At 43.1% G+C, this 118,124-nt stretch overlaps 4 protein-coding genes across 15 annotated transcripts; 2 read left to right on the top strand and 2 right to left on the bottom strand.

Annotated features, from left to right (window-relative positions):
* Nucleotides 1–2,393: 2,393 nt before the first annotated feature.
* Nucleotides 2,394–19,558, top strand: LOC121545575 (cyclin-dependent kinase 11B). 11 transcript variants are annotated; one of them, XM_041856220.1, is made up of 21 exons: nucleotides 2,394–2,470; nucleotides 3,121–3,168; nucleotides 3,558–3,691; nucleotides 4,148–4,287; nucleotides 4,491–4,618; nucleotides 4,739–4,880; nucleotides 5,357–5,496; nucleotides 7,197–7,331; nucleotides 7,483–7,581; nucleotides 7,792–7,899; nucleotides 8,030–8,104; nucleotides 8,308–8,537; nucleotides 8,756–8,846; nucleotides 10,480–10,601; nucleotides 10,837–10,942; nucleotides 11,240–11,361; nucleotides 11,586–11,693; nucleotides 12,554–12,670; nucleotides 13,122–13,270; nucleotides 18,515–18,704; nucleotides 18,928–19,558. In XM_041856220.1, the coding sequence occupies exons 3-21, from the start codon at nucleotides 3,581–3,583 to the stop codon at nucleotides 19,018–19,020; spliced, it is 2,406 nt and encodes an 801-aa protein (XP_041712154.1). In that variant the 5' UTR covers nucleotides 2,394–2,470; nucleotides 3,121–3,168; nucleotides 3,558–3,580; the 3' UTR covers nucleotides 19,021–19,558. The 11 variants fall into 11 exon arrangements, with proteins under 11 accessions (XP_041712154.1, XP_045065470.1, XP_041712144.1 ...); XM_045209535.1 differs by having other exon boundaries at nucleotides 2,395–2,470; nucleotides 4,440–4,618; nucleotides 5,318–5,496; XM_041856210.1 differs by having other exon boundaries at nucleotides 2,395–2,470; nucleotides 4,440–4,618; nucleotides 4,736–4,880.
* A 1,877-nt stretch (nucleotides 19,559–21,435) lies between these two features.
* Nucleotides 21,436–31,558, bottom strand: LOC121545574 (matrix metalloproteinase-23-like). Its single transcript, XM_041856209.2, has 9 exons — nucleotides 31,529–31,558; nucleotides 31,177–31,335; nucleotides 25,232–25,371; nucleotides 24,874–25,013; nucleotides 24,270–24,437; nucleotides 23,647–23,811; nucleotides 23,191–23,301; nucleotides 22,053–22,179; nucleotides 21,436–21,955 (listed from the first exon to the last, which is right to left on the bottom strand). Exons 2-9 carry the CDS (start codon nucleotides 31,303–31,305, stop codon nucleotides 21,781–21,783), a joined length of 1,155 nt encoding a protein of 384 aa, XP_041712143.2. The 5' UTR covers nucleotides 31,306–31,335; nucleotides 31,529–31,558; the 3' UTR covers nucleotides 21,436–21,780.
* An 864-nt stretch (nucleotides 31,559–32,422) lies between these two features.
* LOC121545573 (ubiA prenyltransferase domain-containing protein 1-like) lies at nucleotides 32,423–35,811 on the top strand. Its single transcript, XM_041856208.1, has 3 exons — nucleotides 32,423–32,628; nucleotides 33,108–33,708; nucleotides 33,817–35,811. Exons 2-3 carry the CDS (start codon nucleotides 33,150–33,152, stop codon nucleotides 34,302–34,304), a joined length of 1,047 nt encoding a protein of 348 aa, XP_041712142.1. The 5' UTR covers nucleotides 32,423–32,628; nucleotides 33,108–33,149; the 3' UTR covers nucleotides 34,305–35,811.
* Nucleotides 35,812–38,546: 2,735 nt separating this feature from the next.
* LOC121545572 (E3 ubiquitin-protein ligase MIB2) lies at nucleotides 38,547–111,053 on the bottom strand. 2 transcript variants are annotated; one of them, XM_041856206.2, is made up of 19 exons: nucleotides 110,938–111,053; nucleotides 88,836–89,225; nucleotides 82,341–82,512; nucleotides 69,254–69,360; nucleotides 66,929–67,123; nucleotides 66,613–66,755; nucleotides 65,898–66,005; nucleotides 63,508–63,612; nucleotides 61,931–62,093; nucleotides 60,941–61,074; nucleotides 60,303–60,451; nucleotides 59,506–59,662; nucleotides 52,741–52,895; nucleotides 46,378–46,504; nucleotides 44,822–45,097; nucleotides 43,443–43,621; nucleotides 43,035–43,228; nucleotides 41,639–41,704; nucleotides 38,547–41,444 (listed from the first exon to the last, which is right to left on the bottom strand). In XM_041856206.2, exons 1-19 carry the CDS (start codon nucleotides 110,966–110,968, stop codon nucleotides 41,203–41,205), a joined length of 3,093 nt encoding a protein of 1,030 aa, XP_041712140.1. In that variant the 5' UTR covers nucleotides 110,969–111,053; the 3' UTR covers nucleotides 38,547–41,202. The 2 variants fall into 2 exon arrangements, with proteins under 2 accessions (XP_041712140.1, XP_041712141.1); XM_041856207.2 differs by lacking the exon at nucleotides 65,898–66,005.
* Between the last annotated feature and the right edge of the window lie 7,071 nt (nucleotides 111,054–118,124).

The raw sequence follows: 118,124 nt of genomic DNA, 5'->3' as shown, positions 1-118,124 counted from the left end.
TTAGTCATTCGGGTTGTGAAACGCCCAAGGTCTCAACCATTTTAACAATTTCCTCTGTCATTTCTGTATATTACCATTTGGGTGATGTAATTTAATATTTGCATTAAACAAGCTAAATTATATCAATTCTGTTGAGGAATCTCCAAAGACTGGTTTACTCAACGCTGCCTGCCAGTAGAGAGGGAGAATAAGTGAGCAGACAGTGGGTGTACATCTCTAGGCCTGCATTCTATCCTGGTTTTCGTCCTTGCCTTGTAACTTGGGACTAAATAATACCAGCATAGCCAGGTGGGTGACTTCCCTGACTATTTGAGCAAATAAGCACCAGGGAGAAACAAAAACCAGCAGCACATTGGCCCCCAAGGACAGGGGTATATTCATTACAGAAACTGTTTAAGAACCAATCGGAAGCAAAAAGAGCAAAACGAGTTTCTATTGGACAAATTCAGGTAGGTCCCTCCCCGTTTCGTTCCATTTGCTTCCGTTTAAGAAACGTTTTGCAACAAACTCGGCATAATGAATATGCCCCTGGAATTGTGCACCCCTGACACAGACCACGGCAAGAATTCAATCGTTGCAGTTTTGTTTTGTTTGATTTACACCACAGTTTATCCTGGATAGAGGGAGTTGCCAACTTCATTCAATATTTGGCAGTCCTGTGGGTTGAAAGAGCTAGGTGCAATGATTGAATTCCAACCTAATCTGGTTCAACATCTCTATTGAGCTTAGGTTTAGTAAAACTGGTTCTCATCTTTGTCCTTTGTCTATGGTGAAAGTGTCGTCAGTTGGATAGGATGAAGTGAAACTACAGAACTGACTACATTTTGTAAGGGGAAGCTGACTTAAACAGGAAATGTGTCTGTTTGCTTGAGTGAATGGCACTGGCATTTCCTTGGTTTTGTTATGATATGGTGCTTTTCTCAGACTAACAACAAGTTCAACAAAGGAATGTTTGAATTTGTCAAGACTGGCACTGTTGGCTCTTCCCAATATGCGGATGTCTCAAATTTGGACAGATTATTTATGTGAATTGGACTAGAATGTCATCTTGTGTTCCCTGACTATTGTAATTAATAAATGTTTTATAGATACAAGTTACAAGTTCTTTCTGACTCCTGTTGACTGATTTTGTTAAATCTTTGAATTATTTTACTAGTGCCACTTTACTTGCACATGAATTGTGCCTCTAGGGCTGTTTCTCTGTATTCATGTTCTTGCCAAAATGTGATTTTCGCTGATGGTCCAGTGTTGATAAGACTGCTGTGATTAAGATATTTACTGTAGACTTCAAAATGTTTAACCGATGGGGTATATCAAAGGTTACATAATTTCGACTGCTAAGTGAAATTCTCACCAGGTGACCTTTTCGTCTCATTCTCTGAGAATTTGCTCAGAACCTCGTTTTTTGGTTGTATTTTGTAAGTACTGTATCACTCATAAAAGAGAGGCCTCTGTCTTTTTTAAAGAAACCTGTGGACTGAGATTTCATGTTGATGCATTCCCCAAAAGAATTGTGTTGTTGGTTGTCATATGAACCGGACATAGTAGTTTTACACTGATTTATAGCCACTTTTCTCATTTAATTAATGCCTCTAGCAATATGTCACAATATTATACCTCAAAATCTGTGAGTCACAAGGATGAAAGAGAGAAGTATTGTGTAGGAGTAAGCAGGGATTGACATTCAAGTCTGAAAGGCCATCGTGCAAGTCAAGAGTATGTTTTGTTTGCCCGAAGATTATGATCACTTGCCGAAAATGTAAATGAGTTATTTACTTACAGAAATGTCATATATTGCCTGCCTTTCACCTAAACAGGGTAGAAATAAAAAAGATCAATACTGGAATTCAGAGCAGGCTCAACTTGCCTGACTCCCATAAATACCATCAATTGTCTGTCTTTCACTTAGACAATTGGGAGGCTACTGAAATTCTTTGCAGTTTGGTTATTTTCACATAAAAAAAAAAAGAAGATATTCTGACCTCAGGGCAGGCTTACACGGCTACTCAATTAACTTGCCCCAGGCAATAGGGCAACCCTTAATGTCAATCCCTGGTAAGGGATGAAAATATATAAAAATAGACCTACTGCTAATACAACAAAAAAAGGGGAAATGTTCATTAAAATTGTCAATGAGGGTCCTAATTGTATATTTTGGGGAGCTGTTAATGTGAATTTTATGAGGTGTAATGATGTTTAATAATCGATAATGTACAGCATACACATGATTAATAAAATAGATTTTTATACTGCATTAGGTCTGGAAATTGTTTTTTTGTTTGCTTGTATCCGTCGTTTTGCACCTAGAAACAGTTGCAACTCCTGTCCAGGTGATGGCATTAAGGTGTCCACTTAGCTTAAAAAAACCAGCGAAGAAATATTAACTGGAAGTAATTGAATGACCTCGGAAAAAGAAGAAGGAAGCGTTTGAGTCTTCCGGTGGTCCAAGATTGCGCGGAGCATATTTCAGGTTTGTTGAATCACTTGTAATGCGAAGGATTCGAAAGCGTTCAGTTAACCCACTTCAGATTTATTGAGAGGAGACGAATTTCAATCATAATTTGCTCCTGAAAAAACCTAAAACGTAATGTAACCAGCGCTTTCATTTCTCGCCAATGCTAATGTTAGCTTATTAGCATACGTTAGAACCTGACCAGAGCCATATATATATATATGGCTCTGTACCTGACTAGCTAACTAGTTACAAGACGCATGCACAGATAGTTAACATCTGAAAGTGTACCTAGCTAGCTAACGACCACCACTTATTAGTATATTACAGTAGCTATTAGTAATTGAGAATTTTGCTAACGCTACCGTTAGCTGTAAGCTAAATGGCATTACGTAACGTTTAGAATTGGTTTATTTATGTCAACGGGCCTAGCTAGCTAACTAGCGAATTAAAGCTACTTAGCTAGTTAGGCAGTATCCCGATAATGTAACGTAATACAGACTGTTAAGGAGTGTAGGCGAGTAATATTTATAGATTCAGTGAGATTTCACGCAACGTGTGTGTAGATCTCTATTTGACTTGGACGTATGACTTCTCTCCCCCTTTCTATCACCCCGACGTTTTCCTTCCATCATTTTTGGATTGGTTTTTTGTTTATTTTTTACCAGTGAAAGTGTGACGTTACTGCTATGGATAAGATACGAGGCGCTACTCAGGTAACAACAGAAATTATAGGCTACAAACTTGAGCCTCCTCTCCCCTACAACCCTATACGATGGAGAAAAAATATATATATATCCTGGGCAAGACCATCTATTATTACCCATCAAATTCTTATTCGTACAACCCTCTTGTCCCGAGGTGCGAAATAGTGTGTGTGTGTGTAGCTATGTACACCTTTGCTCAAATGATGAAACGCATGCATTGAACTGTATAATGTACTGTCCAAAGGCTACATGCAGGCCTACATCACATATCTAATGAACATAAATTAAATATTTGAACATGAATACCACAGTTGCCACTAATATGACACATCTCAGTGCACACTGCTCTTCCATTGTCCTCAGTGTTAGTCTGAAGCAGGGGGTCTCTGTCTCTGTAGCAGGCGGTGGCGAGCGGGTGCTGATGGGGGACGAAAAGGACACCTGGAAAGTGAAAACACTCGACGAAATTCTCCAAGAGAAGAAACGCAGAAGGGAGCTGGAGGAGAGTACGGAGCCCAAACGTCTGAAAAATGTAAACGGAAGAGAAATGCTGTGGTGCCCCAAACTGACCACTATACCCTAGTACCCCCTATACACTTGAGGAGATCTGAAAAGAGATTGGGATAAGGAATGTGGAAATGGCTCCACCTTGCCCCCTGATAAACTAGGTGAAATGTTTGCCATTTTGCTTACACATATCCGATAGCTCAGATCTCCACCTGACAATGGGCTAGGGGTTGATTTGGGGCACATTGTTTCTCTTCCCCCATCAGAGGATGCTGGTTCCCATTTTGACTTAATCGTGTATCGTGTTTATCTAAATGTATCACACAGACTAGAGCTGTACTTGTACTAGTGCCTCAAACTTATTATAATCTTACCTTATGTGCAATCAATCATTGTTATGGTTACCATACAGTGTTTTTTTAGAACATGTTTTTTGGGGGGGTGGGTCTAAAATGTCCCCTCTTTCTCATGTCTTGTCCAGTGCGTTCCGTGCCCTGTTCCACAGACGGATGATCGGGAAGCCAAACGGGACACTCCGGAAGAAGGAGAACTACGGGATAAAAACATGGAAATAACAATACGGAATTCCCCGTACATACGGGAAGATTCCACAGAGGACAGGTAAAGGGGATGCGAAAAAAGAGCCGTGGGAATTGGGGTCACGTTCAGGCGGGCCCGATAATGGAGAAAAAATGTTTCAAAACTGAACTTATTCCTTTGAATACATTTTCTCCCATTTTTGTCCCAACTGAACGCCACCCTGCTATGCACAGGGGCAGCCTGTTTGTTGAGTCGTTGGCACTAGACAGTCTTCCCAATTCCAGGGGAGAAGAGGATGAATCGCTGGCAATAAAGCCTCCCCAGCAAATTACCAGAAAAGACAAATCTCACCACAGAAAGGAGGAGAAGAGAAAGGACAAGAGACGCCGCCGCAGTCACTCTGCTGAAGGAGGTACGTTGCCATCCTGGGACGTGTATCGCTGTAGAATGCTGCATAGTGTGGTGTTAAACTGTATTTATGCATATGTAGCACCTATTAGCACGCTGTCACATTTTGTATTTATCACAGCAGCAGGGAAACGCGTGCGGCCCAAAGACAAGGACAGGGAGAGTGAGCGAAGAAAGCGGCAGTGGGAGGAGCAAGACAAGGCCCGGCGAGACTGGGAGAGGCAGAAACGCAGGGAACAGGCCAGAGCCCAATCCCGCAGAGAGAGGTGACCACTGACTACTGTGACCACACACAAATATACACACACACACACACACACACACACACACGTGTGTATTAGCGTGGCTTGTATTAGCAAATATGTACTACAGAACAAATAAATTACTTGTGTTCAAACGTATGAAGTTGTCAACATGTCTGTTTATCAGTGGCCTCTCATACTGTACACCTCAATCAGAATATGACCCCCAAGAGTGGGGCAAGTTTGAACAAAACAGTTTCAAGAGCGTAGACCACCAAAAAAAAACATCAGATGTCATATTGCTTAGTCTACCTTTTAAACGTGCAGATCCTCAAACAGTCACACTGTGGTCAGCCATCATGTTTACTGTGCAGTTACCTGTCACACTGTATGCTGTACTCTTCCCCTTCCCTGAAGCAGACATTAACGGTGTGGGGTGGGTGGCTTTTGGGTTTCTGGAGAGCTCCTGACAGGATTCCCCCGTCTTCCCCGGACTACAGGGACAGGTTGGAGCAGGTGGAGCGCCAGCGCGAGAGGGACCGCAAGCTCCGCGAGCAGCAGCAGAAGGAGCAGCGTGAGCAGAAGGAGAGGGAGAGAAGGGCAGAGGAGCGCCGGAAAGAGCGCGAGGTGCGCCGAGAAGGTCAGGCTTTACACATGCACATTCGCACACACACACACACACGTAAGGTTCAAGTTTATAGCTTTATAGTGTGCGTGAATGTACACTACCAGTCAAAAGTTTGGACACACCTACTCATTCAAGGGGTTTTTCTTTTTTTATTTTTTTACTATTTCTTACGTTGTAGAATAATAGTGAAGACATCAAAACGATGAAATAACACATATGGAATCATGTAGTAACCAAAAAAGTGTTAAAAACAAATCAAAATATATTTTATATTTGAGATTCTATTCTTTGCCTTGATGACAGCTTTGCACACTCTTGGCATTCTCTCAACCATCTTCATGAGGTAGTCACCTGGAATGCATTTCAATTAACAGGTGTGCCTACTTAAAAGTTAATTTGTGGAATTTCTTTCCTTAATGTTTTTGAGCCAATCAGTTGTGTTGTGACAAGGTAGGGGGGATATACAGAAGATAGCCCTATTTGGTGAAAGACCAAGTCCATATTATGGCAAGAACAGCTCAAATAACAAAAGAGATTACTTTAAGACATGGTCAGTCAATACGGAACTTTTCAAGCACTTGGAAAGTTTCTTCAAGTGCAGTCGCAAAAACCATCAAGCGCTATGATGAAACTGCCTCTCATAAGGACCACCACAGTAATGGAAGACCCAGAGTTACCTCTGCTGCAGAGGATAAGTTCATTAGTTACCAGCCTCAGAAATTGCAGCCCAAATAAATGCTTCATAGAGTTCAAGTCACAGACACATCTCAACATATACTGTTCAAAGGGGACTGTGTGTGAATCAGGCCTTCATGGTCGAATTGCTTCAAAGAAACCACTACTAAAGGACACCAATAAGAAGAAGAGACCTGCTTGGGCCAAGAAACACGAGCAATGGACTTTAGACCGTTGGAAATTTGTCCTTTGGTTTGGAGTCCAAATTTGAGATTTTTGGTTCCAACCGCTGTGTCTTTGTGAGACGCGGTGTGTGTGAACGGATGATTTCCGCATGTGTATTTCCCACCGTAAAGCATGGAGGAGGAGGTGTTATGGTGTGGGGGTGCTTTGCTGGTGACACTGTGATTTATTTAGAATTCAAGGCACACTTAACCAGCATGGCTACCACAGCATTCTGCAGCGATACACCATCCATCTGGTTTGGGTTTAGTGGGACTATAATATGTTTATCAACAGGACAATGACCCAACACACCTCCAGGCTGTGTAAGGACTATTTGACCAAGAAGGAGAGTGATGGAGTGCTGCATCAGATGACCTGGCCTCCATAATACCCCGACCTCAACCCAATTTGAGATGGTTTGGGATGAGTCGGACGGCAGAGTGAAGGAAAAGCAGCCAACAAGTGCTCAGCATATGTGGGAACTCCTTCAAGACTGTTGGAAAAGCATTCCAGGTGAAGCTTGTTGAGAGAATGCCAAGAGTGTGCAACGCTGTCAAGGCAAAGGGTGGCTATTTGAAGAATCTCAAATATATTTTGTTATACACTTTTTTGGTTACTACATGATTCCATATGTGTTATTTCATAGTTTTGATGTCATCACTATTCTACAATGTAGAAAATAGTAAAAAATAAAGGAAAACCCTTGAATGAGTAGGTGTGTCCAAACCTTTGACTGGTACTGTACGTCTTTTGATGTATGTAAGGACACATTATTGGTGAAGGAAGCTAAATGTGTTGTCCCCCTCTGATAGTTCCGTCCCACCACCGTGCGCTGCCCGATGAGTACGGTGAGAAGCCCAAACAGAGCCACCGCAGCCGCAGCCCCATCCCCAACCAGGCTCCCCGGGATAGACCGGAGCACAATAGCGAGCCACGCAGAACTGCTGGTGAGACTAACCAATCAAGATGGTTTTAGATAATATTGCTTTGATGGTAGTTAATTTCAAAACTTAGTTAAGAGTAAAATAAATTAAATCCATGACTTGTAATTGTTCTGTGTGAATAGGGTGCTCATGTTGTGTTGTGTTTGTGGTCCAGCGGCAAAGGATGAGAAGCCTGAGGACAAGGACCTTCTCTCTGACCTCCAGGACATCAGTGACAGCGAGAGGAAGACAAGTACAGGAGAGTCCTCCTTAGGTAGACACTCATTTACAGTTGCAACATACCCCACTGTCACTTTACACAAGATTGGCATCACAAAAAAGGAATGAAAACAAAGCACACTCCTACTGATGTTAAATCAGTAACAGAGTTCTGTTATAGATATTCAGTCAAGACACATCTCCTTGTGTTATATGTCAATGTGGGTAGTTTGGCGGTGACATGGAGTGGATTTCTCTTCCCTAGGCTCAGGGTCGGGCTCTGACGATGAGGAGAATGATGAAGATGGATCTAGCAGTGAGGGAGAGGAAGAGGAATCGGGTTCAGGCTCAGGAGAATCTGACCAGACTGCAGGTCTGCTGAATTTGTGTGTGTCTGTGTTATCGTGATTGTGTGCGTGATCGTGCGCATGTCTTATCCCTTACTACCATTACGGTGTTGTCACAGTGATATGGTTCTGACCCACCCATTGTCTGTGTTTCAGGTGACGTGAGTGAAGACGAGCGGTCTGAGGAAGAGTTTGAGGAAGAGAGAGAGAACAGCAACCATATTCCCCCAGGTAGGCATTTCACACCCCATTTGTCTGGTGGCAGTCATTTGAACAGGTATTATTATTATGTCATGTCTGAGAGTAAAGTTTGTTTTGACTGGTCTTGAAGCTTGTTTATCTAAAAAGGTTAGGAGTTCTTACTCAACCAGCTGCTAGATGCTATTTTGTCCTGTTTCAATAAGTTATAACTGCCCCCTCATTAACCATCACAGTGCCTGAGTCCCGGTTTGACCACGACACTGAAGAAAGTGGAGAGGAGGAGGAGGAGGAAGAGGAGGAGGAGGAGGAGGCGGAGGCAGGGGAGGGAGACGTCACCCCCCAGTCGGTGTCTCACTCCCACTCAGCCACCCCTGAGCCTGAGGAGAACTACATCCCCGACTCTCCCCCCATCTCCCCGGTGGAGCTAAAGAAGGAGCTGCCCAAGTACCTGCCAGCTTTACAGGTCTGTGTTTGGAAGCACACCACACCTGGGTCAAATACCTGTTTGTTTTATTTCAAATACCTGAGGTGCGCTTGACCTAGCTTGCCCGGTACAATGGGGCCCAATAGAATATTCCAAGAAATGCTCAAGTATTTGACAAAGCTAATACATATTTGACCCAGACCTGTACACACACCAAATCGACGTGTTGATTGACATTGGTTTCATGTCTTTTCCAGGGGTGTCGCAGTGTCGAGGAGTTCCAGTGTCTTAATCGTATCGAGGAAGGGACCTACGGCGTGGTGTACAGGGCCAAGGACAAAAAAACAGGTACAGTGCCTTCAGAAAGTATTCAGACCCCATCACTTTTTCCACATTTTGTTACGTTACAGCCTTATTCTAAAATGGATTAAATTAATTGTTTTCCTCATCATTCTACACACAATACCCCATAATGACTAAGCGAAAACAGGTTTTTAGAAATGTATTAAGAATGAAGAACAGAAATACCTTATTTACATAAGTATTCAGACTCTTTGCTATGAGACTCGAAATTGAGCTCCGGTACATCCTGTTTCCATTGATCATCTTTGAGAGGTTTCTACAACTTCATTGGAGTCCACCTGTGGTAAATTCAATTGATTGGATATGATTTGGAAAGGCACACACACCTGTCTATATAAGATCCCACAGCTGACAGTGCATGTCAGAGCAAAAACCAGCCATGCATGAGGTTGAAGGAATTGTCCGTAGAGTTCCGAGAAATAATTGTGTCGAGGCATAGATCTGGGGAAGGGTACCAAAAAATTTCTGCAGCATTGAAGGTCCCCAAGAACACAGTGGCCTCCGTCATTCTTAAATGGAAGAAGTTTGGAACCACCAAGACTCTTCCTAGAGCTGGCCGCCCGGCCAAACTGAGCAATCAGGGGAGAAGGGCCTTGGTCAGGGAGGTGACCAAGAACCGATGGTCACTCTGACAGAGCTCCGGAGGTCCTCTGTGGAGATCAGAGAAACTTCCAGAAGGACAACCATCTCTGCAGCATTCCACCAATCAGGTCTTTATGCTAGTGGCCAGGCGGAAGCCACTCCTCAGTAAAAGGCACATGACAGCCCACTTGGAGTTTGCCAAAAGGCACCTAAAGGACTCTCAGACCAGGAGAAAAGAGATTATCTTTGGCCTGAATGCCAAGCATCACGTCTGGAGGAAACCTGGCACCATCCCTATGGTGATGGCAGCATCATGCTGTGGGGATGTTTTTCAGCAGGAGGGACTGGGAGACTAGTCAGGATCGAGGGAAAGATGAACGGAGCAAAGTACAGAGAGATCCTTGATGATATCCTGCTCCAGAGTGCTCAGGACCTCAGACTTGGGGCTAAGGTTCACCTTCCAACAGGACAATGACCCTAAGCACACAGCCAAGACAACGCAGGAGTGGCTTCGGGACAAGTCTCTGAATGTCCTTGAGTGGCCCAGCCAGAGCCCGGACTTGAACCCGATCGAACAGCTCTGGAGAGACTTGAAAATAGCTATGCTGCGACGCTCCCCATCCAACCTGACAGAGCTTGAGAGGATCTGCAGAGAAGAATGGGAGAAATTCCCCAAATACAGGTGTGCCAAGCTTTTGTAGCATCATACCCAAGAAGACCTGAGGCTGTAATCGCTGCCAAAGGTGCTTCAACAAAGTACTGAGTGAATGGTCTGAATACTTATGTAAATGTCATTTTTCTGTTTTAATAAATTTGCACACATTTCTGAAAACCTGTTTTTGCTTTGTCATTATGGGGTATTGTGTGTAGAAAACAATTTAATCAATTTTAGAATAAGGCTGTAACGTAACAAAATGTGGAAAAAGTCAAGGGGTCTGAATGCTTTCCGAATGCACTGTATGTGGGCTACCTTGCAATCGATTTCCAATCCATCCCTGGACTCCGACACACACTAAAACATGCCTTTCCCTTTCAGATGAGATTGTGGCCTTGAAGCGTTTGAAGATGGAGAAGGAGAAAGAAGGTTTCCCCATCACGTCTCTGAGAGAGATCAATACCATTCTGAAGGCCCAGCACCCCAACATCGTCACTGTCAGGGTGAGGAGCATAGAAATACATCTCATATTGGTATTCTATTTCTATGGTGAGCAGCACACACCTGATTCAGAGGAAGCCCCCTCAATATTATTTAGAAATTAGTTTTGTTTAGCTCCTTTCATCCGAAAGTGTATCACAAATTCAAGTTATAAAATGGTGGTAAAAAAAGGATAAAATAGCAAGGTATACTAGTGCTAGCTGAACTTGTACTTAATCCTGTTTTCTCCCATGTTAGGAAATCGTTGTTGGAAGCAACATGGACAAGATCTACATTGTTATGAACTACGTGGAGCACGACCTGAAGAGCTTGATGGAGACCATGAAACAGCCTTTCCTGCCAGGTAACTTTGTGGGATACAGTTTGAGTTGGACTAAATACAGTACGCTTATGTCCGCCAGCCATTTTCCCATGTCATGTGGCTAGGTAAGTGGTGCTCTGTTTCGAATTAAAATGAAATGTGTGCTCTGGTGGGTTCTCTTTGTTTACCTAGCAAATGTAGTCATACTTCTGTGGTGACCATGCTACCACAAGGGTTAGTACTTCTTCCCAGGCAATGTGGTCTGGGGTTTAAATGATTGTTTTAATGTAAGCTTATGAGCTCCTGTCTCTCTCGTTTCCTCTTTTTCGTCGGCCTCAGGCGAAGTGAAGACCCTGATGATCCAGCTGCTGCGAGGCGTCCGCCATCTCCACGACAACTGGATCCTCCACCGCGACCTGAAGACCTCCAACCTGCTGCTCAGTCACAAGGGGATCCTTAAGGTGCCCTAGATGTCTTCTTGTATTATATTATTCTATGTCCCATTATATTAATATTAAAACCACTGTGGGTTGGGAACTTCAGATGAGGATTAGATCATCCATGGCTCGGATGAAGAAATACTAGGCTCTAGGCTTGTTGATGACAAAGAATAATGACTTTAATGTGTGTGAGAGTGTGTGCTTGCCTCATAGGCATCTTTGTAATGTTTGTTGCGCTGTTCTAGGTGGGGGACTTTGGTCTGGCCCGTGAGTATGGTTCTCCCCTGAAGCCCTACACGCCTGTTGTGGTGACCCTGTGGTACCGTTCTCCAGAGCTGCTGCTGGGAGCCAAGGTGAGTCGAAACTTAAGCACAGATCTAGAATCAGTTTACCCTCCCCAAATCCTAATTACCATTTGTGGGATGACATGCAAAACCGACCTTTGATCAGTGTCTCAGGGGCAACATAGCCACACAGTAACTAACCTCGTTCCCAGGCTATTGAGCGCAGCGCATATCAACGATTCAAAGTTGGCCTTGGTGGGAGTGACCATAGAATTCTATGGGAGTGACATTACTGAGTAAAGTATTTGTCCTAATAAAGAAATTTGCGAATCACATGACTGCAAAGCGTAGCTCTGTGCTTGTGGTGTACTAGTTTAGGTGGAAGGTGTTATGGGAGATGATTGGTTGGTAGATTAAGCTAATGCCTATGCACCAGGAGTTTCTGATGGTCTTTCTGTATTGGCTAACGAAGGCCAAGTTTGGCGTGTTGGTCCACCAGACTCTTCGCATTTGGGCGGAAGTGTCTGGGAACGAGATTACACACCTGCATTCGGAGACACAACAATACTATGTCAAAATACCTCTGGTCTACACAGACTCAAAAAAACTACTTCTGAGTCAAAACGTCTCAAGAAACATAAAAGTAATCAAAGACCCTCTACAGTCAAAATGGTGCCATTCTAAACCCTAAATAAGTCCCTACCTGACTGTGAACCTTAACACACCCAGACAACACAACACATACTTTGTACACCTTCAAGTAGTGTAGAAGTATGCGGTTCTGAACATAGCCCAAGACTACATACACACAGCACCAAGTCAAAGGTTGTCCACGCCCAGACTATACACTCCAACCCAGACTTGTGTAGTGCTATCTGTTCCTTGGAATACTGTGGTTTTAGCGAGTGTGTGTGTTTTTCTCTCCACAGGAGTACTCCACAGCTGTGGACATGTGGTCTGTGGGCTGCATATTTGGAGAGCTCCTTACCCAGAAACCTCTCTTCCCTGGAAAATCTGAAATCGACCAAATTAACAAGATATTTAAGGTTAGCTCATTTTGATCAAGAAGTCCATTTACTTCATACTGTCTGGAACGTAATAGCACTTTACCCCCACGCCTACATCTGAATACATTCTTGATAGCCACCACATGTGTTTTTGTGAGTTTTGCAGTTTTATGATCTCTCCACAGGGTGGCAGAGTTATGAATAGAATATAGTCGGATTAAATGGATTTCATGTGACGACACAATCTATTTTTCAGAAAGCGACAATGACCCAGTCTCTTTTAGATACAGTGTGATGTAACAGTCTTGTCTGACTGGGTAAACTGTAAAACTCTGATTAAAAGCTGTGCTCTTGACTGTGCTCCAGTACTCCTCACTTAGCAGTTCCTAACATACCAGACAAAGTGGGGACCCCCCCCCCCCACACACACACACACACACACACACACACATTAACTCTGTGTCTGTGTGTTGATGCGTGTTCTCGCCAGGACTTGGGGTCGCCCAGCGAGAAGATTTGGCCGGGCTACAACGAGCTCCCTGCCGTGAAGAAGATGACTTTCACAGAGTACCCCTACAACAACATGCGTAAGCGCTTCGGAGCCCTGCTTTCAGACCAGGGCTTCGACCTCATGAACAAGTACGTCTACTCAACTTCAGCCTTGCACTTACCTCTAACCATCTCAACCACATGGTTAATTACAACACTATTCATTACTAACCTATTTACACCAAACCTCAGACTTACTCTAAATTCAACCTCAATTGAACGGTATATCTAAAGTTAGTGAATGCATTATTTTGACCTAATTCTTAATTATCCATCAACCTGAAAGACTATTGTGTATGCATCAATGTGCACGTGTGTGTGTGTGTGTGTGTGTCTGCGGCAGTGTGCTCTTTACTCTTTCAGCAGGGGGTTTAACATCAGCATTGCTATGCCTTGATGTAATGTGCGTCTGCCGTCAGGTCTGCCCTGTGATATGCTCGCCATGTCTTCTGCTTCAGTCACTGCACTCTTGGCAAGCTGACTATAAACAGGACAGAGAAGAAGCCTCTTGGCGTTGCATCAAAGTACCTCAGCCCTCCTCCATACCTGTGTTGCATTTCACAGACAGACCAGCTTTGGTTTTTATTTATTGGGTTGCATGTGTCTCACAACTTCAGTAAAGCAGGGCCTATCATAAATGAGTAGGCTAGGATATTTTACACGCAACAGACCGAAGACTGAACACACTAGCATCATTAGCGAAGAGAAGGAGCAGGCGAGCCAGCAAGATGGTGAGAGGATGAGGCAGGCAGAATGAACCATGCGCATATGTCTTGGTAATCTGTATCTCGCATATTTACCAAAGTAGCCTTAAGTTCACCTTTTCCACCCTGGTTTTATTTAAATTACATAACTTTCCCCAGGCCTTTATAGCAGATCATCTAGTTAGGCTATAACACGGCAAATAATATGTTTTGTGATAACTACACAGTGATTTACATTTTGTGAGAAAAAACAAACATGGTTTTTCAGTTAGGGATTTTTTCTAAACGCTGACGATATCAATTTAGTTTAAACATTCACACCCCTATTATTTACATCACACACCTGTAATGGGTGGCCATGTACGGCCAAGGGAGGGGCTGGGGTCAGCTTTTGGGTGAAGTTTGACACCAGTCCAACTGAGTGGAATGCAGCAACAGTCACATGACCCAGGAAGTGCAATGACCCCTGGCCAGTGGCTGCTAGCCGTCTCATTAGACCTTGACCGCCTGTGGTCCGGACTGCCTTCAGCCGCAGGACTGGACTGGAGTAACAGTCTATCCATGGAGTGTGTAGGCTTTCCAGATGGACATGGCAGTCCTGTTTCAGTTTGGAACATCACACTCCTCCATGGCACCAGGCTGTAGGGGGAGAGTTTAGGGCTGTGGCGAAGTGTGCATCTCACATACCAGGACGTGTACTCCGAGCATGTGCTGACCAGCTGGCAAGTGTCTTCACAGACATTTTCAACATGTCCCTGACTGAGTCTGTAATACCAACATGTTTCAAGCAGACCACCATAGTCCCTGTGCCCAAGGACACTAAGATAACCTGCCTAAATGACTACCGACCCGTAGCACTCACGTCTGTAGCCATGAAGTGCTTTGAAAGGCTGGTCATGGCTCACATCAACAGCATTATCCCAGAAACCCTAGACCCACTCCAATTTGCATACCGCCCCAACAGATCCACAGATGATGCAATCTCTATTGCACTCCACACTGCCCTTTCCCACCTGGACAAGAGGAACACCTACAGCTCAGCGTTCAACACCATAGTGCCCGCAAAGCTCATCACTAAGCTAAGAATCCTGGGACTAAACACTTCCCTCTGCAACTGGATCCTGGACTTCCTGACGGGCCGCCCCCAGGTGGTAAGGGTAGGTAACAACACATCTGCCACGCTGATCCTCAACACGGGGCCCCCCAGGGGTGCGTGCTCAGTCCCCTCCTGTACTCCATGTTCACCCATGACTGCATGGCCAGGCACGATCATTAAGTTTGCTGACGACACAACAGTGGTAGGCCTGATCTCCGACAACGATGAGACAGCCTATAGGGAGGAGGTCTGAGACCTGGCCGTGTGGTGCCAGGATAACAACCTCTCCCTCAACGTGATCAAGACAAAGGAGATGATTGTGGACTACAGGAAGAAAGAAAAAGAGGACTGCGCACGCCCCCATTCTCATCGACGGGGCTGTAGTGGAACAGGTTGAGAGCTTCAAGTTCCTTGGTGTCCACATCACCAACGAACTATCATGGTCCAAACACTCCAAGACAGTCGTGAAGAGGGCACGACAAAGCCTATTCCCCCTCAGGAGACTGAAAAGATTTGGCATGGGTCCTCAGATCCTCAAAAAGTTATACAGCTGCACCATCGAGAGCATCCTGACTGGTTTCATCACCGCCTGTTATGGCAACTGCTCGGCCTCCGATCGCAAGGCACTACAGAGGGTAGTGCGTACGGCCCAGTACAACACTGGGCCAAGCTTCCTGCCATCCAGGACCTCTATACCAGGCGGTGTCAGAGGAAGGCCCTCAAAATTGTCAAAGACTCCAGCCACCCTAGTCATAGACTGTTTTGAATTAGGGCTGGCCCCCACAAAAATAAAATATTGGTTTGTTCTAATCAAATCTTGGTTTGTTCTAATTGATTGGTCTACATTTTAACACGTGTATTTTTTCCATATATTGACACATCCTATGTGTTTTAATCAAATCAACTATATTTACTGAGCTTGTCTGGTTAAATAATTAAGACACACAAATGACTAGAGGGAGTCCGACCAGCAATTGATTTGATTGTGCCGGGCTAGGCTCAGACTTGCTGTGCTGTGTTTAAAAATATATATATTTAAAAAATGAAGACAGTGAGTGACTGGTGTGACTAGCACCCGTTGTCTCTTTCTCCTCCCTGCTGCAGCGACCACCACAGAACATCAAAGTGTTTATCGCGCTGTCCGTGTTGCTGAAGCTGCAACATAATTACAGCCATTTCTAACGGGAAAGTTCTGTTACCGAAATCCCTCATTCGTTTAGGAAAAATATTCCCTATTCCCTCAACCCTTGCTCTCTCTTTACGTGACACGTATGCATCTTGTGCACGTGACCAAAGACCTATTGTACGGCGCTAGTATTACTAGAGAACGTTGGTTATGTAATTACTACTACAGAATATCCATTATTCTAGAGGACAATTCGGACGGGATTAGTTTTATTCCAAATTGCCCCCTGTAATTCGTTTTCTTAAATTTATTTATTATTTATAAATTGACAGTTATGACGGAAGCCTGGAGGTTTTTATTCTAGGCGTGAATATACAGTATTTCAACATGTCCAGGTGATCGGGCTACACTGATAACTCTAGCTTGGTTCCCAAGTTTCTAAACCATACCAAACCATCATTCATATAGTGTCGACATAATATTTGAATTGAGGAAGTGTGACCATAATCATTAGGATATTTTAGCGATCCGCAGTACGTCCTAAATGCCCCCCAGCCTTCAGATGTGAGCGAAACAGTGCAATTGCGCTTGAGATGCGTTTTAAGGCTATGGATGAGAAAGTTAACTTATCATTTCCAAACGTTTAAGTCAGTTGTATGCTGCTTTGCTATCTATTAACAGCAAGGGTTGCATTAAATAGGCTCTATTTTTTTACTGATGCATTTGGCAATATTCAATTAATAGGCATATATAGCTTATGCGCAGCACTTAGTTCAATTTATGGAATCAGTTATTGTTTTCATGTGCAAACCGCGAGCAACACCTGTCAAACTCAGACATTTCTCTCAAAACACAGGGATGTCGATTAGCACAGGACTAGTATTATCAGAGAACCTTGAAGTTTGCCAAAAAACAGTAGGCTATTCAGTCTGGAATTGTTACTCTCCTGCCATGTAAAAATTACTGCCATGGCGGGTACAGACCAGACTAAAATTACAGATGTGGTGTTTTGTGCTCGTGCACATAATTACATTACCCGACCTCCCCCAGTAAAACTAATCCCGTCTGAATTGGGTACAATGGGGCCTGACCTATAGCATATCTTAAAGCCTACTAATGTTAATGACACTACTTATGATCATAACATCATGTCCCCTGTAGCTCAGTTGGTAGAGCATGGTGCTTGCAACGCCAGGGTTGTGGGTTCGTTTCCCACTGGGGGCCAGTATGAAAATGTATGCACTCACTAACTGTAAGTCACTCTGGATAAGAGCCTCTACTAAATGACTAAAATGTAAATAACAATAAGAAGGAGATCAAGAAAAAGGAGTGATGTTATTATAAATATTATTTTTCTGACAATTTGGAACAGTCTGAACACTAAATCAATTATAAATAATACCAGAGGCTGTTCTAATGGGGAAAAAGGTGTAAATCCTTTATTACAGCAAAGATTGAATTTGTGAAATAGTTTACTTGACATGTTGTTGAGTGAGGCTTGGTGCTCACGGAATCAGTAGGCTATTAAACAAACACTCAAACAGGCAACAGAAGCAGGACCTGTCTTATTTCTGTAGATTTATTGATGTATAAAGCCAGGCACATTTAACAGTTAGGCTACTGATTATAGACCTAATTAAGTTAGGGTTTCCTCGCTCCTCACTTTTCTTAGACAATAAGGCAAGGGCTGTTTTCTCATCTCATTCTGCTGCTGCCTCCGCCACATTGTTCTCAACACCAATATGCTGGTTAACTTTGCTATTATGCACATAGCAACATGGTCTAGGAAAAGGCACCAATTCAACAGCGGGAGAAAGCGCATTTTGTTATAAAATAATATTATTTTTATTAGTGTTTCTCCATTTTTCTTATGTAATATAACTATATACAGTTTCAGTAGCACATGTCGTAGACTGATGGACTGTGCCATCCCCACTGCCTCCACAATGGATAAGTCCACTCACAGGCGTGAATCAGACAGGTGTCTTGTACACCATGATATTTTATTTTTTGCTACTGCTCGGCTAAAGAAATCTCAGTCGACCAAACAATCGACCAGTCGACTAAATAGGGTAAGCCCTAATCTCAATAGTTTAAAGGGGACTTCTTCTCATCGGCATCTCTCCAACTTCTCTGATGTGAAATAACTGGACAGGCGAAAGACAACTCTTGGAAGGCGTTCAATTCAAAACAATGTTATTAATCCCGGAAGGTCAAGATTGCATTGTGTCAGCCTTGTTGCTTTCACTTACCTTGTGTGTTCAGATGAGATGAGGGAAAGGACGCCGCTTTAGACTATGGAGAGGGACCCCATGTGCTCTGTGGAAGCTCTAAAACAGATTACAGAAGTGCTGCCATTTTGAGTGACCTCTGCCGCCCCTGGCCTTGACCTTTTCCCTTTCCCCAAGGTTCCTCACCTACTGCCCCAGCAAGAGGATCCTGTCGGACGAGGCACTGAAGCACGAGTATTTCCGGGAGACGCCACAGCCCATCGACCCGTCCATGTTCCCCACCTGGCCTGCCAAGAGCGAGCAACAGAGGGTGAAGAGGGGCACCAGCCCGCGCCCCCCCGAGGGAGGCCTGGGCTACAGTCAGCTGGTGAGGCTGAGTTTAACTCTACATCCCTATGTCGACCTAGGGTTTGACATCTGAGCTCAGTTTCTGTCATACACAGATTGTTGACCTACAGCACTTTACTATGTGTTGTCGAGACATTCTCCCACTGCTTACTACTTATGTTTCTAGAATACATTATTTCTGTTTATTATTATAACAGCAATTTACCTCATCAGCTAAAGTGTGTGGCTTGTCCTCTCTCCAGGGTGACGATGACCTGAAAGACACAGGCTTCCATCTGACCACCAGCAACCAAGGGGCTTCTGCTGTGGGCCCAGGGTTCAGCCTCAAGTTCTGAGCTACACATGGAGGACAGGACACCCTGTGTATGGGAAGAGACAGACTAGCCTGGTCACCTGACCAGACAATTAATCATGGGACATGTCGTTTTTAATGTGGCTGGGCTTATTGTGGGAATGGCCTCCGGTGTCAGGGGTCATCTTACTGCCCTCATTGTGACCCTGTGAGGGTACAGACTGGTCGTCACATGACATGAACCATGGACAAACCCGCTTAATGTCTCTTTCCGTATGGATGAATCCCAACAGTTAAACCGTCAATTATTTTAACATTCTCGACTCTGACAAGTGCATCGAAACAAAACTACAATTTGTCAGTAGCTTAGCTCATGTTGGCTTTCTGTTTTCCATCTTTTTTTACACTGCGGAAGAGGACCAGATTTTAAGTGGTTGGTATTTCCTGAGTACTGGAGCTACTGTATAATAATGAAGCAGCGTTAGATCCATATCAATCCATCATATTGTAAGGACTTAACCGTATGACTGACGGCTAACATACCAGGACATGTTTTTGCTAGAAATAAAATGTTAAACCTTTTTGCTGGTATTTATAAATGCTGTCTAAGCTAAGCAAACAGCACCACACACTGCCTGCCAAAGAAAAAAAGAAGGGACGTTGAGTCCCAAAACAATTCCAGCCTTGAACCCAGCTCAATAGTAACCGTCCAAGAGTGATGTAATTCTTTGCTCTGCACACTTTGTCTCAGGACTTAGTTCTTTCAGGGGAAAGAGCCCCAGACTTCTGTCTTTGTTGTTAAAGTGGCTTGTGATTTTTAGGACTAAACCAATAAATTCTTTGATTTCTAGCTGGAGGAAAATAAACAGTACAGTCTCATTCCTGGGAGACGGCTGGCTGCTCGGACTGGAACAGTTGCAAAACGTTCCCTCGTCTGGGTACTCCTTAGAACCAGCAGAAATTGACATATACATTAATCAGTTTTATCTGCAAGTCCCCTCTAAGCCCTTCTGTGGAGTATTACACCTGATGTGTCAAATGAGTAGGAAAAGCATTGGCTCCACCTAAACATAGCAAAACTAGCTGGATGTCTTAGGTTTTCCATATCTGAATAAAGGTCCAAACAGTTCATGTGACTGCAAACAATGTTTTTGGTTTACGCAACTTCGATCCAGAGCATCCCAAACATGGTGAGTATGCAGGCCATGGAAGAACTGGGACATTTTCAGCTTCCAGGAAGCTGTGGACAGATCCGTGCGACATGGGGCCGTGCATTATCATGCTGAAACATGAGGTGATGGCGGCGGATGAATGGCACGACAATGGGCCTCAGGATCTCGTCACGGTATCTCTGTGCATTCAAATTGCCATAGATAAAATGAAATTGTGTTAATTGTCCTTAGCTTATGCCTGTCCATACCATAACCCCACCGCCACCATGGGGTACTCTGTTCACAACGTTGACATCAGCAAACCGCTCGCCCACACGACGCCATCTGCCCGGTACAGTTGCAACCGGGATTCATCCGTGAAGAGCACACATCTCCAGCATGCCAGTGGCCATCGAAGGTGAGCATTTGCCCACTGAAGTTGGTTACAAAGCCGAACTGCAGTCAGCTTAAGACCCTGGTGAGGACGACGAGCACGCAGATGAGCTTCCCTGAGACGGTTTCTGACAGTTTGTGCAGAAATTCTTCGGTTGTGCAAACCCACAGTTTCATAAGCTGTCCGGGTGGCTGGTCTCAGACGATCCCGCAGGTAAAGAAGCCGAATGTGTAGGTCCTGGGCTGGTGTGGTTATAAGTGGTCTGCGGTTGTGAGGCCGGTTAAACGTACTGCCAAATTTCTCTAAAACGACATTGGAGGCGGCTTATGGTAGAGAAATGAACAACAGCTCTGGTGGACATTCCTGCAGTCACCATGCCAATTGCATGCTCCCTCAAAACTTGAGGTCTCATCTGTGGCATTGTGTGCGTGACGAATCTGCACACGTTAGTGGCCTTTTATTGTCCCCCAGCACAAGGTGCACCTGTTTAATGATCATGCTGTTTAATCAGCTTCTTGATATTCTACACCTGTCAAGTGGATGTTTTATCTAGGCAAAGGAGAAATGCTCACTATCAGGGATGTAAATGCATTTGTGCACAAGATTTTAGAGAAATTAGCTTTTTGTGCATATGGAACATTTCTGGGTTCTTTTATTTCAGCTTATGAAACATGGGACCAACACTTTACATGTTGCGTTTATATTTTTGTGTAGATGGCATGCATTGATGCAGTAGCTTTTAGAATGCATTACCCATGGCATAAAGTAGCTAGGCTAGTTACATTTATTCGAAATTCCAGGCTACTAGCTACCCTGTGTTAGTGAACTCTAACTTCAATGAACAGTCTGTTCACATAATACATAACAGAAACAATGCCAGCAGTGTATCTAATACTCGCTCGGACACAAAATGTAGTTTTACATCAATAAAAGTGTTTATTGTGCACATATGAAAATGCATTACAAAACAAACAAAAAAACTGACCTAAAACATGATTGTTTTGAGGGTATTGTTTAGACAGAACATTAAAATATGTGCCCAAGTGAGTGAGGTCCCCGTTTGAACAAGCAATGTGTGAGTGAAGGTGTGCTTTGAAATATAATTCCTAGAACGGACATCCCATTCAAGTCAATGGGTGAAAATGCAGTGGTCTAAGGGCTTTTCCTCTTCTAGTAATTATATTTCTATGGTCGTGTCTGTCTGTGTGGTCTCTGTGCTAATTCCCAGTGCTTCTGTGTGCGGAGGGTGGCATCACCCTCAGAAGCGCACGCGTACCCTCCAGGAGTAGTTGGTGAGGACCTTGTTCTTTTTCCTCACGATGCAGGTATATGTGCCTTCGTTGATGGCGTTGGCCACGATACTGATGTGGTCATCTTTTAGGGAGATGTAGCCAGGGTGGGAGTACTCCAGAAGCTCTCCGTCCTTGTACCAGCTACAGAAACAGTAAAAATCCATTTAAATTCAGTCTATTGTTGGTATGATATCGTGATTTATTAGAAGTGATACTGGGCTAAATAAGACATACTCACTATACTTTGCCTGCCTTCGCGGCAATTTTCTTCCCACATCGGAAGGTGAGATTCTTCCCTTCAGCCACCAGCTTGTGTTTGGTCCGTTGGGGGGTGGGGGTGGGGGCCATGGTGGGGAAGGGGAATTCTGAGGAAAGTTAGGGAACATAAGGTTAAAGGCTGGGGAATCCACTTCTGTATAGTCTTAACCAGACATGACTCGGTGTGGTATGGCTTTCATTTCACAAGAGGATGTTAATGTCTTTTCATGAAATGTTTACTCCAAAAAGTAAACGAAGCTCCCAGAAAATGTCTTCTTACTAATTGTTTAATTTGATCTGAGTAGGAATTTAACTTAAAATTATCCCCCAAGACATACACACTCAAACTAAGCATAAAAGCTCCTATCTGCCTACATGTTGTGCATCAAAAAACTCCATAGCACCTGCCAAGAAACCCATTGTAGATGTTTAAGGACATTCTCTACCTAGTTAATTTACCCAAGTGCTACAGCCATTCGATGAGTGTAAACACAATGTTGTGCCTCATGATCAGCTGGAAGTCTGTTTAAAAGACAGCCACTAGTTTAGGCTGCAAAAATCCCAAATTGACCTTCCGCGTCTCTAACCCTCAAGCCACAGTCTGAAATTCCAGTGGTTTGGAGTCACTCTGGAATTTTCCACAGCCGTACAACGTCTCCCAATCAACAATGAAGAACAGATTAGGAGCCAGGAATGGTATCCTCTCTCCTCTCCACATTCTCCCTTGTTACACATATAAATTGGACAAACCCACAACAATCTATGGCTGCCGTGGCGAGGAGGAGTCATATCCTGTTGTGCAACTGGAGGCTTGGTCCTGGTGAGACTGGCTGCGGAGGTTATGGGAATTTAAGCTGTCGAGGTGCCTCACTAAAATGCTCTGCTTGCTTACTATAAAGCAGACCAAAATTCATTGAGGTAATTCTTTCTCAATGAGTCTCATCCAGTGGCAAGTATCCAATCTGACTTTAAATCAGGATGGCTGCAAACCCTCATCATGGTTCTGCATGGCTGGACTTCGTTGGCTGCGTTTCGATGTATTGGAAAACGGTACAGATGCGATTCCTTGCACCAGCAGATTGGGAGTCATCTTTTTTCCTCTGCAGTGCTGCTCTTACCGTAACAGAAATCACAGCTGGAGGGGCAGTGCTTCTGCATGAGCTTGCGCTTGCTTTCGCAATAGCCTTTCCGCGCCCAGGCTGGACAGATAAATAATCTATCCAAACATCCTACAGGAGAGGGGGAGGGAAGAGAGGGATGAGAGCGCAAATTTCAGTCTGCAGCAAAGGAATTTGGGATGACAATCTGCCTTCACATTTACAATGACTCACTGTAAAGGTTCAACAATACGCATTAACGCCACGTTTACTTGCAGCAGGTAGTAAATCAATTATTTGTGAAGCATCTATGTAGTGCTTAGGAAGACTTCATGAATACTCTATAAAGCCTATATAGATTGGTTGTTTAAAGTGGGACCATTATTTTAAATGAGGATTTATTTCATTTGAAAGATATGCTACAAAACAATACGACACTGTTGATTCTCAGTCTGTTTTACAGGGCTCTTGGCTTACCATAGAGTCGGTGCAGCCCCCACACCTCGTCCTGTGTGATGAGCTTGCGCCCCGTTAGAGTTGCGTTCAGGTGCATGATAGCCTTGGGGTTCAGGGAGTGCATGAGGCCTAGGACGTGGCCAATCTCGTGAGCCGCTACATGGACCAAGTCTGTCAGCCATACCCCTGCACAAACAACAACACAACACTGTTAATTCTGTCTCAGTAATTGGGGTGCATTTCAATAGTCTAAAGTGGCTCAAGTCCTTTCCCTCATCCACTGAAATATCTAACGGAACTATACACATGAAAGTTAGTTCCGAGTGGCTTAACAACATATGACTTTCAGCTATACCTGTCTTTTCAGATCAGTGTCGATGAAGGAGCCTAATCTAACAACAACGGCAAAATCAAGCTACGCTTCTAAGTTCACAGTATCTTCCAACCATTACACATTTAGGCACAGTATTACACTGTGGACTATTCCAGCTTCAAGACATAATTACCAACTACAGTGTCCACAATTTTCACTTTTCAACCCAGTGCATCTGACTAATTGAGCTGGACATCCAGCAAGTAGCTTTGGTGCTGAGTGCACAACAGCAGCTTACAAAAACAGGAAAGAGATCACCCGAAGTGCCTGCCTTTTTTCCAGCTGAAGCGCATGTTTCCCAGAATCCAATACTCATGGTCGTCAAAGTGGATCTCGCCCGTCGAAGGGAAGAAGGCGTGGGCCAGTTCGCCGGTGATGCCGTCGAAACAGTGGTGCAAGTAGGACTGCAGACAGTCTGTGTGGTTGATGGGGTAGAAGCCTGCCAAAAAGAGAGAGAGAGCTATGCCTCAGACAGCACAACCAAGAGGGGAAACTCTCCAGCCTCTATCTCATTCTACATACAGTCGAGTCTAGAAGATGATGGATTCCAAACTTCTCAACCCCCCTGAGGATGACTGCCATTTTTCACACGGTCAAGACTCCCAGACCGTGGTGCGTGCTCCCACTCGGATGGCTTCGGCATGATTTATATCACTTTAAAATGATTACACATGCTTGGAAGGTGTACAGGACTCTTTCTCATACAAATAGAGCCATGAATCATGCTGAACATTAGATAACTCTACAGTAGAGGGAGATTTGTTCATTTCAAATGCTGAGGGCATTTCAGACACGTCACTGTATAGGCCTTCTACTAGATTATATGCCAGTAATCATGCCTGATATGCTTTAGGTATAAGTTGTTGTGCCCCCACCTATCTTGATGTCTGCCTCCTGGTCAGCAGGCACCTCTCTAAAGCTGAAGGGCGAGACGTCACTCCACATAGTGAAGGCTTTGGCGATGCCTCTGCGCGTGTCACTGGCATTCATCAGGTTCCTTGGGAAAGAGAGCAGCCTGCACAGACACAATGACATTATCTGGGGAAACCACTTGGCATATTACAACAGCAGAAATCAGTAAAAGCAATTGGCTCTATCAGAAAGTCTGAATAAATCTCTAAGACAACTGTCCCTCGTAAATATGTCTGAAGTCAAATCAAACAGCATTTCCTTTTGTTTTTAGGCAGTAAATGTTTGGTAAGAAAGGAGGGTGAAATAAAATAATCGCCATACTTGTATGTGAGCTTGAACTTGTCCCATTTGAGTTTCTCAGGGGTGAGGGTGTAGCGCTTGTTCCTGGAGAGGTGTAGAACCTGTGTGCGGGCATCTTTGCGAATCCCAATCAGTAACACACCAGAGGTGTGAACTTCTTCCTTGGACAAAATAATCGTAGATTAACCACCTGAGATTTGGCTCGACCAGTTAAGAGCAGGGGGAGGAGTTACAACCTACTAGACACATGTCACCTCAACATCCAGATGTAATTTATATTTATGATCGGGATCTGGATTCCCAGCAAACAAATGTTGGTTTCCAGAACTTTGTGGGAAAGTTATTTGACAAAGGATAATCTTTAGGGAACGTTACAGATAAGTTCTGTGTTCGCTGGGTTGGCCTTAAGTGAGACTTATTTTTACACTGAACAAAAATATAAACGCAACATGTAAATTATTAGTCCCATGTTTCATGAGCTGAAATAAAAGATCCCAGAAATGTTCCATATGCACAAAAAGCTTATTTCTCTAAAATGTTGTGCACAAATGTGTTACATCCCTGTTAGTGAGCATTTCTTCTTTGCCAAGATCTTGTTTCTGTTTCTGTTTCGGCTTGTTGCTGTTAGCCTTTAGAACTTCACGTTCAGTTGCTTTTGTTATTTTGTCAAGTGTTTATTTAATAAATTAAACATGTACGCATACCATGCTGCACCTTGGTCCGACCATTTACTCAACGAACGTGACAGAAGATCCCACCACCAACGGACCAAGCAGCGTGAACAGGAGGAGCAGACATCATGGACATGGGAGGAGATATTAGACGTAAAAGGATCATGGACGTGGGAGGAGATCCAGGCAGGTATGGATCGCCTTCCTTGGGAGCAGACGGAGACAGCGAGGGAGAAAAAACGGCGACTCAAAAGGTCCTGATCACTAAGGAAGCCCGAGAGGCAGCCCCAATACATTTTTTGGTGGGGGCACATGGGGTGGTGGGCGAAGCAGCAGGAGGCCCTGAAAGACCTGCAGCTCAGCACTCTGAGAGAGGAGACCACCACCTTACGGGGGCTGATAGATAAGAGGGAGCAGGTGCTCTCCCTTCAGAAGGAGGCGCTGCAGGAGGCCCTCAGGGAGAAGGAGTCAGTGGATGCACGGAGAGAGGAGCTGGCCAGGCAACAGGAGGAGCTGAGAAAGGAGTTAACCCTCCAGCAGCAGAGAGCTCAGTCCTTAGAGCAGAGGCTGGTGGAGCCAGGTTTCAGAAGCGAGCCAACTCCCCGCACTCGCTTTGAGGAGCGTGTGACTGTGCAGGCACCAGGCTATGCGCCGGCGCATCCCGTGCCTGCTCCTCGCACCAAACCAGTGGTGCGTGTCTCCAGTCCTGTACGGCCTGTGCCTGCTCCTCACACCAGACAAATGGTGCGTGTCCCCAGCCCGGTGCGCCCCGGGCTGGCGACATGCACCACTGGTTTGGTGCGTGGAGCAGGTCCGGCCCGTACAGGACTGGAGACACGCACCACTGGTTTGGTGCGAGGAGCAGGCACGGGGCGTACCGGGCTGGCGACACGCACCACTGGTACACCCCGTACCTGCTTCTCACATCAAACCAGTGGTGCATGTCTCCAGTCCTGTACGGCCCGTACCTGCTCCTCGCACCAAACCAGTGGTGCATGTCGCCAGCCCGGTACACCCCGTACCTGCTTCTCGCACCAAACCAGTGGTGCGTGTCTACAGTCCTGTACGGCCCGTACCTGCTCCTCGCACCAAACCAGTGGTGCGTGTCCCCAGCCCGGTAAGGCCCGTTCCAGTGCCAGAGCAGTCCGCTCCACCGGTGCCCAATCCAGCTCCGGTCAGCGGCTCCAGTCCAGTGCCAGAGTAGTCCGCTCCACTGGTGCCCAGTACGGGTCCGGTCGCCTACTCTTCCTCCATGCCGGAGCCATCTGCTCCACCGGGGTCCGAGCCGGAACCAGACGTCAACCCCTCTCCAGGATCGGGGCCTCCCACACCAGGGTCCAGACAGGACTTGGTGCATCGTGGGAGGACTGAGAGGGGAAGCATCGCACCGGGATCCAGACCGGACCAGGTGTGCTACGGGGAGGCAGGAAAGGAGAGGAGTTTACAGCGTCTGAAGCCGGAGCCACCACCGAGGCTAGATGCCCACCCGGACCCTCCCCTAATAAGTTAGGTTTTTGTGGCCGGAGTCCGCACCTTTGGGGGGTACTGTCACGCCCTGACCTTGAGAACCCTGTTATTCTCTAGTTAGTTTGGTCAGGGTGTGAATGTTGACATATCTATGTTATATATTTCTATGTTGGCCGGGTGTGGTTCCCAATCAGAGGCAGCTGTCGATCGTTGTCTCTGATTGAGGATCATACTTAGGCAGCCATTTTGCCTACCTTTAGTTGTGGGATCTTGTTTCTGTTTAGGCTTGTTGCTGTTAGCCTTTAGAACTTCACGTTCAGTTGCTTTTGTTATTTTGTCAAGTATTTATTTAATAAATTAAACATGTACGCATACCACGCTGCACCTTGGTCCGACCATTTACTCAACGAACGTGACAATGATAATGCATGGCCCCATGTCGCAAGGATCTGTACACAATTCCCGGAAGCTGAAAATGTCCCAGTTCTTCCATGGCCTGCATACTCACCAGACGTCACCCATTGAGCATGTTTGGGATGCTCTGGATCGACGTGTACAACAGCGTTTTACAGATCAACTTGTATGACAGTGTTTTCCAGTTCCCGCCAATATCCAGAAACGTCCCTACTTTTTTTTTTTAAGGTATCTGTGACCAACAGATGCATATCTGTATTCCCAGTCATGTGAACTCCATAGATTAGGGCCTAATGAATTTATTTCAATTGACTGATTTCCTTATATGAACTGTAACTCAGTAAAATCTTTGAAATTGTTGCATGTTGCGTTTATATTTTTGTTCAGTAGATAATTAACCTAGTGTTTGTCTTTGTGTTTATGAACTATACATAGCTAGTGCTTAGTATTTTATCACTGTTAGTGTTCCTGTCTTTGTGGCTGACTGACAGATTATTGTGATGTGAATGACTTGATCCAGTGTCTGAACCTGACCAAATAACCAAGGACCAGGAGAATATTGGTAACAACATGAGATGGAAGAACAGAAGTATGAGAAACTGGACCAAAACAGAATGCGGTGGAGATCCTCAAGGAGTAAAAAGTAAAAGTAAGCGGTAACACTTTACTTGAAGGGGGTATACATAAAGCATGCATAACACCTTTATGATACCAGTCATAGCACCTTTATGATACCAGTCATAACATCTTTATGATACCAGTCATTACACCTTTATGAGACCAGTCATTACACCTTTATGATACCAGTCATAACATCTTTATGATACCAGTCATTACACCTTTATGAGACCAGTCATTACACCTTTATGATACCAGTCATTACACCTTTATGAGACCAGTCATTACACCTTTATGATACCAGTCATTACACCTTTATGAGACCAGTCATTACACCTTTATGATACCAGTCATTACACCTTTATGAGACCAGTCATTACACCTTTATGATACCAGTCATTACACCTTTATGATACCAGTCATTATACCTTTATTCATGTTGCTGCAGTATCATTCATAAAAAAATGTATAACACATTTATTCAACATCATTCATGAGAAGTAAAAAAAAAAAACGAAAGTCTCTTGAAACAGATCTTTATTTAACCATGGTACAGTAAACATTTGTATTTTTACTGCCACAGTACCCAACCTTCTGACACACTTCAAGTAACAGGCTGGGAGCAGCACAGAGTTAACGTTGTACTGTAGTCTACTTACACTGTTAGTTGAACTGACAGTTGTGATTCATGGTGTTAATTTATACAGTATTTATAGTTATAATGTACAAAATCTAAACAATCAACAGTTCCATGCTGCAAGGGTTCTGGTTTGACTTGACCAGCTGAGGATACTCAACTCTATTGTAATTCTGCAGTTTCTACAGGCTATTATTCCAATGCCTTGCATGTGAATGTTACATTTTCATGCAAGGGCATTCCATTTCGTAGAAAAAGGAAGTGGTCAGCAGTAAAACTGCTTTCCTAACATTAAGTATGATACATTTTGCAGATACAATATGTCTGATGTCCCTTTGGGGAGGGGCAAATAAGACTTTCCAAATAATAACACCTGGATCAGCTATAGGTGCTTACTGTTTAAGAGTATTTAGAACTATGTTGTGACTTTGTTATTACATAATAATAATAGAATGTAAAATATACAGTTAGAGTATACACTGACTGATTATCCAAATAACTTTAGGGGACTTTGTGACCGGGGACTTTTATGACAAGTGAATAAGCTAATTTAGCCTATCCACGGCTCTACTCCACAGTCCTTACCATCAACGATAAGGGATTGGACCAACACGTCCTGACCAAGTTCCAAACTTACATACAAATACAGTGGGAATACAACCCAAAGAAATGGCTATTTATGAAAATCTGAATTTATACTATTAAAATATCTGTATGTAAAGGAAATATTTATTCTCAGAGAAATGATGTAGACACTATATGTAAGGGACGTCACGCTGCTTGCTTAGCGAGTACCACTTCCCCCCGATTCGGCCCATACCTGGCGCTAACTCGGGACCTCTGCCATGCTAGCAAACGTGACCGCCCTCCTGAAGCGGCTTACCAGTCTGCGCCACGCAAAAAGCTAGCTATTCGCTGGCATAAGTGGGGACACTTCAGGCTGAGGAGTAAGTTTCACACATCATATGCATTCCTTTTTCAATGTTCCAGGAAAACAAGGGCTTTGCCAAGAGCTGAGGCCTAGACTCCCAGACTAACACCAGAGGAGCCCTGCAGAAGACTGAAGACTTCCTGCCACACTGATAACAGAGTCAAGGAAACATACACTACAAGAGAAGAGGACATAGCCTAGAAGTTGGAGCAGGCATTCCACTTAAGTTGGAGCAATGTGAGAACAGTCCATGTAGCCTGGCCCTAAATCATGATTTCTTGAAGCTACATGTTGTTCTAAGCTGTACCATTTGCAAACTGCTACTCCATTCCTTCCTATGGAAAACAACTGAACATGTTCCAAAACAAGCCACTGGAGTTAACCTTCAGAACCTGATCATTCAGTGCTCAACCAACATGCTAAGCTCCTCTTACTGTCCTCTCCTTTGAAGATTCCCAAACTATTTGCCCCTGGTTTACTAATCAAGGATTCTGAGAAGTCTGCATTTGACATAGTGTGAATTAATGAACAATAGAAGACACTTTTTTTAGAATAGCTAAGTTGGTATAAGTGAGGGAAAATACTTCATCCAGCCAGATCAAAACATGTTTATTGTGGCTACAATGCAATAAAAATAGTTGTAGACCTATGTTTTCCTGAACTGGGAAAGAAATCAGGGCAAAACCAACCAAATTCTTCATTATTCTACAGAGATTGCATATCATACAAGCGAGTCTGTCTCTTGTGATGTTATGTCTATTTCAAAGAAAATGTTGTCTCTTATTCTATACTAACTGTAGGCTATCCAGTTGATAGGTAGCCATTGTAAATGCCTACAATTATATTCATTGAATGCACCATCAAAACTACAGAATTCCTCCAATTATATAATATGAATAGGCTACATTATATCATGTATAATTACTGATTATATGAAGGAATTTCTGTCTGATGAAGTCAGTTGGTATAGTCTACCCTTTAACCAAAAATATGATTAATATTACAATTACATTTTATTTATTTATTATTTGCTCATTTGTCACCAAGCAGATGTCTTGGTAGACACTGAAAAAAAAGTTCAAATGAAAAGAAAATATTGTTGCCCTAAATGGGTTTAATCATCCAAAAATCTTGATCATAACTTATTCCAGCATAGAAACTGAATGAAGTATTCACCAGTGCAATTAAAGGAGGTATCCAGTTAAAAAGTGGAATTGTCACACCATACCTCTATTCTCCAGGTGGGAAATGCTGTGGTTTCTTGCATCCCTGCGAACAGAACCCCAAGCACCGCCACAGCCAGCAGAAGAGCACTGAAGTCGCCTCTTTGTAAACTTCTGAACGTCTGCCACACCATCGTTGCGATATCGCCTTCCAGAAAAAATCCCTAAACAAATATAGACTAGTCAATTTCACCACCATCTATCCCCATGGATATCAATGGCCATCCAATGCATCCTTTTATTTGACAAAATTATTTCAAATTGAGGATACAGCGGATAACGGTGTTAAGGCTGGAATCCTTGGTCACCCGCCGCCTGCCCCAGGCTGCATCAAACTCTGCAGCTTTCTATACAAACCTCCGCCGCAGCGCTATTCCGCCAAATGGTTTCACATTACTTTAAATGGAGGTCAGAGCTTGACAAGTTTAAATGGAAAGGAAACCAGCTGCTCGTAGTCGACAATCATAAAACTATTTTGACTAAACTATTATTTTTGCCTGCTTATTAATCTAGAAGTTCATAACAGAGATTTGATCATGGATTGAAAAAATGTAGGCCTGCTCAAATACCTATGTGCAGGTCTCTCATTTTAGCTGAGGAATACGCATAGGGCAATAGGTTCACTTTGATTTATATTGAACATCATTTAAATATTTTCTGACTCTTAATTAAAATGCAATCTTTTTTTTCTTATTGCATAGGAAAATAGTATATCTGGTGACAGGCTATTGCCTGATGCAAGCAACAAATATTTCTCAAATTGTAGTTTAATTGGAGTAAATTATCTGCATCAAATTCATTGTGAAAATGTATGTCAGTAGGCCTATGCTGATAGGCATACATTCTGCAGATCTGTGTACAACTCGTGCATATGTGAAGGGCCGAAACACGCAATTTAAGTCTGGGCTGCAACGTTCGAAAAGAATTTAAACAAAAATTGCCGCCAAGTGTTTTTGGAGACGTGTAGTTTTAGAGAGTATGGTATTTGCAATTAGATGATGGTCTGAATTCAGTTTAACGTTTTCCCCGTTTACGAATCAGGGTGGGATAGGGAGAGATCGCACTGACCCACCACCAGATAACCAACAACTAACTTCCTGGCCTGCCTTAGTATTTCTAAAATATCCGTTGGTGCGAGTGTACAAAATAAGCAATATTTTAAATGTTCTTATTGAGGAAAGGGTTCTTCTTGGACATGTCATCTACAACACCCGGAACTCAGATCACATTGAAGCGAGTTTTCATCGGCGCCTATTTACGTCCGCACTCACTCAAGAGGGTTGGACGAAATGTCGTCTGTCAGGGTTAACTGTGATCAGCCAGTGAAATATCCTCGAAATTGACACGTAGCTGGCTTACCGAGGGAGTAGGGTCAGCCCTGTGGTTAGCTAGCGGTCACATAAAGATGTTGTTACATGGCGTGAAATAATTTATCAGATAACGGATACATAAAACAGGTAAAGTCCGGTTTCGGACATTTCATTTGTGTCTGGCTTTTGGCTTGCTAGTTAGCGTTAATCCTTTAATCTCTGTAGTTGACTATCCAGCAGTGCAATGCTCTAAATGCCAATTTTACGAGGTTGTAGGGAGAAAGTAATGTGGCCATTCAACAGGTGTTTTGTACAATTCACAACATGGTGCATTGAAATACAGGTGGTCCAACTAGCATATTTCTAGCTACTCAGGAAGTACTGGAAATTAAACAGACTCGTTTGCTAGCTACGGCCTAGCATGTAGTAGTACGCTTTAATCCTGCTCAACAACAACAAATTCTGGTCGCACGCTCTTGCAACCCTTCAATAATGAAGGACAATACAATAACTACTCCATACTGGTTTTCAATAACTTACAGAGCCTGGATTCTAATGCTCTTGTTCATTAAATGAGATGTTCATTTAATTACATTCTATGTGTGACCTCTGTGATTCTGTTACAGGTTTACCATCCGTTTCTTTGTTTTGCGGACCCTGGCAGAGGTATGGCTGTGGGGCAGAAACCAAGCAGCGCAGAGACATTTGTTTTGGCTGGATCGAATGGACATAATGAGACGAGGCACTCCGGTTTGAATGACACTGTGCAGAATCACACCGCCGCCCACCGAAGCTCAGGGAGGGCCAGAGTCGCGTCCGACATGAGGTACAAGTGTGCTGCTTATGTGCTGGCCCTGCGGCCGTGGAGTTTCAGCGCCTCCCTCACACCGGTGGTGCTGGGCAGTGCCCTGGCCTACAAGCTGGAGGGCTCTGTGGACTTGGTCATCCTCATGGTGTGTGCTGTGGCAGTGCTGGTGGTGCATGGGGCAGGAAACCTGGTTAACACTTACTATGACTTCTCCAAAGGGATCGACCACAAGAAGAGCGATGATAGGACTCTGGTGGATGAGATCCTGGCGCCGCAGGACGTGGTCATGTTCGGAGCGCTGCTCTACTCTCTGGGCTGCTTGTGTGCCACCCTACTCTACTTTATCTCCACTTTGAGGATGGAGCATCTGGCCCTTATTTATTTTGGAGGGCTCTCCAGCTCTTTTCTGTACACAGGAGGTGAGCTAGGCATTAAATGTACTGACATTATTTCCCTCACTTTATTTACTAGTACACACACACACTAATATCCAGATACTTATGATACCTTCCCTGTCCTGTTTCCAGGCATTGGTCTTAAGTACGTGGCCCTGGGGGACGTGGTGATCCTGATCACGTTTGGCCCCCTGGCGGTAATGTTTGCCCACGCTGTGCAGGTGGGCTACCTGTCTGTCCTGCCTCTGGTCTACGCCGTTCCCCTGGCCCTCAACACAGAGGCCATCCTTCACAGCAACAACACCAGAGACATGGACTCTGACAAACAGGCGGGCATCGTCACTCTGGCCATTCTCATTGGGCCCACACTGTCCTACATCCTCTTCAACCTCCTGCTGTTTGTCCCCTACGTGCTCTTCTGCATCCTGGCCACCCACTACACCATCAGCATGGCCCTGCCCCTGCTCACGTTACCCATGGCCTTCCCCCTGGAGAGGCAGTTCCGCAGCCAGTGCTATTCCAAGATCCCCCAAAAGACGGCCAAGCTCAACCTCCTGATGGGACTTTTCTATGTCTTTGGGATCATTCTGGCACCTCAAGGCAGCTTACCGCTACTGTGATCGAATTGTAGCTTCTTTGTATAGCTATTATTATTATTTTTTATACAGACTAGTTTATGTACATCTTTGTATTTGTAATAATTTACTTGAGTTCAAAGGCTTTAATTTATTGTCTAATTTATACATCCAGAGAAACTGACAGTTGAGTTACTCTTCTGTAATACTGACAGATATAACCAGATGTGTAACTGGTCCAGTATTTTGCAGAGTTCTGTGTATCGATTGAAGTCTGAGATGTGTTCAGACTCATTTGGTATAAGACCACAGTACAGAGGACATTTCATGTCCTGATGCCTCAAAATGAGGACAGACATTGAAAAAACTGTTGCCATGCGTTGCGTCGGGCCCTTAGACTTGCTACCAGTGATGCAATTCTTCAAAATGTCAATAAACCAAATCTAAACCTTTTAATCTCTTAAATTGAAATGTCTGTTTTTTTGCTAATGTTAAGACAATAGCCTGATTTATTCATCAGGGTTTGAGGTTAAAATTATGAATTGCAATAATGTTGTTGTTTTTTGGTATGAGATGGTAGCCTTGTTATTATCAGGTTTTGGAGTCAAGGATTGGTAATTTCCATTTCTGTTTTAGTTTTAGACAGAGGAGTGCAACGATTCATTGATCCAGTCCATAAACAAATATAAATTAATGTGATGCATTGTGAGTACATGGAAATGCCCCCAAATGGTCCAGATCTCAGCCTAATTTGCATTGGACCAGTTAGTGACCTTTTAGGATTTTACTGTTAGGCTGTATGTTTTGGGAAGTTATGGATTCATTAAGAAATGACATCTATTGTCTTTGTTTTTCTTGTTCCTCGCATAATGCAGAAATTGTCATTTTTATTTATTTACTTCAGGTTCTTCTATCAGAATTTGATATTGAAATAATTTTGACTATTTCAGAGAAGACTATAGCCTTACATTTTTGTAAGGTTTTGAAATATGCAATGTAAATGGGGCCACTGCACTGTGTGCCCATACTCTGCCACACAGCTTTCTGTTGAGCTTCAAACTTCAGGTTTGAATAAGACATCAATTCCCCAATTGGAGCCCAATGCTTATCATTAGAAATGCAAGCCCACAGTATTAATCATCTGGAAGCCAGTAGACTTGTATTCATTTGTAAATAACTTGTGTTTTCTATGGAACAGGCCTGGGACATTACCATTGGACTTCTTGTCAGCCAAAGTACTCAGTCTGATGGTAAAAATTTGCATCATGTTAATTTACTTAATGTAGACACAAAATACCTTTATAGAGGGTATTGTATACCTTAAAATAGCAATCTGCAGTTGCTACATACATTTTTTAAAAACGTATACATTAATAATGTACCCATTGATTTTTGAAGAATATAACTTAGAAATGCCTCATGAGCTTAGTTCAATTGTTGTACCCCATCAGAATCGAACATAAATCAATGTTTGTAAACAGACAATGTAAACCAACACTGTACAAAACATTATGAACACCAGCTCTTTCCATGACAGACTGATGAGGTGAAAGCTATGATCCCTTATTGATGTCACTTGTTAAATACATTTAATCAGTGTAGATGAAGGGGAGGGGACAGGTTAAATAAATATTTTTGAGACAATTGAGACATTGATTGTGTGTGTACAATTCATAGGGTGAATGGGAAATATAAAATATTTAAGTGCCTTTGAACGGGGTATGGTAGTAGGTGCCAGGCGCACCAGTTTGTGTCAAGAACTGCAACGCTGCTGGGTTTTTCGCGCTCAACTGTTTCCCGTGCAACTCGATATTAGGAAGGTGTTCTTAATGTTTTGTACACTGTGTATAACCTCACTACATGGATAAAACTATACTTTTGATATCATGGATGGTCAGCCCTTGCATCCATAGCTCTGTCTATTTATTTGAGAGTGGTTACATTTCTCCAGCCCCATCCCTCAGCTTTTTACCAAAACGGGCGGGGATGAGCGTTGTTATTGTTTCAACTGCAGATTGCCTCTTTAAAAGGCTATTTATCGCCCCACCCTACCATTTAGTATAGAACTTGTCAGTCTCGACGGTCCGTGTGTCCATTTTTCCTACTGTATCCCCCCTTCATCTTTCGCCCCCTCTACTTATTGCCTGTCTGAATAAAAGGTACAAAGGGAAAAAAAGTGATTTGGTCAACCAAGCCACAGACAACCTTTTGCAGTTCTGACACTTCAGCCTCACCCCACCAGGTGCATAACAGCCATCCACCATTTCAATACTTTACAACTAAAGTTGTATTTAATAATAACTTTACAAATACATAAATATGCCACTCAGCAGATGCTTGTATCCAAAGCAAAGTATAATGAGTGCATACCAGTATGTGATCCCTGCAGGAATTGAACCCTCCACCTTGTCATTGCTAGCGCCACACTCTTATAAACAGCCACACTGGACCAAATGCTCTTTTGTCCATCTTTCCTTCCTTCCTTGAGGCAATTATTGATATGGTTAGGTTACGCTGGGGCCTGTTCAGGAATATCTATTCCATCGCAATAAAATAATTATACTCTCCTTTAAAGAAATTAAGTGCCTCACACAGATATTGTTCTCTAAAATCCATAAGAGAATCATCATGTCTGCTCTGTTTATCTGCACCGCTCAGAACGCTTCCACCACCTGAGTTAAGCCCCTGCTCTCATGTGGTTCTGTCATCATCCATTCATGAGCAGTTTGTCATATGCAAGTCAATTTGTGTGTTTGCACCATATGTGTTCCTGATGAAGAGGGCATGAGGTTGTTATTTTATGTTAGGCTAAGGACAGAGATGGTTTATGATACAGGCCTTGCTAAGAACAGGCTGGCTAGCATCATCAGTGTGCTCTGCAGCATAGCGAGATAATTGACCCATTAAAAGCACAGACACTGAGATGGGAATAGTGAGGCGCTCGCACAATGTTTTGTCTGGATTTCTATCATTGCTTATTAAACCATTATCCAACTCTACTGCCCTTGTTTATTTTGATATTTTTTCTACTTACTGATGAATGAGGAACAAGCCATACACAAGTCCTGTAATTTCATTATACCTTTCCTCTGAAATCATTAATAGGCAGAGATGTAAAGAAACAAATTACAACTAATAATAATAATAATAATATGCCATTTAGCAGACGCTTTTATCCAAAGCGACTTACAGTCATGCGTGCATACATTTATTTATTTTTTTGTGTATGGGTGGTCCCGGGGATCGAACCCACTACCTTGGCGTTATAAGCGCCGTGCTCTACCAGCTGAGCTACAGAGGACCACTACTCTCGTTACTGTTATTGAGTAGCTTTTCTGAGTACTTGTATTTTTTTCTGAGTCTCATTTTATTTCTTGAGGAAAGTTTAATTTAAGTAACAGTAATTCTACTTGAGTAGGATATTTCAGTACTATTTCCACCCCTGTTGACAGGTGACACCATTGACTCAAGACATCAATATTTGACTTAACATTAAAACAAATATATATTTTTGAAACACTCAAATAATTTGCATACATACAGGTAGGGACCAGGAAATCTTGGCCCAATGTGGACACATTACCATGTGTAGACATGGAAAAGCTTGAACAGATAGGCTGCGTTTACACTAACGTGGTCTCAGGGCAATTCGTATTATTCTGTACGTAAATCTGTGACACAATTTAGTATGATATATTATGTTAGGTTACATTATGAATGGAATAGCGGTCGTACAATATCATACGAATTATAGGATGTATAGTATCATACAACTTACCTGGACGTGCAATAGCATACGAATTGGATGAGGTATTTTACCATATGTCTTGGAGGACGAGACCAGGTTGCTTGTTGTGCTGTAACAAAGGAGAATTATGGGGAGAATTTACATTGGTGGTTAGGGGAACTAACAACAAAGGTTAGGATTATTTGAAAAGGTTAGAACTAAAACGACAAAGGTTAGGTGTATTTACGTAGCCGGTTAGGTGAATTGGGTTAAGCTTAGAATAAGGGCAAGGGTTAGCTAAAATGCTAATGTTTTCCCCAACGCGACTCGAACATGCAACCTTTGGATTGCTAGACGATCGCAGATTAATACCTTTACCCAACTCAAATTACCCCAAATTACACTTATTGTGAGTAAACTAAATTTATAAATTTGAGTTAGAAAACATTAATATACTGATTGATTCATTTGAGTTGGATAAACATATTTTAAGTTAGACGGGTGACATGTCAATTACATGTTGGGAGGAGACAGTGACTGATTAAGCACAGAACACCAAATCCTTATAAAACAGTTCCATATTTATTGCAAAATATTTTTGTACAGAATACAACTGAAAAAAACATGAACATAAGAGGAATGGGCAGTAAGGCCAACATCAGAACTCCAAGTGCTGTACTGTACACACCCCAACAGTAACATTTGTTGCTTAAATGTTATGTACTTCTCATAGCAAACCTCTAGTGGTATATTTCCAAACCTCCTGGCTCTTCTAAACTATTATTGCCTTTACCTGTGCACAGACTACTCACATGACCCCAGACGACAATCTTTGATGATCTAATTGATTCAATCAGAAATGCTCTATATTCATTATGCCTCAAATTATAAAAGAAAAATGCTTTTTGGCTCCAATTTTTTGTTTTATTGATTATACTTTGGAACAGAATTCTTTAATATCAGTTGTTAATCAGAAGCTGGAAAGAGGGACTGGGCACCGTCTCAAATTACACCCTATTCCCTATGTAGTGCACATCCTATTGAAGATTTGGCACTGGTGTAACGTTAGTAGTACTTTTGAGTAAACCTTACTTTCCCTCTCTTCCACGCATCTGTACAACCTTCCCCCAAAAAGGCAAAGTAAGACAGGTTATATTTTTCTGACATTCAAATGTAAATCTTAATTGGCTCTCCCAAAGTTGGGATCTAACGTTACAAAACCCCTGTCACTGGAAGTTTACAATAGAAAAATGAAATAGAAGATTAAAATAGATCAATTTTTTAAAAATGCATAAGCCCTTCGGAAAACAAACCAAACATTACAAAGGATGATTATCAATAAAGTACAATCCAAAATGCCTTGCCAAACCGACTGGGGAGGGTTTCTTCTAGGTAGGCTGACTGATGTGAGACAAGTGCACTACAGATGCACACTTAACAATAATTTTTGCCCTTTCTAAATCAATGTTTACAATACATCTGTTTGAGAAAAAAAAGATACATGACAAGAAAACAGAGTCCAAAGGCTGCCAAAATTCCACATTGTGACAAAATAAGAAAGAAAAAGCAAATACATGCTCATTATTTTTCAGGCTCAGCTTTGGTGGAAGTTCACACACCTCGCTTGATCATTAATCCTTCCTGTTCTGTATTGGAGGATTGATTCATCATAGTGTACAGTATCAGTGGTCTTCCTCTAACTAGAGGACACCAAGGCCTCCAGAAGTCAAAAGTAATTCTGTCTGCAAGAGTCCAAAGTTGACCTAAACTCAATGACAAACCTATCTGCACCACCCAATGGGCTGAGCCCTGTCTGAGGCTGTGTGATGATGCTTGCAAGCGGGTCTGCGTGCGGCTAACGTTATCGCTGTGTAGTACAACCCTACACACAGAGGAGTAGGACAGACGCTCAGGTTCCGATGAACAACAGACACAGGCTTCGATCATGATTTTGATACATATCTAAAAAGAACAAAGCCGATGGGTATCTGGGTGATGGTATAAGGAAAATGACTTGCACTGCGTCGTCTGACAAAGTCTTTCCTTTCTTTAAAGCGGCACACAAACCACTCTCTACAATGGTGTAATTTAAACATTCATTTCATACCTAAAGCAGGAAAGGTATGTTGGGCCGAAGTGAACTTATCCACAGGTCTATTCTGCTATAAAAGTCCTAGCTGTTGTGTTACCAGACATCAACTACAAGTCCCTTAATGAACACACACCAAATTGTCAGATGGCTCCAATGTAAAAAGGGTTGACAAAAAAAAACATTCTGTGACCTTTTTGATGCTAGAAGTGTTTCAATGAATCAGGACCCTGAGTAGAGAAGGACATAGGCTTGGGTGCAATTTCAGCAGAAATATTTTTTTTACTGAGCAAACACCAAAAATAATATGACTTTAGCTAAATAGAAACACCTTTAGACATAACTCAGTACTAATTACTGGTACTCTTAAAACCACACATCTAACCAAACCCACAACACAGTCTTCAGCTTTGAATATGCATATACTCATGCATATATAAAGTGTGTATTTTCCCCTTGCGTACGTATGGCAAGAAGGAGGGGCTATACAGAGGAGCCTTTAGTTATACCATCACCCTCTGGAGACTAACACTGATTACAAAGAGCTTCATACGAAGGAGAGCAAACATAATACACTGGATTCAAGACAGGGAGACATCGGCCAGTTCTCTGCAGCCTTGTAAACAGGGGAGGCAAGACAGGCAAACGGGGGAACAGGGTGGGATGCAATCTAACGGGGAGTAACAGACATCCTCTTAGAGCAGCACAGGTGAGGTCCTATTCAGAGGGACTTCCTCCCTGGTTCGTAGGGATGTCCTCCTTGTGGACCAATGAGAATGGATCTTGTGGCGCTACTGCCTCCTCCTGATGCAACCCGCTGCGGCTGCTGCACACTGGGGGCCACGGACAAAGCCGTGAAGAAACAGGCAACAACAAAACAAAAAATCAAGTTAGTACGACCATATCCAGCTCGTTGACACTGCTGGGAACCCTGGCGCAACGTCATGCAACGGAACACAACAAAGCGCAGCAGCTGAGCCAGGATGGACGATCGAGTGGCTAATCCTGAACGACTGAGGAGCAGACTGACTGACTAACGAACACCAGCAGAAGGCGGGCAATGAGCTGACCACCCCTGGGCCACTCCTCGGGGGGGAGGGGAAGAGAGGAAGAAAGGAGGGCCTGGGTCAGACGAAGAGCTGGATGCGCTCGCGGATGGTCTGCCTGCAGATGGGGCAGGTCTTGAGGGCGGCGCTGCAGTCGATGCAGGAGGCGTGGCCGCACTGGAAGACCAGCTTGATGTGGTTGTCGATGCAAATGGGGCAGGTGATGCGCTCCTCCATCTGGCGGTAGCGTGACTGCAGCTGCTCCAGCAGGTTGTGCTGCTCCGAGTTCTCCGAGCCCGGGCTGCAGTCCACCTCTGTCTGGTCTGGAGGAAGAGGAGGGGGATGCACATCATTCACTTCAACATCACACTCCATTGAAAGGTATTGTGATCTGTACTAGTATTAGTATGATCCGGACATCTTCTATTTATCAATTACTACCAATGCCCCTCACCGACACACATCAATAAAAATCAGAAAACAAGACAGGCCTTCTACTTATCTGTGGTACCATTACCTTGTCTTATTTTCTTGGTGATCGTAACCTGGCATTTGATGCATTTCTTCATTCGATGAGCACACTCTGTGGAGAGATTAGGGAGAGGCACAAGGAGTTACTTCAGATCCCAAAGACCTCAAACCTAAAATAAGGTACCCGAGTACCATTGTGGAAACACCAAAGGCCAGTTTCCCCGGACAAAGACTAAACCTAGTCCTAGACTAAAAGCCAAATATTTTCAAATAGCCTATTCCACTCTGGTAGAGCTGTGGCACGAAAGAGATGTGTTGTAAATCATCATGGGCTGCAGAGCAACTCTGCTGTCCTTGGAACTGGATAATTACAAAGGTTTTTTTTTTCTTCTCCCTCCTCTCTTATTGGCCTAGGCTACTATATGTGTTGTAGGTAGGTTGCACATTGCTAGAATAATATGGAAATAGGCCAACCATGCATTTCTTTTGACTCCTCATTAGATTTTTCCATCTTGGTATTGTTTGCTCAATTTCACTTCTTGTGGCTTAAAATATTTGAATGAAGAATAGCATAGCATGACTTTCATAATTATTCCCATTTAAAAGCTGCACATTAAACACTTTATTAGAATAGTTTGGAAAATATTATTCATAACTTTAATTTGTCTTAATGCTTTTATGATATTTCAGTTAGTAGGATTAGGCTTTTGGTCGTTTGGTTCACAATTGCAAGGAATTATTTTTTCTAGCCTTGCATGCATGCATCATTTCTGTTTTATAATGCTTTGCTCAACTGTTTGTTAAAATTTCAAATTTGATCTTTATATCTTGCTATTGTTTCTTCTATCTCTCTCATTATTACCTTAGGCCTGAGTTATTCAAAAACAACATAAAACTTGCTGAGATAGCCTAGAACTCATTTAGATTCATTCATTCTTTGATCATGAAATGGCACGGCAGGAGAAATCTAACATGCATTAAACTGAAAGAGTGGCTTAATAGGCCAAGTCATATTCATATCAAATGGAGAGAAAATATAGAATTTGGGCTTCTACAACAATAAGACAGCGGAGTGTCCGCTATAAAAATTGACTTTGGATATTGGCCCAGATCATCCAACATTTGAGAGAAAAAAATAACATTTTCTGACCGCATATTTTGCACTGCTTTGGTGAGACTCTTAGCTCAGTCTACATTGTTCTCTTGCTTTGTGTAAGTATAACATATTTATTGAAATAGGCTATAGCAAATGGGAATATAGACAATTTACTCAGAATGTCAACCATGTACGTACGCCCTGCTGTGCACTGCAGCATCGCCACTGCCTTATCCAATTCTGATCGGACTAATTATTTGATATTGTGTTTTTTTACTGAAATCTCTATATTATTTTATTGCCGCGGACAAGGCTTAATGTCGAGCCCTGCACGCTATCCATCTACCTTCGCAGGCAACGCTGTGCTGGCAGGGGCAGAAGAGGACGAGCAGGGCCAGCTCGGAGCAGATGAGGCACTCGCTGGGCCCTGGCAGGGCGGGCATGGCCAGGTTGGTCATGGTGTTGGGTGTTGTGTGGACCCGCCGCAGGCTGGTGCTGCTCAGTGACGTGCCGCACGTGATGGCCTGCAGCCGCTGCAACCTGAAAGGAACAGATGGATGCAAGACTGATTTGGTACACATACTGTATGATATCTATCTTCTTTGTTTTGGTCTTTTCTTTTTCACTTATTTTAAAGCCCATTTATGTCTGATTGGGGCATTAATCTCCAGGCTGAGCCCTCAGAGCTAGGAGTGTGTGAGGTGTTGTTATAATAGTAGGACTATGTCAGTCAGTCAGTGGTTGTTGTATGTACCGGTACTTCTCGGAGAAGCTCTTGATGAGCTGCAGCACGGCTGTATCAGCCACCAGGTCCAGCGGGCTCTTGCCCTTGTGGTTGGCGTAGTTGATGTCGGCGCCCTCCTGTGCCAGGAAACAGGCGATGGCCGCACCCAAGCTCAGCTCCGTGTTACCCATCAGCCCCGAGCTGCTCAGCTACACAGGAGACAGGAAGAGGGAGGGAAAAGGAAGAGAGAGAATTGAGTTCTGATGAGCCTTTAATCTTGTAAATTAAAGGAATCACATAAGAGAGCTTGAAAGCTGCACACATAAGATATAGCAGAGAGAGAAAGACAGACAGACAGTACAGTGCACAACAACCACAACAAGATTACTGGGGACATAAGATTACACTAAAACTAGTAATTGATCATTAGTATCAATTAATCAATAATCTTCTAGTAATTATAGTAATCAGTGGCACGTCAGATGCAAGCTGCCCACCTGTTTACTAAATGCAAAGGGCATGTCTGGTCCTCATACACAGACTAGAGTACAGCAAGGGTGTGATGTCACTAAACCCAATGCACCCCAGCTGGACAAATCCAGAACCCCTCCCCCCTCTCCTTTGCTGAATACAGAGTACTAAGACTGACCACCTTGAAATGGCCAGTGTATGTGTGTGTTTGTTTACCCCATCCATCCACCAAGTCCCAAAAAGGCTTGGCGGGTGGCCAGTATTGTTTGAGCACTGCAGTGTTTGGGGTCGTGCCGATACGAGAGGATGCCCTTCGGCGGTGCCAGTGGCAGCTAGAACACAACGCTGATGATTTGCATTTACATAAAGCTCTTCTAAAAATGAAAGCGCTTTATATTGTAATTGTGCAGTTATTGGGGGGTAACTCATTCCTTCCACCACCAATCTGTTGCACCCACCTGGGTCATGTAAAGTAGTCATACAAGGCTCTGTCGATACCTTGTCCATATTGTATAAGATAATGATTTCCCAATAACCTACCTAGCTAATAGAAGGAACAATAAAAAAATGGAGGTGAGGAGTGATTGTGCCTAAATGAAGCTGGGGTAGATGATTTCTCTCACACCACCCTTCTCCTGGCCTGGTCCCCATCTTGATGTGCTTTAGCCAACTCCATTGGCTACCATTGTGAACAATAGTCAGAGGAGTTTGGCTAAAGCACATCTGGGACCAGGCTACCTGGTTAAGGATGTGATTAGGACAACATAGAAAAACTAGCCTGTGGAACCAGTCTGATCGCTGTGTTCACCATTCTAGGAAAAGCAGGATTTTGGCTAGGGGATAGGTCAGTTTCAAATGTATATGAATGGAGGACAATGCTAGAAAAGCAGGAATTTCTGATTAATCAAGAAGGATCACACCCCTCCTCACAGTCCTACCCGGCAGTAGAGCGAGGACGATGATGAGCCTGGGCCTCCCTCTCCTCTTTCCTGCGTGGTGGTCGTGGTGCTGGAGGTGGCGGGGGTGAGCGTAGCGTTGGCCAGCTGCGGGCGGCTGAGGGCCACGTGCATGGCCGTGTCCCCGTCCTCGTCCTCCATGTTGACGTCGGCACCCTCTGCCACTAGCAGCTGCACCAGGTCCCCATGGCCCTGCGTCACCGCCAACTGCAACGGCGTCTGGTTGCGGTTGTTGCGGATGTTAATGTCGCAGCGGCCCTGAGAGAGGGTGGGTGAGGGGTGTTGATGTCATGAATTTTTTGGGGGAAGGCTCTGAAGGTACCAATGTTAGATTCTATGCGTTTGCTTTTTATGTCGCTGTCCTGTGACTGCCTGGTATCTGTAAGTATTTTACAGTGCTGTTCCTATTATGCAGTACTGTACGGGGGTCAATAGGCTGGAAGAATGCAATGTAAAGGACAAATGGTTCGCTACTCTGGGGAAGAAAAAGGTCAATATACTGGTGTTTCTTGTCAGAAACTTTACGTAGACCTAAGACATGGTAAAGAAACAACTAGACCTAATGGTTCCTCATTGCACTTTATTTAATTTTAAATGTAGCCTATATTGAAATCCAGATGCATCTTAGCCGAAAGACATAGCCTATAGGATAGGCTAAAATGTATTATTTTGTTTAGGCTACTTTATTTATTTTGTTACTTGTAGGCAAAAGGCATATCCTAATAGGCCTATTCGTTTTTAGCATAAGCCAATGTTCATTCGTTTTTAAGTGTTATAAAGAAAGTTATAAATAATAATTTTGTTTTATCTGATTGTATATCTAGGATTTTTACAGTTCGATAGGCAAAAGGCATAGCCTAAGGATAATGGGCCTATTTGTTTTCAGCCCAATGTTCATTTAAGTGTTATAAAGAATGTTATAAGCTAAATAATAATTTGTTTTATCTGATTGTTGTTGACTTTCATATAAATGCAACATTTTTAAGACTCATCATTCATTCAAACACTGACTCATCATTCATTAATTTTTTGTTCCTGATTATTGAAAGTGCTGCTGCGGGAGCTTATGTCCGATTGCCTGTTGAGCAATTCAAGGATATTAATAAACACTTTGACAATATTATACATATTAGTTTAAGTTTAACTTGTCGAAGTAACGTTTACTGCAACTTTAATTGACAGTAGGCCTAGCCTATGTGTAGGCCTATATTATTGGCTGTTTGGTTTGCAAGACAGCACAATTGTTCTAGTACCTGTAATGTTTAGTGTGGCATTTCTGTCCCAGTTTCAAAGGATGCTGTCATGGCAGCATGAAGGAAAGTTTATTGGAAAGTTCATTTTAAGCCAAAAAGCCCTTGAAAGTGTTGCATGGAAACAACAACCCTTCTAGCTGCTCCACAACCAAACATGTCATATATGTTAACAGCCACCAGGGGGAGGTCTCCTTCATAACTCTAGGGAGCAGAGCGAGAAGGAGAGATAGAAAGATACAGAGATATACAGGCTGGGGGAAACCCCTTTTCAGCCCCGTTCCTTACCTCTTTCACAAGGATCTCGGCCACGTCTCGGTGGTTGTTGAGGGCGGCCAGGTGCAGAGCTGAGAAGCCGTCCTCCTTCTTGACGTCCACCAGCTGACGCGCCCGAGCCAAGATCTTCTCCGTGGCCCTGTAGAAACAAATGGCCTCGGGTTCAGATGGAGTATATAGTGCACTATTCATATAATGTACATGTTTCGTGCCTTGGGGACAGAAGAGTGCTTTATGGATTATAATCACACACACACACGGAAACCCTGGAATCAGAGAGATGTGTGTTGTGACGTAGGTCAATGTGTCACATCGGTAGCTTAAGGTCGCCATAAGAAGGAAAGGAAACGCCACACAGCCAAGCGAGCCCCAACATGGGTCAGGGATTTCCATTAGGCAGTGCTAAGCGTTTTACTGAGGAGCAGCGGCTCTAAACACCATTGACCTCCAGCCCTCGGCTGAACTTGCATTAAAGGATTACCGTTGCTCATTCCTAACACCCTCCTCCTCCTCTGCCATACAGCATCTCACTCTACCATCAGTCACTTCCTCCACCATTCCCACACTCAAATAAAGCTTCCTCAAGCACTCAACATAATTCACTCTAATCCACGCCACATATTCGCCCACAAAATATATTCTATAACTACTTCCACAGACTTTCGCCAATCTCCATAGCGCAAAATGAGAGGTGGTGGTGGTGGAGAGACTGAGCTGGGGCTTTGAGGACGAATAGGACGGGCGTATTGAGTAATCCTGCTTTGTTATTCAAGCACTGGGTTTTGATATTGCAGTCTGTCGAGAAGCTGGCTGGCTGTAAAGCAGGGCTGTCTGTGTCCATCCTCTGCGCCGGCTGCTTTATAGCATGTGAAATTGAACTCAACAGACCTTAGTCAGTCAGTGCCCCAGTCCCCTAGCCCTGGCCTGTACAGTATTATACACTTCTCGGGCCACTGCAGACAGGCAGGCATGCCCTTTCCCATTAGTCAGAGTTGTTTTCCCCTTGCATCTCATTTTTAATAATCTAATGTCAACTAGAAGTAGGTTCTCTTATTTGCAATCTCCAAGTTACTGTTAAATAATTTGAAAGCTCATGAGGCATCTATAAATTATATTCTTCAAGAATAAATGGCTATCTTTAATTGAAATGACCACTACTGAACAGCAGATTAAACATTTGAGTGTCGACTCTTGACTGGGTAGCTGTTTAGTACAAGTAGTTACAGTAGTGTACAGTAAAAGCACGGTCAAGTCAAATTATTTCTGCTGCGGAGTAAAATAAGGGGATTTAATGCAGCATTATTTATGATAAAAAAAGTAATAAAAAGTGTGCAGCCCTCATTAACACCTTGCTCACCTGTTTCAGACGCATTACTGTACACGACCAGCAGTGCTGCCAGGGAGGAAACAAAAGGGCTGGGAATTGCCTGGGACATCATGAAAATATATTATCATGATGCTTAGGTGCCGATACGATATGTATTGCGATTCTCAAGATACTTAGGTGCCGATACGATATGTATTGCAATTCTCATGGTTCTATATGTATTGCGATTCGATACTGAGATTTTATTGCGATTTGATGTTCCAAACATATTGCTCATTATGTCTGCTGCAGAGAGACAAGAGAGCATGAGAAAAGTTTGATCAGTCATGAAAATAAAAGCGCTGAAAACATGATGGCTCACTATTTAAAAAGAAGATAGAGAACAAGTTATACGATGAAAAATACCGGAGTTTTGGTGCAGGTACAGACATATATATATATATTTTTTTACAAATCGATACTTGGAGTATCTATATAATATTGTCCAAAATAATGTTGCGATATGAAACTGTAGATTTTTTCACCCATCACTAGGACACAACCAGCAGATGGGCATGGTCAGCCAGCCTCGCTAGAAGCAGCTCACCACATACTGTACTACTGGTGGGGGGGACATCCAGGTCATTTGTACCTGCAGTGCGGATCACTTAGGGAGGAGGGGGAGGCAGGATGGAGGGTGGATAGGGAGGTTGTCACGGCTGCCTCCATCGCTCCTCCATCAAAACCGCATCTCTCAGATCCCCCCTACCCCTCCCCACTTCACAAGCTCATAGTCCCGCCCCTCCCCCTGCAGCCCTTGGAAAGTGTTTCTGAATGGATTTTAGCCCAGTCAATCCGTCGCCTCTTACCTCGCCTCCCCTCGGTTTAGATCTCTGCATCATTTCCATACTAACCCCTGCACATTCATGAATATTCCCATATCCCCTGATCTACGAGGCATTACTGTCTTAACATGAGCTCATACAGCATGACTTGAGGGCATTCCAACGCTATGGTAATGCTTTCGCTAGAGAGCAAATGTATTTTGGGGTTCTCATCGTTTGGTCTTAATCGTGGACTCACTGGGGAAAATAACCATAGCTTATAAGTGACATCGATTTGAGGAGGTGGAAAGAAAGGAATTTTTAAGTGTGTTTATTTGCTGAGTAGTTATGTGAAGTAGTTAGAGGGAGTCGTCTCAGACGTTTAATGTTGCTGTGGTTGGACTGTGTGTGAGGGTTAAGGCCTAGCTGGGGTGCGTACGGACAGACGGACTGGCCTTTGGCTGGGGATTCGGGAAGGAGCACTGAGAGCCCAGGTCACCAGATAGAGAGATGAAGAGAGAGATTGAGGAAGATTGGCGAGAGGGAGGGAGGGTGAGAGGAGACAGGAGCGAGCGAGAGATGGGGAAAGAGAGAGAAAGGGCCTCCATGAGGCTCTCTGTCTCATTGTCTGCCTGTGTCTGGGGAGCTCCAGTACTGCTCTGGCTGCCTGCCTTCCCAGGATCCTTTTAGAACTAGGCTCTTTTTCCATTTCCTCAGATAAACTAAATAAATACCTTCACTCAAATAAACAAACACACATTTCTATTGGCAAAAACACCGGAGAGGAGCGAGAGAAGAATTGGAGAATTCCGACTGAACTCAAAACCGCTTTAGGGATGCTACTTTGGGGAAAAATAAACCCAAACAACTCAGTGATTCTGCCGGAATCACTGAATCACTGGACCTTAACACTGGATCATCGCAACTAGCTAGCTGCAACCGAATGGATGTTGTTGGCTAATCACCAGTTAGCCTTGAGCTAGCCTCGAGCCAGGCCCATCTCCCGGCTATCTACCTCTCTGTCAACTGGACGGGACCTCCTAGTGTCGACGACATAATCGTCTGATGTGGTTTCAACAGGCTTCCCGTTGCGACGACCACAAAGATCCATCTGCTAACTTTTAGCAATAAATACACTTTAAAAATGTAATTCCGTTATTCTCCAAGTGTTGCTAAATCTCCTCTATACCTTAGCATGCATGCATACATACATACAGTACCTTAGACCACCCTGTAATACAGTGGTATTCAAAGTCGGAGTGACGGGGTAACTTTTTTTGGGAACAAAACATTTAAAAGAGCACAGAATTATTATTATAGAGAATTAGAAAAATACAAATTTCTTGAGTAAATGTATTTATGTATTTTCGATAAGAGATTAAAATGTAATGAATTTAAGGTTATTTGTTGATGTAAAAATGAAAATTGACCAATTTTAAGGTTGTGTCATCAGATTTGGGCTGGGGTCTTGAGGAATTGTTGCGAGAAAAAAAAATGGGGTCCCCAGAAATTCTGGAGGAAAAGAATGGGGTCCCTGCTGAAAAAGTTTGAATACCACTGCTTAATACATTAATGTGTACATTTACTGATAGTACGAGTGAAAATAGCTCCTCCAGAATACTGTAATTCTCTATGTTCTTTTCATTTGCAGCAGCAGCTGCAAATGGATGCTTGGGAGAGCACGCTGAACTCCAGCACTGCACATATGACATGTGCCCGAACAGATTGGCCATTTCTTTTATGATTCTGTGCTGCAGACTGACTGTATTCCCCTTTTCCCCCCTGTTTGTGCCCAGTCAGCATTCTCCCCATTCAAGAAGATGCTTGTCACTGGGGGGGTTGAGGGGTGGAATAGAGATACAAGCAGTACAGGGTAGATGTGTGTGTGGGCTCGGGGGTGTAGCTGTTATTTAGTCCCCCCAGAGCTGAGCCAATGTGATGAGAGAAGCTGGGTCATGACAACTACCAGTGGCATTGAGGGAGGAGGGTCCTATCAAGTTGGGGGCCTGGCTTGTGGCACAAATCCCATTCAAGTCATGGTACCGATATTATCATTTTTCGTGCATCATGTTCAAATCATCTATACGTGACTTTGTTGAGCTTCACAATCAATTTTAGATACTTTTGAATGATTTGGATATGATTGCTGTCAAACCTTGTCCAAAGACTGCTTACAGGGTAAGGAAACCAATATGTAATTTGGGTGAACTATCCCTTTAACAGTAACACAAATGTTTTGCTATAAGGTGGACGGTTAAGCAAAGCCAGTTACTCTAGACCAGTGGTTCCCAACTCCAGTCCCCCCAACAGCACACATTTTTGTTGTAGCCCCAGACAAACTCATCTGATTGAACTCATTGAGGGCCTGATGAATAGTTGACAAGTTGAATCAGGTGTGCTTATCTGGGGCTACAATCAAAATGTGTACTGTTCAGGGTACTGGAGGACTGGAGTTTGGAAACACTGCTCTAGACTATTTCTGGTTATGCCATGACTAACAGACTGCGTTCTGCTGCCAACAGAATGTCTAACAGTTGCGTTCTGATGTACTTCAATCACTTGTTGGGTCTATAAGCATTCGTTCTGTCCTATATTTCCTCCTATATTTCAGTCCTATCACCCTGAAGAAGGCACTGTGATGCTCATACGTTGGTGGTTTACCCAATACATTACTGGGAGCTTGTATATAGTGTGTGCAACTCTTTATTTTTATAGCCTACAGTTTATTCACTGTTAGTCAGCACCTCTACTAACTTCTTTTGGGTGTAGACCAGCTCAAGCTTTTCACTTGACTTGTGGGGTTTAAAGGCCTGACGAAGACCGAAACTGAACGAAATGTTGCAACTTTATACAATGTTGGCCTGGGTATTCTAGTTATTGCCGAATTAAATGTATTTCACCCTGGCTTTGGGGTGGTAACTGAACTGATTAGATTTTATTCCCTCCCTCAGCTCAGCAGAATTCAAGTCTGGAGCCTTAATGGTTTCTGACAGTGTCACCCACACAACCTATATGACTTTACCACTCTCTCTGGCTCCCCTCTCCTAAACCACCCTCTCCTCTACTAAACCACCCTCTCTGGCTCCCCTCTCCTCTACTAAACCACCCTCTCTGGCACCCCTCTCCTAAACCACCCTCTCCTCTACTAAACCACCCTCTCTGGCTCCCCTCTCCTCTACTAAACCACCCTCTCTGGCTCCCCTCTCCTCTACTAAACCACCCTCTCTGGCTCCCCTCTCCTCTACTAAACCACCCTCTCTGGCACCCCTCTCCTAAACCACCCTCTCCTCTACTAAACCACCCTCTCTGGCTCCCCTCTCCTCTACTAAACCACCCTCTCTGGCACCCCTCTCCTCTACTAAACCACCCTCTCTGGCACCCCTCTCCTAAACCACCCTCTCCTCTACTAAACCACCCTCTCTGGCTCCCCTCTCCTCTACTAAACCACCCTCTCTGGCTCCCCTCTCCTCTACTAAACCACCCTCTCTGGCTCCCCTCTCCTCTACTAAACCACCATCTCTGGCTCCCCTCTCCTCTACTAAACCACCCTCTCTGGCACCCCTCTCCTAAACCACCCTCTCCTCTACTAAACCACCCTCTCTGGCTCCCCTCTCCTCTCCTAAACCACTCTCTCTGCTACCCTCAAACTCCTTGTCAGATCAAAGTCATTGTGGACTCTTTGCCAACACTAGGGTTTTTTGTATCTGAAGTCAGAGCTGCGCCTTCTGTCTGGATGGACAAAGAATGTTTTAGAATGTAGCATAGCCATGAATGTGTGTGGGATGTCTTGAGTGTCTTCTCTCTCTGTGTGAATAGTGCTGGTGGGAAGGGAAGGAGGGAGAGAGACAGGAGGAGAGCCTGGCTGTTCTCAGTGCTGAGGCTCATGGGAATAGAAGCTGTGGGGGAGCTTCCCATCTCAGCCTGGGGGGGGGGGGAAAGAGAGAGAGAGAGAGAGACAGAGAGAGAGAGAGAGAGAGAGAGAGAGAGAGAGAGAGAGAGAGAGAGAGAGAGAGAGAGAGAGAGAGAGACATAGACAGAGAGAGAGAGAGAGAGAGAGAGAGAGAGAGAGAAATAAGAGGAGAGTAAAGAAGAGGAGAGTATGAGGGTTGTAGTGAGATGTAGCTAGTATGTGTGTGTAGTCTAGTAGTAGTAGTGTTGATTGTACTCACGGCCTGATGCCTTTAAGGGTGGCGTTGGTGTGTGTATGGGGTAGTGTGTAGAGTGCAGTAGTAGTGTGGTACTCACAGTTTATTGCCTTTGAGGGCTGCGTGGTGCAGCAGGTTGAAGCCGCGGTTGTTCTGCTGGGTGAAGTCGATGTTGGGCACCACCACCAGGATCTCAATGATGTTCCGGAAGTCTTTGGCGATGGCGTCGTGCAGTGGCGTGTCTCCGTACGAGTCCTGGTGGGATAGGAGAAGAAAGAAGTTAGCCCTATAATAAATGATCTGGGGTCAGTTTAGAGGGTGGTAGCCCCTAAAGGAGAGGGTTAGAATTTGGGCAGGGAGAGCTGATCCTAAATCTGTGCAGCATCTTGTCCTAATAGCAGTCCTGGAGGGAAGTGAGATATAGGATAGGGCTGTAACAGTACACATATTCGTACCAAACCATTCGGTACAGGGACCTCGGATCGGTCCGCACTGTGAACCCGAATTAAGACATAAAAAAATAGATAACAAATAAAAACTCTGCTTACAGGCTATGCCTACGCTGCGTTGTATGCCTCGAGTAAATCTGAGCTGAAAAAACATTTCAGGCTATTCCGTTAAAAGAACTACAGCCTATGCGCACGATGTAATCTAAATTCTAATCTTAATTGCCGCATTTCAAATTGTCCTTCTGTGAGGCGCAGCCGGGAACTAGTTCTGTACGATGGCGAGTGGTGGGGTGGATCCAGGAAGATTCTCCATCATCGTTTAAATATCCAGTTTGGGAACATTTTGGCTTCCCAGTAGATTACAACGGCGATGGACAGAGAGAGTATGTTGCCACTGCTCATCGAGAATAGCCTATGCAGCTGCCAACACCTTAAACATGTTGCACATTTACGCCGACGTCACCCAGTATTCCTACCACCCGAGCAAGACATAACACACACAACTCCAGGCAGCCATTCCACTCCAGCTGAGCACGTACACTGCTTGAGCCCAAAAATTTAATATCACGAGCCGTACCCAAAACCAGAGACTAGTTGTGAGGCGTACTGAGCTGCTTCGAGATGTGGCCGTTTGAGGAAAGCCCAGAAAGAGAGTTGGAGAGCCCTCTAAATGGCCTTAATGAGCTCAACAACTGGACCCAAGTGAACAGAAAAATCACACAGCCCTTACAGAAAAATAGTTATACCAACAATAAATACAAAGTAGAAACATGACACAAAGACACTAAAAGCAGCACATCATTTACATTTTAGTCATTTAGCAGACGCTCTTATCCAGAGCGACTTACAGTTAGTGAATGCATAAACATTTATTCTTTCATACTGGCCCCCCGTGGGAATCGAACCCACAACCCTGGCGTTGCAAACGCCATGCTCTACCAACTGAGCTACACGGGACCATCAATTAATATATATATACACAGTGCATTCGGAAAGTATTCAGACCCCTTGACTTTTTCCACTTTTTGTTACGTTACAGCCTTATTCTAAAATTGATTAAAAAAGAAAAATATTCTCAAACAGATTTGACATTTTTGCAAATGTATTAAAAATAAAAAACAGAAATACCTTATTTACATAAGTATTCAGACCCTTTGACATGAGACTCGAAATTGAGCTCAGGTGCATCCTGAGTCCACCTGTGGTAAATTTAAATTGATTGGACATGATTTGAAAAGGCACACACCTGTCTATATAAGGTCCCACAGTTGACAGTGCATGTCAGAGCAAAAACCAGCCATGAGGTCGAAGGAATTGTCTGTAGAGCTCCGAGACAGGATTGTGTCGAGGCACAGATCTGGGGAAGGGTACCAAAAAATGTCTGCAGCATTGAAGGGCCCCAAGAACACAGTGGCCTCCATCATTCCTAAATGGAAGAAGTTTGGAACCACCAAGACTCTCCCTAAAGCTGGCTGCCCGGCCAAACTGAGCAATCGGGGGAGAAAGTCCTTGGTCAGGGAGGTGACCAAGAACCCGATGGTCACTCTGACAGAGCTCTAGAGTTCCTCTGTGGAGATGGGAGAACCTTCCACAAGGACAACCATCTCTGCAGCACTCCACCAATCAGGCCTTTATGGTAGAGTGGCCAGACGGAAGCCACTCCACAGTAAAATACACATGACAGCCCACTTGGAGTTTGCCAAAAAGGCACCTAAAGGACTCTGACAATGAGAAACAAGATTCTCTGGTCTGACGAAACCAAGATTGAACTCTTTGTCCCAAACTACATGGCCAAGGCAACAAAGGAGTGGCTCAAGAAAAAGCATATTAAGGTCCTGGAGTGGCCTGGCCAGTCTCCAGACCTTAATCCCATAGAAAATCTGTGGAGGGAGCGGAAGGTTCGAGTTGCCAAACGTCAGCCTCGAAACCTTAATGACTTGGAGAAGATCTGCAAAGAGGAGTGGGACAAAATCCCTCCTGAGATGTGTGCAAACCTGGTGGCCAACTACAAGAAACGTCTGACCTCTGTGATTGCCAACAAGGGTTTTGCCACCAAGTACTAAGTCATGTTTTGCAGAGGGGTCAAATACTTATTTCCCTCATTAAAATGCAAATCAATTTAAAACATTTTTGACATGCGTTTTTCTGGATTTTTTTGTTCTTATTCTGTCTCTCACTGTTCAAATAAACCTACCATTAAAATTATAGACTGATCATGTCTTTGTCAGTGGGCAAACGTACAAAATCAGCAGGGGATCAAATACTTTTTTCCCTCACTGTATATATATATACAGTGGGGAAAAAAAGTATTTAGTCAGCCACCAATTGTGCAAGTTCACCCACTTAAAAAGATGAGAGAGGCCTGTAATTTTCATCATAGGTACACATCAACTATGACAGACAAAATGAGATTTTTTTTCTCCAGAAAATCACATTGTAGGATTTTTTATGAATTAATTTCCAAATTATGGTGGAAAATAAGTATTTGGTCAATAACAAAAGTTTCTCAATACTTTGTTATATACCCTTTGTTGGCAATGACACAGGTCAAACGTTTTCTGTAAGTCTTCACAAGGTTTTCACACACTGTTGCTGGTATTTTGGCCCATTCCTCCATGCAGATCTCCTCTAGAGCAGTGATGTTTTGGGGCTGTCGCTGGGCAACACGGACTTTCTACTCCCTCCAAAGATTTTCTATGGGGTTGAGATCTGGAGACTGGCTAGGCCACTCCAGGACCTTGAAATGCTTCTTACGAAGCCACTCCTTCGTTGCCCGGGCGGTGTGTTTGGGATCATTGTCATGCTGAAAGACCCAGCCACGTTCCATCTTCAATGCCCTTGCTGATGAAAGGAGGTTTTCACTCAAAATCTCACGATACATGGCCCCATTCATTCTTTCCTTTACACGGATCAGTCGTCCTGGTCCCTTTGCAGAAAAACAGCCCCAAAGCATGATGTTTCCACCCCCCATGCTTCACAGTAGGTATGGTGTTCTTTGGATGCAACTCAGCATTCTTTGTCCTCCAAACACGACCGAGTTGAGTTTTTACCAAAAAGTTCTATTTTGGTTTCATCTGACCATATGACATTCTCCCAATCCTCTTCTGGATCATCCAAATGCACTCTAGCAAACTTCAGACGGGCCTGGACATGTACTGGCTTAAGCAGGGGGACACGTCTGGCACTGCAGGATTTGAGTCCCTGGCGGCGTAGTGTGTTACTGATGGTAGGCTTTGTTACTTTGGTCCCAGCTCTCTGCAGGTCATTCACTAGGTCCCCCCGTGTGGTTCTGGGATTTTTGCTCACCGTTCTTGTGATCATTTTGACCCCACGGGGTGAGATCTTCAGTCCTCCCAGCCTGGTGCAGGTCTACAATTTTGTTTCTAGTGTCCTTTGACAGCTCTTTGGTCTTGGCCATAGTGGAGTTTGGAGTGTGACTGTTTGAGGTTGTGGACAGGTGTCTTTTATACTGATAACATGTTCAAACAGGTTCCATTAATACAGGTAACGAGTGGAGGACAGAGGAGCCTCTTAAAGAAGAAGTTACTGGTCTGTGAGAGCCAGAAATCTTGCTTGTTTGTAGGTGACCAAATACTTATTTTCCACCATAATTTGCAAATAAATTCATTAAAAATCCTACAATGTGATTTTCTGGATTTTTTTCCTCAATTTGTCTGTCATAGTTGACGTGTACCTATGATGAAAATTACAGGCCTCTCTCATCTTTTTAAGTGGGAGAACTTGCACAATTGGTGGCTGACTAAATACTTTTTTCCCCCACTGTATATACAGTGGGGAGAACAAGTATTTGATACACTGCCGATTTTGCTTTTCTGCAAAGGGGACAAGACGACTGCACCGTATTGAGGGGAGGATGGATGGGGCCATGTATCGCGAGATCTTGGCCAACAACCTCCTTCCCTCAGTAAGAGCATTGAAGATGGGTCGTGGCTGGATCTTCCAGCATGACAACGACCCGAAACACACAGCCAGGGCAACTAAGGAGTGGCTCCGTAAGAAGCATCTCAAGATCCTGGAGTGGTCTAGCCAGTCTCCAGACCTGAACCCAATAGAACATCTTTGGAGGGAGCTGAAAGTCTGTATTGCCCAGCGACAGCCCCGAAACCTGAAGGATCTGGAGAAGGTCTGTATGGAGGAGTGGGCCAAAATCCCTGCTGCAGTGTGTGCAAACCTGGTCAAGACCTACAGGAAACGTATGATCTCTGTAATTGCAAACAAAGGTTTCTGTACCAAATATTAAGTTCTGCTTTTCTGATGTATCAAATACTTATGTCATGTAATAAAATGCAAATTAATTACTTAAAAAATCATACAATGTGATTTTCTGGATTTTTGTTTTAGATTCCGTCTCTCACAGTTGAAGTGTACCTATGATAGCTCTACATGCTTTGTAAGTAGGGAAACCTGCAAAATCGGCAGTGTATCAAATACTTGTTCTCCCCACTGTATACAGTTGAAGTCGGAAGTTTACATACACTTAGGTTGGAGTCATTAAAACTCGTTTTTCAACCACTCCACACATTTCCTGTTAACAAACTATAGTTTTGGCAAGTCGGTTAGGGCATCTACTTTGTGCATGACACAAGTAATTTTTCCAACAATTGTTTACAGACAGACTATTTCACTTATAATTCACTGTATCACAATTCCAATGGGTCAGAAGTTTACATACACTAAGTTGACTGTGCCTTTAAACAGCTTGGAAAATTCCAGAAAATGATGTCATGGCTTTAGAAGCTTCTGATAGGCTAATTGACATCATTTGAGTCAATTGGAGGTGTACCTGTGGATGTATTTCAAGGCCTACCTTCAAACTCAGTGCCTCTTTGCTTGACATCATGGGAAAATCAAAATAAATCAGCCAAGACCTCCGAAAATAAATTGTAGACCTCCACAAGTCTGGTTCATCCTTGGGAGCAATTTCCAAACGCCTGAAGGTACCATGTTCATCTGGACAAACAATAGTACGCAAGTATAAACACCATGGGACCACACAGCCATCATACCGGTCAGGAAGGAGATGCGTTCTGTCTCCTAGAGATGAACGTACTTTGGTGCGAAAAGTGCAAATCAATCCCAGAACAACAGCAAAGGACCTTGTGAAGATGCTGGAGGAAACAGGTACAAAAGTATCTATATCCACAGTAAAACGAGTCCTATATCGACATAACCTGAAAGGCCGCTCAGCAAGGAAGAAGCCACTGCTTCAAAACAGTCATAAAAAAGCCAGACTACGGTTTGCAACTGCACATGGGGACAAAGATCGTATTTTTTGAGAAATGTCCTCTGGTCTGATGAAACAAAAATAGAACTGTTTGGCCATAATGACCATCGTTATGTTTGGAGGAAAAAGGGGGGTCTTGCAAGCCGAAGAACACCTCCCAACCGTGAGGCACGGAGGTGGCAGCATCATGCTGTGGGGGTGCTTTGCTGCAGAAGGGACTGGTGCACTTCACAAAATAGATGGCATCATGTGGAAGGAAAATTATGTGGATATATTGAAGCAACATCTCAAGACATCAGTCAGGAAGTTAAAGCTTGGTCGCAAATGGGTCTTTCAAATGGACAATGACCCCAAGCATACTTCCAAAGTTGTGGCAAAATGGCTTAAGGACAACAAAGTCAAGGTATTGGAGTCGCCATCACAAAGCCCTGACCTCAATCCTATAGAAAATGTGTGGGAAGAACTGAAAAGGTGTGTGCGAGCAAGGAGGCCTGCAAACCAGACTCAGTTACACCAGCTCTGTCAGGAGGAATGGGCCAAAATTCACCCAACTTATTGTGGGAAGCTTGTGGAAGGCTACCCGAAACATTTGACCCAAGTTAAACAATTTAAAGGCAATGCTACCAAATACTAACTGAGTGTATGTAAACTTCTGACCCACTGGGAATGTGATGAAAGAAATAAAAGCTGAAATAAATCATTCTCTTTACTATTATTCTGACATTTAACATTCTTAAAATAAAGTGGTGATCCTAACTGACCTAAAACAGGGAATCTTTACTAGGATTAAATGTCAGGAATTGTGAAAAACAGAGTTTAAATGTATTTGGCTAAGGTGTATGTAAACCTCCGACTTCAACTGTATATATATATATATATATATATATATATATATATATATATATATATATATATAAATATATATAAAGTGTTTGTTAAAAAGCTTCATAGCAGAAGGTAAAAATTATTATTATTATTATTGCCATTGCACTCTCTATGCTGTTTAGTTTTGAGAGACTTGTGAGAGTGTGTTTTTGCGTGAACGTGTGTGTTTTCTATGTATGGGCAGTGAGCATGACAGTAGAAAGCATGAACAAAAGTAGTGAATTATATAGGGAATAGGACGCCATTTCAGGCGCAGGTAATGTCATTCTTATTAGTGGGTACTGACCTGTAGGTTGACGTCGGCCAAGTGTTCCGACAGCACGCGCACCACGTCGGTGAAGCCCTTGTTGACGGCTATGTGCAGCGCCGTGCACATGGAGTTGTTCAGTAGGTTCACGTTGGCCCCTTTGCTCAGCAGCAGACGCGCAATCTCCGCCTGGTTCCTGCATACACACACACACACACACACACACCTTAGGTCTAAGCATAATCATTTTTCATATCTACTTAGCATATTAATTTCAATATGCATCATTCAATGCATTTTCATATTATTTTTTATTTTTTATTTACTCATTCTGATAATGAATTTCAGCTTTGGCAATATTTACCTATGAGTTCCACACCAATAAAGCCTCACCGGATTGGAATGAATTGAAAATGGACAGGGAACCACTAAAACGCGCAGGCCTGAATAAAAAACCCACTACATGAGTCTCATAACAGATCCATCCCAAAGCTGATGCTTGTTTACTTGCCATGTAACCACTGAGAGACCCAAGGGATACTTGTAAATCCCATCAATGGCTCATATTCTCATAGATGGAATCTAAAGCTGCCTACCTAATCCCTGTTCTCTGTCGTGTGGAGGATTAGGGACAAAAGTAATGCCTGTCTGTGTCTGTTTCTGTGGGTGTGGAGTGATTTTACTGAACCCAGTGCACCCCAGCTGGAGAAATGGACAAGCCCAAATCCAATTAAATCCAGATAACCCCTCCCCCATAACTTGTTTGCTGACAATTTGAATACAGGGTTTAGACTGGCCATCTTCAGATGGCCCGTGTGTCTGTGTGCTCCTCTCACCCAAAGGCTGTGTAGTGCAGGGCGGTGTCTCCGTCCTCATCCTTCACCTCCATGGAGCTGTTGGCCTGCAGCAGAGCCAGGACCACCTCCATGTGGCCCTGGTGGGCTGCCACCTGCAGCGCCGTCTTGCCCTGGTTCTTTATATCCACCTGGAGAGATGTAACACACACCATCACATTAAGAGATGTAACACACACCATCACATTAAGAGATGTAACACACACAATCACATTAAGAGATGTAACACACACAATCACATTAAGAGATGTAACACACACAATCACATTAAGAGATGTAACACACACAATCACATTAAGAGATGTAACACACACAATCACATTAAGAGATGTAACACACACAATCACATTAAGAGATGTAACACACACAATCACATTAAGAGATGTAACAAATACACCATCACATTAAGAGATGTAACACACACCATCACATTAAGAGATGTAACACACACAATCACATTAAGAGATGTAACACACACCATCACATTAAGAGATGTAACACACACAATCACATTAGGAGATGTAACACACACCATCACATTAAGAGATGTAACACACACAATCACATTAAGAGATGTAACACACACACAGTCTGTGGTAGCAGGCGGGGAGTGAGCGCACCTTGTCAGGGTATTTCTGCACTAGCTCTCTGACTTTGTTGGCACTGCCATGCGCCGCCTCGATTACCAGCCGGCTGGGGTTGTCCTGCTCTGTAGACTGAGACAGCAGCTTTTCCAGGACTGAAATGACTGTGTCTGGAGATGAGAGAGAGAGAGAGAGAGAGAGAGAGAGAGAGAGAGAGAGAGAGAGAGAGAGAGAGAGAGAGAAGATAGGGAATCGAGGCCGAAGAAAAAAGGCGGAGAGTGAGAAAAGACAATGTAGAGGAATAAAGAGCAAGCGAAGGAGAAAGTAGAAAGAGAGAGAAGAAAGAGAGTGTGACATGTTATTGAAGGATTCGAGAGCGTGGGGAACATACATAGTTTGTGCTGCGTTGCCCTCCAGGACCCTCTAAACCCAGAGAGCACATACATACACACAGAGTTACCAAGACGATTTGTAAAGTCAAGTCAAAGTACAACCATTGGAATGAGTCAAAATGTCCCCGTGCACCCTAACCCAGCATTACGAGCCTCTCGTCACCACTCTCTGTTCCACCATGATGAATATGACGGACACAGAAAGAGGGGGGATTGAGTCAGGGCACTCAAGACTGGTAGGAGAACCACACATTCATATACACACGAGGAGCAGTAGAGGCACATATGCTGATGGGGCCTGTGGAGCTTCCCTCCAACATGCAGGGACATGATACTGAGAGAGAAACCAGACATTTCAGAGACATGCAAATGATGTGCAAATGAAACCCGTTGGTCAGACAGTGACCAGGAGAAACAGTGTTATGATTGGCCGTCTATGCAACAGACAGCCACTGTCACAGCCCTTGGCCAGTAGTGCATGCATGGCTTGCAGCAAGAGTGCTGGAAGAAGAGGGAGGGGTGGCGGGGGTTCAGTGAGAATAAGGGGAAGGAAGGACAAAAAGCAGAGGTCGCTGGATGACTGTTGGATAAGAGGCCCCCTTCCTCCTTTTTGCAAGGTCTCAGTAGTCCTTACTTCCGGATTCATTGGGGTTTTCGGCGGTCATGAGGTTGGCGTCCACCTCCACGGTTTGGGCCGAGAGGCATGCCGGGTTAAAGGTCCACGTCTGGCCGCCAAAGGCCACGCGCAGGTCCCCGTCGGCGTACACCTTCAGCACCTTGCCCATCTGCCCCAGGGCCTGATCGGAGAGGAGAAAGGAGGGGGTGTAAAAAACAGAAGGAGGAAGAGGGGTGGGGGGGGCAGAGGAGAGAGGGGGGAGGGGGGAGAGTGAAAAGACAGTGGTACTGACAGTGTTAGGACACCAGATAGGTAGGCGGGCCTATGGACTCTTTCCCATTACAGTTTCAAATGTCCTTTCCATCACGACCACTGATATGACAAGATATTAGGTATATTAGGTATAAACACCTATCACATGCCATGAATGAGAGGAGAGGGAGTCCGTAGCTCAGCTGGTAGAGCACGGCGCTTGTAACGCCAAGGTAGTGGGTTCGATCCCCGGGACCACCCATACACAAAAATGTATGCACGCATGACTGTAAGTCGCTTTGGATAAAAGCGTCTGCTAAATGGCATATTATTATTATTATATTATTATTTCAAAGAACCTCCATCAAACCTTGATTCATCTTGCCATCTCAAATGCACTCTTTTCAGTTATCCATGCCACTCAGGGAAATTCTCAGGGCTTTTATTTATCGGTAAATAATCAAGATGCTTTGCTTTCGCAGAAGCCTTGAAGGCCCAGTGAAGTCAAAAACTATATTTTCCTGTGTTTTATATATAATTATTTCCACACTATGAGGTTGCAAAAATTCTGTGAAATTGTGAAAATGATAATATGCTTTTAGTGTAAGAGCTGTTTGAAAAGACGGCTTGAAATGTCAGCCTGTTTTGGTGGGATGGTGAGATCACCAGGCGGTAAATTAGTTAATAGACTAAAGGAGTCTGCATGCTTCCTAGCCGAAACAGTTCGGTAGAGTTTGTGCATATATTATGATGACATTTTGTGATGTCACCCTTCGGTGAGGGTACACAACATTTTTTCTGGAGGCAAGCTGAAGTTCGGAGCTGAAGTCTACACCACAAGTCAGTGATTGGTCAACAGTAAAGATTCTTCAATAAAGTCTTTGTTGTCATTCAACGAGAGATGACTCGTTTTCATGTACAATTTTTCATAAAGAAATATTGCACCAAACAACATAGTTAGATGTAAAATTGCTAAGATTGACTAAGATCTGTTCGGCAAAAACGTCAAAATTAATGACATATTACTTGAGTTATCTTAGATTAATTCTGACTATTTTGACTACAGCATCTTAAAATGGACAAACAGTACTATTGTCGCTTTTTTCTCATTTTTCAAGTGAAGGTCTTTTAAGGGAGTATGCGAGCACACTCGTTCAGTTCGGCTAGCCGAGTTCGGCTAGGTGCCCGCTCAACTGAAGCATGCTGATGCCTTAATAAGAAAGAGAGTTCGAAACCTCTCTGCCAATAACAGCTAGTTTTCAGTTTCCCCCTCCCCACTCAGTTAGGCTACAGGAAGTTAGCATCAGGCTACAGGTAGTTAGCCTCTGCCTATGTCAACGTACTGGTGCCATGCTGTCTGTCCATTCTCCGTGGCCAGCCTGAAGCCTCTTTACGCTGTCTATGTCTTCCAGTACTCGAACCAGCTCGCCCACACCAAACGTGTTCACCTACGGCAAGAAAGGGGAAGAAGACAGCAAATTGTTAGCGATGTGATGCTAATGCAAATCTGTCAGCATCCAGGACACCTACAGCACCCGATGTCACAGGAAGGCCAAAAAGATTATCAAGGACATCAACCACCCAAGCCACGGCCTGTTCACCCTGTTATCATCCAGATGGCGAGGTCAGTACAGGTGCATCAAAGCTGGGACCGAGAGACTGAAAAACAGCTTCTATCTCAAGGCCATGAGACTGTTAAATAGCCATCACTAGCCGGCTACCACACGGTTACTCAACCCTGCACCTTAGAGGCTGCTGCCCTATATACATAGACATGGAATCACTGGCCACTTTAATAATGGAACACTAGTCACTTTAATGTTTACATACTGCTTTACTCAACTCATATGTATATACTGTATTCTATTCTACTGTATTTAAGTCAATGCCACTCCGACATTGCTCATCCTAATATTTACATTGGGGAAAAAAAGTATTTAGTCAGCCACCAATTGTGCAAGTTCTCCCACTTAAAAAGATGAGAGGCCTGTAATTTTCATCATAGGTACACGTCAACTATGACAGACAAATTGAGAAAAAAAATTCCAGAAAATCACATTGTAGGATTTTTAATGAATTTATTTGCAAATTATGGTGGAAAATAAGTATTTGGTCACCTACAAACAAGCAAGATTTCTGGCTCTCACAGACCTGTAACTTCTTCTTTAAGAGGTTCCTCTGTCCTCCACTCGTTACCTGTATTAATGGAACCTGTTTGAACTTGTTATCAGTATAAAAGACACCTGTCCACAACCTCAAACAGTCACACTCCAAACTCCACTATGGCCAAGACCAAAGAGCTGTCAAAGGACACCAGAAACAAAATTGTAGACCTGCACCAGGCTGGGAAGACTGCATCTGCAATAGGTAAGCAGCTTGGTTTGAAGAAATCAACTGTGGGAGCAATTATTAGGAAATGGAAGACATACAAGACCACTGATAATCTCCCTCGATCTGGGGCTCCACACAAGATCTCACCCCGTGGGGTCAAAATTATCACAAGAACGGTGAGCAAAAATCCCAGAACCACACGGGGGACCTAGTGAATGACCTGCAGAGAGCTGGGACCAAAGTAACAAAGCCTACCATCAGTAACACACTACGCCGCCAGGGACTCAAATCCTGCAGTGCCAGACGTGTCCCCCCTGCTTAAGCCAGTACATGTCCAGGCCCGTCTGAAGTTTGCTAGAGTGCATTTGGATGATCCAGAAGAGGATTGGGAGAATGTCATATGGTCAGATGAAACCAAAATATAACTTTTTGGTAAAAACTCAACTTGTCGTGTTTGGAGGACAAAGAATGCTGAGTTGCATCCAAAGAACACCATACCTACTGTGAAGCATGGGGGTGGAAACATCATGCTTTGGGGCTGTTTTTCTGCAAAGGGACCAGGACGACTGATCCGTGTAAAGGAAAGAATGAATGGGGCCATGTATCGTGAGATTTTGAGTGAAAACCTCCTTCCATCAGCAAGGGCATTGAAGATGAAACGTGGCTGGGTCTTTCAGCATGACAATGATCCCAAACACACCGCGGCAACGAAGGAGTGGCTTCGTAAGAAGCATTTCAAGGTCCTGGAGTGGCCTAGCCAGTCTCCAGATCTCAACCCCATAGAACATTTTGGAGGGAGTTGAAAGTCCGTGTTGCCCAGCGACAGCCCCAAAACATCACTGCTCTAGAGGAGATCTGCATGGAGGAATGGGCCAAAATACCAGCAACAGTGTGTGAAAACCTTGTGAAGACTTACAGAAAACGTTTGACCTGTGTCATTGCCAACAAAGGGTATATAACAAAGTATTGAGAAACTTTTGTTATTGACCAAATACTTATTTTCCACCATCATTTGCAAATAAATTCATTAAAAATCCTAGAATGTGATTTTCTGGAATTTTTTTCCTCATTTTGTCTGTCATAGTTGATGTGTACCTATGATGACAATTACAGGCCTCATCTTTTTAAGTGGGAGAACTTGCACAATTGGTGGCTGACTAAATACTTTTATATTATTTTACTTTTAGATTTCTGTGTATTGTTGTGAATTGTTAGATACTACTGCACTGTTGGAGTTAGGAACACAAGCATTTCGCTACACCCGCAATAACATCTGCTAAATATGTGTATGTGACCATTCAAATTTGATTTTATTAGCATCACATCGCTAGCTAATGCTAACCTACAGTATAAGACCATGCTGTGAGCCTGTATTAATTTCTCACTGGTAGAGCTAGAGTACCTTGGTCAGGGCACCTGGGTGGAAAGTCCAGCGGATGTTGTTGCTGTACTGGACTCGGACATCTCCCCGGTCAGTGATTCTGTGTACCATCCCAATTTTACAGATGTACTGTAAACACACAAATCAGATTTGATTTGCAGTCGCAGATTGTGGCCGGCCTTGGCATTGTCATTTCGCTGGCTCCATTGATTTGAAAGTAACACGTGCTTGTTGATTTTGTTCTATTGCACACCAGAGACCATTCACACCGGCGACGTTACATAAACCTGGGTTCAAAGGTTCAAAATGGGGATACGGTACTCAGAATTTGAAGCAGTACTTGTCTAACTCGGGGCTCCCGAGTGGAGCAGAGGTCTAAGGCACTGCATCTCAGTGCTAGAGGCGTCACTACAGACCCTGATTCGATTCCAGGCTGTATCTTAACCGGCCGTGATTGGGAGTCCCATAGGGTGGCGCACAATTGGCCCAGCGTCGTCCGGGTTAGGGTTTGGCCGGGGTAGGCCGTCATTGTAAATAAGAATTTGTTCTTAACTGACTTGCCTAGTTAAATAAAGGTTAAATAAAAAATAAAATAACATAGCACATGCAGTGACAACGTGGCAAACACTTCAAAGTAGTTCTACGACTGGAGAAAGCTTGGAATGAGGTCAGACTCTTTTGATAAGATTATATCAGAAATTCCACTATTTGACTTGGAGGGAGTTTAGTTTAGTACCTCTGCCATTTTGGGGTTCCACCCTCCGTGGCCCTCTTGCATCTGTCTGAGGATGTCCACCTCCAGGAGACACTTCACCTTGTCCCCCTGGTTGAAGGTGTGGCCTTCTGCACTCTCCTGCCTCTGCAGTTCTGCATGCTCACCTGTGTACACATAAACCATAGATAAAAACACACACGTGACAACATAGGCCAACTCTACTGCAGTGCTTTCATATTGATCTGTAGGATACATATACTATTTGATGAATTACGAAAACAAGCATGCATCCTTAACAACAGGTAGAAACTTAAAGTCTATCCCCCTTGGTTCATACCGAGCTTTGGTAGGTGGTCTTTGTAGTAGAAGCCTCCCTGGACGTCCGACACATATTTGAGGTCTACCTTGCCCTTGTGACCCAATCGGTAGACATTGGTGGTGCCATTGGACCAGGTGACACTGGCCACACTACGACCGGACTCTGTGTCCCAGCCACGGATGTCCACCACCTTTCCAACCTTACCCTCTCCTCCTGCACACACAGTGTAGGAGTGTGGGAGGAGAGAAAGACCGAAGAGAGCAAGAGTAAAATAGGCTTATTGGGGAAAAATTAGGAATGATGAGAAGATAAATAGTTAGGGTGAATATATCAAACACAATGGAAACAATTATATTTTGTGTAGTTTGAGTCTGTGCACAGGCAGGAAATTACCCCTTCAAAGACACAATGGGTGTGTTCGTAAATTAATTGGAGTGCCAGAGTGCGATCAGAGTGCACTTTGGGCATTTGTCAGATTGTCCGTTCGTAAATTCAGAGCGTTTCGCTCTCTGAGCGTACACTGGACACTCTGGCATTGGAGTAGGGTTGACCCGAGCGTTTTGACTTCAACTGCAGTAAAGCACCCAAGCTCACTGGCTAAAGTTGGCTAGCTTGCTAGCTACTTCCAGATACAAATGAGAGAACACCTCACTCCGACCATTTTACTCGCCCTAGCAGAGCTGGTTAGACTGTTTTCATGTTATCTAGAGCATTGGTGACTAACTGTGCTGCTGGCAACAATTTAGTTATGTTTTTTGACAACATTTACTGATACCGGTCATATTCAATGGGTGTTGCGCGTTCATAAATTCATCAGTTATTCTGCGTTCTGGCACACTGACGAGAGTGCTCTGAAATCGGAGTAGATAGCCAGAGTGAATTTACGAACGCACACAGTGTTAAAACAGGAAATGGTGCCCATCATTGTTTCACATCCACATGGTCAACCTTTTTGTGGGAACACACAGCACAAAGACCACACTCTGGTACAGGAATCTTGTCAATTCTAGACTTGGCTAATTCAACATCACATACTGAAAATAAGAAACAACAAGTAAGGATCATGACTCCAATCTGTGCTCTGGATGCTGAAAAGGTCTTCAAAGACCAATCTAAATGGATAACAATCTAAACAGACAGTGAACATTGGCTGTCTTTCAACGTTTCTCCAATCATCCCTTTGATTCTGGTTAGAAGTGAGAGACCAAACAAAGAATAACACAAAACAAAGCACACTTAGAGGCTGGGGCTAGCATCACTCACATTCTCAGACTACTGTACCAGACACAATATAAAATACATTGATTTACTACCACTACGCATCTACTTTATTACATACTGACAGGCTTCAAGGTCAAATGTCATCAAATACTACATTCAGTTTCCACCACAAACATAGAGAGCTTGGCATTGTATAGCCTAGGTTATGCAGGTTAACAGTTACATCAAGGATTACAATGTCATCAAGGATTACACAGCCTGCCAGGTAACCTCAGTTCAGGACAGGACTCAGGAAAGGGACAGCCTCTCTTCTGAGCATACCCAGAATGTCCCTATGCACTTACCGTATGCTGCGTAAAGACTGATGATGACTGACTTAGACCCCAGAGGTTCACTTTCAAAGACAGCATAGGACATTTTGACTCATTCGCCAGTGCTTTAGCACAGAGAGGACCCAATGCCATTCCCGGTTCTGACCCCACATTAGGTAATACAAAGAGCTAATGACAGATTTCTCCAGCCCTAAAGGCAATGATATTCAAGGGTTTTGAAAATGAAAGAAACAGGAGCAATTATCAAACTTTGCACAGACGGAGATCCTGCAAAGAGTTAAGTTAGTACTTGTATGGAAAATCTGTTTCTTCACTAATGATTTGCCATTGAGAGACAAATTCTCTTGACTCGAAATGTTATGCAAACCCACAGAAACCCAACAGCACAGTAGCCACAAAAACCATGTCCCAAAACTAACTAAATAACCCCAAAGACAATTTGTTCCTCCCCAGAGATGCAACACATGCTATAATTCGAATTCATGTGACTTCTTGCTATATTCCACTACACTATAGGGTAAACGGTACGAAAGGAAAAATAAACCTTGCTCATGTGAACACAGCTCGTTAAGAAACATCTGTTAAACAGACTCAATGAGACCCTTTTGGGCTGGGAAAGAATCCTGAAGCACAAACACACCAGTTCACACTGTCAGTTTGTAGGGTAATGAGAGAACATTAGAGATAATGGAATGAGGTTATGGGGTCATGGTGAAACAGTTGGAACAACAACACTGGTAAACAAGAGGCCCTGGTCGGTATGGATGGATTGCTCCGCTCACTCCCTCACCGTCTTGGTTTCCCCAGTCCCAGTCAGGTCCGCGTACCACTTTCACCCCCTGGAATATTCCTTTGAGGATGATCCGTGGGAGATTCTGCCTCGGGGCCAAGCACACTCTGTGAAAGGCAAAAAGTACAAACCACATTCTCCATGAAACACTATGGCAGGAAGATAGCATTATGACTTGTTATACAACATCATGGAGTGTATCCAGAATGTTCTGTCCAAATTACATTGTCCAGTTTCAGAAACAGAAAACCACTGACTGACAGAAGCTTGCTCCAAATGCATCGCTTATCGGCCACCAGAAAAACCCAAGCTAAAACCCTCTAAAACATATAGCTATCTCGAATAAGTAAGCCAACCGTCTGGCCTACATTATAGTCCAACTAAGTGGCACAGGCAAACAGGCCAGATGTAACAGCTCTCTGGCTTAGAGACACGCTATGTCACAGACACTAGCCTGAAAGTCAGAGAGGGCCATAACATACAACTATGTTGGGGCTATGTTACTGAGACACACTCACAAGACACTTGAATCAGTAAGGGTGGTGGGGAGACAAAGGGGAGTCTATTCTGTGGTGGATCCTTGCCAAGGGGAGATGGCGTACATGTGCTCGATTGCTCGTCCAAATTAAGGAGAGGTCTTGGTTTTTGATGGGAATTCAGCATCCTAAACTGAAAACACATGCTGCAAAACCCTTAAATAGCTCAACAGCGGACATCAATGTCATCACAACCACAAGACCAAGCAGAATATGGCTGCCAAAAACCCAGACTTGTTTGACAGGTTCAGGCAGGCAGTTACATCAAATTCCTCAGAAATCAGAAGGGGTGGGGGGTCTACGAGGAGCCGTACCTTATGGTAAAGATTTGGTCAGATCTCAAAGGGGCAAATGAACTGCCTATTCCCATTTCCCATACTTTCTCTGCGAGGTCAGCATTGAGGTTTCATTCTACCATGCAGCTTGGGGAAAGACTGGAGACTTGACTTGAATTTCTATCAATCCACTATAATCAAAGTAAAACAATCCTCCCATGGGTGGTCTTCCTCTGGGATGAAGAGAGGCTTTGCTACACCTACGCATCACTCTCCCTTCGGCTGCGAGTGGTGTCCATCAACGCAAACGCGGAAAAAAACAAAGCTAGCCCTGGTTATCTTCCAAACTAATCAGGTCAGCTTGTGAGGCACGTTGGCCCTAGAAGAAGAAGCCAGTGGCACCATTGCTTCTTGGTGGCTTACTGTAGACTGACAGTAAATCCCGGTGTGGGCCGTGTGGCCGGGGCTGGGACAGTGGGGAGGTGAGGTGGCGTGTGTCTAAAACCAGAGATTTGAGGCCTAATCCCTTGACAGCGGAGCAATCAGGAAGCACGATGACAGACAGCACAGCTAAGAGAGTGCGTGTGTGTTACAAGAATACATCCGCGTCACCACGGAGACAACATATGGCCCTTATTAAGCTTTCTGTGCCAAATGGTCCTGTGAGGATACGGGTGCACATATGTAGGCCTTTGCTGCAGACACTGCGTTTACTGTGTACGGCCACAGGCGGTGAAAGGGTTGGTACGCAACAGGATTTTCAGAGAGTTCCATGCAAAGTTGATGCGGTGGGGATAAGACCTGAATAAAACAATGCTGGCTTATACAGCAGGATTTCCTGAGTTGGTAGATTAGGGTGGAGGTTGTTAATGGGCTGCTTTCAACAATACATTTTAGCCAGATTAAAAACACCACTTTATGGGATTTATGGGTCCAGATACCATTGGTCAAAATATATAGGGGGGAACTATCCAAAACAGATCTAGTAGAGAGTAATGATGCAAAAATGGTACAGATGGCATTAGTGAAGACATAATGCTGTTGTTGGTGTTGTTGCTGTTAAACAGCTACTTTGAGAGAGGGAGAGGGAGAGCGAGCAGCTCTTTAAAAGGACCTGAACGTCTAATCCTGTCTGACCAACAGCCCACTTGTTCAGCCAGAACAGGGTCAGAGACATGTTGACAAGGTTAAAAGAGGAGTCGCCCAAGAGAAAGGAGAAAACAAACATCCAAACCCAACAACAGGGTTTCAGAGGGCTCCTAGGTGTGGTCATAACCTCCTACAATGCTATTAGAGTGATAGCGTCCTCTGCAGTGACTATAATGTGAAATGTTGGAATGTCCTTAATAGCTTATTACACCAAATGCCAACTCCTGAACATTACCTGTGTCCAAATCGCTCATGATTTGATTACATTGTCTGGAGTGGGAGAGAGAAAGTGACAGAGACAAGAGACTGAGATAGAGGACGTGGTGAGCTGAAACAAGACCAGTAGGAGGTAGAGAGGTGCTGAATTGCCTGAAATGCAAGATAAGGATTAAACTGAGTCTACTTGACAGGGCCTCTGCATCTGTGTTTGTTTGTGTGTGTGTGTGTGTGTGTGTGTGTGTGTGTGTGTGTGTGTGTGTGTGTGTGTGTGTGTGTGTGTGTGTGTGTGTGTGTGTGTGTGTGTGTGCGGGAGCCGATTAGCCAACAGCGAAGTTGTTGTTGCGTTTCCACCCCACCTCAGTAAACATATGGACACCCATATGCTGCACAGGGCACCGTCAACACGCCATAACCTACACACATACACACACGTCACGATGATACACACCACTTACCATGAAACAACGGTGACCAAACATGTAATTGTGAACACTTGGTTATTATACACACCATGTGACACAGCCCCTTTACAAAACACATACACATGTGACTACATTATTAGAGATTATCCAGATGACCCAGCCTGTATCCAGATGACCCAGCCTGTATCCAGATGACCCAGCCTGTATCCAGATGACCCAGCCTGTATCCAGATGACCCAGCCTGTATCCAGATGACCCAGCCTGTATCCAGATGACCCAGCCTGTATCCAGATGACCCAGCCTGTATCCAGATGACCCAGCCTGTATCCAGATGACCCAGCCTGTATCCAGATGACCCAGCCTGTATCCAGATGACCCAGCCTGTATCCAGATGACCCAGCCTGTATCCAGATGACCCAGCCTGTATCCAGATGACCCAGGCTGTATCCAGATGACCCAGCCTGTATCCAGATGACCCAGCCTGTATCCAGATGACCCAGCCTGTATCCAGATGACCCAGGCTGTATCCAGATGACCCAGCCTGTATCCAGATGATGACAGACTGGGCACACACACACACGTAAACTAACATCCTGTAATAAGGATAATCACAGCACATCCCCTGGCACCTCACTCCCCCAAATCTGTATTCAAAATCACGCCACTATTAATTACCTCACAACACACTTCTATGGGGAGGAAGGTGAGACTGCTAACATGCTAATCCCATTATTAAGTGGGTTAATTACGATACAGCAAAACTCTGGCACTGCAGGTCCTGTACTAGTCAATAATAACCATCCGACCCCATGGCAGTGTGTGCCTAACAGTGGCTCTCTCTCTGCTTTAAAGCCCTCAGCTGAGCAACCTGCTCGGCTACTCTCTCAGTCTCTGACATGAAATGAATCCCAGATCCAATCCCTCCATCACAAATGACCAGCAGAATAAAGCAGGGCCAAGTTCTCGGCTCCCCCAATATCGGTTTGGGACAGATTGAATGCCTGCCTTTTCTTAAGACGGGCCAGGTCTTATGAGACGCGAGACAGAGTGTAGCACTTTAGATGACATTTGGGTCACTAAGGACTTGAGATATCGGCTACTCTCTCGCTAGCTCTCGCTCTCGCTCACACACACACACACACGAAAGTATTCATACCCCTTGACTTATTCCACATTTTAATGTGTTACAGCCTGAATTCAACATTTATTAAATAGTTATTTTTCTTACACATCTACACACAATACTCCATAATGACAAAGTGAAAACATGTTTTTAGAAATGTTGGCAAATGTATTGAAAATGAAACATAATCCCACTTTGACATTATGGGGTATTACATGTAGGCCAGTGACAAGAAATCTCAATTTAAATACATTTTAAATTCAGGCTGTAACACAACAAAATGTGGTAAAAGTCAAGGGGTGTGAATACTTTCTGAAGGCACTGTATAGAGGGGCTCAGTTGTGTTTTGTCCCATGCACAACAAGCATGAAGAAGAACGGGGGTAGCGGGCATGACTTTCATATTATGTTTTTCCCCTTTGCTTTCGTAACAGCCTTATTCTGAAATTGATTACATTATTTCTTTCCCTCATCAATCTACACACAATACCCCATAATGACAAAGCGGAAAACAGTTTATATATATATTTTTTGTGCTAATTTATAAAAAAATAAAAAAACAGAAATATCTTATTTACATAAGTATTCAGACCCTTTGCTATGACACTCGAAATTAAGCTCAGGTGCATTCTGATTCAATTTATCATCCTTGAGATGTTTCTACAACTTGATTGGAGTCCACCTGTGGCAAATGTAATTGATTGGACATGATTTGGAAAGGCACACACACCTGTCTATATAAGGTCCCACAGTTGACAGTGCATGTCAGAGCAAAAACCAAGCCATGAGGTCAAAGGAATTGTCCGTAGACAGGATTGTGTCGAGGCACAGATCTGGGCAAGGGTACCACATTTTTTTGGCAGCATTGAAGGTCCCCAAGAACAGAGTGGCCTCCATCATTCATAAACGGAAGAAGTTTGAAACCACCAAGACTCTTCCTAGAGCTGGCCGCCCGGCCAAACTGAGCAATCGGGGGAGAAGGGCCTTGGTCAGGGAGGTGACCAAGAACCCGATGGTCACTATGCTAGAGCTCCAGAGTTTCTCTTTGGAGATGGGAGAAACTTCCAGAAGGACAACCATCTCTGCAGCACTCCACCAATCAGGCCTTTATGGGAGAGTGGCCAGACGGAAGCCACTCCTCAGTAAAAGGTACATGACAGCCAGCTTGGAGTTTGCCAAAAAGGCACCTAAAGGACTCTGACCATGAGAAACATTCTTTTGTCTAATGAAATCAAAATGTAACTCTTTGGCCTGAATGCCAAGCGTCACGTCTGGAAGAAACCAGGCACCGCTCATCACCTGGCCAATACCATCCCTACAGTGAAGCATGGTGGTGGCAGCATCATGCTGTGGGAATGTTTTTCAGCGGCAGGGACTTGGAAACTAGTTGCGATCGAGGGAAAGATGAACGGAGCAAAGTACAGAGAGATCATTGATGAAAACCTGCTCCAGAGCGCTCAGGACCTCAGACTGGGGAAAAGGTTCACCTTCCAACAGGACAATGACCCTAAGCACAGAGCCAAGACAACGCAGGAGTGGCTTCGGGACAAGTCTCTGAATGTCCTTGAGTGGCCCAGCCAGAGCCCGGACTTGAACCCGATCAAACATCTCTGGAGAGACCTGAAAATAGCTGTGCAGCGACACTCCCCATCCAACCTGACAGAGCTTGAGAGGATCTGCAGAGAAGAATGGGAGAAATTCCCCAAATACAGGTGTGCCAAGCTTGTAGCGTCATACCCAAGAAGACTCGAGGCTGTAATCGCTGCCAAAGGTGCTTCAACAAAGTACTGAGTAAAAGGTCTGAATACTTATGTAAATGTGATATTTCAATTTTTTATAAATATGCAAAGATTTCTAAAATCCTGTTGTTGCATTGTCATTATGGGGTATTATGTGTAGATTGATGATGAAAAAAATGAACAATTTAATCCCTTTTAGAATAAGGCTGTAACGTAACAAAATGTGAAAGAAGTTAAGGGGTCTGAATACTTACCAAATGCACTGTATTACAAACTTGCAAAATGTTCAATATGTTACGAATTGGCAAAACGTATGATATGTTACGAATTCCAATTTGTTGTGGCTAACGTTAGCTATGTGGCTAGGTTGCTAACGTTAACTAGCTGGCTAACGTTAGCTAGGGGTTAGGGGTTAAGGTTAGGAGTTAGGTTAAAGTGTTAAGGTTAGGGGAAGGCTTTGCTAAAAGGGTTAAGGGAAGGGTTAGCTAACATACTAAGTAGTTGCAAAGTAGCTAAAGAGCAGTAAGTTGTTGAAAAGTTGCTAATTAGTTAAAATGCTGAAGTTGGCCGTGATGAGATTCGAACACGCAACCTTTGGGTTGCTATACGTTCGCGTTATACATACACCCATTCACCCCGACCAACCACCCTCCTTTTGTTTTTGCCTTAAGTAACCTTCGGTCTTATGTAACCATACCAAACGTAACATATCATACTAACTTGAGTGTCCCGGATTTACATTTACTATGTAACATCTAGTCTATGAGACCGGCTGATCGATAAGCTGTTGAATTCATAATGAAACCTTATACACATAAGCTTATTGCAATGGACGAGTGCAATGTTTCATAATCTTGTACGGTAAGGATGGAATGTTGTGTGTGTGTAAGTATGTTTAAAATGCTACTGGCGTGATCTAATGAAATATGGATGAGTTATGGTATGATGAGGTGTAGAAATATAAATGACTGGCTATATTTTGTGCGTATTTGGTCAAATGAGAACTGAAACCGATTCAGCCTCCTGCCTGACACCAATCTAGCGAATTCAAAACGATGCCAATGGGAGTCATAGTTCAAATAAACTGATTAAGATTCAGTGGGTTTCTCTAAAGACGTCTGCTCTACCTCATGAGCTGTGTGACTACAAAAGGCATAAGTGTCTGAAATAGGCTAAGTAGCGAGGCCTAAACAGAACTGAGAAAGACCATCAATGGCTCTTTGTATCATTGATGACATCCGTTTATCCTAATCTCGGTTACCAAGAAGTAAAACTGTCCACGAGAGATTAGTTTCTCCAAATCCTCAGTGGTAACGGCGGGAAAACATTAGTAGATTCATCTTAATGAATGTTCTCTGTTGGGATGCGGGTTGCGTAAGAGCCCATCTGTTCACTCAGAGTGGTTTTCCTCTTCACGACTGCCCTCCATTCATCACGTTACTGTATGTCCTCTCTAGCCAAGGCCAGAGATGTCTAAAGGGTCCATCACATCACTGAAGGCCAACTGACTTCAGCTGAGTCACATTCTTTCATTCCACTTAAGACTAAATACTCCATTGCTTAAAGATGTCTCAGAGAGATAGCTGTGAGATTCATAACGTGTTAGTATTGGGGTGACAGAGATCCCTCTAGAGAACCACTTCATATTCAAACCATCTCTCTGTTTCTTGTGGGTGCAGATCAATTCCTGCATGGACCACACGCACTAAACGTGTGTTGACCATCAGCCATTTTGGGTAAAATCACCCCATTTCAAAACCTCCATTATCATTCGTGCACAGGACTCAACTACTGCGATATCTAATCCTGCATTTGCCTTTACCTCTGGGAACCACTGTTGTACTGTACACAGGGTTCTACACTAACTTTTTACATTGGTGGCACCAACTATTTTTGCCATCTTTTAAATTAGCATGCCCTTGTGTTCTTACATTGATTTTGATAGATTTACTATAACAGCAAAGAAAAGAGACTGTTAAAATAAAGTGCAAAATGTATTTATTGCAGATTTCAAAGTGCCATGTGTTCTTTCCTGCGAAATCATGTAGAGGGAAGAATTTGAAAAAATGATACTTGATACCAAAACGATAACAAACCCAAAAAAAAATTCAGGTTTTCGCTCTCAAAATGGGAAGTTCTAAGTCCACAACAATGCTTAAACCACATAATTATTTTGTGTAGTTACCCTTTAATTCAGGTGTGCACCAGCCAGACAGTTGTGTTTGGCTAGCAGTGTTTCTGTAGCACACTTGTGATGGAATTTTCAAAATAAATGGTCACTAGATTGATGCAAATAATCATTATTATGCCAGGTAGTCATAGGCTACTTTGTAGTTACCTTTTAATTGCCTTTCAATCTACCTGAAAACTGTTATCATTAGCATCGCTAACAGCTACACAAAGTGGTAGACATTTGGCCCTACGCGCACAGCAGGGCTCAACATTCAGGTAAATTTGCCAATGTCACACCGGGCCAGTGCCAACTGAAAGCTACTAGCTCGAATAAAAAATTAAAAACTGTCCCGGGTCAAGAGCTGACAGGAAAGCAAATGATGCGTGCATAGTTTTAATAGAAGATGATTTTACCTTTCATTTACAGGCTGAGCAAATAGCCTTTACAGGGTTCATACAGACATTAGCAAGTCAAATTCAAGGACTTTTCCAAGCACTTAATTGTAATTTTCAAGGACCAAGATTGTATATTTGTTGTAATAGCCTATAGAAAAAACACCCTTCAATTGAAACGGCGGGAAACAAACGAAAGCGGCTACATCTCTCATAAAAACTGATCAGAAACGAAATCATGGAATAATTATATTGGAGCAGTAGAACTTCTAAATCGGCTACCATAACTTCAAAATGACTTTTCAAAGACCAAATAGCCAAGAGGAAATGTCTGATTGTCAAGGTACGCCATTCCATGATGACTAAATTGGGCATCGCAAATATTCAACCAAGACTTCGAACTTTTTAAATACCTGGTTTGCATACCCATTCTTGCCTCATAACTTGGAACATCTTTCCTACCGCTGTCGGTCTTCGTTGAGTTGCTCAATTATATAGTCTAGGTTGAAAATAGCATTTTTACAATATTTTCTTCACTGGCCCAAGCGGGCCACTGATGGGGATGATCGACTGGCCCGGAGGGTTTCCAAAACCTCCCCTGTAAGTTGATCCCTGACGCTTCATTCTTTTTTTCTTTTTTTCTTTATTTTTTTAGGGGGTAGATCAGCTTTAATATTTCAGATAGATTGTAACTTCCATCAATGTAATTGTCTGCATCACTTCCAATCCCCCATATGTTTTTTTTTCTCGCAAATATACACTGCTCAAAAAAATTAAGGGAACACTTTTTTTAAACAACACAATGTAACTCCAAGTCAATCACACTTCTGTGAAATCAAACTGTCCACTTAGGAAGCAACACTGATTGACAATACATTTCACATGCTGTTGTGCAAATGGAATAGACAACAGGTGGAAATTATAGGCAATTAGCAAGACACCCCCAATAAAGGACTGTTTTGCAGGTGGTGACCACAGACCACTTCTCAGTTCCTATGCTTCCTGGCTGATGTTTTGGTCACTTTTGAATGCTGGCGGTGCTTTCACTCTAGTGGTATCATGAGACGGAGTCTACAACCCACACAAGTGGCTCAGGTAGTGCAGCTCATCCAGGATGGCACATCAATGCGAGCAGTGGCAAGAAGGTTTGCTGTGTCTGTCAGCGTAGTGTCCAGAGCATGGAGGCGCTACCAGGAGACAGGCCAGTACATCAGGAGACATGGAGGAGGACGTAGGAGGGCAACAACCCAGCAGCAGGACTGCTACCTCCGCCTTTGTGCAAGGAGGAGCAGGAGGAGCACTGCCAGAGCCCTGCAAAATGACCTCCAGCAGGCCACAAATGTGCATGTGTCTGCTCAAACGGTCAGAAACAGACTCCATGAGGGTGGTATGAGGGCCCGACGTCCACAGGTGGGGGTTGTGCTTACAGCCCAACACCGTGCAGGACGTTTGGCATTTGCCAGAGAACACCAAGATTGGCAAATTCGCCACTGGCGCCCTGTGCTCTTCACAGATGAAAGCAGGTTCACACTGAGCACGTGACAGACGTGACAGAGTCTGGAGACGCCGTGGAGAACATTCTGCTGCCTGCAACATCCTCCAGCATGACCGGTTTGGCGGTGGGTCAGTCATGGTGTGGGGTGGCATTTCTTTGGGGGGGCCGCACAGCCCTCCATGTGCTCGCCAGAGGTAGCCTGAATGCCATTAGGTACCGAGATGAGATCCTCAGACCCCTTGTGAGACCATATGCTGGTGCGGTTGGCCCTGGGTTCCTCCTAATGCAAGACAATGCTAGACCTCATGTGGCTGGAGTGTGTCAGCAGTTCCTGCAAGAGGAAGGCATTGATGCTATGGACTGGCCCGCCCGTTCCCCAGACCTGAATCCAATTGAGCACATCTGGGACATCATGTCTCGCTCCATCTACCAACGCCACGTTGCACCACAGACTGTCCAGGAGTTGGCGGATGCTTTAGTCCAGGTCTGGGAGGAGATCCCTCAGGAGACCATCCGCCACCTCATCAGGAGCATGCCCAGGCGTTGTAGGGAGGTCATACAGGCACGTGGAGGCCACACACACTACTGAGCCTCATTTTGACTTGTTTTAAGGACATTACATCAAAGTTGGATCAGCCTGTAGTGTGGTTTTTCACTTTAATTTTGAGGGTGACTCCAAATCCAGACCTCCATGGGTTGATAAATTTGATTTCCATTGATAATTTTTGTGTGATTCATTCAGATCTAGGATGTGTTATTTTAGTGTTCCCTTAATTTTTTTGAGCAGTGTATATATATATATATATATACACACACACACACAGTGAGATAAAAAAGTATTTGATCCCCTGCTGATTTTGTAGGTTTGCCCACTCACAAAGACATGATCAGTCTAATTTTAATGGTAGGTTTATTTGAACAGTGAGAGACAGAATAACAACAAAAAAATCCAGAAAAACGCATGTCAAAAATGTTATAAATTGATTTGCATTTGAATTATTTTACATTTTAGTCATTTAGCAGACGCTCTTATCCAGAGTGACTTATTTTATTTTTTCATACTGGCCCCCCGTGGTAAACGAACCCACATCCCTGCCGGCCAAACCCTCCCCTACCTTGGACGACGCTGGACCAATTGTGCGCCGCCCATGGGTCTCCCGGTCGTGGCCGGCTGCGACAGAGCTTGGACTCAAACCAGGATCTCTAGTGGCACAGCTAGTACTGCGATGCAGTGCCTTAGACCACTGCGCCACTCGGGAATCGAGTTAATGAGGGAAATAAGTATTTGACCCCTCTGCAAAACATGACTTAACCCTCCCGTTGTCCTAGGGTCAAAATGACCCGCCACTGTGTTGAACCAACTTTATTAAATTTTTATATTTTTGGGATCATTTGTGAGAAGGAGGCAGTGAGACTTTAAAGAAAGTATCACTGCCTCCTTCTCACAAATGATCCATGTTTGACGGTGGGGATGGTGTTCTTGGGGTCATAGGCAGCATTCCTCCTCCTCCAAACACGGTGAGTTGAGTTGATGCCAAAGAGCTCGATTCATCTGACCACAACACTTTCACCCAGTTTTCCTCTGAATCATTCAGATGTTCACTGGCAAACTTCAGACGGGCCTGTATATGTGCTTTCTTGAGCAGGGGGACCTTGCGGGCGCTGCAGGATTTCAGTCCTTCACGGCGTAGTGTGTTACCAATTGTTTTCTTGGTGACTATGGTCCCAGCTGCCTTGAGATCATTGACAAGATCCTCCCGTGTAGTTCTGGGCTGATTCCTCACCGTTCTCATGAGTGGCGCAGTGGTCTAAGGCACTGCATCGCAGTGCTAGCTGTGCCACTAGAGATCCTGGTTTGAATCCAGGCTCTGTCGTAGCCGGCCGTGACCAGGAGACCCATGGGGCGGCGCGCAATTGGCCCAGTGTCGTCCAGGGTAGGGGAGGGAATGGCCGGCAGGGATGTAGCTCAGTTGATAGAGCATGGCGTTTGCAACGCCAGGGTTGTGGGTTCGATTCCCACAGGGGGTATGAAAAAAATGTATGTAAGTCGCTCTGGATAAGAGCGTCTGCTAAATGACGTAAAATGTAAAAATGTAAATGATCATTGCAACTCCACGAGGTGAGATCTTGCATGGAGCCCCAGGCCGAGGGAGATTGACAGTTATTTTGTGTTTCTTCCATTTGCGAATAATCGCACCAACTGTTGTCACCTTCTCACTAAGCTGCTTGGCGATGTTCTTGTAGCCCATTCCAGCCTTGTGTAGGTCTACAATCTTGTCCCTGACATCCTTGGAGAGCTCTTTGGTCTTGGCCATGGTGGAGAGTTTGGAATCTGATTGATTGATTGCTTCTGTGGACAGGTGTCTTTTATACAGGTAACAAGCTGAGATTAGGAGCACTCCCTTTAAGAGTGTGCTCCTAATCTCAGCTCGTTACCTGTATAAAAGACACCTGGGAGCCAGAAATCTTTCTGATTGAGAGGGGGTCAAATACTTATTTCCCTCATTAAAATGCAAATCAATTTATAACATTTTTGACATTTTTATGTTGTTATTCTGTCTCTCACTGTTCAAATAAACCTACCATTAAAATTATAGACTGATCATGTCTTTGTCAGTGGGCAAACTTACAAAATCAGCAGGGGATCAAATACTTTTTCCCCTCACTGTAATTATGCGATGAAATGTGTGACGATCGCAGATAAGAGGGAATTGGTTCCACATAAGGAATTACTGTACTATTGGCCAACAGTATGCTGCTTGGCATCACTGAAAATATTTGCTTAAGTGCTGTTCTCACTTTTTGTATTTTAGCTCCTGGCCAGATGATCAGCCCGTGTCTGTGTAATACTAAGTGTATTATACTACATGAAGGGGGAATTCTTGAGAAATTCCGTCTCAAGCTTCAAAAAGCCCAGAAACACACTCACCAGCGAGCACACAAAGGAATACAGGGGTTTGAGCTGGCTCTTGGCTGGTGGACTAGTAGAAGAATTCTGTGCCCCATTTTAAATGCAGTGTGCCAGGAGTATCACCCCATTTTATAAAGGGAACTGTCCACCCAGCTGACATTCAGACAGTGCCTGTAAGGGCTAGGAACTTTACTGTGAACTGATGCAGAAGACTGGATGAGGAGAGAGGAGGGGATAATTCACTTACTTGTATAAAAGTGATAATGGCCTCAAAGCCATTGTTTGGAGGATATATTGGCACGGTTTGCCGGCCCTCGACATCGTCTCGGGCCTAACAACACCCATGCCAATATATCCTCCAAACACCGGCTTCTCGGGCATTATCACTTAATTAGAGAAGGCGGGCAGAGGAGACAATGGGAATCAACTTAGGGGAATCAACTTAGGGGAGTCGGGGGACACAGGGACAATTAGAATGGCCCCTCTCAAGTTAATCTGGCACAAGTTATTCTTTGAAAATAAAAACAAATTGTAATCAAATCCAGCAAATCACACAATTTTAATAGAAATCAATCCAAGTGAATCTGGAGACAGGGTTTTGAGGGAACGTAGATTTTTTTTTTTGGGGGGGGGGGGGGTGACCATGGTACTCACGGTTGGGAGTGGGCTGTCTCATAGCGCTCAAATGCGTGGCCCAGGTCGTGCTTGTTGTTCATGTAGCACTGCGTGCACAGGTCATAGTCAAAGCACACCTTGCACTTCCAGCGCATCCCCATGATGCCATGCTTTTTGCAGCTGTCACAGATGATGTTGGAGTGGCGCACACCTGAGACAGGGAAAAGGGGAGAGAGCGAGAGCGAGAGCGTCAGAGCAAGGTGGAAGGAGGTTAAGACAAGCCAGCCCAGCATTAGTTCAAAGTACAGCAAATGAGAAGAGTTGACTGATGACAGAGATGACAAGAGATGCTGCTCTTCCTCCCCCCTTCCTCCTTCTCACTCCTTTTGACTCTTCTTCTCCTTCTCTTTTCTTACGCTCCATTAATTGAAGCCATATTGTCTTTAATGGAGCAAAATGCAGATGAATCCTGCATTAGCACTTGGCATTCGATTCTAAAACAGGGCTGTATTGCCTGTCTCGTGTTTGATGCGAGGGAAATGGAGAGAGATGCCCTTTTCTCTGCGATGCTGAGTAAACATGAGCTTGAGGAACCTTGCTTGAGTCACAAAGATGAGACAAATATCTAAAAATAATAAATTATATACAAAAAATACATTAGATTCAGTGCATTCGGGAAGTATTCAGACCCCTTCCCTTTTTCCAATTTTTGTTACGTTACAGCCTTATATTAATTATTTTCTCATCAATCTACACAATATCATCCATAATGACAAAGGGGAAAACAGGTTTAGACATTCTTGCACATTTATAACAAATAAAAAACAGAAATACCTTATTTACATAAGTATTCAGACCCTTTCCTATGAGATTCGAAATTGAGCTCAGGTGCATCCTGTTTCCATTGATCATCCTTGAGATGTTTCTACAACTTGAATGGAGTCCACCTGTGGTAAATTCAATTGATTGGACATTATTTGGAAAGGCACACACCTGTCTATATAAGGTCTCACAGTTGACAGTGCGTGTCAGAGCAAAGACCAAGCCATGAGGTCAAAGGAATTGTCCGTAGAGCTCCGAGACAGGATTGTGTCGAGGCACAGATCTGGGGAAGGGTACCAAAACATTTCTGCAGCATTGAAGGTCCCCAAGAACACAGTGGCCTCCATCATTCTTAAATGGAATAAGTTTGGAACCACCAAGAGACTCTTCCTAGAGCTGGCCGCCCGGCCAAACTGAGCAATCGGGGGAGAAGGGCCTTGGTCAGGGAGGTGACCAAGAACCCGACGGTCACTCTGACAGAGCTCCAGAGTTCCTCTGTGGAGATGGGAGAACCTTCCAGAAGGACAACCATCTCTGCAGAACTTCACCAATCAGGCCTTTATGGTAGAGTGGCCAGACTGAAGCCACTCCTCAGTAAAAGGCATATGACAGCCCGCTTGGAGTTTGCCAAAAGGCACCTAAAGGGTTCTCAGACCATGAGAAACAAGATTCTCTGGTCTGATGAAACAAACATTGAACTCTTTGGCCTGAATGCCAAGCGTCACGTCTGGAGGAAACCTGGCACCATCCCTACAGTGAAACATGGTGGTGGCAGCATGATGCTGTGGGGATGTTTTTCAGCGGCAGGGACTGGGAGACTAGTCAGGATTGAGGGAAAGATGAACGGAGCAAAGTACAGAGAGCTCCTTGATGAAAACCTGCTCCAGAGCACTCAGGACCTCAGACTGGGGCGAAGGTTCACCTTCCAACAGGACAACGACCCTAAGCACACAGCCAAGACAATGCAGGAGTGGCTTCAGGACAAGTCTCTGAATGTCCTTGAGTGGCCCAGCCAGAGCCCGGACTTGAACCCGATCTAACATCTCTGGAGAGACCTGAAAATAGCTGTGCAGCGGCGCTCCCCATCCGACCAGACAGAGCTTGAGAGGACCTGCAGAGAAAAATGGGAGAAACTCCCCAAATACAGGTGTGCCAAGCTTGTAGGGTCATACCCAAGAAGACTCAAGGCTGTAATCTCTGCCAAAGGTGCTTCAACAAAGTACTGAGTAAAGGGTCTGAATACTTATGTAAATGTGTATACATTTGCAAACATTTCTAAAAATGTGTTTTTGCTTTGTCATTATGGGGTATTGTGTGAAGATCGATGAGGGAAAAAAACGATTTAATCAATTTTAGAATAAGGCTGTAACGTAACAAAATGTGGAAAAAGTCAAGGGGTCTGAATACTTTCCAAATGCACTGTATATACACATAAAATATATATTTTTTAAATATATGTTCCTTTATTATGTTCCCCTAACCCTACCACCCCTCCCCTAATTGGAGTAAACTAATGAACAACAACACTTAGGCTTCTACTTCCAGCTTATACATACTATATACATTTTACGGACACAATGTTTTTTTTCTTTATTTTTAATCCCATCCTTCAGCTATCCTCAACCCCTCCAATCTATCTCTGAAGACCATCCAGTTTTGATTTCTATTTGCCATATATTTTTAACTGTGCCGTTTCACAAAAATTCGGAAACTTTATACATTTTACGGACCCAGTATATTTTACACTAGTTATCTTGTTGTTTTTAGTCTCACCCTTCAGCTCCACTTAACCCTTCCCTTTCTTTTAACACCATCCAGTTTTGATTTCTATTTGCCATATATTTTTTAACTGTGCTGTGATGTTTCACAAAAGTTCTGAACCTTTCTATTCTCATAGTTTCTACAGATTGTAAATTAAAGATAAACATTTTTGCTAAAAGTATTATATTATTGATCGATTGACTATGACTTTTCAAATCACCCAGCAGTGCTATTTGCAGAGTTAGCTCCAGGTAAATGTTGCAATTCTTCAGCCATTCCTGAACCTGCGACCAGAAACAAGCTACAAATGTGCAGTACCAAAACAAATGATCTAATGATTCATTTGATCAGTCTCTTCGGAGCAAAATCTGCAGATCTGGAATGGTTGAATCCGCCATATATACAGTACCAGTCAAAACTTTGGACACACCTACTCATTCCAGGGTTTTTCTTTATTTTTGACTATTTTCTACATTGTAGAATAATAGTGAAGACATCAAAACTATGAAATAACACATATGGAATCATGTGACAACCAAAAAAGTGTTAAACAAATTAAAATATATTTTATATTTGAGATTCTTCAAAGTAGCCACCCTTTGCCTTGATGACAGATTTACACACTCTTGGCATTCTCTCAACCAGCTTCATGAGGTGGAATGCATTTCAATTAACAGGTGTGCCGTGTTAAAAGTTAATTTGTGCAATTTCTTTCCTTCTTAATGCGTTTGAGCCAATAATTTGTGTTGTGACAAGGTAGGGGTGGTATACAGAAGATAGCCCTATCTGGTAAAAGACAATGTCCATATTAAGGCAAGAACAACTCAAATAAGCAGAGAAACGACAGTCCATCATTACTTTAAGACATGAAGGTCAGTCAATACGACAAATTTCAAGAACTTTGAAAGTTTCTTCAAGTGCAGTTGCAAAAACCATCAAGCGCTATGATGAAACTGGCTCTCATGAGGACCGCCACAGGAAAGGAAGACCCAGAGGTACCTCTGTTGCAGAGGATAAGTTCATTAGAGTTAACTTCACCTCAGATTGCAGCCCAAATAAATGTTTCACAGTTCAAGTAACAGACACATCTCAACATCAAATATTCAGAGGAAACTGCGTGAATCAGGCCTTCATGGTCAAATTGCTGCAAAGAAACCACTACTAAAGGACACCAATAATAAGAAGAGACTTGCTTGGGCCAAGAAAGACGAGCAATGGACATTAGACCTGTGGAAATCTGTCCTTTGGTCTGATGAGTCCAAATTTGAGATTTTTGGTTCCAACCGCCATGTCTTTGTGAGACGAAGAGTAGGTGAACGGATGATCTCCGCATGTGTGGTTCCCACCGTGAAGCATGGAGAAGGAGGTGTGATGGTGCTTTGCTGGTGACACTGTCTGTGATTTATTTAGAATTCAAGGCACACTTAAGTAGCATGGCTACCACAGCATTCTGCAGCGATACGCCATCCCATCTGGTTTGCGCTTAGTGGGACTATCATTTGTTTTTCAAAAGGACAATGACCCAACATACCTCCATGTGTAAGGGCTATTTGACCAAGAAGGAGAGTGATGGAGTACTGCATCAGATGACCTGGCCTCCACAATCACCCGACCTCAACCCAATTGAGATGGTTTGGGATGAGTTGGACCGCAGAGTGAAGGAAAGGCAGCCAACAAGTGCGGGAACTCCTTCAAGACTGTTGGAAAAGCATTCCAGGTGAAGCTGGTTGAGAGAATGCCAAGAGTGTGCAAAGCTGTCATCAAGGCAAAGGGTGGCTACTTTGAAGAATCTCAAATATATTTTGATTTGTTTAACACTTTTCTGGTTCCTACATGTGTTATTTCATAGTTTTGATGTCTTCACTATTATTCTACAATGTAGAAAATAGTAAAAATAAAGAAAAACCCTTGAATGAGTAGGTGTGTCCAAACCTTTGACTGGTACTGTGAATATATATAACATTCTATTGGTTGCAAGAATTTTGTATAATCATTTAAATTGGAAAATTCTAAGTTTTCAATCCAGCGTCGTTTTGTGTATCAGCTCATAAACCATGTGCCATGAAATCGGTACATCGAAAATCTCTATCTATATGGCACAGCTGTCAATGTTTTGGTCCTTAAATGAAACTGGTATACTTTTTTATTTATCTCAAATTTCTTTAACCAATTTTGGTCTTTAATAGAGGGCCGACAGACAAGTTCCTTACTTTTTCCCTCTTCCACTTGCCTCTTCCATTTTTGCAGTAATGCTGCAATTAGGACGCCTGTATCTTTGTAGTGACTGGGTGTATTGATACACCATCCAAAGTGTAATTAATAACTTAACCATGCTCAAAGGGATATTCAATGTCTGCGTTTACTTTACACTGAACAAAAATGTAAACACAACATGTAAAGTGTTGGTCCCATGTTTCATGAGCTGAAATAAAAAGATCCCAGAAATTTTCCATACACACAAAAAGCTTATTTCTCTCAAATATTGTGCACAAATGTGTTTATATCCCTGTTAGTGAGCATTTCTCCTTTGCCAATATTATCCAGCCACCTGACAGGTGTGGCATATCAAGAAGCTAATGAAATAGCATGATCATTACACAGGTCTTAAAGAATTTGGCACTACGTCCAACCGGCCTCACAACCGTAGACCATGTGTAACCACGCCAGCCCAGGACCTCCACATCCGGCTTCTTCACCTGCGGGATCGTCTGAGACCAGCCACCTGGACAGCTGATGAAACTGTGGGTTTGCACAACCAAAGTATTTCTGCACAAACTGTCAGAAACCCTCTCAGGGAAGCTCATCTGCATGCTCGTCATCCTCACCAGGGTCTTGACCTGACTGCAGTTTGGTGTCGTAACTGACTTCAGTGGGCAAATGCTCACCTTCGATGCAGAGCTATTTTCAGGTCTCTCCAGAGATGTTAGATCGGGATCAAGTCCGGGCTCTGGCTGGGCCACTCAAGGACATTCAGAGACTTGTCCTGAAGCCACTCCTGCATTGTCTTGGCTGTGTGCTTAGGGTCGTTGTCCTGTTGGAAGGTGAACCTTCGCCCCAGTCTGAGGTCCTGAGTGCTCTGGAGCAGGTTTTCATCAAGGAGCTCTCTGTACTTTGCTCTGTTCATCTTTCCCTCGATCCTGACTAGTCTCCCAGTCCCTGCCGCTGAAAAACATCCCCACAGCATCATGCTGCCACCACCATGTTTCACTGTAGGGATGGTGCCAGGTTTCCTCCAGACATGACGCTTGGCATTCAGGCCAAAGAGTTCAATGTTTGTTTCATCAGAGCAGAGAATCTTGTTTATTTTGGCAAACTCCAAGCGGGCTGTCATGTGCCTTTTACTGAGGAGTGGCTTCCGTCTGGCCACTCTACCATAAAGGCCTGATAGGTGGAGTGCTGCAGAGATGGTTGTCCTTCTGGAAGGTTCGCCCATCTCCACAGAGGACCTCTGGAGCTCTGTCATTGGGAGGCCACTATGTTCCTGGGGACCTTCAATGCTGCAGAAATTTTTTGGTACCCTTCCCCAGATCTGTGCCTCGACACAATCCTGTCTCGGAGCTCTACGGACAATTCCTTTGACCTCATGGCTTGGTTTTTGCTCTGACATGCACTGTCAACTGTGGGAACTTATATAGACAGGTGTGTGCCTTTCCAAATCATGTCCAATCAATTGAATTTACCACAGGTGGACTCCAATCAAGTTGTAGAAAGGGTTTGAATACTTATGTAAACAAGGTATTTCAGTTTTTTTTATTTTTAATACATTTACAAAAATGTCTAAAAACCTGTTTTCGCTTTGTCATTATGGGGTATTGTGTGTAGATTGATGAGGAAAACATTTAATTTAATCAATTTTAGAATAACAAAATGTGAAGGGGTCTGAATACTTTCCGAATGCAGTGTAAAGTACATAGCCTATATGTGTGTAAACAGCTGAGGTGGGGTGCTCACCGATCTGGGCATTGTCGTAGAGCAGCAGGTCATAGGAGCCTTGGTAGCCTGTGCGGTAGTTGGTGCGCGTGCCGCTGTCCCACTGCACCACCACTGTCTTGTCGGGGGTGGTGGTGCTGCCCTGCCGCCCGATCTCCACCACTGTGCCCACGTGGCCCTCGCTGTCGTCCTGGTTCCCCCACTTCCAGTCCAGGCCACGCACCACGCGCATGCCCACCTCCATGCTGCCTCTGGGGCCAGCCGGGCCCGAGGGCCGCGGCCTGGTGGGGTCGCTTCCGCTGCTGCTGTTGTTGCGCCTCCGTGGCCTGTGCAGGGCAGGCCGGACCCGCACAGAGGGCAGGGAGGGCACCACGGGTAGCACCAGGGGCTCCGGGACCAGATCAGGGGTGACTGACGGGTGAAAGAGAGAGAGAAAGAAAATAATGTCTAATCAATTGGGGCGCCGTCTACTAGCAGAGATGTGAATGAGAACTGGCATTTCAGTATTCATTTTGTGACAAATAGTTATTGCTGCCAAGCATCTTTTCTGTAAATATGATAGCTCAGATTGGCCATTCACCGCTATTTCTTCATTGGTAAACAATTTCATGATCTTGACATTTATTTTTATAGAAGTCAGCCTAAGCCCTAAAACAATGGTCTCAACCATAGAATTAGGAATTAGAACACCAGAATGGACATGAACCTTCTTATGATGGGAAAAGATCAGCCATATTTGTCAGGGAGTTGGTCAACCATGGTTTGTCAGTGCTGTGATAAGATCATAGAAATAGAATGGGCTTGGAACCTCTAATCCTGGTATTTTGACTGGTAAACGCATTGGTACACTCACAATGGCTGTATTGTGATGCAATAACTTCCATGGTAATGTCGAATGTTCATTCAAATGATGCTAACTGATGTGGCTCATGCAATGGAATGTATTTTTTTGTAATGTCAGTTGAGATGATTCAACAAATCACAGTACAGACTGATGGGTAACTAGCAACGCTGGTCCCATTAATTGCAAAGAGTTATGGGAAATCAGAACCACGTTGTCTTAACCTTGTAATCTTTAACCTAGATTTTGTTGTCCATGGGTACGTGCCATAATTTTTTTGGGTGGTACTTTTTACCCCTTTTTCATCCCAATTTTGTGATATCCAATTGGTAGTTACAGTCTTGACCCATCGCTGCGTCCTCCGAAACACGACCCTGCCAAGCCGCACTGCTTCTTGACACACTGCTCGCTTAACCCAGAAGCCAGCCGCACCAATGTGTCGGAGGAAACACTGTACAACTGGCGACCCGAGGTCAGCGTGCATGCGCCTGGCCCGCCACAAGGAGTCGCTAGAGCGTGATGGGACAAGGACATCCCGGCCGGCCAAACCCTCCCCTAACCAGGACGATGTTGGGCCAATTGTGCGCCGCCTCATGGGTCTCCCGGTCGGGAGAAAAATAAGCAAACACGTTTGATGTTCGCCAAAAGCTATGTGGGAGACTCACCAAACATATGGAAGAAGGTACTCTGGTCAGATGAGACTAAAATTGAGCTTTTTGGCCATCAAGGAAAACGCTATGTCTGGCGCAAACCCAACACCTCTCATCACCCCGAGAACACCATCCCCACAGTGAAGCATGTTGTTGGCAGCATGATGCTGTCGGGATGTTTTTCATCGGCAGGGACTGGGAAACTTGTCAGAATTGAAGGAATGATGGATGGCGCTAAATATAGGGAAATTCTTGAGGGAAACCTGTTTCAGTCTTCCAGAGATTTGAAACTGGGACGGAGGTTCACCTTCCAGCAGGACAATGACCCTAAGAATACTGCTAAAGCAACACTCGAGTGGTTTAAGGGGAAACATTTAAATGTCTTGGAATGGCCTAGTCAAAGCCCAGACCTCAATCCAATTGAGAATCTGTGGTATGACTTAAAGATTGCTGTACACCAGCGGAACCCATCCAACTTGAAGGAGCTGGAGCAGTTTTGCCTTGTAGAATGGGCAAAAATCCCAGTGGCTAGATGTGCCAAGTTTATATAGACATGCCCCAAGAGACTTGCAGCTGTAATTGCTGCAAAAGAAGGCTATACAAAGTATTGCCTTTGGGGGGTGAATAGTTATGCTCAAGCTCTGTTTGTTTCACAATAACATTTAAATTTTTAGTCATTTAGCAGACGCTCTTATCCAGAGCGACTTAACAAAAAAAAATATTTTGCATCTTCAAAGTGGTAGGCATGTTGTGTAAATCAAATGATATAAACCCCCCAAAAAATCTATTTTAATTCCAGGGTGTAAGGCAACAAAATAGCAAAAATGCCAAGGGGGGTGAATACTTTCGCAAGCCACTGTATGTTTTATTTTTTATTTTTTTCCCCCGGGGGAATGGATCAGCTTAATATTGCAGATAGATTGTATCTTCTATCAATGTAATTGTCTGCATCACTTCCAATCCCCCATGTTTTTATATATATATATATATATATATATATATATATATATATATATATATATATATATATATATATATATATATATATATATATATATATATATATACTCCCCCTTTATTACTTTTCAACCCCACCATCCTTTCCCTACTTGGAGTAAATTAGTGAACAACAATGCCCAGGCCTCTACTTCCGGTCTATACTTACTATCTACACCTTATGGACAGAGTTAATTTTACAATAATTCTATTATATATATATATTTTATAATTTTATTTATTTTTTTGCTCCTGAACTTCTTCTACTCTCAACCTCTCCGATCATTTTCATGATGTCCATCCGGTTTGCTTCTATATGCCATATCTTTCTAACTGTGCTCTTTCCCAAAAGCTCCCAACATACAACCTATATACTTATTATGGACACAGTATGCTTACATTATTAGCTATCTTTGTTATTATTTGTTGTTATTTGTTATTAGTCCCATCCTTCAACTCTATTCAATACCTCCCATCTATCTCTTAACACCATCCATATAGGATTTCTATTTGCCATATATATTTCAACCGTACTGTGATGTTTTACAAAAGTTCTGAACCTTTCTATTCTCATTGCTTCTACAGATTGTGAATTAAAAATAAACATTTTTGCTAAAAGTATTATTATATTATTGATTGATTGACTATGACTTTTCAGATCACCCAGTAATGCTATCTGCAAGGTTAGCTCCAGGTAAATATTGCAATCCTTTAGCCATTCCTGGACCTGTGTCCAAAAACAAGCTACAAATTGACAGAACCAAAACAAATGATCTAATGATTCTGTCTCTTCACAGCAAAATCTGCAGAGCTGGGAAGATTATATCCCCCATATAAATAACATTATATTGGTAGCAAGAATTTTATATAATAAATTAAATTGAAAGATTCTAATTTTTGAATCCGGTGTCGTTTTGCGTGTCAGTTCATAAACACTATGCCATGGGATCAGTACGTCAAAGATCTCTTCCCAACTATTTTGCAATCTATATGGGACGGCTGTCAATCCTTTGGTCCTTAAGTGAAACTGATATACTTTTTTATTTATCACAGTTTTCCTTAACCAATTATGTTCTTTAATGCAAGGCCGACAGACAAGTTCCTTACTTTCTCCCCCTTCCACTTTCCTCTTCCACTTTTGCGGTAAGGCTGCAATTATTTGGTTGTAATTTTGGGTAGAGCAGATATTTCCATGTTTTTGTTAGCTGCATGTGCGACATAACTCCACCAGTCCTACCGATGATATCATTTACGAAGATTATACCTTTTTTAAACATTCTGTCAAAAAATAAAGGTTTTTTGTCAATTAGTATATTTGAATTTAACCACAATATTTGTTGCATTATTTGTTCTGTCGTTTCTGGAGGATTAAATTGAAATTGCAACCAACTTTCTATGGCTTGTTTTAGAAATAGTGATATTTGGGAGATTATTTCCTTTTCAAATAACTGAAAGTGAGAGGTTGTAATCTGAATATAGGGAAAAAGGCCTTTCTTGAACATTGGGTGAGACGATCTTACTAATTTGCTTGAGAACCAGTTCGGATTTAAGTATAACTTTTGTATGACTGAAGCTTTTAGTGATAGGTCTAATGCTTTAATATTTAATAATTTCTGTCCTCCGAATTCATATTCATTATATAAATATGCCCTTTTAATTTTGTCTGGCTTGCCGTTCCAAATAAAATTGAAAATTTTTTTCTCATATAATTTAAAAAACTGTTCGCAAGACCATAAGCAAATAGGTAAACTGGGTTAATACTAAAGAGTTAATCAGGGTGATTTTTCCACAAATTGACAGGTATTTTCCTTTCCATGGTAGTAAGATCTTATCTATTTTTGCTAACTTTCTATAAAAATTTATTGAAGTGAGATCATTTATTTCCTTTGGGATATGTATTCCGAGTATATCCACATCACCATCAGACCATTTTATTGGTAAACTACATGGTAACGTAAAAATTGTATTTTTTAGTGATCCAATACGTAATATAGTACATTTGTCATAATTTGGTTGTAATCCAGAGAGATTAGAAAATGTATCTAGATCCTCTATGAGGCTGGGGAGGGATTCTAGTTGTGGATTTAAAAGAAAACATGAATCATCAGCGTACAATGACACCTTTGTTTTTAAACCCTGTATTTCTAATCCTCTGATATTATTATTGGATCTGATTTTAATAGCTAACATCTCGATGGCCACAATAAATAGATATGCCGATAGTGGACAACCTTGTTTCACTCCTCTTGACAGTTTAAAACTTTCTGAAAAATAGCCATTATTTACTATTTTACACCTAGGGTTACTATACATGATTTTGACCCATTTTATAAGAGATTCTCCAAAATTGAAATGCTCCAGGCATTTATATATAAACCCCAGTCGAACTTTATCAAATGCCTTTTCAAGTCTGCTATGAATAGCAGGCCTGGTTTCCCATATTTTCCATAGTGTTCTATTGTTTCCAATACTTGCCTTATATTATCTCCAATGTATCTTCCATGTAAAAAACCTGTCTGATTAGAATGAATAATATCCGACAATACCTTTTTAATTCTATGCGCTATACATTTTGCTAGGATTTTTGCATCACAACATTGAAGTGTAAGGGGCCTCCGATTTTGTAAATGGACTGGATCTTTATATTTTCCACTTGTATCCTGTTTCAGTAATAATGAGATCAGACCTTCTTCTTGAGTGTCAGATAATCTACCATTTACATAGGTGTGGTTAAAACATGCTAATAACGGTCCTCTTAGTATATCAAAAAAGGTTTGGTATACCTCGACTGGTATGCCATCCAACCCTGGAGTTTTCCCGGACTTAAAGTCTTTAATTGCATCCAGAAGTTCCTCCTCTGTAATTTCACCTTCACATGAGTCTTTCTGTGTGGCTGTTAATTTGACATTATCAATAGAAAAAAATCTCTACAATTAGCTTCAGTTAGAGGAGTTGGAGGCGACTGAAAAGAAAACATATGCTTAAAGTACTTTGTTTCTTCCTTCAAAATATAATTTGGTGAATTATGGGTGACTCCGTCAATTGTAACCAGTTTCATTAAGGTTTTTTTGGTAGCATTCCTATGTTGAAGATTAAAAAAGAATTGTGTTAATTTTCCCCCATATTCCATCCAGTTTGCTTAATTTTTATAATATATTACACTTGATCTTTCTTGAATAAATTTCTCCATTTCTTTTTCCTCTAATTTATTCTGAGCCTCTATGTTACAGTTTTTATTGCCATATATCTGTTCTGTTAGACTTTCTATTTCCTTTCTTAGTATAAACTCTTTTGACCTAAATTGCTTTTGTTTTCGAGATGAGTACTGAAATGCATGGCCTCTAAAGGCACATTTAAAGGTGTCCCATACAATAAGGGGATTCGCTGTACCTATGTTATGTTGGAAAAAGTCAGTTATAAATTCCTTTGTTCTAATTATAAATAAATTATCATCCAATAGGCTTTGATTACATTTCCAATATCCTCGCCCACGTGGAAATTCAGTAAGAGAAATGTATATGCCTATTATATGATGGTCCGACCGCATTCTGTCCCCTATCAACACTTTTTTTTACTTTTGGTGCCAACGAAAATGAGATAAGAAAGACGACTAGCTTGATTCAGTCTCCGCCATGTATATCTCACTAGATCAGTATATTTAAGCCTCCATATATCTACTAGTTCTAATGTATCCATGACATTCACAATTTCCTTAAGAGCATGTGGGTGATTGTTTGTGGTGTGATTTCCTTTACGGTCCATTGAGCTATTTAAAACAGTATTATAATCCCCCACCATAATAATATTGTCTTGAGTTGCTTGCAGGCTTGATAATTTATTATATAAATTGTCAAAGAATTGTGGATCATCATTATTTGGTCCGTAAAGGTTAATGAGCCATTTCTGTTTATGGTCCAATAACATATTTAAAATAATCCATCTACCTATCTATTTGGACAATTTGCACATTCGGATCGAAATTACTATTAATTAATATCATCACCCCTTTTGAATTTCTTTGCCCATGGGAGAAGTATATTCCCCCCATTCTTTTTTCCACGCTACTTCATCTCGAATTGTTGAATGAGTTTCCTGTATACAATATATATTATATTCCTTCTCTTTGAGCCATGTAAATATTGTTCTTCTTTTGTTATTATCAGCTAAGCCATTACAATTACAGTGGGGGAAAAAAGTATTTAGTCAGCCACCAATTGTGCAAGTTCTCCCACTTAAAAATATGAGTGAGGCCTGTAATTTTCCTCATAGGTACACGTCAACTATGACAGACAAATTGAGGAAATAAAATCCAGAAAATCACATTGTAGGATTTTTAATGAATTTATTTTCAAATTATGGTGGAAAATAAGTATTTGGTCACCTACAAACAAGCAAGATTTCTGGCTCTCACAGACCTGTAACTTCTTCTTTAAGAGGCTCTTCTGTCCTCCACTCGTTACCTGTATTAATGGCACCTGTTTGAACTTGTTATCAGTATAAAAGACACCTGTCCACAACCTCAAACAGTCACACTCCAAACTCTACTATGGCCAAGACCAAAGAGCTGTCAAAGGACACCAGAAACAAAATTGTAGACCTGCACCAGGCTGGGAAGACTGAATCTGCAATAGGTAAGCAGCTTGGTTTGAAGAAATCAACTGTGGGAGCAATTATTAGGGAAATGGAAGACATACAAGACCACTGATAATCTCCCTCGATCTGGGGCTCCACGCAAGATCTCACCCCGTGGGGTCAAAATGATCACAAGAATGGTGAGCAAAAATCCCAGAACCACACGGGGGGACCTAGTGAATGACCTGCAGAGAGCTGGGACCAAAGTAACAAAGCCTACCATCAGTAACACACTACGCCGCCAGGGTCTCAAATCCTGCAGTGCCAGACGTGTCCCCCTGCTTAAGCCAGTACATGTCCAGGCCCGTCTGAAGTTTGCTAGAGTGCATTTGGATGATCCAGAAGAGGATTGGGAGAATGTCATATGGTCAGATGAAACCAAAATAGAACTTTTTGGTAAAAACTCAACTCTTCGTGTTTGGAGGACAAAGAATGCTGAGTTGCATCCAAAGAACACCATACCTACTGTGAAGCATGGGGGGTGGAAACATCATGCTTTGGGGCTGTTTTTTCTGCAAAGGGACCAGGACGACTGATCCGTGTAAAGGAAAGAATAAATGGGGCCATGTATCGTGAGATTTTGAGTGAAAACCTCCTTCCATCAGCAAGGGCATTGAAGATGAAACGTGGCTGGGTCTTTCAGCATGACAATGATCCCAAACACACCGCCGGGCAACGAAGGAGTGGCTTCGTAAGAAGCATTTCAAGGTCCTGGAGTGGCCTAGCCAGTCTCCAGATCTCAACCCCATAGAAAATCTTTGGAGGGAGTTGAAAGTCTGTGTTGCCCAGCGACAGCCCCAAAACATCACTGCTCTAGAGGAGATCTGCATGGAGGAATGGGCCAAAATACCAGCAACAGTGTGTGAAAACCTTGTGAAGACTTACAGAAAACGTTTGACCTGTGTCATTGCCAACAAAGGGTATATAACAAAGTATTGAGAAACTTTTGTTATTGACCAAATACTTATTTTCCACCATAATTTGCAAATAAATTCATTAAAAATCCTACAATGTGATTTTCTGGATTTTTTTTTCTCATTTTGTCTGTCATAGTTGACGTGTACCTATGGTGAAAATTACAGGCCTCTCTCATCTTTTTAAGTGGGAGAACTTGCACAATTGGTGGCTGACTAAATACTTTTTTCCCCCACTGTATAACTGGCTATACTTATTTCACCATCCACCATAATGAGATACAAGTTTCAAGTCTATTTATCATTATATATGTTTGTAAATTTACCAATAAAAAATATCGTAATGATTGAGTGTCCATATAGCTGTACCGTGATATTTGCATTGCTACGGAGTAACCCTTCAATTGTTCTCCACTAATTCCCCCGCTAAAGCCCCTCCCCATCCCAAATTGAGCCGGCATCCCAGTGATCAGCATCCCACCCACGTCCCTCCGGATCCCTAAGGCCCCGAGAGGCCAGGACCCATCCATCGAAAACAGCACACAGTGCCATCCACAAAATAGAAGCAGATTAACCGCCAAAAGCATTTCCAATGCTTTCACCTCTATATATATATCTATATAACCTTTTTTTTTTTAAATTATGCATATCCTATTTTCCATCATTATCAATTAATATGCGTAATAATATCGGCAGTTCACACGTAGGATTCTAACATATAACCCGGATTGCCATTGTATTACATTTAATTCATTGACAAGCAATTATTATCCTAGCAAATAATTCCCGTGGTCCATCCCATACCCCCCCAACATCCCCACCCCCCCACAACAGATGCCAGACAAGCACACACGCACATACTCACATACTCCAACACACTCAACCCCCCTCCTCCACAATCCACCATAAAATCAGATACTCAACGGCTGTTATATCCCAGAGCCCAACTCGAGAAATAACTTGATTTACGAGTGCACATACAGTTAAAGCTGATTGAGAAAGCATGCAGATTGAGCAGAAATTGATAACAATATGAGATTTGATTAATCTACTTAATCTATGTCAAGTCCTAGGTGATGGAGATCAGATCCACCCTCTTCATCTGAGACACAAACACTCTGATCCCCTGTTGTAACCATTTTCCCAAGCATCTCCATACGGTCAGACCTTTGATTATTTTGTGCCACCTGGGCCACAATGATAAACCCCCTCTCTGATTGTCCGAGTGTGACCCCCTCCCCATGGGTTACTGCAGCCAGTGTTGCCAGCACTGCCACTACCTGGGTGGGCGTACCCCACCGGAATCCCCACCGGCAAGGTAAAAGGTCGTCAAGGTTCTCATTAGCAGCTTTGAGAATTTCCTTGTATATTATGCTCTCCCATCAGGGGGCTCTGGCTTTGTAGGACCAACCCTGCCAGGCAGGCTCAGAATCTTGAGGGGGCGGTGCTGCTCAAGTAGGTCTCTGACCGCATTTATTTCTCTGTTTAGGCTGCATATTCACAGCAGGTCCATAAAAGAGATGGGAACTGCTCTGTGGTGTATGGGTCGCTCAGGTGGGTGTCCAGGTTATAGGGTTAGGGATCTTTCCATCACAATTCCATCACAAGTTCTTATAGGGTTAGGGATCTTTCCAGGACAATGAAAAATTAGATTAGATGTATACTATATTTAAAAATGTATATCCCTCATCTACACAAACTGTATGTTTGTTAGCTAGCTAGCCAGCCAGACAGTTTTAGAGGAATGACTCCATATTTTTTTTCTAATTAACTGCCAATATGCCAACACTCCATTCAAACAATGCAGTCAATCCACAGCCATACACTGGCTGAAATCAGTTGATGATAGGACTTAGACGAGTTGTAAATGCAACAAGTACTGATATAATAAAATAATAATATAATATGCCATTTAGCAGACGCTTTTATCCAAAACGACTTACAGTCATGTGTGCATAAATTTTTACGTATGGGGGTCCCGGGGATCGAACCCACTACCCTGGCGTTACAAGCGCCATGCTCTACCAATTGAGCTACAGAGGACACATGATATTGTATCATATAATATCTTTCCAAGAAAACAAACATTTTAACATTTATGGTCTGTTTACATATATTTTAGTGGCTACATATACATATATATATATATATATATATATATAGTTGAAGTCGGAAGTTTACATACACCTTAGCCAAATACATTTAAACTCAGTTTTTCACAATTCCTGACATTTAATCCTAGTAAAAATTCCCTGTTTTAGGTCAGTTAGGATCACCACTTTATTTTAAGAATGTGAAATGTCAGAATAATAGTAAAGAGAATGATTTATTTCAGCTTTTATTTCTTTCATCACATTCCCAGTGGGTCAGAAGTTGACATACACTCAGTTAGTATTTGGTAGCATTGCCTTTAAATTGTTTAACTTGGGTCAAACGTTTCGGGTAGCCTTCCACAAGCTTCCCACAATAAGTTGGGTGAATTTTGGCCCATTCCTCCTGACAGAGCTGGTGTAACTGAGTCTAGTTAGTAGACCTCCTTGCTCGCACACACTTTTTCAGTTCTGCCCACACATTTTCTATAGGATTGAGGTCAGGGCTTTGTGATGGCGACTCCAATACCTTGACTTTGTTGTCCTTAAGCCATTTTGCCACAGCTTTGGAAGTATGCTTGGGGTCATTGTCCATTTGAAAGACCCATTTGCGACCAAGCATTAACTTCCTGACTGATGTCTTGAGATGTTGCTTCAATATATCCACATACTTTTCCTTCCACATGATGCCATCTATTTTGTGAAGTGCACCACTCCCTTCTGCAGCAAAGCACCCCCACAGCATGATGCTGCCACCCCCGTGCCTCACGGTTGGGATGGTGTTCTTCGGCTTGCAAGACCCCCCTTTTTCCTCCAAACATAACGATGGTCATTATGGCCAAACAGTTCAATTTTTTTGTCAAAAAATACGATCTTTGTCCCCATGTGCAGTTGCAAACCGTAGTCTGGCTTTTTTATGACGGTTTTGGAGCAGTGGCTTCTTCCTTGCTGAGCGGCCTTTCAGGTTATGTCGATATAGGACTCGTTTTACTGTGGATATAGATACTTTTGTACCTGTTTCCTACAGCATCTTCACAAGGTCCTTTGCTGTTGTTCTGGGATTGATTTGCACTTTTCGCACCAAAGTACGTTCATCTCTAGGAGACAGAACGCGTCTCCTTCCTCAGCGGTATGACGGCTGCGTGGTCCCATGGTGTTTATACTTGCGTACTTGTCACGCCCTGGCTCTGGGGACTCTTAATTGTTGAGCCAGGGTGTGGATTTTCTATGTTTTGTTTGCTATGGTTTTCGTTCTAGATCGGTTAGATCTATGTTGGCCAGGGTGGTTCCCAATCAGAGGCAGCTGTAGCTCGTTGTCTCTGATTGGGAACCATACTTAGGCAGCCTGTTTTCACTAGTCATTGTGGGATCTTGTTCCGAATGGTTTGTGTTAACCTAGGACTTCACGTTTCGTTTGTTGTTTTGTTCGTGTGGTGTACTTCAATAAAAGATGTACGTTTATCACGCTGCGCCTTGGTACGCTTCATCTATCGACGATCGTGACAGTACTATTGTTTGTACAGATGAACGTGGTACCTTCAGGCATTTGGAAATTGCTCCCAAAGATGAACCAGACTTGTGGAGGTCCAAAAAAGATTTGGAGGTCTTGGCTGATTTCTTTTGATTTTCCCATGATGTCAAGTAAAGAGGCACTGAGTTTGAAGGTAGGCCTTGAAATACATCCACAGGTACACCTCCAATTGACTCAAATGATGTCAATTAGCCTATCAGAAGCTTCTAAAGCCATGACATCATTTTCTGGAATTTTCCAAGCTGTTTAAAGGCACAGTCAACTTAGTGTATGTAAACTTCTGACCCACTGGAATTGTGATACAGTGAATTATAAGTGAAATAATAGTGAAGACATCAAAACTATGAAATAACGACTGAGTCGGCAGAAAGGCAGGAACCTTCACAAATAAGAGAGGTATGCCAATCAGACAGCCCACCAGTCAGACAGCCAGCCGGTCAGACCGCATATACATGGCCTACTTTAGCCCTGTCTTGCATAGGGAAAGGTGATATCTACACTATATATACAAAAGTATGTGGACACCCCTTCAAATTAGTGGATTCGGCTATTTCAGCCACACAAGTTGCTGACAGGTATATAAAATCGAGCACACAGCCATGCAATCTCCGTAGACAAACATTGGCAGTAGAATGGCCTTACTGAAGAGCTCAGTGACTTTCAATGTGGCACCGTCATAGGATGCCACCTTTCCAACAAGTCAGTTCATCAAATTTCTGCCATGCTAGAGCTGCCCCAGTCAACTACAAGTTATGTTATTGTGAAGAGGCAATATCTAGGAGCAACAACGGCTCAGCCACGAAGTGGTACGCCACACAAGCTCACAGTAGGGGACCACCGATTGCTGAAGCGCGTAGCGAATAATAAACGTCTGTCCTCGGTTGCAACACTCACTACCAACTTCCAAACTGCCTCAGGAAGCAATGTCAGCACAAGAACTGTTAGTCAGGAGCTTCATGAAATGGGTTTCCATGGCCGACCAGGCGCACACAAGCCTAAGATCACCATGCGCAATGCCAAGCGTCGGCTGGAGTGGTGTAAAGCTCACCACCATCGGACTCTGGAGCAGTGGAAATGCGTTTTCTGGAGTGATGAATCACGCTTCACCATCTGGCAGTCCGACGGATGAATCTGGGTTTGGTGGATGCCAGGAGAACGCTACCTGTCCCAATGCATAGTGCCAACTGTAAAGTTTGGTGAAAGAGGAATAATGGTCTGGGGCTGTTTTTCATGGTTCGGGCTAGGCCCCTTAGTTCCAGTGAAGGGACATCTTAAAGCTACAGCATACAATGACATTCTGGATGATTCTGTGCTTCCAACTTTGTGGCAACAGTTTGTGGAAGGCCCTTTCTTGTTTCAGCATGACAATGCCCCCATGCACAAAGCGAGGTCCATACAGAAATGGTTTGTTAAGATCGGTGTAGAAGAACTCTACTGGCGACCGCGAGACAGGCCTAATCGCCCAACATCAGTGCCCGACCTCACTAATGCTCTTGTGGCTGAATGGAAGCAAGTCCCCGCAGCAATGTTCCAACATTTAGTGGAAAGGCTATCCAGAAGAGTGGAGGCTGTTATAGCAGCAAAGGGGGGATCAAGTCTATATTAATGGCCATGATTTTGGAAAGAGATGTTCGACGAGCACGTCCACATACTTTTGGTCATGTAGTGTAGTCAGTTGCACAACTGAATGCATTCAACCAAAATGTGTCTTCCGCATTTAACTCAACCCCTCTGAATCAGAGAGGTACGTGGGACTGCCTTAATCGACGTCCACATCATTGGCGCCTGGGGAGGGAAAGGGGATACCTAGTCAGTTGCACAACTGAATGCATTCAACTGAAATGTGTTTTCCACGTTTAACTCAATCCATCTGAATCAGAGAGGTGCGTGGGGCTGCCTTAATCGACATCATCGGCACCCGATGAGCAGTTGTTGTTGAGGGTTAACTGCCTTGCTCAAGGGCAGAACGGCAGATTTTTCCACCTTGCCGGCTTGGAGATTCAAACCAGCGACCTTTCGGTTACTGGCCCAATGCTCTTAACCACTAGGAGGAATGACTCAGTTGACCGGTTGTTGAAACACTGACTGTCTACACAGCCATAACAAAAAGAGGCTAAAGCACGGTCACCTTTTTAAACCGCTGAGTTAATCACGGTCAATTAATTTACAATGCTATTCCGCAATGGTTTCGAACCAGTTTCCCTACCGTTGTCCCTCGGCCAACAAATGTTTGGCTTTGGTTGATTTCCGTTGATCATGTTGGTGGTGGCATTCCTGGATGCTGCTTCGGTGGTCTGTGTCTACAATACACAGGGGAATCGAGGGGGAGCGACTGCATAGATAGAGGCAGGCAGTCCAGCCGCCTGTAGATGTGGAGCAGCCTGTCTCTCTGCATCCTCTTGATCTGCCTGCCTGGGCTGCCTGCTGTGGGCTTGCAGCCTTTACGTAACAGCCTACAGAATTTTGTTTGTGCATTTGTGTGAGGGCAAGAAAAAAGCAGAGACTAATCCAATAAAAACGTAGGCCTGTCACAAATGGATTGGAAAGTGAAACACACTCAAATTTGACATATTCCCTTGTTAAAACCAAGCATCTAGCCTAATCTACAGAAGTTCTGAACTTTTGACAGCTCTCCCTTCAATTGTCACTTCTCACTGGAAAGACTATTTCACACTCACAGCTTCCAATAACATAGAGAACCTGCAACTATTATCTACCCACGCATACAACACTACCTAGGAAGCTTTACGCTTACAAACAACATTTATTCACCCTGGGTGATACAACCGATAATGTAGATCAAATGCATTTTTTGTTGTTGCCTAATTCAGTCTTAATCCCATGATAAGTATTCAGATACGTGGTTTAGTATAGGCCTAAATCCATCTTAATCCAGCAGCAATAGGCCAAACAAAATTACGATACTATGTTTGAGATTATATTTGTATGTTTACAGAGATTACTATGTAATTTGTGTATTAAAGGTATCTGCTTAAGTGTGAAAACATATGGGGGGGCTGCTCATACTCTCTCTTTTCCAGCCCCCAAATCACAGTTTAGCCTGCTTTCACTAGATTAATATCTCTGGCCAGTCATCTGACACAGTGCTAAAGGGGAGCCTCAGGGTGAGTATCGATAGTCTAAAGTAGCTTCCTGTCCTCGGCTCCTCTTCTCCTTTTGCTCTGAGGTGAAAGCAATAAGTCAGAAATCCTAGCAGTTCTTTCAGATCACCCTTGATACAGGAAAATAAACTAGGAGAAAGAGATAGTCTAGGCCAGTCATTTTCAACTGCAGGTGGTTCGAAAATAAAATATTTGAAAAAGAATAGGCCTCACAGTTGGGACTTGGGAGTATTAGGCTAATGGTATTATAAGCAATTGTACAGTACTTTTCACAATGCAAATAGTTTATAATAATAATAATAATAATAATAATAATAATAATAATAATAATAATAGGCCTTTAATCTGTTATATTCACTGATAAAATTGACTGCGACTCCGACATGGTGGACACTGATTTGTTGGTCTCCGTAACAGAAAAGGTTGGGATAATTGAAATGACTTAGATGCACCCTTTGGATGGAGAGATCTATGGAGATTAGGGAAAGGAGAAATTTGCCTACCAATCTCCCTCTATGCGTGCACATCTTGATCAGGCAGGGATTTCACCAGCCTGCCAGAGCATACTGATATCTCATCAGAATTAAATTGGACTAGGACTGACTGTGCCAAGTACACTCCCAGCATGGGTGATTCTGGGGGTGACTACCTACACGACAAGCCCTTATCCTGGCTTTAGAAGAACACTGTTCCACAGTGGGAGCTTAGCTCAACCCAGTAGGATACAGTGGCTAGTTGGCTGACATTGGACTGAAGGAGAAAAACTGGGAATCGATATTCACAATCATTTGGTTACATTTGTGGCATGCTAAACGGATCTTCCCACAAAGGTGTGCAGCAGACTTCTGGGTAGGCCATGCTTTGGACCTAATCAATAAATCAACATGAAAAAGGAGTAGGGCTGCCATAAAGGACAACCAGGTTATTCAACAGGATTCTCAGACACCAAATTGTATCCACCCATAATTACTGTAAGGCCTATGGCAGAGTGGGCGAGCAAGAGCGCAAGCAAGCCAAAACCATGGCAGTAACAAATCCATGGCAGTAGCAAATCTTGTTAGAAAACCATGATGCATCTGCAACAATCAACTATCATTCTGAAGACTAAGATGCCTAGTTTATGGCACAGTCTTATACATATTTTTTTCAAAATTTCCCTCGAATTTTGTACATTTTCACCCCAAAATTCTCATTACCGAAATGCGTCCGGATTTAAATTCACGGGTCATTTTATAAAATTTTACTTTTGAAAAACCTAACTTATTTGAATAAAACAAAATATGTTGCTGTAGTTTGTCCATAAATCATAAAAATGGTATACTACTTGAAGTTTACATTAAACTATAATATTTATTACGTAAGAACACAGCATCTGTGGCCATGTTTCTCATTACCGTAACTCTTTTTCAAGTTGCTGTAAAAACTCCAATATTTTTTCCCCAAATATTTTTATTCACCCATGATGCATCATCTAGAGGAGTAGTCCTTAGATGAGCATAAGTTCATTTCATTTCTTCACTTATATGCCTTCAGAATGAGGATCGTATTCTCAAACACCCCCTTTACGACACTTGATCTTCTCATTACCGAAATGACAAAAAAGCTCATATTGGGAAATCTTAGAGAACCATTACCTTACCAACATGGAAGCATGAATAGGCTTTATTGATGTGGTCAATTGTTTGCTGACTCATAATGGCTGTCTGCTATTACTTGCAGCCAAGGGTCTTTCATTACCGAAACACACATTTTTCATTACCGCATAATTTTTTGGGTCTATTTCGGTAATGAGAACCTTAATTTCGGTAAGGATAATAAGCTAATTCTAATGTATAGTAAATGGGTGTGCTGTGCTGGTAACTTTAATGATTTACTAGGACCACTGCTTACACCTATTGTATAGATTGTTTTGTGAAACATCTGTTATTTGATTAAGTAGGGGTTGTCAGGAAATATGGGTGTATAAAGCCCATTTAAAATGTACTTAAAGCCACAATCTGGAGTTTGTGTTTCAGCAAAGAGCAACCCTGCCACTTAAAGGAGGATATCCTTCATTTTGACATGTGTACCTGTCTTTGGTCCATATCCCACATATTTAGATACTTTATAGGCATATCATATTATGCAATTTGCCCATAGGATACAATTCAATGTAGAAATACATCTTAAATACCTTAGAAATACAAATAACCACATCCTAATATACCAAAATTATTTGTAAAGACCTTGGAGAAATTACTTTTTCAAAAAAAGTCACTTTATGCTCAAGTCCACTTTTGAAAGTACATGCAAGTAATTACAGTACTTATACTTATGCTAACATAAGGTATTTTAGTCAATTGCATTAAAATCAGTGATTTTTGTATTATGCAAGTCATTTGTGATTAACAAATAACACAGTTTGATGATGTATTGGGTTACTGAATCTCTAATAGAGCTCAGTACAGTTTTTCAATGGCAAACTACCGAAACATACATTCTCATTTCCGAAACCTGCCTATCATTACCGTAATGCACCAATATTTAGGAAATATTAGGAAAAATAAAATGTATACTTTAGTAATTTTGGCTTAATCTGAAAGTGTGTCTTTTGTTCTTTACCCAAATATGTGTACATTAAAATAACATTTAGGCTATACACAAGTCATTATGACAAAAAACAAGATTCTGTAAGATTCATATATTTGTTTTTAGTGTTGTTTAACTCAGGCCTTTTCATTAGGTGGGCAATGTTAAACAAATATTATAATTTGATATGTTTATTACTTTTTTGGACTTTTGCGGTAATGATCATTTTCCCGTTGATAGTTGTGGAAATTGTGGTAAAATGCATAATAACTTATCAATAAACATGACAATAATTATTACACAGATAACTACAGATCCTTATCTTAGTGATACAGGAGGAATTATGTGTTTCTTAAAAACCAAAACTGGTGTAGTGCCAGTTTCATGAGAATCACCCGGTGGCATGTGCAGGGAGGCAGAGGTTGCAGCAGAGGTGGTAGCCAGGCGGGGTTTCCTCACTCTCCTGCCTTCCCGAGGGGAGGTGGGGTGGACTGAGCCCTAGGCAAGCCACCTGTTAGGAGCCATCCCTTTCAATCTGTGTCTGAGGGCTAAGACAGTGAGGATAAGCAGCTCTGTTTCTCATAAGATGGACTGGCCTCTGTCACAGATCGCTGAGGGCCTATCAGTGAAGCTGACATCACCAACACACACACAGACACACGCGTACACACGCATACACACAGGCGCTCGGACACAGACACAGAAATAGCATACCTCCAAGGTAATACTCTCTAGGTGCATAAGAAAAGTATAATAAGAATTTGTAGCACAAATAGGCTACATTAAAAGGGCATTTTCTGATAAAAGTGCACGAGACACATAGCCTACCCAAGTCTCCAACCCTGTATAGGTGGATGAATCATAACATTACTAATGAAATCACTAATTTCACAAAGAGAGTGGGCCTTTCCCACAATTCTAAGCATTATATATGAGGCAAGGTGCATTGGCTGAATGCAAGTTGACACAGATTTATCAATAGCGAATATTAACAGTTACCCAAGCCTAAATTACAATTTTCAGATTCATTGCCCGTCTACAGTGGGAAAAAAGTATTTAGTCAGCCACCAATTGTGCAAGTTCTCCCACTTAAAAAGATGAGAGAGGCCTGTAATTTTCATCACAGGTACACGTCAACTATGACCGACAAAATAAGGGAAAAAAATCCAGAAAATCACATTGTAGGATTTTTAATGAATTTATTTGCAAATTATGGTGGAAAATAAGTATTTGGTCAATAACAAATGTTTCTCAATACTTTGTTATATACCCTTTGTTGGCAATGACACAGGTCAAACGTTTTCTGTAAGTCTTCACAAGGTTTTCACACACGGTTGCTGGTATTTTGGCCCATTCCTCCATGCAGATCTCATCTAGAGCAGTGATGTTTTGGGGCTGTCGCTGGGCAAAACGGACTTTCAACTCCCTCCAAAGATTTTCTATGGGGTTGAGATCTGGAGACTGGCTAGGCCACTCCAGGACCTTGAAATGCTTCTTACGAAGCCACTCCTTCGTTGCCCGGGCGGTGTGTTTGGGATCATTGTCATGCTGAAAGACCCAGCCACGTTTCATCTTCAATGCCCTTGCTGATGGAAGGAGGTTTTCACTCAAAATCTCACGATACATGGCCCCATTCATTCTTTCCTTTACACGGATCAGTTGTCCTGGTCCCTTTGCAGAAAAACAGCCCCAAAGCATGATGTTTCCACCCCCATGCTTCACAGTAGGTATGGTGTTCTTTGGATGCAACTCAGCATTCTTTGTCCTCCAAACACGACGAGTTGAGTTTTTACCAAAAAGTTCTATTTTGGTTTCATCTGACCATATGATATGATCTCCCAATCCTCTTCTGGATCATCCAAATGCACTCTAGCAAACTTCAGACGGGCCTGGACATGTACTGGCTTAAGCAGGGGTACACGTCTGGCACTGCAGGATTTGAGTCCCTGGCGGCGTAGTGTGTTACTGATGGTAGGCTTTGTTAATTTGGTCCCAGCTCTCTGCAGGTCATTCACTAGGTCCCCCCGTGTGGTTCTGGGATTTTTGCTCACCGTTCTTGTGATCATTCTGACCCCACGGGGTGAGATCTTGCGTGGAGCCCCAGATCGAGGTAGATTATCAGTGGTCTTGTATGTCTTCCATTTCCTAATAATTGCTCCCACAGTTGATTTCTTCTTCAAACCAAGCTATTGCAGATTCAGTCTTCCCAGCCTGGTGCAGGTCTACAATTTTGTTTCTGGTGTCCTTTGACAGCTCTTTGGTCTTGGCCATAGTGGAGTTTGGAGTGTGACTGTTTGAGGTTGTGGACAGGTGTTTTTTATACTGATAACAAGTTCAAACAGGTGCCATTAATACAGGTAACGAGTGGAGGACAGAGGAGCCTCTTAAAGAAGAAGTTACAGGTCTGTGAGAGCCAGAAATCTTGCTTGTTTGTAGGTGACCAAATACTTATTTTCCACCATAATTTGCAAATAAATTCATTAAAAATCCTACAATGTGATTTTCTGGATTTTTTTTCCCTCAATTTGTCTGTCATAGTTGACGTGTACCTATGATGAAGATTACAGGCCTCTCTCATATTTTTAAGTGGGAGAACTTGCACAATTGGTGGCTGACTAAATACTTTTTTCCCCCACTGTATAACAACAGATATCAGAAGAAAAATGCTATATCTATAATATTTATTGTGAACATTTGATTGACTTGGCTAAATTTCAACAGTGTGATTATGTGAAGCACTGGTAAAAAGGTAGGATTGAGTGCCCACACAGCCATGTTATCATATTCTATCACACTAACATCTGATGCCCATCTACAGTGCCTTCGGAAAGTATTCAGACCCCTTGACTTTTTACACATTTTGTTAGGTTACAGCCTTATTCTAAAATGTATTAAATCGTTTTTTTCCCTCATCAATCTATACACCATAATGACAAAGCAAAAACAGGATTTTAGAAATGCTAGCAAATTTATTAAAAATTAAAAACTGAACTATGACTATGACTCAACTGTGAGACCTTATATATAGACAGGTGTGTGCCTTTCCAAATCATGTCCAATTAATTGAATTTACCACAGGTTGACTCCAATCAAGTTGTAGAAACATCTCAAGGATGATCAATGGAAACAGGATGCACCTGAGCTCAATTGCAAAGGGTCTGAATACTTATGTAAAAAGGTATCCGTTTTTTATCTTTATTATTTTTGCAAAAGTTTCTAAAATCCTGTTTTCACTTTGTCATTATGGGGTATTGTGTGTAGATTGCTGAGGATTTGTATTTATTTAATCCATTTAGAATAAGGCTGTAACGTAACAAAATGTGGAAAGAGTCAAGGGATCTGAATACTTTCCGAAGGCACTGTACATCTAGACCGCTGCAATAATGTGGTTTATTTACATTCTATCTGGCTAATCATTTATTTAATCATATAGGCCTAGGCTAGGGCTAAGCATACACACATTTTGAAGTAAGTAAGCCATTGTATATAGGCTATGTATATCGATAGAATTAGGCTAGGTACTTGCTTTGAAATTGCCTAAACTTAGGCTAAAAGATTTTATAAGACTTTCTGGACCTGGTATCTGAAATTGAGAAAATCTTGATGGAACTGGCACATGTCAGAAAATCAATACGGATACTGGACAAACAACCGATCTGGCAAGAATACATAACCTAGCTCACCCTGGCTAAAACACTGGACCAACTTCATTTGCAGTTTTCCATTTCAGGCTAGTGACTTCCATGGTTTTGATTCGGTGTAGCTTACTGTACAAGACAGTTATTGACTGTTTACATTGAACCAGTGTCAGTATATTCCAACTGGAATAAAGCAATGTTTACCCTATATATTTTTTTAAATAATTTTCAGTATCGTAAAACTTTTTCAGTGTGAACTTAAACGACTAAAGCCAGATATAAAAGATAATGGAGTTATATCTATTTTTTAAATAAGATCTTTGAGAACTAACAATCACCAAAATAAAAACTAAACAGTTAGGTAGAATCTAAAATAAAAAAAATAATTGATTTTGTTATAATGGTTGAGTCACTCTGATAGCATAAGAACACAGCATAGGCCATGGCAAAATGTGTAGAATTGTAGGAAATTAGCTTTAAAACTGCTATTTTTCTCTCAGCCCCATGGTAAAATGTGCAGAATGGTAGGAAACTAGCTTTAAAACTGTACAATATTCTCTCTGCCCCATGGCAAAATATGTAGAACTTTGCCACCGCTGCTTAAAAATATCCTAGGGGAAACACTGTTAAGGTTGTGCTTTCTAGAAAGCAATCATGAGTGTAGGGTGGGACCAAGCCAATAAAATGTTTTTTCCATCATCCAAATGTAGGCTATACATAATCGATAACAACAGTCCAATCTCACCAATTTCTCCCCTCCTCCCCAGTCAGAAAAAGTGTTGTTACCTTATGACATTTACTGATCATCTACACAAATACTCTTCAAATGTTGCCTCTGTAGGCCTAGGCAAATTGGTGTGTAATTAGGCCTAAGTCATGTTGAGAATAGCCAGAATGTGGCAAAAACTCAATGTACTCTCACTGGACACGCTGTGCTGAGAAAGAAGCAATTTTCACATCACAGAGCTTCTGAACCATTATCACAAACCACTTCACAATACTAAACACAAAATCTGAACAGAAGCTTGAACAGTAATCAATCCTACTGAGTATTATATTTCTGTATTATATCATTGCTCCAAATAATGCAACATTGAGTTGGTTTATCCACTAGTTGGTAAAAAGAGAGAAGTGAACTCACTCCCCATGATCTTCAGCCCACTCCTGAACATCTTGAAGAGCTGTATTCCAGGACACCATGAGAAGCTTTGTGCTGTGTCACTGCCTTGTCAATGTGACTGTCTTAGCACTATGGACCAGTCATCCCGCTATCAGAGGAATAAACCTGTTCAAGCTGTTTCTGTCCTATTTGCTTTGGGGTGAAGTTTGCTCTTTGTTTTTGGAACGGAACATGCTGGACTCACTATCTGTGACAAAAAACAAGGTAAAGAAAGTCTGTTGAAGGGTTGTAGCAATAGCCCCATGGTAGTCCTGTATCACTAACTGCATTCATATCACTGATAAGTTACAGAAGTAGGCCTACTGATGATAGATCAACCCAAATCTTGAGGGATTTAAATTACATAAGTAAAATTATTCTCATAGCTGGGCATATGTATGATCAAATAGCGTACCTTTCACGTGAGAAATTAGTCTAACTCTAAATTTCGAAACAGACTTCCCAGTTTCAGCACCTCAATCTCAAACAATAAAATATTATTATTATTAATATAATATATTATAAAATATTCTGGCACATCTCCAAAGGTGTCATCACTAGCCTGTACCACAACGATTGTAGGAGGTAGTGCCTTCCTGCCTGGCCTATCTGCTGGATTTACTACAGTTTCAGACGACATATGGCACACATGTAGTCGTGTAGCCATTGTAGTATTGGTTATATTGCTGCTGTCTTTTCGCAAACACAAATATTTCACTGGTCCACCTTTCATTGTGCCCTACTGCAAAATAAACAGTCCTGTCCTATTTATCAATACATTTAAAAAATCAAATAAGATGGTCACCATGCTCCATTTTAGAGTCAAAAAAATACACAAACGTTTCCAGGATACGGCCATGTTTCCAAAAGACACTCCCCTAATTTTAGTGAACCAAACAATTAAATAGCTATAGCAACATTAAAAGCAATACATGCATTGCCACTGTTTTACCAGAAATGTGATAAGGAATAACCTTCCTGTCAGAATTTCCAAATATCATTCTCATTTTGCCCTGAAACTAGAGCCAATTTAGTGAAATATTGCGTCACGGCTACAAATTTGTGGCTCGGTTCGCAGGTTTACCTGTTGGAATAGACGCCTGCGGCACAGTCAGCGAGAGACAAAAGAACAGGGGAGGAAGAGAGGAGGCAGCGGCGACAGCCTCCTCAGATCTGCGCAAGATGGTGAGGAGAGAGAGACCATGCAGCGGTTCCACCAGCAGCCTAGGAACACCTCCAGTGAGAGGGATTGAGAGGGGGGAGGATCCTGGGGCTAGAGCGCTGTGCTGTGGTGGAGGGGGAATGAACCAGCAGAATGGACCAGCGGTGGAGGAGGAGGCAGCAGCCCAGTAACAAGAGGTGATGTAGCAGCAGGCATGCAGCGTTACGGCAGCAGCATCCTCCCTGTAGCCAGCTGGGGTGTGGGGAATCAGAACTGGAGACAGGCAGAGAAGCAGAGTGAAGAGGGTCTTTCTGGAGGATGCGGCCAGCGTTTAGTCCTTTGTGTGCAGTGTCAGCAGGGATTATCAGAGGAGGAGGGCAGTGGGGAAATTGGCTGCCCAGGCAGCCCATTCAGGTCGGCGTGCATGCATGCACACGTACACATCCACTCTCACACACAGGCGGAAGCGATTCTCTTCAGCTGCTAAATCCGTTGTTACTGTCGAACACCGGTGACACACACGGGAACGCGTTTTCTCCCTCATCAACACACTATGTCTGTGTGCGCATTTTACACACTGCGCTGCACAGCCTTCCTTTCCATACCCAAGGGACACCTCTCTCTCTCTTTCTGCTGCCAGTGAACAAATGACCGAAGAACCGAGAGGAGGGGGAGGGGCAGCAAGAGCAGGGGGAAGGGAGGGGGAAGGGAGGGTCAGTGTGTTTGGAGAGGGGCTGTGCTTGTCTGTGTTAGAAAAGGGGAAGGATGGATGTGGACTTGAAGAATGAGCACCTGCCATGGTTCCAATTTTCAATCATGGACTGTGAGTAGACCTAAGTGTGTTTGTGTGTGTGCGTGTGTGTTGAGGTATAGCAAGGGAAGTGGAAGAGGAATGGGGATAATGTGTGTGTGTGTGTTCTCACTGCCTTGAACAGCACATGGACAGTAATACAGTAATGGGCACAGCTGTGGAGGGCATGGACTGGACAGGACAGTGCATTTTGCAGCCAGCCATTCTACTAACAGTCACTGGCTCATGAACAAGCTACTGAATATGCAGCTGACATTCCTACTGCCAACTAGCCAATGAAAAGGAGGAACAGGGGGTGGTGTGCCACAGAGCAGATTGAGATTGAGGGTCAAAAGCTTCAAGTTCCTCAGCGTGCACATCACTGACGACCTGAAATGGTCCCTTCACACAGACAGTGTGGTGAAGAAGGCGCAACAGCACCTCTTCAACTTCAGGAGGCTGAAGAAATTTGGCTTGGCTCCTAAGACCCTCACAAACTTCTACAGATGCAACATTGAGAGCATCCTGTCTGGCTGTATCACTGTCTGGTACAGCAATTGCACCGTCCGCAACCGCAGGGCTCTCCAGAGGGTGGTGCGGTCAGTCCAACGCATCAAAGAAGATAATCAAGGAACCCAGCCACCTGAGCACCAACCTGTTCACCCCGCTACCATCCAGAAGGAGGAGACAGTAAAGGTGCTTCATAGCTGGGACCGAGGGACTGATAAACAGCTTCTATCTCCAGGCCATCAGACTGTTAAATAGTCACCACTAGCCGGCCTCCGCCCAGTGACCTGCCCTGAACCTTAGTCACTGTTACTAGCCGGCTACCACCCGGTACTGGTCCCTTCACACAGACACACCCCAGGGGTCTCGTTAACGCAGAATTCTGCGTTTTTCACGCAGAAAAAAAAAAGAGTGATATATACTTTTTCCCTCAGAACAGCCTCAACTCTACAAGGTGTTGAAAGTGTTCCACAGGGATGCTGGCCCATGTTAACGCCAATGCTTCCTGCAGTTGTGTCAAGTTGGCTTGATGTCCTTTGGGTGGTGGACCATTCTTGATACACACGGGAAACTACTGAGTGTGAAAAACCCAGCAGCGTTGCAGTTCTTGACACACTCAAACCGGTGCACCTGCCACCTACTACCATACTCTGTTCAAAGGCATTTGTCTTGCCCAGTCACCCTCTGAATGGCACATATCCACAATCAATGTCTCAATGCTTTAAAATCCTTATTTAACCGTTCCCCTCCCCTTAATCTACAATAATTGAAGTGGATTTAACAAGTGACATCAATAGGGTATCATTTGACAGAGCTTGAAGAATTCTTTAAAGAATAATGGGCAAATGTTGCACAATCCAGGTGTGGAAAGCTCTTAGAGACTTACCCAGAAAGACTCATAGCTTTAATAGCTGCCAAAGGTGCTTCTACAAAGTATTGACTCAGGGGTGTGAATATTTATGTAAATGAGATATATATATTTCATTTGGAATACATTTGCAAACATTTCTAAAAACCTGTTTCACTTTGTCATTATGGGGTATTGTGTGTAGATGGGTGAGATTCAAATTTTTTAAAATCCATTTTTAATTCAGGCTGTAACAATAAAATGTGGAATAAGTCAAGGGGTATGAATACTTTCTGAAGGCACTGTTTGTACGTATGTATGTACATACATATACACATATATACACAAATATATTTATACACATATACACACACACACACACACACACACACACACACACACACACACACACCACCAACTCAGCAAAAAAAGAAACGTCCTCTCACTGTCAACTGCGTTTATTTTCAGCAAACTTAACATGTGTAAATATTTGTATGAACATAACAAGATTCAACAACTGAGACATAAACTGAACAAGTTCCAAAGACATGTGACTAACAGAAATTGAATAATGTGTCCCTGAACAAGGGGGGGGTCAAAATCAAAAGTAACAGTCAGTATCTGGTGTGGCCACCAGCTGCATTAAGTACTACAGTGCATCTCCTCCTCATGGACTGCACCAGATTTGCCAGTTCTTGTTGTGAGATGTTACCCCACTCTTCCACCAAGGCACCTGCAAGTTCCCAGACATTTCTGGGGGGAATGGCCCTAGCCCTCACCCTCCGATCCAACAAGTCCCAGATGTGCTCAATGGGATTGAGATCCGGGCTCTGGCCATGGCAGAACACTGACATTCCTGTCTTGCAGGAAATCACGCACAGAACGAGCAGTACGGCTGGTGGCATTGTCATGCTGGAGGGTCATGTCAGCATGAGCCTGCAGGAAGGGTACCATATGAGGGAGGAGGATGTCTTCCCTGTAACGCACAGCATTGCGATTGCCTGCAATGACAACAAGCGCAGTCCGATGATGCTGTGTACATCGCACCAGACCATGACGGACCCTCGACCTCCAAATCGATCCAGCTCCAGAGTACAGGCCTCGGTGTAACGCTCATTCCTTCGACGATAAACGCGAATCCGACCGTCACCCCTGGTGAGACAAAACCACGACTCATCAGTGAAGAACGCTTTTTGCCAGTCCTGTCTGGTCCAGCGACGGTGGGTTTGTGCCCATAGGAGACGTTGTTGCCGGTGATGTCTGGTGAGGACCTGCCTTACAACAGGCCTACAAGCCCTCAGTCCAGCCTCTCGCCTTTGCGGACAGTCTGAGCACTGATGGAGGGATTGTGCGTTCCTGGTGTAACTCGGGCAGTTGTTGTTGCCATCCTGTACCTGTCCTGCAGGTGTGATGTTTGGATGTACCGATCCTGTGCAGGTGTTGTTACACGTGGTCTGCCACTGCGAGGACGATCAGCTGTCCGTCCTGTCTCCCTGTAGCGCTGTTTTAGGCGTCTCACAGTATGGACATTGCAATACACATATATACAGTGGGAGAACAAGTATTTGATACACTGCCGATTTTGCAGGTTTTCCTACTTACAAAGCATGTAGAGGTCTGTAATTTTTTATCATAGGTACACTTCAACTGTGAGAGACGGAATCTAAAACAAAAATCCAGAAAATCACATTGTATGAATTTTAAGTAATTAATTTGCATTTTATTGCATGACATAAGAATTTGATCATTAAGGTTTCGAGGCTGACGTTTGGCAACTCGAACCTTCAGCTCCCTCCACAGATTTTCTATGGGATTAAGGTCTGGAGACTGGCTAGGCCACTCCAGGACCTTAATGTGCTTCTTCTTGAGCCACTCCTTTGTTGCCTTGGCCGTGTGTTTTGGTTCATTGTCATGCTGGAATACCCATCCACAAAACCTTTTCAATGCCCTGGCTGAGGGAAGGAGGTTCTCACCCAAGATTTGACGGTACATGGCCCCGTCCATCGTCCCTTTGATGCGGTGAAGTTGTCCTGTCCCCTTAGCAGAAAAACACCCCTAAAGCATAATGTTTCCACCTCCATGTTTGACGGTGGGGATGGTGTTCTTGGGGTCATAGGCAGCATTCCTCCTCCTCCAAACACGGCGAGTTGAGTTGATGCCAAAGAGCTCGATTTTGGTATCATCTAACCACAACACTTTCACCCAGTTCTCCTCTGAATCATTCAGATGTTCATTGGCAAACTTCAGACGGGCCTGTATATGTGCTTTCTTGAGCAGGGGGACCTTGCGGGTGCTGCAGGATTTCAGTCCTTCACGGCGTAGTGTGTTACCAATTGTTTTCTTGGTGACTATGGTTCCAGCTGCCTTGAGATCATTGACAAGATCCTCCCGTGTACTTCTGGGCTGATTCCTCACCGTTCTCATGATCATTGCAACTCCACAAGGTGAGATCTTGCATGGAGCCCCAGGCCGAGGGAGATTTACAGTTATTTTGTGTTTCTTCCAGTTGTCACCTTCTCACCAAGCTGCTTGGCGATGGTCTTGTAGCCCATTCCAGCCTTGTGTAGGTCTACAATCTTGTCCCTGAAATCCTTGGAGAGCTCTTTGGTCTTGGCCAAGGTGGAGTCGCCTCTTCACTGTTGACGTTGAGACTGGTGTTTTGCGGGTACTATTTAATGAAGCTGCCAGTTGAGGACCTGTGAGGCGCCTGTTTCTCAAACTAGACACTAATGTATTTGTCCTCTTGCTCAGTTGTGTACCGGGGCCTTCCACTCCTCTTTCTATTCTGGTTAGAGCCAGTTTGCGCTGTTCTGTGAAGGGAGTAGTACACAGCGTTGTACGAGATCTTCCGTTTCTTGGCAATTTCTCGCATGGAATAGCCTTCATTTCTCAGAAAAAGAATAGACTGACGAGTTTCAGAAGAAAGTTATTTGTTTCTGGCCATTTTGATCCTGTAATCGAACCCACAACTGCCCTTGCTCCAGATACTCAACTAGTCTCAAGAAGGCCAGTTTTATTGCTTCTTTAAATCAGCACAACAGTTTTCAGCTGTGCTAACATAATTGCAAAAGGGTTTTCTAATGATCAATTAGACTTTTAAAATGATAAACTTGGATTAGCAAACAAAACGTGCCATTGGAACACAGGACGGATGGTTGCTGATAATTGGCCTCTGTACGCCTATGTAGATATTCCATTAAAAATCAGCCGTTTCCAGCTACAATAGCCATTTACAACATTAACAATGTCTACACTGTATTTCTGATCAATTTGATGCTATTTTAATGGACAAAAAAATTGCTTTTCTTTCGAAAACAAGGAAAGTGACCCCAAACTTTTGAACGGTAGTGCATACACACACACACTATATATATATATATATATATATATATATATATATATATATATATATATATATATATATATATATATATATATATATATATATATATATATATATATATACACACATATACACACACATACACTACATACATACATACACACACAAACACTACCGGTCAAAAGTTTTAGAACACCTACTCATTCAAGGGTTTTTCTTTATTTTTACTATATTCTACATTGTAGAATAATAGTGAAGATATCAAAACTATGAAATAACACATATGGAATCTTGTAGTAATCAAAAAAGTGTTAAACAAATCAAAATATATTTTATATTTGAGATTCTTCAAATAGCCACCATTTGCCTTGATGACAGCTTTGCACAATCTTGGCATTCTCTCAACCAGCTTCACCTGGAATGCTTTTCCAACAGTCTTGAAGGAGTTCCCACATATGTTGAGCACTTGTTGGCTGCTTTTCCTTCACTCTGTGGTCTGACTCATCCCAAACCATCTCAA

This window comes from Coregonus clupeaformis, chromosome 30 (genome assembly GCF_020615455.1).
Source record: "Coregonus clupeaformis isolate EN_2021a chromosome 30, ASM2061545v1, whole genome shotgun sequence".
In the NCBI taxonomy this organism is placed as follows: Eukaryota; Metazoa; Chordata; class Actinopteri; order Salmoniformes; family Salmonidae; genus Coregonus; species Coregonus clupeaformis.
This window is presented reverse-complemented; position numbering and strand designations above follow the sequence as displayed.

Excerpts from the sequence above, each read along its gene's own strand:
- LOC121545575 (XM_045209533.1), top strand. The coding sequence starts at position 3,581 with ATGGGGGACGAAAAGGACACCTGGAAAGTGAAAACACTCGACGAAATT. Across the intron at positions 5,497-7,196 it reads GCGCGAGGTGCGCCGAGAAG|TTCCGTCCCACCACCGTGCG; the intron begins GTCAGGCTTTAC and ends CCCCTCTGATAG. Across the intron at positions 18,705-18,927 it reads GCCTGGGCTACAGTCAGCTG|GGTGACGATGACCTGAAAGA; the intron begins GTGAGGCTGAGT and ends TCCTCTCTCCAG.
- LOC121545574 (XM_041856209.2), bottom strand. The coding sequence starts at position 31,305 with ATGGTGTGGCAGACGTTCAGAAGTTTACAAAGAGGCGACTTCAGTGCT. Across the intron at positions 25,014-25,231 it reads AAGTTCAAGCTCACATACAA|GCTGCTCTCTTTCCCAAGGA; the intron begins GTATGGCGATTA and ends GTGTCTGTGCAG. Across the intron at positions 22,180-23,190 it reads CAGCTGTGATTTCTGTTACG|AATTCCCCTTCCCCACCATG; the intron begins GTAAGAGCAGCA and ends AACTTTCCTCAG.
- LOC121545573 (XM_041856208.1), top strand. The coding sequence starts at position 33,150 with ATGGCTGTGGGGCAGAAACCAAGCAGCGCAGAGACATTTGTTTTGGCT. Across the intron at positions 33,709-33,816 it reads CTCTTTTCTGTACACAGGAG|GCATTGGTCTTAAGTACGTG; the intron begins GTGAGCTAGGCA and ends TCCTGTTTCCAG.
- LOC121545572 (XM_041856206.2), bottom strand. The coding sequence starts at position 110,968 with ATGTTCAGGAGTGGGCTGAAGATCATGGGGA. Across the intron at positions 43,622-44,821 it reads CGTCCTCGCTCTACTGCCGG|CTGAGCAGCTCGGGGCTGAT; the intron begins GTAGGACTGTGA and ends TCTCCTGTGTAG. Across the intron at positions 41,445-41,638 it reads CACCAAGAAAATAAGACAAG|ACCAGACAGAGGTGGACTGC; the intron begins GTAATGGTACCA and ends CTCTTCCTCCAG.